Source organism: Ranitomeya variabilis, chromosome 1, assembly GCF_051348905.1.
Source record: "Ranitomeya variabilis isolate aRanVar5 chromosome 1, aRanVar5.hap1, whole genome shotgun sequence".
Taxonomy (NCBI): domain Eukaryota; kingdom Metazoa; phylum Chordata; class Amphibia; order Anura; family Dendrobatidae; genus Ranitomeya; species Ranitomeya variabilis.
Genome location: NC_135232.1, coordinates 692159596 through 692303774, shown reverse-complemented (window position 1 = coordinate 692303774; position 144179 = coordinate 692159596). Strand labels below are relative to the sequence as shown.

The 144179-nt window shown below is 42.5% G+C and overlaps 1 protein-coding gene across 4 annotated transcripts; it reads left to right on the top strand.

Moving 5' to 3' along the window:
• Positions 1 to 38970: 38970 nt before the first annotated feature.
• Positions 38971 to 136882, top strand: CEP170B (centrosomal protein 170B). 4 transcript variants are annotated; one of them, XM_077266356.1, is made up of 20 exons: positions 38971 to 39161; positions 60100 to 60240; positions 71243 to 71332; positions 74394 to 74474; positions 76220 to 76276; positions 76843 to 76984; positions 79092 to 79205; positions 81651 to 82124; positions 84761 to 85533; positions 87984 to 88163; positions 88251 to 88386; positions 93702 to 95414; positions 110522 to 110657; positions 112044 to 112203; positions 115460 to 115498; positions 116690 to 116830; positions 125061 to 125149; positions 125246 to 125339; positions 126366 to 126417; positions 128037 to 136882. In XM_077266356.1, exons 2-20 carry the CDS (start codon positions 60109 to 60111, stop codon positions 128270 to 128272), a joined length of 4839 nt encoding a protein of 1612 aa, XP_077122471.1. In that variant the 5' UTR covers positions 38971 to 39161; positions 60100 to 60108; the 3' UTR covers positions 128273 to 136882. The 4 variants fall into 4 exon arrangements, with proteins under 4 accessions (XP_077122471.1, XP_077122454.1, XP_077122480.1 ...); XM_077266339.1 differs by having other exon boundaries at positions 110417 to 110657; XM_077266365.1 differs by lacking the exon at positions 115460 to 115498.
• The last annotated feature ends 7297 nt before the right edge of the window (positions 136883 to 144179 follow it).

Here is a 144179-nt window from a genome sequence, read left to right as displayed (position 1 = left end):
GCGGAATTATGATGTGGGCAATCGGGAATTACTGGCCATGAAGTGGGCATTTGAGGAGTGGCGTCATTGGCTCGAGGGTGCTAAGCATCGTGTGGTGGTCTTGACTGATCACAAAAATTTGATGTATCTCGAGTCTGCTAAACGCTTGAATCCTAGACAGGCCCGCTGGTCATTGTTTTTCTCCCGTTTTGGCTTTGTGGTCTCGTATTTACCAGGTTCAAAGAATGTGAAAGCTGATGCTCTTTCAAGGAGCTTTGTGCCTGACTCTCCTGGAGTCACAGAACCTGTTGGTATTCTTAAAGAAGGAGTTATTTTGTCAGCCATTTCTCCTGATTTGCGACGTGTGTTGCAGAGATTTCAAGCTGGTAGACCTGACTCTTGTCCACCTGACAGACTGTTTGTTCCTGATAAGTGGACCAGCAGAGTAATTTCCGAGGTTCATTCCTCGGTGTTGGCAGGTCATCCGGGAATTTTTGGCACCAGAGATCTGGTGGCTAGGTCATTTTGGTGGCCTTCCTTGTCACGGGATGTACGGTCATTTGTGCAGTCCTGTGGGACTTGTGCTCGAGCTAAGCCTTGCTGTTCCCGTGCCAGCGGGTTGCTCTTGCCCTTGCCTGTCCCGAAGAGGCCTTGGACACATATTTCCATGGATTTCATTTCTGATCTCCCGGTGTCTCGGGGTATGTCTGTCATCTGGGTGGTATGTGATCGCTTTTCAAAAATGGTCCATTTGGTGCCTTTGCCTAAGCTGCCTTCCTCTTCCGATCTGGTTCCTGTGTTCCTTCAGAATGTGGTTCGTTTACACGGCATTCCTGAGAATATTGTGTCTGACAGAGGATCCCAGTTTGTTTCCAGGTTCTGGCGATCCTTTTGTGCTAGGATGGGCATTGATTTATCGTTCTCGTCTGCCTTTCATCCTCAGACTAATGGACAAACTGAGCGAACTAATCAGACTCTGGAAGCTTACTTGAGGTGTTTTGTTTCGGCAGATCAGGATGATTGGGTGACCTTCTTGCCGTTGGCTGAGTTTGCCCTAAATAATCGGGCTAGTTCCGCTACTTTGGTTTCGCCATTTTTCTGCAACTCTGGTTTCCATCCTCGTTTTTCCTCGGGACATGTGGAGCCTTCTGACTGTCCTGGAGTGGATTCTGTGGTGGATAGGTTGCAGCAGATCTGGAATCATGTGGTGGACAACTTGAAGTTGTCACAGGAGAAGGCTCAGCGTTTTGCCAACCGCCGCCGCGGTGTGGGTCCCCGACTTCGTGTTGGGGATTTGGTGTGGCTGTCTTCTCGATTTGTTCCTATGAAGGTCTCCTCTCCTAAATTTAAGCCTCGCTTCATCGGTCCTTACAAGATATTGGAAATCCTTAATCCTGTGTCCTTTCGCTTGGATCTTCCGGTTTCGTTTGCCATTCACAACGTGTTCCATAGGTCTTTGTTACGACGCTACGTTGTGCCTGTGGTTCCTTCTGCTGAGCCTCCTGCTCCGGTGTTGGTTGAGGGCGAGTTGGATTACGTGGTGGAGAAGATCTTGGATTCTCGTCTCTCCAGGCGGCGGCTTCAGTATTTGGTCAAGTGGAAGGGTTATGGTCAGGAGGATAATTCCTGGGTGGTTGCCTCTGATGTGCATGCGGCCGATTTGGTTCGTGCCTTTCACGCTTCTCATCCTGATCGCCCTGGTGGTCTTGGTGAGGGTTCGGTGACCCCTCCTTAAGGGGGGGGTACTGTTGTGAATTAGACTTTTTTGGCTCCCTCTAGTGGTTACTAGTGATATGACTCTGGGATTTCCTTCCCTCTGTTTGCACCCAGCTGGGTCGTTACTTCAGGGGTGTTGCTATATAAACCTCCTGGAACCTTAGTCCAGTGCCTGGCATCGGTGTTATCAGACACATTCTGTTTGCTCCTGTTTGCTGGTCCTGGTTCGTGCTAAATTAAGCTAAGTCTTGCTTCTTTGTTTTTTGGGTTATTTGTTTGCTATCATTTTTGTCCAGCTTGTACTAAATGTGATTCCTGACCTTGCTGGAAGCTCTAGGGGGCTGGTGTTCTCCCCCCGGGCCGTTAGACGGTTCGGGGGTTCTTGAATTTCCAGTGTGGATATTTTTGATAGGATTTTTTGCTGACCATATAAGTTATCTTTCTATATTCTGCTATTAGCTAGTGGGCCTCTCTTTGCTAAATTCCTAGCTCATTCTTATGTTTGTCTTTTCCTCTTACCTCACCGTTATTATTTGTGGGGGGCTTCTATCCAACTTTTTGGGGTATTTCCTCTGGAGGCAAGAAAGGTCTTTCTTTTCCCTTCTAGGGGTAGTTAGCTCTCCGGCTGGCGCGAGACGTCTAGGATCAACGTAGGAACGTTCCCCGGCTGCTGGTATTTGTGGTGCTAGGATTAGTTATATGGTCAGCCCAGTTACCACTGCCCTATGAGCTGGTTTTCTGTATTTACTGACTTAGCATTATTCCTGAGACCCTCTGCCATTGGGGTCATAACATCAATCCAATCGAAAATCTGTGGAAAGAGCTGAAAACTGCTGTTCACAAACGATCTCTATCAAACCTCACTGAGCCTGAGCTGTTTGCCAAGGAAGAATTGGCAGGAATTTCAGTCTCTCGATGTACAAAACTGATAGAGACATACCCCAGGCGACTTCCAGCTGTAATCGCAGCAAAAGGTGGCGCAACAAAGTATTAAGTTAAAGGGGCCGAATAATATTGCAATGCCCCACTATTCAGTTTTTGAATTTCCACAAAACTTTAAAATAACCAATAAATTTCATTCAACTTCACAACTGTGTTCCACTTGTTGATGATTTCTTCACCAAAAATTACATTTGGTATCTCTATGTTTGAAGCATGATATGTGGGAAAAGGTTGAAAAGTTCAAGGGGGCCGAATACTTTCGCAAGGCACTGTATATATACAGACAAAGACAAATTAAATGAAGATAATAATACCAAAGAATTTGTGTTTGCAATCATTTTCAGGAAGAAACTGAGTATTATCTGACAGAATTGCAGGGGTGTCAATACTTTTGGCCATGACTGTATATGTATATATATATCTATATATATAATTGTCTAAGGGTTTTTCTGTCTGTCTGTCTGTCCTGGAAATCCCGCGTCTCTGATTGGTTGTGGCCGCCAGGCCCGACCAATCAGCGACGGGCACAGTATAAACGTAGATGTCATAATGGTTGCCATGGCGACGATGGTGTCATAAAGGTTGCCTCGACCAATCAGCGACGGGCACAGTCTGCCGCGAATTCTGGAATCATCATTGTCCATGTACTACGGGGACATGCATATTCTAGAATACCCGATGCGTTATTTATTTTGTCATTTTATTTTTTTCATAAATCAATAGGACACATGCAAAGAAGAAACTTTGTAATATAATCTACTATATAATTGTGTAAGGGTCACTTCCGTTTGTCTGTCTGTCTGTAACGGATATTCATTGGTCACGGCCTCTGTCTGTCATGGAAATCCAAGTCGCTGATTGGTCGCGGCAAAACAGCCACGACCAATCAGCGACGGGCACAGTCCGGCGGCAAAATGGCCGCTCCTTCCTCCCTGCAGTCAGTTCCCCCTCCATACTCCCCTCCAGTCAGCACTCACACAGGGTTAATGGCAGCGCTAACGGACCGTGTTATGCCGCGGTGTAACGCACTCCGTTAACGCTGCTATTAACCCTGTGTGACCAACTTTTTACTACTGATGCTGCCTATGCAGCATCAATAGTAAAAAGATCTAATGTTAAAAATAATTAAAAAAATTAAAAATCGTTATATACTCACCGTCCGTCGGCCCCCGCATCCAGAACCGGCCTTTACTGTTGTGAATTAGACTTTTTTGGCTCCCTCTAGTGGTTACTAGTGATTTGACTCTGGGATTTCCTTCCCTCTGTCTGCACCCAGCTAGGTCGTTACTTCAGGGGTGTTGCTATATAAACCTCCTGGAACCTTAGTCCAGTGCCTGGCATCGGTGTTATCAGACACATTCTGTTTGCTCCTGTTTGCTGGTCCTGGTTCGTGCTAAATTAAGCTAAGTCTTGCTTCTTTGTTTTTTGGGTTATTTGTTTGCTATCATTTTTGTCCAGCTTGTACTAAATGTGATTCCTGACCTTGCTGGAAGCTCTAGGGGGCTGGTGTTCTCCCCCTGGGCCGTTAGACGGTTCGGGGGTTCTTGAATTTCCAGTGTGGATATTTTTGATAGGATTTTTTGCTGACCATATAAGTTATCTTTCTATATTCTGCTATTAGCTAGTGGGCCTCTCTTTGCTAAATTCCTAGCTCATTCTTATGTTTGTCTTTTCCTCTTACCTCACCGTTATTATTTGTGGGGGGCTTCTATCCAACTTTTTGGGGTATTTCCTCTGGAGGCAAGAAAGGTCTTTCTTTTCCCTTCTAGGGGTAGTTAGCTCTCCGGCTGGCGCGAGACGTCTAGGATCAACGTAGGAACGTTCCCCGGCTGCTGGTATTTGTGGTGCTAGGATTAGTTATATGGTCAGCCCAGTTACCACTGCCCTATGAGCTGGTTTTCTGTATTTACTGACTTAGCATTATTCCTGAGACCCTCTGCCATTGGGGTCATAACAGTATGCCAGGCCAATATTGAATGTTTAAAGCATTGCAGAAGTGGGATAATAAGAAAGGAAATTCTGAGTTGTTTTTTTTTTTTTCCTTCCTTCTCTTCCTCCCCTTTACCTTTGAGTGGCGTGTGCTTGCTGCAGACATGAATGTGCAGACCTTGATTACAAGTGTTGACCAGCTGGCAGCTCGTGTGCAGGGTATACAAGATTTTGTTACCAGTAGTCCTATGTCTGAACCTAAAATACCTATTCCGGAATTGTTTTCTGGAGATCGATTTAGGTTTAGGAATTTCAAGAATAATTGTAAATTGTTTCTTTCTCTGAGACCCCGTTCATCTGGAGATTCTGCTCAGCAAGTTAAAATTGTTATTTCTTTTTTACGGGGCGACCCTCAGGATTGGGCTTTCTCGCTAGCGCCAGGAGATCCGGCATTGGCGAATATTGATGCGTTTTTTCTGGCGCTCGGATTGCTTTACGAGGAACCCAATCTTGAAATTCAGGCAGAAAAAGCCTTGCTGGCTATTTCTCAGGGTCAGGATGAAGCTGAAGTGTATTGCCAAAAATTTCGGAAATGGTCCGTGCTTACTCAGTGGAATGAGTGTGCTCTGGCCGCAAATTTCAGAAATGGCCTTTCTGAAGCCATTAAGAATGTGATGGTGGGTTTCCCCATTCCTACAAGTCTGAATGATTCTATGGCGCTTGCTATTCAAATTGACCGGCGTTTGCGGGAGCGCAAAACCGCTAATCCTCTGGTGGTGTTGTCTGAACAAACACCTGATTTAATGCAATGTGATAGAATTCAGACTAGAAATGAACGGAAAAATCATAGACGTCAGAATGGGTTGTGTTTTTACTGTGGTGATTCTACACATGTTATATCAGCATGCTCTAAACGCCTAACAAGGGTTGTTAGTCCTGTCGCCATTGGTAATTTACAACCTAAATTTATTTTGTCTGTGACTTTAATTTGCTCTTTGTCTTCTTACCCTGTTATGGCGTTTGTGGGTTCAGGTGCCGCCCTGAGTCTTATGGATCTGTCATTTGCCAAGCGCTGTGGTTTTGTTCTTGAACCGTTAGTAAATCCTATTCCTCTTAGAGGTATTGATGCTACGCCATTGGCGGAAAATAAACCGCAGTTTTGGACGCAGGTGACCATGTGCATGACTCCTGAACATCGGGAGGTGATTCGTTTTCTTGTTCTGCATAAAATGCATGATTTGGTCGTTTTGGGTCTGCCATGGTTACAGACCCACAATCCAGTCCTGGATTGGAAGGCAATGTCTGTGTCAAGTTGGGGCTGTCAGGGAATTCATGCTGATTCCCCGCCGGTGTCTATTGCTTCCTCTACTCCTTCGGAAGTTCCTGAGTATTTGTCTGATTATCAGGATGTATTCAGTGAGTCCAGATCCAGTGCTCTGCCTCCTCATAGGGACTGTGACTGCGCCATAGATTTGATTCCAGGTAGTAAATTTCCTAAGGGAAGATTATTTAATCTGTCAGTACCTGAGCATGCCGCAATGCGTTCATATATCAAGGAGTCTCTGGAGAAGGGGCATATCCGTCCATCCTCTTCCCCTCTTGGTGCGGGATTCTTTTTTGTGGCTAAGAAGGACGGATCTTTGAGACCTTGTATTGACTATCGGCTACTGAATAAAATCACTGTAAAATTTCAGTATCCTTTGCCTCTCTTGTCGGACTTGTTTGCCCGGATTAAGGGTGCCAAGTGGTTCACCAAGATAGATCTTCGTGGTGCATACAACCTTGTGCGCATTAAGCAAGGTGATGAATGGAAGACTGCATTTAATACGCCCGAAGGTCATTTTGAGTACTTGGTGATGCCTTTTGGGCTTTCTAATGCTCCCTCAGTATTTCAGTCCTTTATGCATGATATTTTCCGGAAGTATCTGGATAAATTTATGATTGTTTATCTGGACGATATTCTGGTTTTCTCTGAAGATTGGGACTCACATGTGGAGCAGGTCAGGATGGTGTTTCAGGTTTTGCGTGAGAATGCCTTGTTTGTTAAAGGCTCAAAGTGTCTCTTTGGAGTACAGAAAGTTCCCTTTTTGGGGTTTATTTTTTCCCCTTCTGCTGTGGAGATGGACCCAGTCAAGGTCCGAGCTATTCATGAGTGGACTCAACCCACGTCAGTTAAGAGTCTTCAGAAGTTCTTGGGTTTTGCTAACTTCTACCGTCGTTTTATCGCTAATTTTTCTAGCGTTGTTAAACCTTTGACGGATATGACCAAGAAAGGTTCTGATGTTGCTAACTGGGCTCCTGCAGCCGTGGAGGCGCTCCAGGAGTTGAAGCGCCGGTTTACTTCGGCGCCTGTTTTGTGCCAGCCTGATGTCTCACTTCCCTTTCAGGTCGAGGTGGATGCTTCTGAGATTGGGGCAGGGGCCGTTTTGTCACAGAGAGGCCCTGGTTGCTCGGTAATGAGACCATGTGCTTTCTTCTCTAGGAAGTTTTCACCTGCTGAGCGGAATTATGATGTGGGCAATCGGGAATTACTGGCCATGAAGTGGGCATTTGAGGAGTGGCGTCATTGGCTCGAGGGTGCTAAGCATCGTGTGGTGGTCTTGACTGATCACAAAAATTTGATGTATCTCGAGTCTGATAAACGCTTGAATCCTAGACAGGCCCGCTGGTCATTGTTTTTCTCCCGTTTTGGCTTTGTGGTCTCGTATTTACCAGGTTCAAAGAATGTGAAAGCTGATGCTCTTTCAAGGAGCTTTGTGCCTGACTCTCCTGGAGTCACAGAACCTGTTGGTATTCTTAAAGAAGGAGTTATTTTGTCAGCCATTTCTCCTGATTTGCGACGTGTGTTGCAGAGATTTCAAGCTGGTAGACCTGACTCTTGTCCACCTGACAGACTGTTTGTTCCTGATAAGTGGACCAGCAGAGTAATTTCCGAGGTTCATTCCTCGGTGTTGGCAGGTCATCCGGGAATTTTTGGCACCAGAGATCTGGTGGCTAGGTCATTTTGGTGGCCTTCCTTGTCACGGGATGTACGGTCATTTGTGCAGTCCTGTGGGACTTGTGCTCGAGCTAAGCCTTGCTGTTCCCGTGCCAGCGGGTTGCTCTTGCCCTTGCCTGTCCCGAAGAGGCCTTGGACACATATTTCCATGGATTTCATTTCTGATCTCCCGGTGTCTCGGGGTATGTCTGTCATCTGGGTGGTATGTGATCGCTTTTCAAAAATGGTCCATTTGGTGCCTTTGCCTAAGCTGCCTTCCTCTTCCGATCTGGTTCCTGTGTTCCTTCAGAATGTGGTTCGTTTACACGGCATTCCTGAGAATATTGTGTCTGACAGAGGATCCCAGTTTGTTTCCAGGTTCTGGCGATCCTTTTGTGCTAGGATGGGCATTGATTTATCGTTCTCGTCTGCCTTTCATCCTCAGACTAATGGACAAACTGAGCGAACTAATCAGACTCTGGAAGCTTACTTGAGGTGTTTTGTTTCGGCAGATCAGGATGATTGGGTGACCTTCTTGCCGTTGGCTGAGTTTGCCCTAAATAATCGGGCTAGTTCCGCTACTTTGGTTTCGCCATTTTTCTGCAACTCTGGTTTCCATCCTCGTTTTTCCTCGGGACATGTGGAGCCTTCTGACTGTCCTGGAGTAGATTCTGTGGTGGATAGGTTGCAGCAGATCTGGAATCATGTGGTGGACAACTTGAAGTTGTCACAGGAGAAGGCTCAGCGTTTTGCCAACCGCCGCCGCGGTGTGGGTCCCCGACTTCGTGTTGGGGATTTGGTGTGGCTGTCTTCTCGATTTGTTCCTATGAAGGTCTCCTCTCCTAAATTTAAGCCTCGCTTCATCGGTCCTTACAAGATATTGGAAATCCTTAATCCTGTGTCCTTTCGCTTGGATCTTCCGGTTTCGTTTGCCATTCACAACGTGTTCCATAGGTCTTTGTTACGACGCTACGTTGTGCCTGTGGTTCCTTCTGCTGAGCCTCCTGCTCCGGTGTTGGTTGAGGGCGAGTTGGAGTACGTGGTGGAGAAGATCTTGGATTCTCGTCTCTCCAGGCGGAGGCTTCAGTATTTGGTCAAGTGGAAGGGTTATGGTCAGGAGGATAATTCCTGGGTGGTTGCCTCTGATGTGCATGCGGCCGATTTGGTTCGTGCCTTTCACGCTTCTCATCCTGATCGCCCTGGTGGTCTTGGCGAGGGTTCGATGACCCCTCCTTAAGGGGGGGGGGGGGTACTGTTGTGAATTAGACTTTTTTGGCTCCCTCTAGTGGTTACTAGTGATTTAACTCTGGGATTTCCTTCCCTCTGTCTGCACCCAGCTGGGTCGTTACTTCAGGGGTGTTGCTATATAAACCTCCTGGAACCTTAGTCCAGTGCCTGGCATCGGTGTTATCAGACACATTCTGTTTGCTCCTGTTTGCTGGTTCTGGTTCATGCTAAATTAAGCTAAGTCTTGCTTCTTTGTTTTTTGGGTTATTTGTTTGCTATCATTTTTGTCCAGCTTGTACTAAATGTGATTCCTGACCTTGCTGGAAGCTCTAGGGGGCTGGTGTTCTCCCCCCGGGCCGTTAGACGGTTCGGGGGTTCTTGAATTTCCAGTGTGGATATTTTTGATAGGATTTTTTGCTGACCATATAAGTTATCTTTCTATATTCTGCTATTAGCTAGTGGGCCTCTCTTTGCTAAATTCCTAGCTCATTCTTATGTTTGTCTTTTCCTCTTACCTCACCGTTATTATTTGTGGGGGGCTTCTATCCAACTTTTTGGGGTATTTCCTCTGGAGGCAAGAAAGGTCTTTCTTTTCCCTTCTAGGGGTAGTTAGCTCTCCGGCTGGCGCGAGACGTCTAGGATCAACGTAGGAACGTTCCCCGGCTGCTGGTATTTGTGGTGCTAGGATTAGTTATATGGTCAGCCCAGTTACCACTGCCCTATGAGCTGGTTTTCTGTATTTACTGACTTAGCATTATTCCTGAGACCCTCTGCCATTGGGGTCATAACACTTTACTGCTCCTCGCGACGCTCCGGTGATCGCTCCATGCATTGCGATCTCGCGAGATGATGACGTGCGACCTCGCGAGACTGCTACGTCATCATCTCGCGAGACCGCAATGCACTCTTGAGACCGGAGCGCGCGAGGAGCGTCGGTAACCGCTTCGCCTGGATCCGGGGGCTCCGGAAGGTGAGTATATAGCTATTTTTTATTTTAATTCTTTTTTTTAACAGGGATATGATGCCCACATTGCTATATACTACGTGGGCTGTGCAATATACTACATGGGCTGGGCAATATACTACGTGGCTCTGCTATATACTACATGGGCTGTACAATATACTACGTGGGCTGTGCAATATACTACGTGGGCTGTGCAATATACTACGTGGGCTGTGCAATATACTACATGGGCTGTGCGATATACTGCGTGGGCTGTGCGATATACTGCGTAGGCTGTGTGATATACTACGTGGGCTGTGCGATATACTGGGTGGGCTGTGCGATAAACTACGTGGGCTGTGCGATATACTACGTGGGCTGTGCGATATACTGAGTGAGCTGTGCTATATACTGCGTGGGCTGTGCGATATACTACGTGGGCTGTGCTATATACTGCGTGGGCTGTGCAATATACCGCGTGGGTTGTGCAATATACCATGTGGGCTGTGCAATATACTACGTGGGCTGTGCGATATACTACATGAGCTGTGCGATATACTGCATGGGCTGTGCGATATACTGCCTGGGCTGTGCGATACACTGCGTGGGCTGTGTGATATACTGCGTGGGCTGTGCAACATACTGCGTGGGCTGTGCAATATACTGCGTGGGCTGTGCAATATACTACGTGGCTGTGCAATATACTGCGTGGGCTGTGCAATATACTACGTGGGCTGTTTAATATACTGCGTGGGCTGTGCTATATATTATGTGGGCTGTGCTATATACTGCATGGGCTGTGCGATATACTGCGTGGGCTGTGATATATACTGCGTGGGCTGTGCAATATACTGTGTAGGCTGTGCAATATACTGCGTGGGCTGTGCTATATACTGCGTGGGCTGGGCAATATATTGCGTGGGCTGTGCAATATACTGCGTGGGCTGTGCTATATACTGCGTGGGCTGTGCAATATACTACATGGCCTGTGCTATATACTATGTGGGCTGTGCAATATACTACGTGGCCTGTGTTATACACTACGTAGCCTGTGTTATACACTACGTGGCCTGTGTTATACACTACGTGGCCTGTGTTATATACTGCATGCGTGGGCTGTTATATACTACGTGGCTGTGTTATATGCTATGTGGGCTGTTATACACTCCGTGGGCTGTGCTATATACTACGTGGCTGTGCTGTATACTCCGTGGGCTTTGTTATATACTACGTGGCTGTGCTATATACTCCGTGGGCTGTGCTATATACTCCGTGGGCTGTGCTATATACTACGTGGCTGTGCTATATACTACATAGCTGTGCTATTTACTACGTGGGCTGTTATATACTACGTGGGCTGTGCTATATACTACGTGGCCGGCCGCGAACGATCAGCAACAGGCGCAGTCCGGCCGAGAATTGGCACGGGATTTGAACCACGCTTCGCTAATTGGTCGCAGCCGGCCGAATCCTGTGTATTCAATGTATTATTCTAAAATCTTCATAAATAAACTGCATACATATTCTAGAATTATTTTTAATTTTTATTTTTAATTATTTTTAACATTAGATCTTTTTACTATTGATGCTGCATAGGCAGCATCAGTAGTAAAAAGTTGGTCACACAGGGTTAATAGCAGCGGCATAACACGGTCCGTTAGCGCTGCCATTAACCCTGTGTGAGTGCTGACTGGAGGGCAGTATGGAGGGGGAACTGACTGCGGGAAGGAAGGAGCGGCCATTTTGCCGCCGGACTGTGCCCGTCGCTGATTGGTCAAGGCTGTTTTGCCGCGACCAATCAGCGACTTGGATTTCCATGACAGACAGAGGCCGTGACCAATGAATATCCGTTACAGACAGACAGACAAACGGAAGTGACCCTTAGACAATTATATAGTAGATTATATTACAAAGTTTCTTCTTTGCATGTGTCCTATTGATTTATGAAAAAAATAAAATGACAAAATAAATAACGCATCGGGTATTCTAGAATATGCATGTCCCCGTAGTATATGGACAATGATGATTCCAGAATTCACGGCAGACTGTGCCCGTCGCTGATTGGTCGAGGCAACCTTTATGACATCATCGTCGCCATGGCAACCATTATGACATCTACGTCGATACTGTGCCCGTCTCTGATTGGTCGAGGCCCAGGCGGCCTCGACCAATCAGAGACGCGGGATTGTGGCCCGATTCTAACGCATCGGGTATTCTAGAATATGCATGTCCCCGTAGTTTATGGACAATGATGATTCCAGAATTCGCGGCAGACTGTGTCCGTCGCTGATTGGTCGAGGCAACCTTTATGACATCATCGTCGCCATGGCAACCATTATGACATCTACGTCGATACTGTGCCCGTCTCTGATTGGTCGAGGCCCAGGCGGCCTCGACCAATCAGAGACGCGGGATTGTGGCCCGATTCTAACGCATCGGGTATTCTAGAATATGCATGTCCCCGTAGTTTATGGACAATGATGATTCCAGAATTCGCGGCAGACTGTGTCCGTCGCTGATTGGTCGAGGCAACCTTTATGACATCATCGTCGCCATGGCAACCATTATGACATCTACGTCGATACTGTGCCCGTCGCTGATTGGTCGAGGCCTGGCGGCCTCGACCAATCAGAGACGCGGGATTTCCATTATTACTTCCATTATGATTTCCATTATTCCTTTCAACTTATCATGGGTGATTCAACCAGTTGTAAGAAAACCTTAAACAATGGTTTGGCCCAGGGATCAGTGCTGGCACCTCTCCTGTTTGCTTTGTACATAGCTGACATTCCTGACACAATATCACGGAAATTTGGATACGCCTATGACTGGGCACTTGCTACAGTGAGCAAAACAATGGAGGAAGCAGAGGAGGTCCTAACAGAAGATCTTAGTGTAATGGGAACGTATTTTCGACAATGGAGGCTAAAGCCCAATCCATCAAAAACGGAAGTATGTTGCTTTCATTTACACCACGCAAGTGCTAAGACTGAACTCAAAGTACATTTTGAAGGTCAACTTGTCAAACACAACTTCAATCCCAAGTATTTAGGCATAATCCTTGATAGAAGCCTAACCTTCAAATCTCACTTGGAAAAGATGGCACAGAAACTGAAAGCACGCAACAATATTATTCAGAAACTCTGCGGATCCTCCTGGGGTTCCTCCACACCTGTCTTGCGAACGTCTACCCTTGCCTTGGTGTACTCTACCGCAGAATATTGTGCTCCAGTATGGCTGAATAGTTGTCATGGGAATGCAATCGACAATCAGTAGAACAACTCTATGCGCATAATTTCTGGTGCTATCAGACCTACGCCCATCCACTGGTTACCTGTCTTGACCCATATCGCACCTGCAAATCTGAGAAGACAAAAGCTCCTACTTAAAGAATACACCAAAGTATTGAATAATGAAAATCTCCCAATACATCAAAATATCCAAGATGTTCAAATACAGCGACTGAAATCAAGACATCCACCCATCCGAACCGCAATTACCCTGTATGATCATGATTTCAATTTAGAAGAGAAATGGCGTGAACTTTGGGTCAGTGCAGTAGACGGTGAGCCTCAAGCGTTTCCTCACTTTCAAAATCCACCACCAGGCTTCAATCTGCCAAGGAAAACCTGGGTCACTTTGAATCGTATCAGAACAAACTTTGGTGTCTGTGCAGATCTTATGCATAAGTGGGGAAAATCTGACTCTCCTGCCTGTGACTGTGGAGCTGACCATCAAACAATTCAGCACATTGTCGAGGAATGTCCCCTCAGAGCTTATACTGGTGACAAGAATGATTTCTATACTGGAAATGACAATGTTATTGCATACATAGAAAATCTCGATATCCGACTCTGATTTCTGCTCCATTGTTCTTTTCAATCACTGTTTATCATTTATGTATTCTTATATGATGTTTAAATATATGTTCATACGATTAATAATAATAATAATAATAATCCATTATGACGTCTACATCGATACTGTGCCCGTCTCTGATTGGTCGAGGCCCAGGCGGCCTCGACCAATCAGAGATGCGGGATTTCCATTATGACATCTACGTCGATACTGTGCCCGTCGCTGATTGGTCGAGGCCCAGGCGGCCTAGACCAATCAGAGACGCGGGATTTCCAGGACAGACAGACAGATGGAAAAACCCTTAGACAATTATATATATAGATATTCTAGGTTCTTCAAAGTAGTCACCTTTTGCTTTGATGACTGCTTTGATGACTGCTTTGCACACTCTTGGCATTCTCTTGATGAGCTTCAGGAAGTAGTCACCGGGAATGGTTTTCACTTCACATGTGTTCCCTGTCTGGTTTAATAAGTGGGATTTCTTGCCTTATAAATGGGGTTGGGACCATCAGTTGTGTTGTGCAGAAGTCTGGTGGATACAGAGCTGATAGTCTTACTGAATAGACTGTTAGAATTTGTATTATGGCAAGAAAAAAGCAGCTAAGTAAAGAAAACCGAGTGGCCATCATGGTAAAATAGCTGCTAGGAAACCACTGCTCAGGACAGGCAACAAGCAAAAGAGACTTGTTTTGGCTAAAGAACACAAGGAATGGACATTAGACCAGTGGAAATCTGTGCTTTGGTCTGATGAGTCCAAATTTGAGATCTTTGGTTCCAACCACCGTTTCTTTGTGCGACACAGAAAAGGTGAATGGATGGACTCTACATGCCTGGTTCCCACCGTGAAGCATGTAGGAGAAGGTGTGATGGTGTGGGGGTGCTTTGCTGGTGACACTGGGGATTTATTCAAAATTGAAGGCATACTGAACGAGCATGGCTACCACAGCATCTTGCAGCGGCATACTATTCTATCCAATTTGCGTTTAGTTAGACCATCATTTATTTTTCAACAGGACAATGACCCCAAACACACCTCCAGGCTGTGTAAGGGCTATTTGACCAAGAAGGAGAGTGATGGGGTGCTACGCCAGATGACCTGACCTCCACAGTCACCAGATCTGAACCCAATCGAGATGGTTTGGGGTGAGCTGGACCGCAGAGTGAAGGCAAAAGGGCCAGCAAGTGCTAAGCATCTCTGGGAACTCCTTCAAGATTGTTGGAAGACCATTTCCGGTGACTACCTCTTGAAACTCATCAAGAGTATGCCAAGTGTGTGCAAAGCAGTCATCAAAGCAAAAGGTGGCTACTTTGAACAACCTAGAATATAAGACATCTTTTCAGTTGTTTCACACTTTTTTGTTAAGTATATAATTCCACATGTGTTATTTCATAGTTTTGATGCCTTCAGTGTGTATTTACAATTTTCATAGTCATGAAAATACAGAAAAATCTTTAAATTAGGTGTGTCCAAACTTTTGATCTGTACTGTATATATTTTTAATTTTAAATATTGCAAAAAGGAACATGGGCCAATGCAAAAGTTTGGGCACGCTTGGAGATTTGTGTGCTCAGATAACTTTGACCAAGATTCCAGACCGTAATTAGTTCAAAATGTAATTAAGTGGCAGCTACAAGGAACAGTGGAGTTCAAGATAACATTTGGAAGACCAAGGAAAATTTCAGAGACAGCTGCTTGTAGGACTGCAAAATACCTTCAGAAATAAATTAGCAGATTCTGAAGTTGTGGTACATTGCATTACTGTTCAGAGACACCTGCACAAATATGGCCTTCATGGAAGAGTAATCAGAAGAAAACCTCTCCTGCATCTTCACTATAAAATTCAGCATCAGAAGTATGCAAAAGAACATCTAAACAAATCTGATGCATTTTGGAGACAAGTCGTGTGGACCAATGAGGTTAAATTAGAACTCTTTGGCTACAATGATCAAAGGTATATGTGGAGAAAAAAGGGCATAGAATTTCAGGGAAAGAACATCTTACCAACCATTAAGCACAGGGGTGCATCAATCATGCTTTGGGGTTGTGTTGCAGCAAATGGCACTAGGAACATTTTACGGGTTGAGGGAAGAATGGATTCAATTAAATTTCAACAAATTCTTGATGCAAACATAACACCATCCGTAAAAATGCTGAAGGTGGAAAGAGGATTGCTTCTACAAATTGATAATGATCCCAGACACACGTCAAAATCCACAATAGACTACCACAAAATGTGTAAGCTGAAGGTTTTACAATGGCCCTCACAGCCCCCTGATCTGAACATCATTAAACATCTGTGACTAGACCTCAAAATAGCAGTGCATGCAAGACAACCCAGGAATCTCACATAGCTGGAAGAATGGATGAAAATCCCTCAAACAAGAATTGAAAGACTCTTGGCTGGCTATAAAATGCATTTACAAGCTGTGATATTTTCAAAAGTGGGTGCTACTAGTTACTAACCATGCAGGTTGCCCAAACTTTAGCACTGTCTCATTTTCCTTTTTCTAGTTTTTAAAAATGTAAAATATGAAAATATTTCCGGTGATAAGTCAACTCACTTGGCTTCTTAAAGAGGTAGACTCAGGAACTGTTTCCATTTAAAGTCTAGCTGGTTTATTGCAGTCCATTAACCATGTCACCAGAAAACATAAATACAGCCTTTGTATGGCACAAGGTAAAACAAAAAGTAAGTTGATCTTAAAAACCAATTTACGTTTGATTGCTTTACTGTCTTGTGGTAGTTTGTTGAGTTTCCAAATTTGAAGTAGATGAAGGGACTTCATATTCTCATTAGCAGCATTAATCTACTTCAGTTTTTCATGGACAGGTAGTTGTTGCATGTTATCCCATGACTGCAGTTCTGACTCGGGTAGTGTTTTGACAAATGGTTTCCCTAATGGTGTCTGTTGGTGCGCACACGTACCCGGGCTGCTATATTCCCCTTGTCTCGGTGGCTATCTTTTTATGTGGATTGTGCATGTCTTAATGACGTCAGAGGCTGGAGTTCCGCCCACATGCGCATTTCCTCTATGACGGCCGCTGGAATGATGGGTAATGTAGTCCGGGACCTGTGCTGTTATGACCCCAATGGCGAGGGTCTCAGAGATATCTGCAAGTCTGCGAAGTACAAAAATCCAGCTCATAGGGCAGTGGTAACTGGATTGACCATATATCTACTCCTAACGCCAACACTAGAAGTAGCCGGGGAACATGCCTACGTTGGTCGCTAGATGTCTCGCGCCAGCCGGAGAGCTAACTACCCCTAGAAGAGGAAAACAAAGACCTCTCTTGCCTCCAGAGAAAAGACCCCAAAAGTTGGATACAAGCCCCCCACAAATAATAACGGTGAGGTAAGAGGAAATGACAAACACAGAGATGAACTAGGTTTAGCAAAGAGAGGCCCACTTACTAATAGCAGAATGTAGTAAGATAACTTATATGGTCAACAAAAACCCTATCAAAAATCCACACTGGAGATTCAAGAACCCCCGAACCGTCTAACGGCCCGGGGGGAGAACTCCAGCCTCCCTAGAGCTTCCAGCAAGGATAGGTTACAGATTATGTACAAGCTGGACAAAAATGCAAACAAAAACAAATAGCAAAAAGCAAGAGAGCAGACTTAGCTTAATCAAGCAGGAACCAGGATCAGTAGACAAGAGCACTACAGATTAGCTCTGATATCAACGTTGCCAGGCATAGAACTGAAGGTCCAGGGAGCTTATATAGCAACACCCCTGTCCTAACGACCCAGGTGAGCATACAAGGGATGAATGACATACCCAGAGTCAAATCACTAGTAGCCACTAGAGGGAGCCAAAAGGTAAATTCACAACAGTACCCCCCCCCTTAGTGAGGGGTCACCGAACCCTCACCAAGACCACCAGGGCGATCAGGATGAGCGGCGTGAAAGGCACGAACTAAATCGGCCGCATGCACATCAGAGGCGACCACCCAGGAATTATCCTCCTGACCATAGCCCTTCCACTTGACCAGGTACTGAAGCCTCCGCCTGGAGAGACGAGAATCTAAGATCTTCTCCACCACGTACTCCAACTCGCCCTCAACCAACACCGGAGCAGGAGGCTCAGCAGAAGGAACCACAGGCACAACGTACCGCCGCAACAAGGACCTATGAAATACGTTGTGAATGGCAAACGACACCGGAAGATCCAGGCGAAAGGATACAGGATTAATGATTTCCAATATCTTGTAAGGACCAATGAAGCGAGGCTTAAATTTGGGAGAGGAGACCTTCATAGGAACAAATCGAGAAGACAGCCATACCAAATCCCCAACGCGAAGTCGGGGACCCACACCGCGGCGGCGGTTGGCAAAACGCTGAGCCTTCTCCTGTGACAACTTCAAGTTGTCCACCACATGACTCCAGATCCGCTGCAACCTATCCACCACGGAATCCACCCCAGGACAGTCAGAAGGCTCCACATGTCCCGAGGAAAAACGAGGATGGAAACCAGAGTTGCAGAAAAATGGCGAAACCAAGGTGGCGGAACTAGCCCGATTATTAAGGGCAAATTCAGCCAACGGCAAGAAGGTCACCCAATCATCCTGATCAGAAGAGACAAAACACCTCAAATAAGCCTCCAGAGTCTGATTAGTTCGCTCTGTTTGTCCGTTAGTCTGGGGATGGAAAGCGGACGAAAACGACAAATCAATGCCCATCCTACCACAAAAGGATCGCCAGAACCTGGAAACAAACTGGGATCCTCTGTCCGACACAATATTCTCAGGAATGCCGTGCAAACGAACCACGTTCTGGAAGAACACAGGAACCAGATCAGAAGAGGAAGGCAGCTTAGGCAAAGGAACCAGATGGACCATCTTGGAGAAACGATCACATATCACCCAGATGACAGACATGCCCTGAGACACCGGAAGATCCGAAATGAAATCCATAGAGATGTGTGTCCAAGGTCTCTTCGGGACAGGCAAGGGCAAGAGCAACCCGCTGGCACGAGAACAGCAAGGCTTAGCTCGAGCACAAGTACCACAGGACTGCACAAATGACCGCACATCCCTTGACAAGGAAGGCCACCAAAAGGACCTGGCCACCAGATCTCTGGTGCCAAAAATTCCCGGGTGCCCTGCCAACACTGAGGAATGAACCTCAGAAATGACTCTGCTGGTCCATTTAGCAGGCACAAACAATCTGTCAGGTGGACAAGAGTCAGGCCTACCAGCCTGAAATCTCTGCAACATACGTCGCAGATCTGGAGAAATAGCAGACCAGATAACTCCCTCCTTAAGAATACCCACAGGTTCAGCGACTCCAGGAGCATCAGGCACAAAGCTCCTAGACAGAGCATCGGCCTTCACATTCTTAGAACCTGGTAAATACGAGACCACAAAGTCAAAACGGGAGAAAAACAATGACCAGCGGGCCTGTCTAGGATTCAGGCGTTTAGCAGACTCGAGATACATCAGATTTTTGTGATCAGTCAAGACCACCACACGATGCTTAGCACCCTCGAGCCAATGACGCCACTCCTCAAATGCCCACTTCATGGCCAACAACTCCCGATTGCCCACATCATAATTTCGCTCTGCCGGCGAAAACTTCCTAGAGAAAAAGGCACAAGGTCTCATAGTAGAGCAACCAGGGTCTCTCTGCGACAAAACGGCCCCTGCCCCAATCTCCGAAGCATCCACCTCAACCTTAAAGGGAAGTGAGACGTCAGGCTGGCACAAAACAGGCGCCGAAGTAAACCGGCGTTTCAACTCCTGGAAAGCCTCCACGGCAGCAGGAGCCCAGTTAGCTACATCAGAGCCTTTCTTGGTCATATCCGTCATCGGTTTAACAACGCTAGAGAAATTTGCGATAAAACGACGGTAGAAGTTAGCAAAACCCAAGAACTTCTGAAGACTCTTAACTGACGAGGGTTGAGTCCAATCATGAATAGCTCGGACCTTGACTGGATCCATCTCCACAGCAGAAGGGGAAAAAATGAACCCCAAAAAGGGAACCTTCTGTACACCAAAGAGACACTTTGAGCCTTTTACAAACAAAGAATTTTCACGCAAAATCTCAAAAACCATCCTGACCTGCTCCACATGCGAGTCCCAATCATCAGAAAAAAACAGAATATCATCCAGATAAACAATCAAAAATTTATCCAGATACTTCCGGAAAATGTCATGCATGAAGGACTGAAAAACTGAAGGTGCATTAGAGAGCCCAAATGGCATCACCAAGTACTCAAAATGACCTTCGGGCATATTGAATGCGGTTTTCCATTCATCGCCCTGCCTAATGCGCACAAGGTTGTACGCACCACGAAGGTCTATCTTGGTGAACCACTTGGCACCTTTAATCCAGGCAAACAAATCTGACAACAGCGGCAAAGGATACTGAAATTTGACAGTGATCTTATTTAAAAGCCGATAGTCAATACAGGGCCTCAAAGATCCGTCCTTTTTGGCCACAAAAAAGAATCCCGCACCAAGAGGGGAAGAAGAAGGACGGATATGCCCCTTCTCAAGAGACTCCTTGATATATGAACGCATCGCGGTATGTTCAGGTACCGACAGATTAAACAGTCTCCCCTTAGGAAACTTACTGCCAGGAATCAAATCTATTGCACAGTCACATTCCCTATGAGGAGGCAGTGCACTGGACTTAGACTCGCTGAAGACATCCTGATAATCAGACAAATACGCCGGAACTTCCGAAGGCGTAGAAGAAGCAATAGACAAGGGCAGGGAATCTCCATGAATTCCATGGCAGCCCCAACTTGATACTGACATAGCCTTCCAGTCCAAGACTGGATTATGGGTCTGTAAACATGGCAAACCCAACACAACCAAATCATGCATTTTATGCAGAACAAGAAAACGTATTACCTCCCGATGTTCGGGAGTCATGCACATGGTAACCTGTGTCCAAAACTGCGGTTTATTTTTTGCCAATGGCGTAGAATCAATACCCCTAAGAGGGATAGGATTTTCCAATGGCTCCAGAACAAATCCGCAGCGCTTGGCAAATGACAGATCCATAAGGCTCAGGGCAGCACCTGAGTCCACAAACGCCATGACAGGATACGATGACAGTGAGCAAATCAAAGTTACAGATAGAATAAATTTAGGTTGCAAATTACCAATGGTGACCAGACTAACAACCTTAGTAAGACGTTTAGAGCATGCTGAGATAACATGTGTAGAATCACCACAGTAGTAACACAAGTCATTCTGACGTCTATGAATTTTCCGCTCATTTCTAGTCAGGATTCTATCACATTGCATTAAATCAGGTGCCTGTTCAGACAACACCATGAGGGAATTTGCGGTTTTGCGCTCCCGCAACCGCCGGTCGATTTGAATAGCCAGGGCCATAGAATCATTCAGACTTGTGGGAATGGGAAAACCCACCATCACATTCTTAATGGCTTCAGAAAGGCCATTTCTAAAATTTGCAGCCAATGCACACTCGTTCCACTGGGTCAGCACGGACCATTTCCGAAATTTTTGGCAATACACTTCAGCCTCGTCCTGGCCCTGAGACATAGCCAGCAAGGCTTTTTCTGCCTGAATCTCAAGATTGGGTTCCTCATAAAGCAAACCGAGCGCCAGAAAAAACGCCTCAATGTCAGCCAATGCCGGATCTCCTGGCGCCAGCGAGAAGGCCCAATCCTGAGGGTCGCCCCGTAAAAAAGAAATAACAATTTTTACTTGCTGAGCGGAGTCTCCAGATGAACAGGGTCTCAGAGACAAAAACAATTTACAATTATTCCTGAAATTTCTAAATTTAAATCGGTCTCCGGAAAACAGTTCAGGAATCGGTATCTTAGGTTCTGACATAGGATTTCTGGTAACATAATCTTGTATGCCCTGCACACGAGCAGCAAGCTGGTCCACACTTGTAATCAAGGTCTGAACATTCATGTCTGCAGCAAACACAAGCCACTCAGAGGTAAAGGGGAAAAGAAAAAAAAAAATGAGAGAGAAAAAAAAAAAAACTCAGAATTTTCTTTCTTATAATCCCGCTTCTGCAATGCATTTAACATTTAATACTGGCCTGGCAAACTGTTATGACCCCAATGGCGAGGGTCTCAGAGATATCTGCAAGTCTGCGAAGTACAAAAATCCAGCTCATAGGGCAGTGGTAACTGGATTGACCATATATCTACTCCTAACGCCAACACTAGAAGTAGCCGGGGAACATGCCTACGTTGGTCGCTAGATGTCTCGCGCCAGCCGGAGAGCTAACTACCCCTAGAAGAGGAAAACAAAGACCTCTCTTGCCTCCAGAGAAAAGACCCCAAAAGTTGGATACAAGCCCCCCACAAATAATAACGGTGAGGTAAGAGGAAATGACAAACACAGAGATGAACTAGGTTTAGCAAAGAGAGGCCCACTTACTAATAGCAGAATGTAGTAAGATAACTTATATGGTCAACAAAAACCCTATCAAAAATCCACACTGGAGATTCAAGAACCCCCGAACCGTCTAACGGCCCGGGGGGAGAACTCCAGCCTCCCTAGAGCTTCCAGCAAGGATAGGTTACAGATTATGTACAAGCTGGACAAAAATGCAAACAAATACAAATAGCAAAAAGCAAGAGAGCAGACTTAGCTTAATCAAGCAGGAACCAGGATCAGTAGACAAGAGCACTACAGATTAGCTCTGATATCAACGTTGCCAGGCATAGAACTGAAGGTCCAGGGAGCTTATATAGCAACACCCCTGTCCTAACGACCCAGGTGAGCATACAAGGGATGAATGACATACCCAGAGTCAAATCACTAGTAGCCACTAGAGGGAGCCAAAAGGTAAATTCACAACACTGTGCGCCGCTTTCCTCAGACACTTCCGGTTTCCCCCTTTATAAACCCATGAGACCAGCTTATGTGTGTCTCCCCTTTGAGAAAGCTGGACCGCGAAACGCGCGTCAGGGGTGTCAGGGAGTTCGTGGGACTTACTTCTTTCCATGGGTAAGCAATTATAATTACACCTGTGTACCTTGCGGCTGGCTGTAGCGCAATTAACACTATGTGACTATATATTTGATGACATGCCATGCTTTTTGCACTGTGCACAGGGTATATGTACTGGGCTTGTACCATGGTATAACATATGCGTTCCAATCAATCTTCTGCTGTACCACTAGTCTGTTCCTTGGATTGTTCCTGTGTTTTATGTATCATATTTACATGACTTAATTGTTTTTTGGTATTTATTTAATAAACTGAGCGTTTTATAATGATTTGTGAGATTCTATGCTTACTCCGTTTTTTTGTTGTTTTGGATCTATCATTGAGTACTCTCACACAAATAAATTTTTATTGTGATATTGTTGATGGAAGAGGGACATTAGTTTCCTCTTGGCCACGGTGTAACCCTGTGCTGCATGACCCATTTAATCGATATTTGTTTTCTGTGTTGTTCACAGCATCTAGTCTCAAGCAGATGGACTTCCGTACTCGGGACCAAACCTGGTTGTCCCGTCTGCAGGATATATTTAAGGAGGATTCTGGTGGTGTTTTAACTACAAATGGTGGTGACTCCAGGGAGCAGATTATGAGATTAAAATCTCTATTGTATAAGCGTACTAAATTATGGTGGAACAGGGCTTCCCTGGGGCAATACCTGGCCCGTGGTCTGATTCCTAGAGGGTTAAGGGTTCAGATCTTCCCATCGTTCCCAGTGGAGGATGAAGAGTTTAAAAAGGATTGGGAGGGTGTTGCTACTGGGTGTTCCCGTGGCTTCATGGAGCTTCTAATTAGGATGGATGAGAAAAAGCTTAATGATATTGAGAAAGAAATTGACACTATTCAGACTCTTGTCAAGGAGGAATTAACCCCTGATGCCCTGGATAAATTGAATGGGGATTTGGAAAGGGATTTTTCAAAATGGGAGCAAGAGATTGGAGCTCTGAAAACTAAAAAACTGCAGAGAGACAATATTGACTATAAAGAAAATAGGGTGTATCGGTGGAGAAACAATAAAATCAGAACACGTCCACCTTCCCAACCGAGATCTGACTGGTTCCATCTCTTCATTGACTTCCGTAGAGGATTCAAGTATAGCATCAGATCAATCTAGAACTGCTGCAGGGGGGGAGAGGACAAAACGGATATTACCGATGAGGACAACGAAAGGACAGTTTAATAAAAGGAAACCTACATCACCTCCGATTTATGACCATAAGGCCAAGAGCTCAAATTTAGAGGTGATTAATTTATCCTCACATATTCTTTCTGAAACTCAATTGGAGCTTCTGAAACTGGGCCTAAATTTTGTGCCGAGTAATAACTTCGATTTCTTTACAGCTCTGAAGGATACACACTTATTTTGTCGCAAGCTTGTTCTTAAAAAGCTGCATGGCCATGGGAGCACCCAGTCGGGCACATCTAATGATATGGAACGTGAGGCACTGGCTACCTTGGAGGATTTGCTAAGGGAACAGCAACCTGATTTTATAGGTAATTTCCCCCGGTCTCTTGTTCCCAGATCACGCACATTCCCCTCCTTGTCCCTATGCCCTCAGGTTGAAATATTTTGTAGATTGGTATCTGAGGATCTGAAAAGGATACCTAATAGGATGCATAGAGACAACCTTACGTATGCTCAAAGGAATGCATTGAAAGAGCTCCAATCATTGGACTCAGTGGTGATTAAACCAGCGGACAAGGGGGGGAATGTGGTGATCTGGCCCATTGATAAATATGAAAGGGAGGCTTTTCGCCAGTTGAGGAACAAGGAAACATACCAGGTGTTACATCAGAACCCCACACACCTTTTTTCTAACAAATTGGAACATTTGTTGTTTTGTGCCAGGGAGTCGGGTGTTGTCCCAGGGAAGATCTTGGATGGATTATTACCTTTACATCCAAAAGTGGCCACTTTCTACCTTTTGCCTAAAGTGCACAAGGATGTTGTTAGTCCCCCAGGCCGACCGATTGTCTCTGGCATAGGGGGGTTGAGCGACAATGTATGTAAATTTATTGATCACTATCTGAAGCCATTAGTTGAAACGCTCCCCTCCTATGTCAGAGACACTACGGATATATTGACCAAGGTTAACGGACTGTCTCTGGAGGATGGCATGCTATTAGCAACAATTGATATTGAATCTTTATACACTTCAATTAAGCATGCAGATGGCCTCAGGGCGTCCCGCTTCTTCCTGGAGACGACCAACTGGGATGGCCATTTGATTGATTTGATTTTGGATTTACTGGAATTTGTGTTGACACACAATTATTTTGTTTTCAAAGATCGATTTTATTTACAGACACAGGGGACTGCCATGGGGCGGCTTGTGCCCCGTTGTATGCCAACCTTTTTCTGGGGTACTGGGAGAGGTGGCTTTTCCATGGTGACGGGGCACAGGCCGCTGACCCAGTGGTAGGCTGGTATAGATACATCAATGATGTTCTATTAATTTGGAACGGAGATGATACCAGCCTATCTAAATTTATGCAGTACCTCAACATCAATCCATTTAATTTGAAATTTACTTACATTTGGCATCAGAATAGAATTGATTTTTTGGAATCAGCTTGTGTGTTGGAGAGGATGGGGCGATTGAAACGGACCTTTACCGTAAAGAAACATCTGTGAACTCATTGCTCCATGCCTCTTCGGCACATAGCTACTCTACAATTAAGGCCATCCCAGTTGGACAGTTTCTCAGGAATAGGCGGGTCTGTTCCACTGAAGAGCGTTTTGAGAGACAGTCCGTTGCCTTGACTGATCGTTTCCGTGCCAGGGGATATAGCCGTCGGTGCATTAAGGCAGGGTATAGAAGGGCAAAATACGCGAGAAGAGAGGACTTACTCATGCAGCCCAAAAAAAGTAAACAGGATGAACCCATGGTTCGGTTCATCTCGACGTCGAATTGCCATTGGGATCGGATCCATGGTATTCTGTCCAAACATTGGTCGGTACTACGTACCAATCCGATTTTGGCAGCGGCACTACCTGTGTCACCGAGGATGACACAACGTAGAAGTAAGAATCTTAGGGATAATTTGGTTAGGAGCCACTATGTGGCAAAACAAAAAACTTTTTTCGGTGTTGGCGGTCCCAAACATGGATGTTTCCCATGTGGTTCATGTGTCGCGTGTCCCAACATTCTTAGGTGTAAAACATTCACATCCTCGGATGGTAAGAGAGAATACAAAATTCGAGACTTCATCTCTTGTAATACCACACACGTGGTTTATTATGCCACATGTCCATGTACACATATATACGTTGGACTCACATCAAGGGAGCTTAAGGTTAGGACACGCGAACATGTAAGGGACATCGGGGCCGCCAAAGATGTAACTGATATTTCCACGCTTAAGACATTGCCCAGACATTTTCGTGAATACCATGGATCCGACCCTGGCCTTTTGATGGTGAGGGGGATCGAAATCATCCATGGGGGCATCAGGGGTGGCAATCTGAAGCAGCTTCTAGCACAACGGGAGTGTAGATGGATTGTCACCCTTGACACATTGACACCAAAGGGGCTGAATGAGAATGTGACTTTTTCTCCGTTTCTATGACCTCTCTCCTCGTGTATCATTAGTGTGATATTCCTGCTCCACTGATCCATCATTACTTTTAACCCATTTTTGGGTAAGCAATTGGCCCAATTACGCTCCTTCTGCTTGTCCCTGGAGTTTTATCCACCATTTGTTTTTATGTGTATTTTAATTTGTGTTTTTGTCTCTTCTAGTTATGTATATATATTGGGGGAACCGGATTTCTTTTTGGAGATCTTCGTATAAGTCATGTGATGATAATTTTGGCCGCCTGAGAGGAGAGATCTAGAGGAGAGAAAAACCGACTATCGCTCGTCATATCATTGTTTGTTTGTTTGTTTATTTATGTTTATCTATTTTCTATCCCCTGGTTGTGCTATAATGGCATATTCTGGGGGTATTATACACAATTTTTTCACTTATATTAAATATATGTGTATGGATTTGAGTCCAATTTCACTGATAAAAATATATATATATATGTTTCTGCACTGTTGCACCTTATGTGCTTATATTAATTGCACTATGTTGCACCTTATTACAAAATGTATAGCGTAAAAATCAATGTTCGTGATATATATATTTTTCACTATAATGTGCTGCACTTACTCTGGAGCGTTATATCGGGGGGTCTTTTCTCCTTGTTGCATTTTTAAGTTTATAGCCGCATGACATGTTCCCTAATGGTGTCTGTTGGTGCGCACACGTACCCGGGCTGCTATATTCCCCTTGTCTCGGTGGCTATCTTTTTATGTGGATTGCGCATGTCTTAATGACGTCAGAAGCTGGAGTTCCGCCCACATGCGCATTTCCTCTATGACGGCCACTGGAATGATGGGTAATGTAGTCCGGGACCTGTGCGCCGCTTTCCTCAGACACTTCCGGTTTCCCCCTTTATAAATCCATGAGACCAGCTTATGAGAAAGCTGGACCGCGAAACGCGCGTCAGGGGTGTCAGGGAGTTCGTGGGACTTACTTCTTTCCATGGGTAAGCAATTATAATTACACCTGTGTACCTTGCGGCTGGCTGTAGCGCAATTAACACTATGTGACTATATATTTGATGACATGCCATGCTTTTTGCACTGTGCACAGGGTATATGTACTGGGCTTGTACCATGGTATAACATATGCGTTCCCATGAATCTTCTGCTGTACCACTAGTCTGTTCCTTGGATTGTTCCTGTGTTTTATGTATCATATTTACATGACTTAATTGTTTTCTGGTATTTATTTAATAAACTGAGCGTTTTATAATGATTTGTGAGATTCTATGCTTACTCCGTTTTTTTGTTGTTTTGAGTGTTTTGACAAAGTAGGATAGACGCTTAGCTGATATACCCTTGCTTGATCTCAGCGGTCTCCTAACATCAGGTTCACCTGATGTTTTTGTTACTACTTCAGTGGTTGAAGAACCTAATCAAACGTCTACATCCTTTTCTTTGTTATTATGAAATTGTGACTGAGATTGTGATTGCTTCAGCTATAATACTGGTATGATGTCATGAAACATGAGAGGCATGAAGTTCTCATCAATCATTACATGTCTGCTTATTGTGACCTTGTTCATTTCTGGGTGCAGGATTCTATATCCTTTCTTGGTTTCACTGTAGCCCACCAGGATACCCTCTTTTGCATGAGATTCCCACTTGGTACATTTTTCTTTGGGAATATGTACAAATACTTTACTTATGAATACTTTTATGTGTTGTAGTTCAGGCTTCTTGCTGTTCCATTGCTCGAACAGTGTTTTCTCGGCAGGTTTACCTGGTAGTCTGATTTGAATATAGCTAGCTGTCATAATTGCTTCCCCCCAAGATGTTGTTGACAAATCTGCGCCAAATATCATACTTCTTCCACTTTCACAAAGTATACGGTTCATTCTTTCTGCTACCCCATTTTGTTCAGAGTTGTTTGTTATAGTGGTTTGAAACACTATTCTTTTTTTCCTTAAAACACTTTGTGTCTCATTACTTGTATGTCTTGAATTATAATCGATAAATGTGAGAAAATATCTCTTCTTTCCAGGAGTTTGAGTACTCATTGGACCACAAACATCTGTGTGTATTAAGTCCAGAAGTTGTTCTGATTTTGTAGTACTAGTTTAGGAAAGGATTTTCTTGACCTTTTCCCTTTAAGACATCTGGTATATTTCATTGTCTAATTACACAGATTAACTGGAATACTATCAGCAAGGTGTTTTTGAACGAAGTTTCTTATTGCTTCTCTATATACAAGATACCTGTGTAATATATGAATACAATTCTTGTGCTGTTCATGTATACACTTTTCTTGTATTTTAGCTGGTACAACTCATCTTTGATTTTTCCTTCTGCTAGTGTGTGACCTTCCTTTGAGATGATACAGCTGTCATCTTTAAATGTAACTTAATTTTCTTGTCTTGTGAGTTTCTTCACAGATAAGAGATTACTTTCAAGACTAGGGACATAGAGCACGTCCTTTACAGGGATTATTTCTGCTTTGTGTTGGGGAGACATGACAAGTAATGTAGCTATCTCCTATTCCCTCTGAATCATATGCACCATGCATACTTTGATGTACTTGTATTAACAGTACATCAAAGCAGATCTTTGGGTGGATCTTGGGTTTTTAAAGTGGATTCTGCTTTGGATGCCCCACTGCTGCTTACACTTTCTGTCTTTCGCTTATACTCATCTATAAGCGTTCCTCTCACATATTCAAATGTAAGCTCATAATCTGGGCGAGCATCTACTGCAGTTACAAGTGTGTCATAGCTTTCTGGTACTGGACTGCTTAGTAGTAGTGCAGCAAAATGGAAATCCTTTAGATCTTCCCCAATGCCCCACAGATGCTCCACAACTTCTAGAATATTTCTTATGTAATTCTGCATATCTTGGCCCTTATTTAGCTTAGACTGATACAGCTATCTCAGTAAATAGGGCTTATTGCTGAGATTTATTCTTTCATGGACTTTCTGCATCTGTTCCCACATTTCTTTTGCAGTTTGACATTTATGTACATGCACAATCTGATCATTATACTGAGGGAGATAGTGCTTTGTGCTTTTTGATCCTTCTCTACCCAAGGAGTCTAAACCTGGTAGTGAACCAGGTCTAGACTACTGTGTGTACTTCCATGTACCTTCTCTTATCAGCAGCATCTTTACCTTGAATTTCTAGAATTGGTAGTTCTGGTTAGACAGATTTGGCACTGTGAACTTCACAGAGTTGCTGCTGGTGGCCATCTTTGCATCTTCTTCTTAGTACTCTGTTGTTCTCTCTCCTCTAAGCCTTCCTGTGGGTCTTTGGGTTTCTGAGTCTCTGGACCCATAACCTATTTGCAGTGGATTATTTTCTGTACTGTCCATCAGTTCAACAGTGTATATGTATTTTTTCAGGGACAACTGGTATTTCTTATATCTTAGGATCTTAGCATCTTGTCTGTCAGCTTGGACAGTGAAAGTAAAACTGTGCTGCAGTTACACATACATACAGGGAGCAGGAACTTCCTTTTTTAACAGTGCTTTTACTGGCAACATAACACTATTGCTGTAGACAGAAACTCATGCACTATTAAATAGTAGTCAATAGTAGTTGATGCAATATATACAATAGCAAGCATTATTCCAACAATTATCCTCCGGGAGGCTCCAGTTCCTGTTAGTCAGCAGATACAGGGTTAACTGTATGGCTGGCCCATGGTTGGGGAAGAGTAATAGGGACCTATGTGTTAGCTCCTAGGAGTTAGTGAGTTGTTAGTGAGCAGGAGAAAAGATAGGTCACCCTCAGAGCAAGGTGATCATCACGAGGTGTGTATGTGTGGGAAGAGACCAGGAAAAGGGAGCAAGTTTCAGAAAGAGAGCTTCAGTAGCGGCAGTGTTCTTCCATAAGCAGGCAAGTCGTGGACCTACTTTCAGGAACTTTGTTAAAGGGAACCTGTCACCTGAATTTGGTGGGACCGGTTTTCGGTCATATGGGCGGGGTTTTCGGGTATTTGATTCACCCTTTCCTTACCCGCTGGCTGCATGCTGGCCGCAATATTGGATTGAAGCTCATTCTCTGTCCTCCGTAGTACACGCCTGCGCAAGGCAATCTTGCCTTGCGCACGCGCAGTATGCTTTGCCCAACTGCGGGCTAAGCCGAAAAGCATTAGTGCGCATGCGCTGGCGCACTATGTCCCGGAAGCATTAGTGCGCCGGCGCATGCGCACTAATGCTTTTCGGCTTTGTCCACAGTTGGGCAAAGCATACTGCGAGTGCGCAAGGCAAGATTGCCTTGCGCAGGTGGGTACTACGGAGGACAGAGAATGAACTTCAATCCAATATTGCGGCCAGCATGCAGCGAGCGGGTGAGGAAAGGGTGAATCAAATACCCGAAAACCCCGCTCATATGACCGAAAACTGGTCCCAACAAATTCAGATGACAGGTTCCCTTTAATGCTAGCCAGACCTGGAATCTGCCATGAAATAAGGCAAAGTCAGCTAGGCTGGGAGCATGTTAAGTAAGGTGGAAGCCGGTGGAACACCCTTACATTGCTCTCAGGAAGTATAGTTTGGGTGCAGTGGTCACAGCAAAACACATTAACCCATGTGGCTCTGCACCAGAAAGATGGAGTTATCCAATTTGTCCGTTTATTCATCTGTAACGTTCACCAAAAGTATTGTGCTGCCGTACATGACCACCAAGAATGTGCCTTTGTATTGTGCAGAAGAAAACAAGAAGCCTATTCCCTGCTACCCTTTGTAAGTTTTACTGTCAGCAAAAAGGACTTTATGAAATTCCCTAATGCAATGGTTAAAGGGGTGTAAAGAAAGTCACCATGTATTTCACATGATGGACAGCCCCATTAGAGAAGTCTCTAATAATTCTATACTAATTCCCATCCAGAACAACATCTTCTCCATTGATAGCTGGGACAGAAGGTCCTAGTGGCCCAACCCCTATCTGTAAGACCCTACATGATATATGATATTTTCCCAAAGGGTTAAACAGCAACCAATTTGTTTCCAGCTGTGCACCTTTTTTTTCTTCTGATCGATGAGAATCCTGGTGATCAGACCGTCACTGATCTTACACTGGTGGTGTTTCCTAAGGGTAGGCCATCCATTAAAAACCTTGAAACCCAATCTAAGGAGTATTTTCGCTATAAATAAATAAAAAAGGTGATCTGGAGGAGATCTGGCGTGCTCTCCTGGTTTTCTCTCAAGGATAGCGAGAGGAGACGATTTTGGCTGGTCCTGGAGATCTGGTGTGCTCTCCTGGTTTTCTCTCAAGGATAGGGAGATGAGACGATTTTGGCTTGTCCTGGAGATCTGGCGTGTTGTCCTGGTTTTCTCCCAAGGATAGGGAGATGAGACGATTTTGCTAGTCCTGGATCCACCCAAGGTGATGAATCAGCTGTAATTGATCCATGCTTGATCTTCCACCAATTTGTGTAGGCAGCGTGCCGGCCGGTCATGTCTGTCCTCACACTAGTTTGCAAGAGTCTGCCGTCCTTTGTTTGTGTGACATCACTGAAGCCGCAAGCTTTCCTTCACGCAAATGGAGAGAAAGTCCAACTGTTCATCAACTCGTTTCAGAGGTTACGACCGCCTTCATCAGGGATTACATGCACAGGAACCGGCAGGTCTTATATAGATCAGTATGTCTATTTATTGATGTGATATGAAAATTACATTTAGAAGGCAAATAGTTCTATTTCACTATTCAGACCATATGGTCTTAATGTATTTAATTAAAAAAATCCATTCACCTTATTTTCTCTGCATTCTGTAAATAAAATTTCCCCTTCTCCTTTAACATTTTCTATCCAGCATGGGTCCAGGACAGCTGATTCACTGCCTTGTGTGGATCCAGGACAAGCCAGATTGTCTCATCTCCCTATCCTTGGGAGAAAGCCAGGAGAGCACATCAGATCTCGGACATATAGAAGCACAGGTAGGCTCCCATAGGCACCAGTTAATTGTAGCACATATAAGCCTCCTCCTTACACATTTTTTAGAAGAGTGCCTTCACACTGCCATCAATGTCCTCCCAAAAAGCATCCCAAAAAGTTTGCAAGCGCTATTTATTGGGACATGAGATAAGAAAAATATGGCTTTTTTTTTTTTTAGAAACAGCTCCACCCTGTTGTGAATTCTGCTCTTGGGCTCCCTCCGGTGGTTATAAGTGGTAGCGCTGCTGTCTCTGGATCGCAGCATTCATCAGGTGTGTCCACTTTTTGCAATTCTGACTGGGCTATTTAGTCTTGCTTGACCCTTTAGTCAGTGCCAGTTGTCCATTGTTCCTGGAGGATTCACATCCCTGCCTGGTCTCTCCTGCTTTGCTGTTTATTTCAACAAAGATAAGTTCTGGCCTTGATTTTTGCAGTCCACATGCTGTGGGCCTTATTGTTCAGTTCTTTTCCATGTTTTTGTCTTGTCCAGCTTGGTCTGTATAAGGATTTGTTTAGCCAAGCTGGTATCTCTGGAGATGCAGATATACCCTCCATATCTTTAGTTAGATGTGGAGATTTTGTATTTTCTGTGGTGGATATTTTCTAGTGTTTTAATACTGACCGCATAGTACTCTGTCCTATCCTTTCTATTTAGCTAGAAGTGGCCTCCTTTGCTAAATTCTGATTTCAGTCTGTGTATGTTTTTTTCCCTCTCCTCTCACAGTCAATATTTGTGGGGGGCTGTCTATCCTTTGGGGATTTTCTCTGAGGCAAGATAGTTTTCCCTTTTCTATCTCTAGGGGTAATTAGTCCTCCGGCTGTGTCGAGATGTCTAGGGAGTGATAGGTACATTCCATGGCTACTTCTAGTTGCGGTGTTAAGTTCAGGGTCTGCGGTCAGTACAGGTACCACCTTCTCCAGAGTACGTCTCATGCTGCTCCTAGGCCACCAGATCATAACACCACCCTTGCTTTGGGGCTGGGTCTAGTTCTGGACCCAGCCCAAAAAGCAGCCATGTTTTCCTATCCACAACATGCCCTTTAAAAACTTGAATGTGTGATTTATGCTTCATTGTAGTGAATTTAGCTTCATGCGGAGATTGGGTGTGGTAGTTTCCTGCAGTCATATGGGAAAATATCCCATCAGTCATAGAGGTGTCAGTCTGTTTGTAGCTATTTATAACATGGCAGCAGCGGGACTGATAGGGAAGCAATTGTATTGCTCATCCTACTTATAAAACCTCTCATTTGTTAATGAGCTGGAGACATGACATCCGTGTATGACAGGACATTCTGAGATAAATTAAGCAGCTCATTATAAGGCAGAACAATTAGCCGGGATTGTTTCAGAGACTGTATGATAATGGTATTTGTCAGGTATGATTTGCCTCTCCTCTTCCTTTAGTTGTGCAGCCTCCATATTTAAAAGGAAGCTATCATCAGAAAATCACCTATTGTTTAAATAAAATTTTTTTTATTATTTTGTTGATTTGTATTTTTGCAATTTCTTTTCTCACAATCTGTATTTAAAATGAAAAATAGAAATCTAGCAATTTTCTCAGTGACCACTGGGGCTTTTTTAGATTCTAACTTTCTGTTGTTTCAGGAAACAACACATGTATATAGCTATAATGATTAGACTCTGACCCTATGTTTTATATTGAAACATCTAATGAATGTGTAAAAATGTCATTGTGAAGTTGGAAGGAGCAGAATCGGCTGAGATATCACATATTGTGATTGGAGGATCCTGTGTTATCTACTGTATATTGTGGTGTTACCAGTCATTGTATTGGAGGAGGTGAGCTGTGACATCACCTATTGTGAATGGTGGATCCTGTGTTATCTACTGTATATAGAGGTGTTGTCAGTCAGTGTACAGGAGGAGGTGAGCTGTGACATCACCTATTGTGAATGGTGGATCCTGTGTTCTCTACTGTATATAGAGGTGTTATCAGTCATTGCATAGGAGGAGGTGAGCTGTGACATCACCTATTGTGAATGGTGGATCCTGTGTTCTCTACTGTATATAGAGGTGTTATCAGTCATTGCACAGGAGGAGGAGGTGAGCTGCGACATCACCTTTTGTCATTGGTGGATTCTGTGTTATAAGCTGTGTATAGAGGCTTTACTGTCATTTTAATCCTGTCTCTGCTGATAATGAGCTACCTGAAAACTCATCCGGAAGCACAGAAAATTGCAAGATTACTCATTCCTTTTTTTTTTTTTTTTTTTTAAGTAAACGTGATTTGAAAAAAGCAGAAGACACCTGATTTAACAAGAAGTCATTATTTATAATAGCTTCCCTTTAAGGAGTTTTTATGTTCTACTTGGGTTTTTTTCAAGTTCCCTATTTCCTATTGCACTCGCTTAATGACAGCATAATTGGTGATTGAGATGTATCTTGAGTTCACAGCCATGACACGTATTCTAGAGGATTTATGGCCACACGATGCCTTTTATTTATTCGAGCCAAGCGAACAAAATAAAAAAATGCCCATGACTCACATTTGAAAGCCACCACTACAGGGATCCTTGTTGGTCTTTATGTACTTTGGTGTAGCAAGTGCTGTGCTGTATGTGTGCTGTGCATGCAACCACCGCAACCAATCACTGGCCTTGGTGGTGTTGCCTACATGTAATAAAACCAGTGATAGTTTACATCAATCATGTGGATGAATGTGACATCATCACTGCAGGACAACCGACAAAGACCGTTAAGCACCACTGGAGCAGTGGTGGATTTTTAGGATTAATATATATATTTTTTCATTCTTAGTAAATACTAGTTGGCCTGTGCAAAATTTTCGCACATTGGCTGTCGGGGGCGCAGGCAATTTCAGGAAAATCAAGCTGGTCAAATGTATTTAATGAGATGATGAACACAGAGAGGTATTTATATATGTAGATTGGTAATACAATAAATTGGTTTTGTAAGTAGAGGCCAAAAAAAAGTCTTGAGGTTGTGGTGCCATCTGCAGGTTATTGTTTTTTTCTGTAGGTTTCTGAAAATGAATGTTTAAACTGTATTTATTGATCAAATCGTGAATGTGTGGTTTGTTTGTGTCTTTTCTTGCTGAATGGGGCAAGTTTACCTTTCAAATGGTGTATTATTTGTGTGTATGGGGCGAAGTAATCACCGAAAAAGCAGTACATGTTTACAAATGTGTTTGCATATGTGACTCACCTGTAGTGAAGTGTGCAATCCTCGAATTTGCCTGAAATAGGCTGGGAACACTCTTCGGCAAGCTGGAAAGACCCCAAGGCAAATGCCACCTGCAGGTAATTTGAAAATGGTGTATCATTTGGGTGTGTTGGTGGAGTATAAACGAGCAAGTGTGCAATTGAATAGGCAGTGCGTGTTTACAAATGTGTTTGCATATGTGACTCACCCGCAGTGAAGTGTGCAATGCTCCAATATGCCTGAAATTGGCTGGGCAAGGAGTTCGGCAAGCTGGAAAGCCCCCAAGGCAGATGTTATTATTTGTTTGTGATATCTGTAAGCAGCTTTGTGGTAGTGTGCTTTGGGGTAGTGTGGTGCCACCTGCAGGTCATTTTTCCTTACTGCAGGTTTATGAAAATTAATGTTTAAACTGTATTTTGTGATCACATGGTGGATGTGTGGTTTGTTTGGCTATTTTCTTGCTGAAGGGGGCAACTTTATCTTTCAAATGGTGTATCATTTGTATGTGTGGGTGTAGTATGAACGGAGATACAAAGTAGTCATCGAAAAAGAGTGTTTAGAAATAATATAGAAGGATAATATTAAGGTACATTCTTTGAATTCAGGACAACTTCTTTAAATTAGCAACCAAACATAATCAATAATATTTGGGGTTGTCCAGGACTGACATTTTGATGACCTACCCTTAGGATAGGTAATCTGGGATTGATGGGGTTCCAGGACACGGCACCCCTACTTATTTACACCAGCCACTAAATAGATTTTCAATCAGTATAGATATCAGTAGAGAAGAATTAGCTGGGTAGAAAGGCAAAATGAGCAATTGTAAGTACACAGAAAAAACGTAGAAAAAGTGGGCACTCACCATCTGCTAATGTTCAGTCTTTATTGTGCCACATGCCAATTGCAGAAATAGCAGGGAGAAACGTGATCTAAAAAGACGACGGCCGTTTCACACTGCTGCGCTTCCAAGTTTTTCTACGTTTTTGCTATTTTATGGATTATTTTTCTGTGGCAGCACCCAAGTTCTGCAATTGGCATATACGCTGGATATCTGACACACATTTGCACAGGTGTTTTCACTAGCGGTTGGTGCGGCAATCTGTTTTTCTTTTTGCTTTGAGTAAGTACACAGTGCTGTATGATATGATGACTTCAATATATTAAGAGGATAAAAACTTTGATGGAAGGAGGAGGATGAAGAGGAGTGCTTCTTTTATAAATACATAGCCTTTTAGTTCTGCTCTTCTCCTGTTTACCTTGTTGCAAATGTTGTGTCCCATATATCCAATTCGTAGTGTACCCAGTGGCGTAACTTGAAGCTCATGGGCCTCAATGCAAAAGGTCTAATGTGGCCCATATTTATTGCAAGTCTTTAAAAGCATTAGTCTTTTTATATAGAATATAGGGACTTTTTGGACCCCTTAGGCTCTAGGGCCCAGATGTGATTGCAACCCCTGCACCTATTGTAGTTATGCCCCTGCGTGTACCACTGTAGACCAATGACTGTCTGCAGAGGTCACATAAACAGAAAACCTGCAGAGACAATTGGAGAAAAGAGAAAAAGGCTGAGTATATAGTATAAAATACTTGATTCTTTCACCGTTATTGCTGCCAGTGTGCAGTTTTTTAATTTATCTTTGACAACCCCTTTAATATAATGATGTATAACGCGATGAATGCAATGCTGATGTCAATAAAAAAAGTTATATATATATATATATATATATATATATATATATATATATATACAGGGCCAGCGTCAGTACCCGGGCAAGTTACGGGGCCCCAGGTGGAGGGCCACCAGCGTGCTATGGGAGTCCGGTGCCTGTGCCAGTCCGAGCGCCCGCCAATGGGCCATCACCCCCGCTTGCTCAGGGCTCCGGTACTTGAAATACTTACCTCTCCTCGTTCCTCCGCTATGGTGTCTTCCCTGTCTTCTGACTGTGATATTCAGGTCAGGGGGCTGGATAACGTGACTAGTGTGCACCCTCTGCCTGGACAGTCACAGAGCAGAGAGCCGGAAGACGCCGATGCTGAGTCCACAGTAGAGCAGATGCCAGCGAGAAGAGTATTTCATTTTGTTTTTTTTATGTTTGGAGAAATATATGGGGGCCATCAAATAGGGCCCATTATATGGGTCTCATCATACACTGGACCATCTTATATGGGGCCCATTATACAGTGGAGCATCATATAGAGCCCATTATATATGGTGAATTATATGGGCCCATTATATAGAGAGCATCATATGGGGCATATTATATATGGAGCATCATATGGGGTCATTATATATGGAGCATCTTATGCTGCCAATTATATATGGAGCATTAGATATGGGGCCCATTATATATGGAGCATCATATGGGGTCATTATATATGGAGCATCTTATGGGGCCAATTGTATATGGAGCATTATACATGGGGCCCATTATATATGGAGCATCATATGGGGCCCATTATATATGGAGCACCATATGGGATAATTATATATGGAGCATCTTATGGGGCCCATCGTATAATATATGGAACATTATTTGGGGTCCATTATGTATGGAGTAATATATGGAGCTTATTTTACTGTATAGAGCAATATATGGGTTCATTAATCTTTATGGAGCATTATATGGCACCCAATATACTGTATGGAGCAATATATGGGGCTCATTATATACTGTATGGAGCAATATATGGGGCTCATTATATACTATATGGAGCAGTATATGGGGCTCATTATACTGTATGGAACAATATATGGGGCTCATTATACTGTATGGAGCAATGTATGGGGCTCAATATTCTGTATGGAGCAATATATGGGGCCTATTATACTGTATGGAGCAATATATGGGACTCCTTATTCTGTATGGAGCACTATGTGGTGCCCATAAAATGTATGGAGCAATATATGGGGCTCATTATACTGTATAGAGTAATATATGGGGCTCATTATTCTATATGGAGCAATATATGGGGCTCATTATATACTGTATGGAGCAATATATGGGGCTCATTATACTGTATGGAGCAATATATGGGACTCCTTATTCTGTATGGAGCACTATGTGGTGCCCATAATATGTATGGAGCAATATATGGGGCTCATTATACTGTATAGAGTAATATATGGGGCTCATTATTCTGTATGGAGTAATATATGGGGCTCATTATTCTGTATGGAGTAGTATATGGGGCTCATTGTTCTATATGGAGTAATATATGAGGCTCATTATACTGTATGGAGCAATATATGGGACCCATTATTTTCTTTGGAGCAATATGTGGGGCTCATAATTCTGTATGAAGGACTATACTGTCCCCTTTCTGAGCTATTAGGATCACTCATGTAATGTGTAAGAAGTGAACTCTTTGGCATTGTACTATACCTATATTTCTCTGCCGTATCTGGGCATCATGAATTGTGGAATGTGTTAAAGGGGCCCACTGAGACTGGAGCCAGACGTGTGTATTTGTATATATATGTATATCTCAGAAAGGTACAGAAATAGTTTAATTTAGACATCCATCAGTTTATTGCCATGTCTAACAAAAGTGTTCTTTTAGTATAACATGAACTTGCAGAATTCAATACATCATTTTATTTTCTTTGTCAATTTATTTCCTGCTCAAATTTAAATGAGCCTTGTCTTAAAAATAAAAGAAAAAAGAAACTGTCTCTTTCTCCCAGGCTTCAGGTAGAGGGTGACAGCTTTCTACAACACCCAGCAGATGGCGTTTGCAGTCTCCATTACAGATGGGAAAAAAAAATGTCACCTCTCCTGGATTTGCAAGGCGGAGGGGGAGGGAGGCTTGGCTGGTGATGTCATGAACCTGTCGTGCAAGTGCAGGCGGAGAAGGGTGTCTGCAGGAGGGGAGAGGGTGTGGAGCTGGTGAGCACCCATCACCTGCCTCTGTGCACCTTCAGCGCTGCAGCCTTGGCTCCTGGATCCCCAAGAGTCGCTGCCAGGCTGCGCCAGACACAGAGCCCAGGACAGGTAGGTGCCCGGCCAATGGGTGGCATCACCCTGGCAGCAGGAAGCAGCTGATCGCCCACACCATGGCCTGCAGCTGAGCTCAGCCTTATTGACATTCTGCATGGACACATTGTATGTTGTATTTTCCTATCCTTGCAGCATCTTCCCATCCATTCTGTCAACTGTGCATGTGTTAACCCCTACAAGACTGGCAATGCTGCTGTGGTGGTGATCAACCTCCCCTCCCCCCCCCTTCATCCCTTTTCCACTGTTCTTCAGCAGCAGAGAAGGGAAAAAAAAAAGGATTAATGATTACATTCTGACAGGAGAGATCCAGGCGGGGAGCGGTTTCCCTTTTTTATAGGGATAGGAAAAAAAATGACAGCTGTAGGGATCTCCATGCCGTAGGCTTGTGTGTATCTGTCTTTTGCTACATTGTGTCTGTGGCTCTGAATAATAGATGATATAGCTGGGTTCGGTCACTGCAGGGTTTTTTTTGTAATTCTCACTGGGGGAGATGAGCCGCTTTGATTTGTGTGTTTGGCAGCTGCCTCTCGCCAAGCTCGGTCTTGATTTTCCCACCCACACAAGGGGAAAAACGCTGGTTTATACTGGTGCCAGATCCGGCATTTGTGTTTCCATCACGCTTGCTCTGTTGTCACTTTGCTTTTTTTTCTAGTAGAGTAGGTTCACCCTTGGTGAAAGATGGATGTAGGCCTGCGTAGTAGAGAAATGCTCATACGGCAGTTCCCTATGATAAACCTTATTGTCTGCGTCATGTATCCCTAGGTCATACCGGGGAAAGTTGCTTGTTTTTTTTTTTAAAGGCTGCACCTACTTAGGCCTCATTTTTTCCTCCACATATGATTGTGTTTTTCACTCATAACACTTGTACCTGTGACCATTCACATGATTTTTTTTTTCTTTCCTTTGGACCAAGAGGCCCGTGGAAAATATCACAGACTTGTCCAATTTTGATCTGAGGGTCAGATCAAAATAAGTACAAAAATCAGACCACACTCAGATGACATTTGAGAGATTTTCATAACCTGTCAGAATGGAGAAGGTGGAGAATTTTTTTTTTTTAAATTCTCCATGTACGAGAAAATCAGATGTCACTCGTACTATGGTCTGATCAGAATAATCAGTCCGATTTTCTCGTACGTAAACAAATTCCAATGTTTAAATGAGACCTAAGGCTGGGGTCACACTAGAGAGCTTTACGGACGTAAAACTACGCATTGCACATGGACCAATGTTTCTGTATGGGGCATACTTTTCCGCTGTTACAGTCATGTCCCACGATGTAAATCCATCTGAAGGGGTTAAATAATTTTACAAGCAGGAGCTCTGCTAATGCAGCTGTGCTCCTGCCTGTAAAAACTGGGGAATGAATGGGAAGCAGGGGAACATAGCTACCTAGACTTGCGGTGCTGCGCCCCCTGCTGGCATAAACTCATGAACTCCAGCGTGAGAAAATATTCTGAAAAATTCCCACGGATGCCATACGGATTACATACAGAGGTTTACATGCGCAAAATACACAGACACGCCCTGCCTACGGATGACATACGGATCACTATTTTGGGATCATTTCTGCGTATTACGCCTGTAAAATACGGACCGTATTTCCCTACGCTGAGTGTGACGCCGGCCTTACAAAGAGAACATGTATCCATTATAATGTGTGGAGCTGTTCACATATCCATGGTTTTTATGCTGACCATGCGTCTGCAAAAAAAAAAATCAAACACCATGTTAGTTTTGAATGGAGTCATGGATCACAATACAAGTCTTTGGTTTGTGAAAATCACTGACAACACATGGATGGCGTCACTGTCATGTCAGTAATTGACGTTGCAATGTATATGTAATGAAATGCTGTAGGTAAAAAGTGCCGAAACACTGATAAAACTAGGATTTAAAACAATGGTATGTGACTGTCTGAATAAGGCTTTTAAGGGGTTGTCCAGGACTTTGATGTTTAAAATTTATCCTTAGGTGCTACATCTCAGCTCCTCACTTCAGTGTGGCCCGGGAACGGCTGCTAAGCGGTGTACGGGGCCTGGGAACGGCCGCTAAATGGTGTACGAGGCTCGGAAACGGCTGCTAACTGGTGCGCGGGGTCCGGGAATAGCCGCTAATCGGTGTACGAGGCACGTGAACGGCTGATAACCGGTGTATGGGGCCCAGGAAAGGCCGCTAACTGGTGTATGGGGCCCAGGAACGGCCACTAACTGGTGTACAGGGCCCGGGAACAGCCACTAAATGGTGTACGAGGCTCGGGAATGGCCGCAAAGCGGTGTATGGGGCCCGGGAACAGCCGCTAACTGATGTACGGGGCCCGGGAATGGCCGCAAAGCGGTGTACAGGGCCCGGGAACGGCCGCAAAGCGGTGTACGAGGCCCGGGAATGGCCGCAAAGCGGTGTACGAGGCCCGGGAGTGGCCGCAAAGCGGTGTACGGGGCCTGGGAACGGCCGCTAAATGGTGTACGGGGTTCGGGAACGGATGCTAACTGGTGTACGGGGTCCGGGAATAGCTGCTAAACGGTGTACGAGGCCCGTGAACGGCTGATAACCGGTGTATGGGGCCCAGGAACGGCTGATAACTGGTGTACAGGTCCCGGGAACAGCCACTAGACGGTGTACGAGGCCCGGGAATGGCCGCAAAGCGGTGTACGGGGCACGGGAACGGCGGCAAAGCTGTGTACGGGGCCCAGGAACGGCCGCTAACTGGTGTACAGGGCCCGGGAACAGCCACTAAATGGTGTACGAGGCCTGGGAATGGCTGCAAAGAGGTGTACGAGGCCTGGGAACGGCCGTAAAGTGGTGTATGGGGTCCGGGAATAGCCGCTAATCGGTGTACGAGGCCAGTGAAAGGCTGATAACCGGTGTATGGGGCCCAGGAACGGCCGCTAACTGGTGTACAGGGCCCAAGAACAGCCACTAAACGGTGTACGAGGCCCGGGAACGACCACAAAGCGGTGTACGGGGCCCGGGAATGGCCGCTAACTGGTGTACGGGGCCCGGGAACGGCCGCTAACTGGTGTACGGGGCCCAGGAATGGCCGCTAACTGGTGTACAGGGCCCGGGAACAGCCACTAAACAGTGTACGAGGCTCGGGAATGGCCGCAAAGCGGTGTACGGGGCCCGGGAACGGCCGCAAAGCGGTGTACGGGTCCCAGGAACGACCACTAACTGGTGTACGGGGCCCGGGAACGGCCGCTAACTGGTGTACGGGGCCCAGGAATGGCCGCAAAGCAGTGTACGGGGTCCGGGAATGGCCGCTAAACAGGCAATCCCTGCATGTGCAGTCTGGGCAAGAGACATGCAGCTGCGAGGACTCTAATATATTTTTCGAGCACACCGAAGACACTCGGTTAGCACCCGAGCATGCTCAGATAACACCTTATCCAAACATGTTTGCTCATTACTAAATAGCATACAAAGCACGGGGTGCGTTTTAAGACCATGGTCAGCATTTGTTCAGTATTTTACATCAGTATTTATAAGCCAAAATTAGGAGTGGAACAATCAGAGGAAAAGTATAACAGAAACATATGCACCACTTCTGCATTTACCACCCACTCCTGGCTTTGGCTTACAAATACTGAGGTAAAATACTGACCAAATATTGAACGTGGACTTAGGCCGGCCTCACACTCAGCGTGTGTAAATACGGTCCGTTTTTTACGGCCGTAATACGCAGAAAAGTCCCCAAAATAGTGATCCGTATGTCATCCGTAGGCAGGGTGTGTCAGCGTATTTTGCGCATGGCATCCTCCGTATGTAATCCGTATGGCATCCGTACTGCGCTATTTTCTCGCAGGCTTGCAAAACCGACATCTAATGGATTTATATGCTCAAATGTTCGTTAAAACATATATACAGTATGTATATATATATATATATATATATATATATATGTCATTGAGACACATATATATATTCTGTATTTATATTTAATTCAGCGCGATATATGTGAAAAGCCGGTAATTCAATTGCTGGCTTTTCATTTCTCCTTCCCAAACCCGACAGGATATGAGACATGGTTTACATACAGTAAACCATCTCATATCCCTTTTTTTTTTTGCATATTCCACACTACTAATGCTAGTAGTGTGTATGTGCAAAATTTGGGCGCTGTAGCTGCTAAAATAAAGGGTTAAATGGCGGAAAAAATTGGCGTGGGCTCCCGCGCAATTTTCTCCACCAGAGTGGTAAAGCCAGTGACTGAGGGCAGATATTAATAGCCTAGAGAGGGTCCATGGTTATTGCCCCCCCCTGGCTAAAAACATCTGCCCCCAGCCACCCCAGAAAAGGCACATCTGGAAGATGTGCCTATTCTGGCACTTGGCCACTATCTTCCCACTCCAGTGTAGCTGTGGGATATGGGGTAATGAAGGGTTAATGTCACCTTGCTATTGTAAGGTGACATTAAGCCAGATTAATAATGGAGAGGCGTCAATTATGACACCTATCCATTATTAATCCAATTGTATGAAAGGGTTTAAAAAACACACATTATTAAAAAGTATTTTAATGAAATAAACACACAGGTTGTTTTAATATTTTATTGCTCTCTCAATCCACCTGAAGACCCTCGCTCTGAAAAATAATAAACCAACAATATACATACCTTCAGATGATCTGTCACGTCCCACGAAGTAAATCCATCTGAAGGGGTTAAATCATTTTACAGCCAGGAGCTGTGCTAAAGCACTCGCTCGTGCCTGTAAACCCCGGGTACTGAAAGGAAAGCAGGATGATCTGTACTTACCTTGAGTTGCGGTGATGCGCCCTCTGCTGGATGTCCTCATATGAACTCGAGCGTGGGAACTTTTCCAAGGCTCCAGTTCATGAGAACATCCAGCAGAGGGCGCATCACCGCAACTCAAGGTAAGTACAGATCATCCTGCTTTCCTTTCAGTACCCGGGGGTTTACAGGCACGAGCGAGTGCTTTAGCACAGCTCATGGCTGTAAAATGATTTAACCCTTCAGATGGATTTACTTCGTGGGACGTGACAGATCATCTGAAGGTATGTATATTGTTGGTTTATTATTTTTCAGAGCGAGGGTCTTCAGGTGGATTGAGAGAGCAATAAAATATTAAAACAACCTGTGTGTTTATTTCATTAAAATACTTTTTAATAATGTGTTTGTGTTTTTTTAACCCTTTCATACAATTGGATTAATAATGGATAGGTGTCATAATTGACGCCTCTCCATTATTAATCTGGCTTAATGTCACCTTACAATAGCAAGGTGACATTAACCCTTCATTACCCCATATCCCACCGCTACATGGGAGTGGGAAGAGAGTGGCCAAGTGCCAGAATAGGCACATCTTCCAGATGTGCCTTTTCTGGGGTGGCTGGGGGCAGATGTTTGTAGCCAGGGGGGGCCAATAACCATGGACCCTCTCCTGGCTATTAATATCTGCCCTCAGTCACTGGCTTTACCACTTTGGCGGAGAAAATTGCGCGGGAGCCCACGCCAATTTTTTCCGCCATTTAACCCTTTATTTTAGTAGCTACAGCGCCCAAATTTTGCACATACACACTACTAGCATTAGTAGTGTGGAATATGCAAAAAAAAAGGGATATGAGATGGTTTACTGTATGTAAACCATGTCTCATATCCTGTCGGGTTTGTGAAGGAGAAATGAAAAGCCGGCAATTGAATTACCGGCTTTTCACTAACACCGCTGCGTATTTCTCGCAAGTCACCCTGCTGATCCGTGTTTAATCCATATTTTTCTCGCCCCCATAGACTTTCATTGGCGATTTTTTTTTGCGCAATACGGTGACAAACGCAGCATGCTGCGATTTTCTACGGCCGTACAAGACCGTATATTACGGATCCGTAATATACGGCAGATAGGAGCTGGGCCATAGAGAATCATTGGGCCTTGTGTTATGCGTATTTTACAGACGTAGTTTATGCGCTCATACGTCCGTAAAGCTCGCTAGTGTGAGGCCTGGCCTCAAACTGTATCTGAGCCTGTTAGTTGAAGTTCACCTGAGCGTGAAAAAAAAATCGGCCAAGTTTCATCTAGAAAACTCAAACAATTTTTATTTATTTTTTTCTCATTTGTAACCCGTGTGCAGAACTCCCTTTTAAATGTATTAAATTGACAGTAATTTAAAGGGTGTTTCTGCTTTTATAAAATAGTATTGGGGAGGTGTCCATGATCTATGATCCCCACAAACAAAGTTTTTACAACTTCTCCATGCAGTCAGTCTGTGAATAATCAATCCTCACTTGGATGTCATCCGAGTGCGGTCTGAGTTTTTTCACTCACGGACCTATAGACATGAATGGGCGAGTGCCATCTGAATCTCGGAGGAAAATCGTGCATGTACATGTGCACAGCCCCATAGAATAATATGGATTGAGTGCGATCCATGAAAATCACGGATAGCACTAGTCTGATTTATACGGTCGTGTGCACAAACCCTTATGGAAGCGAGTTCTACTCATTTCTTTTGGGCCATGTTAAATATATGACCTCTATGAGATGAATATTAATAGGTCATAATATTTCATATTATATCCCCCCTTTCCTTTTGTCTGAGTCTGTGTTGGTTTGTTCATGAGCTTTTACTTTTTATATACTTGAAAATGTTTAACCAAATGTTAAAGTATTGTTATATGTTGACCACCTATAAATGAGAGTGAAAAAAGTAAAATGGCTACTTTTTTTTATTTTCCTGTAAAAAATTTAAAATGTATTTCAATAAAAATTACAATAATAAAAAAAAAAGTTCCACCAGTGAATAATGGACTTCTAATTGAGTCTTTAGAAAAGACATCTGAATCAACTAATTTCAGCAGGAGTAACTGACCATCTAAGGCTACATTCCCATGGTCAGTAATCGGCAGCACGGGTGATATTTCTCTTGCAGAGACTCGCGTCTCTGCAAGATAAATAGACATATTGCGGTCTGGAAAGACGAGCCGCATGTCCGTCTCTGCGGGTGATCCACGGACGTCGGTGCACACATAGTGGACATGGGATTTCTTGAAAACCCATCCACTACGCTGTAACATCTGGACGCTGCGGATGTACGCAGCGTCCAACCCGCAGCGTTTACCAACCGTGGGAACAAACCCTTACATATATAAGACTTCTCAACTTTCCACCAATAGATGATACTGGGGGAGTGATGGATGCCCTATTCTTTTTCTTTGTTTCTCTCCATGGAGCTTTGGCTTACTCCAGTCCACCCACTGAACACACATACAGTGGGTACGGAAAGTATTCAGATCCCTTTAAATTTTTCACTCTTTGTTTCATTCCATCCATTTGGTAAATTCAAAAAAGTTCTTTTTTCTCTCATTAATGAACACTCTGCACCCCATCTTGACTGAAAAAGAAAAAAAAAAAAAAAAAAAGTAGTAATTTTTGCAAATTTATTAAAAAAGAAAAACGGAAATATCACATGGTCAGAAGTATTCAGACCCTTTTTTTCAGTATTGAGTAGAAGCACCCTTCATGGCTAGTACATTCATGAGTCTTCTTGGAAATGATGAGACACGTTTTTCACACCTGGATTGGGGATCCTCTGCCATTCTTCCTTGCATAACCTCTCCCGTTCCGTCAAGTTGCATGATGAACGTTGGTGGACAGCCATTTTCAGGTGTCTCCAGAGATGCTCAATTGGGTTTAGGTCAGGGTTCTGGCTGGGCCAGTCAAGAATGGTCACAGAGTTGTTCTGAAGCCACCCCTTTGTTATTTTAGCTGTGTGCATAGGGTCATTGTCTTGTTGGAAGGTGAACCTTCGGCGAAGTCTGAGGTCCAGAGCACTCTGGAAGAGGTTTTCATCCAGGATATCTCTGTACTTGGCCGCATTCATGTTTCCTTCAATGACAACCAGTCGCCCTGTCCTTGCAGCTGAAAAACACCCCCATAGCATGATGCTGCCACCACGTGTCACTGTTGACATTGTATTGGGCAGGTGATAAGTAGTGCCTGGTTTTCTCCACTCATACTGCTTAGAATTTTAACCAAAAAGGTGTATCTTCTTCCAATCAGACCAGAGAATTTTATTTCTCATAGTCTGGGAGTCCTTCATGTGTTTTTTAGCAAACTCTATGTGGGCTTTCATGTGTCTTGCACTGAGGAGAGGCTTCCATCGGGCCACTATGCCTTAAAGGCCCAACTGATGGAGGGCTGCAGTGATAGTTGACTTTGTGGAACTTTCTCCCACCTCCCTACTGCATGTGTGGAGCTCAGCCACAGTGATCTTGGGGTTCTTATTTACCTCTCTCACCAAGGCTCTTCTCCCACAACTGCTCAGTTTGGCTGGATGGCCAGGTCTAGGAAGACTTCTGGTGGTCCCAAACTTCTTCCATTTAAGGATTATGGAGGCCACTGTGCTCTTCTGAACCTTGAGCACTGTAGAAATTTTGTTGTAACCTTGGCCAGATCTGTGCCTTACCACAATTTTGTCTCTGAGCTCCTTGGCCAGTTCCTTTGACCTCATGATTCTCATTTGGTCTGACATGCACTGTGAGCGGTGAGGTCTTATATAGACAGGTGTGTGCCTTTCCAAATCAAGTCCTATCAGTTTAATTAAACACAGCTGGACTCCAGTGAAGGAGTAGAACCATCTCAAGGAGTATCACAAGGAAATGGACAGCGTGTGACTTAAAGATGCTTGAAAAATATAATTTATATTGAAACGTCGCCACACAGAGGGCAGAATAAAAGAATTGCGATTTTTCACCAACGTATGAGGCGCTATTTTCTATTTGAATGTTTAAATATGAGTGATCAAAAGGTTTGAATACTTATGACCATATGATATTTCAGTTTTTCTTTTATTAAATTTGCAAAAATTTCTAAAGGGGTCTGAATACATTCTGTACCCACTGTTTTCGCTTAGCCAAGCCTTGTGTATGTGTGGGTGGGAACTTGGGAGACCGAGCTGCCTGCAGACGGGTATATTGGCACCAATAATTTGTGCTTAGGAGATGATGAAGTACATGGCCCTACGGGTCCCTTTAGTGATCACTAAAGGGACCAGTAGGGCCATGTCCTTCAGCATCTCCTAAGCAGATCCTTGTAGATCTTCCATTTTTTTTGTGCATGTCAGGCAGGCTGTACACGTTAGAGGAGCACTGGAAGAAGACATTGTCCCTAACTTTATAGTGCAGTTCTGGATACAAAATGATGGACTTATCTGGCAGAAAAAATTTAAAAGCTGCCACTGATATATAATTTCCACGGACCTCCGATTTCCGACCTCCCACCGGCTGCCGGTGCCCAGTCAATGCCTCAGGAATTCCAGCACATGCTTCGTGTGTTGTGGTTGTTAGGAAGATTATGGATTGTTTATGCCGAGAGTCCTAGCAGCAGTTTCCAAAATTATCGTAGACTCCGGCCTGTTAATAATGGAATGAGACGTGTAGTATGGGAAAATCATAGCTTTATACTGGCAGGGACAAGTAAAAATCTAACATCTGCATTTTGCTGTGTGTAGCACATGTATATGTGGACTACTTTTGGTTTTTCCTGTATTATGTAACTGGATGTTCTATCACGTCATGCCAATGTAAGGTTCAGGCTATCTTAATTCTGCTCTTGCACTCCCCAAGTTGTACAGAGCTATATTATGATGCTCATTGACAACTATAAGGCCATACTGTTCATCTGTATTCCTCCAATTTCATATGTGGACCCCCTTGTTATGAAGATGTTCTTCTGTCCCCTAGAAGCATTGCTATGTACAGGCTATGCTATGTATATAAGGCCTAACGATGGAGGCAGTTGTGCATTTCTCCAATATAAAATAGTCCCAGATCCGCGTTATGCAACACATGGATGTATGGAAGTATTGTGGTACAAGCTCATTCCGCTAGGACCCTCATCCTAGCATAGGAGGTCAAAGCAAACATTCAAGCCCCGTTCTCCTTTATTCTCAAAGGGCCAAAAGTGATGTCAAAATGAATTTACTTCCCACCAACATACACTAATGTGGTTAGCCATGTTTTTTGTATATGTCAGAAAAAGGCGAATATGCCAGGATGGAGGCCATACTGTGACTCCATCGGCTCTGTCCAAGTAAATGGCTCTATTGAGGAAAACAGTTTTTCAGGGATTCCAATGTAAAGAGTGTGATCAGAGTGTGATTTTTATTTTTTCCCCTCCTCGGTCCCAGGAAAAGATCCGACATGTGCACTGCCGTCTGCCCTGCTGCTGCATTGCCGTTGTGGCGGTGGTCGGAGCACGGCTCCATTCCTTGGGGGCGATGGGGACTCCTTTCATTTGGTGTTGGTGCTTTGTGGCGGCCATTGCTGCTGTGGTTTTGTGCTGGTGGAGCAGAGCGGTCTGGAAACTCTGGGCTGTCTGCTCTGCCGGTGCATGGCTTCTGTGGCGGTGGTCGCCGCACGGCTCCGCTCTGTCAGGGGGGTAGGACCCACCACGAGGTTTGCCGTGACGTGGCAGTGGGCTTCACACAGTCTGATCAGAATGTTAAACTGAGAACCTCCATGTTCAGTTATATATATTTTTGCCGAGAGGCATTAGCTCATTGTATGATTTTTGGAGGTGCTGTCCTCTCTGCTTTTTTTTTTCCAGCATATTGCAGGTCAGACTCTGCCCCTAAGGTCTATGGGGGTCTGTATAAAACAGGAGACCTGTAGAAGACAGATTTTGTACTTCGGAGGTCCATCCAAGTTTTATCAGTCAATGGATAAAAAAGTTCTGTCAGTTTACCTGCTTCAGGAAAAAAAAAGTATGAGGTAAAAAAAAAACAGAAGCAGCTAAGATGGCACCTGAGTAAAAATGATCCATTTCTCTTATGGTAATTACATTCACATTTCAAATATCTCAGCCACAAGCATGGTCTAGAATTAATTCTCGCTGAGGGAGAGTACTAGCTTTTTTTTTTTTTTCTCAGTGTGGGCGATTTACCTGTGTGTATTATGTTCTGTTTTTCTTCTCCACCCTTGTTTGTTGGAACACAATGAAGCTTTATGTTGAATATATCAATACATAATAATGAAGCCGTAAGCTCTCTGGTTTGCACACATACAAGTAATGTTATCACAATTATTTCCACTTCTAGACATACCGTATACATGTATAGATACATGCTGTATATGTTACATGCTATAAATGCCTGTTAATAACCCCCCTCTCAATCCCTATTACTATAAAAGGTTATTCCTGACTTGGTAAGTCATCACTTATTCCCCGTTAGAATGGTTCATGTGCTAATTTCCATTTTAAAAATGGCATTTCAGAACCTCATTATCCAAATCATTGGAGTCCCATTGGGCAGACCCTTGGCCACTTATTTCCCATCCCACAGATAGGTGATAACTTGCCAAAATGGGAATAACCCTTTAAGGATGGAGAGGGGACATGAGTAGTGTGAGGCAGTGGCCGGGGTCATATGCGAGGTTCACTATCTGTCTCCCAGGATGTGCAAAGCCACATATTGAGGCCGCGGGAGTGCATTGCAGTCACAGGCATAGCTGTGATTGCAATGCAGAGTAAGGCCGGAGTCATACTAGTGTAGAATACGGACGAGTGCTATGTGAGAAAACATCGCGTACTACTCGGACCAGTGTTAATCTATGAGGCAGCTGTCATGAGTTTTTTTTTTCGGGTGTAATCAGCGTGCGAGTGAAATCGCAGCATTCTGCGATTGTACGCATATATCGTCCGAGTCTCATCAATGCAAGTCTATGGGTGCGGAGAAAAACTCGGACACCACACGGACCATCAGTGTGACTTGCGAAAAATATGCACACATTTTTCTCATTTCAGCCCACTGAGCCATTAAATTCAATGAGGAAAAGCAGTGGGAAATGTAAAGCCATACGAATGTCATGCGGATACATAGGTGCGAGAAAATCGTATCATTGCATTGCAAACTTATTACACACGGATGACCATACGGAGAACACTTGTGCAACTCTAGGCCGAGAAAATCGAACTGATTTTTCATACGTTAAGTGTGACTCCGTCCTAAAAGTGAGGAGTGGTCTTGGGCAAGCTATTTGTCCAAAGCAGATTTAGGCCACGTGCACACGTTGCTGATTCCTTTGCGGATTTTTCCGGACTGATTTTGGTAAATCCGCAGGTAACCTGCACTGTGGATTTCCTGCGGAATTACCGCAGATTTACAGAAATTTTTTTGCAGATTTTGTGCGGTTTCCACCTGCGGTTTTACACCTGCGGATTCCTATTATGGAGCAGGTGTAAACCGCTGCTGAATCCGCACAAAGAATCGACATGCTGCGGAATAAACCACGCTACGTTTCCACGCAGTTTGTTCCGCAGCATGTGCACTGCGGATTTTGTTTTCCATAGGTTTACATGGTACTGTAAATTCAGGGAAAACTGCTGTGAATCCGCAGCAGCCAATCCGCTGCGGATCCGCAGCAAAATCCGCAACGTGTGCACATACCATTAGGAAAACCTGCCATGGGCTTTTAGTTTTAAATGGACTACAGGAAGGTAGTGGGGTGGTCTGTTTCTTCCTCGCCCCGGGTTTTCCATGTGGCCAAGGTCATAGGTTCTTTGGTGAAAACCCTTGCAGCAGAGGGTTGGGTGTGTCAGTGTGGAGTTTGCAAGGTGCAGAGCAGACGGCTCTGCAAACTCTCACCCTGTGTGAAGGAACACAGAACCAAGCAGAGCAAACTCCTGTCATCACACAGCATAAGGCTGCCATCACACTAGCAGTATTTGGTCAGTATTTTACATCAGTATTTGTAAGCCAAAATCAGGAGTGGGTGATAAATGCAGAAGTGGTGCATATGTTTCTATTATACTTTTCCTCTATTTGTTCCACTCCTGGTTTTGGCTTACAAATACTGATGTAAAATACTGACCAAATACTGCTAGTGTGACAGCAGTCTAATACGGCAGTGCAGTCGCCCTTGGCAACCGGACACATTTACGGACTGTCTTGCTTCCTGGCCGCGATCTGGAGGCTACCGTTTGTTTTGTTTTTAAGTTTTGGACATTAAAACAACATGTTTACTTTGAATTTTACTGGGTCACTGCCTTATCACTACACAGTCAGGGCACCGCTGCACTACAGTAGTTATACTATACTCATGGACATTAAAACACCAAGTGGTTAGTGATTGCCCAAGTTCTCCTTTGGTGGAAGAAGTCTAAGATGTTTTGAAGATCTGCCATATATAGGATTTCAATATGGTAATTTATAACTGTTCATCGCTATAGCTTTTTGTTTTCATAAGGGAAAGGGAAGTTCTTATTCTAGTTTGGATATATAGTTAAAGTAGAAAGCATGGTGCTACGTACCTAGCTAGACTCCGGGGTCAGGCTCTGCTCCCTTCCCCTATGGCTACCACCCTTTGCCTTTGCTGTGTTCCTCGTTGGGTTCGCTACTTGCCATGTCTATTTATCATCATCATCAGCGGCAGCATTATCATGCAAAGGCTTTTGAGGTCCTTTTAAACACACCTGGGTACCTGAGTATTCAGTTACTGTTGTCTTTAGTTGCTATTTGCTTGGTGTGTGCCACTATTCAGGTTCTTCAGCTACAATAATCTGTGCATTTTCCTTTTGGATTCTACAACTTGCGTCTACTGCTCCTTGGAACTTCTGGTCAACCCATTGTTTGTATAAGCATCACAAACTGTTATTTAGACACTATTCACATTACACTGTAAACATCTGTGCATTCTTCTGTGGTTTCCGGTGTGTCCTGCTCCGCTTGCTTGCTGTCCAGCATAGCCTGTAGTCCTGGTCCTCACCAATGCCTTCAGTCCGTTTGTACAGTCCGTCCTCCAGCTTAGTGGATCTATCTCGCCAAGTGAACCTTAAGCATAGATGCAAAAGCTGGAGTGATGGTAGACTTTATAGGTTCATGGAGGGGTAAGGAGGAGTAGGCTGCCTAATGTTGGACAAGCATAGTCTTTTTTTTATCATTGTAAGGCCAAAGCTTGCTTTGTTTGTCTCCAATGTTGTAAAGTAGTAAATTAATCTAGTTGTAAGAACTTCATGACTCTATTTTGCTTATGAAGGGTCGTTTCCAACAAATACATCTAAAATAAGAAGGAGAGTTTGACTAAGAAAACATGTAGGATGGTTGTAGAGTAGTCGATTGAGTACAGAAGAATATTTTTACTATTTATCTGTTGCTGCTATATGCAGTTGTGGTGGTAGGCCAAAAAAAACACTACATTATTGGGACAATAGCTGTTAAGGTTTTCTGCTGGAATCCCATTAATTCTCTTCTGAAGATAGTGTAGAAGGTATGTATGTAGGAGGCACACTTGGGACATGAGTGGTCTGATGCATTGCCTATCAAATATCCTCTGTGTGGGTAGGTAAGAGCTCCATGGAAGAAATCAAAAGCCATTATGTCCACAGTGAGATTGTTGAGATGATCGGTGTACAGAGTGTGATTATTACATTCATGTTGGTTGGCAGTCATAGGTCATTTGAGGAGATTTGGAAGGGTCATTCCAGTCCTTCGTTTTCGCTTTGTGCTATGTGCTACAGTGGATATTTGTAATTCCAAGGTTTGAGGTAGAAAAACAATCGGTATACATAAGAGATCGGGCCACATGGCAGTGACTAACTGGACCCCCATTACGGTGCCAGCTTTTTTCAACCAGGACAGAAAATCCAGTGGAGTTTCTTTTCTCCATTGCTTTATTATGGCCAATTGTCTACACTCTTTCTGGCTCGTAAAGCGATTCCTCTGTAAGGCCTCATTCAGATGTCCAATTTTCGTGTACAAGTGCTATTTGTGTTTTTCACTGATCAAAACTTGTATCTGTGATAGTCTATGGGAACATTCACATGATAATAAATATATATATATATATATATATATATATATATATATATATATATATATATATATATATATATATATATTATGGTATATATATAATTTTTTTTTTTTAATCCTTTGGACCGAGTGGTCCGTGGAAAATATTAGAGACATGACTGCTGTAATGTAATTCTATGGGTCTGTGAAAAATAAAGCTGCACTCAGATGACATCCAAGTGTGGTTCAACTTTCATGGCCTGTCAGAATGAAGAAGGGGAGATTATTATTGTTATTATTATATATTATATTTTATTTAATCTCTCCATCGAATGACACTCGCACAACACTCTTATCAAAATCAGATGTCTAAATGCGGCCTAAGAGGTAAGTTCTACACCAGATCACACTATCGAGTAGCAAAGGGCATATGGCTTACCAGTTTTCAGCCCTTCTCTCTAAAGTATCTATACCAGCCACATCATTGGCCTACATGATATGTAGGTTTCCACTAGCAAAACATGTGATTGGGGTTTTTATGGCTCTTTTAAATGCCTTAGGAAAAATAATTGCTGAAAAGCTGCAGATTACCTCGTCTGAACTTCAAAAGAAGTAATCTGTGCACCAATCTCAGTGTCAGCTGTAGATTTCATTTGCGGGTTATCTTCAAAAACTACAGTAGATATGCCTAGAGCAAATCTTAATTGTGTGAACACAGCCTTAAATATATTATTACTTTTCTCAGTTTGCTTCATGTTCTTGCTTTGAAAGATTCAAGAATTTCTTGTAGTTCTTTGCAGTTTATGGGAATTTTTCGATAATCAGTTGTATTGCAAATGTAAACTAATAATGAAGTTTTTGAATTGGGGATGATCTATCCTGCAAAATTATTCTTCAATATCCCCTGGATTTGTTTCCTCCCCAGCATAACAACTCTCTGGTGGTGTCATAATCATCTCAAGGTGCAGTTGTAAAGGGAAATGTAGCACCATATACCAGTAATTTAAAATAATGTCTGTCCATATAACTTGTGCGAGGTTTGCCAAGCCAGGAGCCACTCTTACAGAATGGATTTCTAGAGACCCCACTCTGACGTCCATATTTCTTAATAGGGCAAATGAATAGGGGTTATTATTAGTCTAAGATTACACGTGGTGGTTTCTCTCCATGTATGAGGTAATATCAGAACTAAAAAGAATCCTGCCATCTTCATAAAACCAAAACCTTGGATGGCAACTTGATGGATGAACGATCTGTTGGAAGATCGATCTTGAGGTAGCCTAAATAGGTCCACCAGCATCTTCTCTGCCATTATCTTTATAGTATTAAGCTGTCCAACAGGTCTTCCTCTTCGCCTTGTTCCTTCTATTCTTCTGACCATGCTGTCCTTCTCCATTGATATCTCTCTAGGTATGATGTGAACTGTTTTAGATGCATGGAAACACCGCTTACCGTACATTTTCCTGCCTGATCTAGGTCCTAAGACATAGCTAGCCTCTCTATTACTAAGGACCTGGATTAGGTTCACAACTTGTAAACAGCTTTTCCATGCATTTTTAGAGTGTTTCAACAAGTTCTGGTTTTATGAAAATTGCATTGTTGGATTTTTCCATTCTAATGTGTCCTTGCACATGATCCTGTCCATGTGATCTTCTGTCTATCAAGTTATGTTGTCGGAGCACTGAACTGGAGCTGGCCTTAAATGTGCAGAAAGAGACCATGTATAGTAGGGAATTACTAGGCATTTGTTTGTCTCGGGCCATATGGTATTCTAGAGATTATACTAGAATGCCACTTACTATCAGCATAATGACAGGTAATGGTATCATAAAGGTGACAGTGACCTCATTTAGAAGAGTTTCTTCCCACACTGGAAATTTGCATAAAACTCTCCAGGTCGCCTTTCTGGTTGCTCCTCATATCTGACTCCTTCTTTCCTTTGACTACAATCATTTACATAGACTGTTTCAAAGGAGGTGCCAAGGATTAGTAAACCTGGTTGCTTTCTTCCAATAACGGCCCCATAGCCATCCGTGGGTTTTGTATGTTATTGCAGCTCAGCTCCATTAACATAAAAGAGGCTGAGCAGGAATGCCCTAAGCAACCTATGGACAGGTGTGGCACTAAGAAAAGTCATATTTATTAGCCTGTACATCCCCTATTAAAAAAGAAAAATGCCATCATGGTGTCCATTGCTTCGATGACTCGCATAGAGGTGCACCCTGCCAAGAGCCGTCCGATAGCCAATTGTATAAATTATTCAAGACACATATGTCTCTCTCACTCCACCGGTTCCTGTATTGATCCTGAATACAATGTGTGTTTGTTGTTGGCAAGTACTTCAGCTTCTAATGTTGTAATATAATTTCAGAACACTTGGCTTGCATATATATTTTTTTAACCAGTAAAAGACTTTAATAAGGAGGTTGAACAGTCCCCTGGCATGTATTTTCACAGAGAACTGAATGCAAATTTATAGCCACCACTCCAGTGAAATTTATTTTTTGGCTTCCTGCTATCAAGCTCTTGTTCCTTGAGATTTATAGAACCTCAAGAGTTTGGTTAGAACCCATTGGCTTCATCATTGCCATAAAATAATTGTCACCTTTACAGTATGTAGAGCGCTAATTAATGCCTAACTTACTTGAATGTAGTTATCCTTGCGTGGGAACCATGCCAGTTATGTTCAGAGTTTTTTTTTGCTTTTTTTGAGCAGATCCTTTCTAGAATTCTTCTAAAAAACTTGGAAAACACCTAATTTTTCTTTTTTTTTTGCACGGGAAATCCACTTTGCTTTTCATATCAGGAGCTTAAAAAATAATGTTTTTTAAATGTCTCAAACTGTGTATGAACATAGCCTGAGAGACCAAGTAAGACCTTCTCAATGGGATGGTTCAGAAATGATCTTGTTCGTCTGCAAGGATTTTGTGGTTGCTGCTTATATCTGACAGTATTTGAGGTTACCTTGACACAGCGACTCCAAGATGACTACAGAACCACCTCTAACCACTAAACATCATGAAAATATTAAAAGCTCTTACATGACCTATTCACACTCAATGGAATATAAGATTTCCATCTCACGTCAGAGCACTTCAGAGGGCTTAAGCAGGCAGAACGCTTGACATTTATCTCACCATGAACCTCTTCCTATCTGTCTGGAAAACTATTTTTTTCACCATTAGGAGCTCTTAAAATTTTGTTAAACATCATTGTGAGATTTCTAAAGCTCGAGTTGCCGCCTAAGCTCTTGTACTGCATGTATAATCTATACAAGGGCCTCAACTAGAAAATCTAGATAATCATTTGTAGAGATAAAAAAGATAACTGCTGAATATAGTAGGGGATTTTATATCGCACATCTGCCCTTGGAATCCCTTAAGAACTAGTGCAAAGTACCATCTTAGACTTATGATGTGGGCTCCAATGTAAGATCAGTAAGGTGGTGGGTCACAACCTACCATGGGCCACTTTATAATAATGTTGTCTTATATGGTAGAAGGGTTTTCAGACAGCTCAACACCTTTGGCCTCTAGCTGCAGTTTGCTTCTGTGTTTACACTTTAGACAAAATGATGCGTACCTCCTCAAGTCTTCACCAATTTGGCCTTTCTAACCCCTTCCCACCCAAGGATAGCCCCATTTTGTGCTCCCCTCTTTCTCCCTGAACAGCATAACTTTTGTCGTTAGTCATCCTAAGTTTTATCTCCCAAGGGCAGCACCATTGTAGTTTTCTTCTCTGCCAAGACAAGATCCATTTTGGGCTCCTATCTTCAAAACACCAGACCCATTTTGGGTCTCCTATCCTTTTCCTGCCTCCAAGATAGGCACTATTTTGTTTGTTTTTTTTCTCCCAAGAATGTCCCCATTTTATTCTTTCACTTCCTGAAGGACTGCTTCATTTTGAGCTTTGAACGACCCCATTTTTGGCTTTTCTTTTCCTTATAATTGATCCTGATCAAAATAGTTTTTGTTTGTCCAATTTTTCAATATTGTAATGTCAGACATAACATTATGATCAACTGAGTTGTCATTTCCAGTTGTACCGCAATGCTATTTTCTTTATCATTGCCATTCCTCTGAACTTTGTAGTCAACTATTCAACTCTACGAACATGAAAATAATGTTGGCAACCACAATAGTTATGTGTGAATGATAAATCTTTAGATTGATGGCGAAAATTACCAATTTCACTCTGGCATTGCAATGCCACATAACAGAATAATACTATTGCTTGGCATTACTGAAGTATTATAAGCATCAGCTATGCTAGCCCTAGCTGTGATGACTGCCAGTAATTACAAGTTCTGCAATTTTTTTAATTGCAAATTAGCGGAGGCAATCAGTTCCAGCGTTAGTCTTTCCACTCTATGAAAAGCTGATGGCTTCAAATTTATACATAATTTTTTTAAATAATTGAAACCCACCAATTGTGCATTCCACCCAGTGGGGAAAAAAAGTCTAATGGATCAAAGTAAAAGTAGACTACAAATCAATCTTTTGCAAGCCTTCTCTAAAAGCAGAAGAGGCCCCAACATCACTAAGACTGAGTCAAAAAGGCCGAGGACCATTACCATAGTTGAACAAAAAGATTTGCGCTACCCTTGTGTGGCATTCATTCTAGTCCTCCATGGCTGAGCCGAAGATGTTTGCTTCAGAGAAAACCTTTCAAAACTCATGGATACTTTCTGGGCCATAGGGTAAGCCTGGATGCCTCCCAAGCTTCTTTCCCCAGATCCCAATATTACAAAGGGATCAACCCTAGTGACAGAAACTAATTGTCATAAAGGTAAATCGTCCTCTCCATTCATTAGTATTTGTCTACACTATCTTAGTGTTTTAGATTGTGACCTCCACTGTCTAAATTAGGGTTGGACCAACCAAGTTAATGTCAAGCTTATCGGCCCAAATACTTTAGCGAGATATCACCCTGCATTCTCAAATACTTTCACAATGAATTGTGTGCAAAGCCGCCTCTTTCCACACCTACACATCTGTATTGCAGTGAACCGGTCAAGTTTCATGTGACTTTAACCATGGAATGTTGGTAGAACAGGTGTGATTTGTGGATTAGCATATGAAAGAGAAGAGGCTTGGTTCTTGTGGTTTGTCCAATCTGCAAGGAATTTGCAGGGAACCTGTACAGTGGCGGTGCCACACAAATATCCAACTCCCCTTGCTGTTGGGCGTAACTCAAATTTCCAGGCTGCAAAGCAAAATCTGTGCCCCTTATCCCGTCCAGATCCCAATTACCATGTTTCAGTTCTAATATTGGTGTCGTCTTGTAAAGCTGTTGCCACCATCGCAACCCATGTAGGTTTGCCTCTGCTATATAGAGAATTGCGATATATGACCCTGGTGAAAGTGCAATACTGATGAGGCTGAAATTCAACTAAAGGCAGATATAATGTCTTAACTAATCCTGAAAAATGCCCTACAAAGTAATGAAGAAACCCTGATTAAGACGTGTCTGCAACATGTCTGCTCTGGCCTACTTTCTTAATTCTGCTTGGCATACTGCCTTGTAAATTTGCTTCTTCCAAACCTCGACAAGCAGAGGGACTTTGAGTTTGCATGTTGAGTTTTTGTACTTACCGGTAAATGCCTTTTCATCGATTATAAGCAAAAAGGTGACCTGTTTTTTTTGTTTGTTTTTTTTTGTCCTTAAATAGTGTAATAGTGCCTGTTTTGTGCCAGGTATTGCAGCTCGGCTCCATTCCTACAGTTTCACAACTAATCCATGTGTTATGACTAGTGCCAAGTCTTTAAATAGGTTGTCTATTTAAAAAAAAAAAAGAAAACAAAACTTTTTTTTTTGCACCATTTATTATTAAATGGTGCAAAAATATCACAGGCTTGAGTGGTTCAATAACATCTGAGAGGAGCAGTCATTGCTGATCACTGGTGCAACCTGCATGGGGGTTGAGGAGGGTCCCAGCCTAATCCACATATAATTTATTTAATTTTTTTTTTTTTGCAAACAAACCCTTTTAAGGGGACGGAGCATGTCACCCTGGCATTCTCTTTTTGCAGTTAATATATACGGTATTCAGACCTGTGCTGGCATAACTGTGTATCAGTTGGGTATTTTTTATAACTGGCTCACCATTTGTGCCCCCTTCTTGCACACAACAACTTACCTTTCTTAAGAGTCCTATACTTAGCTTGTGTTTTCTTTTATTTTTGTGCAGGATGTTTATATGGTAGCTGCTTATTCAAGAAACAAGATGAGTGTCACATCATGGTTCCTGGTGAGCAGCACCGGCACTCGCCACCGGCTGCCTCGAGAGATGATCTTTGTTGGTCGAGAAGATTGCGAGCTCATGCTTCAGGTAAGTGCTAAATTATCTAGAATTTTTATTTATACTAAAATGGATTTATATCTTGAAAATTGATCAGAATTGAACTCTGTTCACATTAGTATCATGGCTCCTGTTTATAAGTTATCTAATTTCACACTCCGGAAACTTTATGTCAACTTTTTAACACATTTATTCAAAACGCATTCTTCCCTGGCCAATCCAAGAATGCAAGGGAATGGACATGTCAAACGTGATGGCCGTTAGCCCAGTGAGGATTCTGCCAGCAGCTCTCTGATGTGCACGGCCAACTTTACTCCAGACTAAGCAAGTCGGTGCTAGAACAGCAGCAGCCATTGTATATTGTGCCCCCCCCATTATGTTTATACAGATGATGATATTTATTTATTTGATAGGGTGGAGCAGGGATTGAGTCATGTTGATTCTTTTCGTACCTTTTTATAACACCTACGTTGCGAGCGATTGAGAGAAATGTCACGGCATGTGCAGCTCCTCCGGCATTGTACTTATTTCAACACATATCTTGAAGTTGTCGTAAAAATGATCACGGAAAAAGTTGGTAATGAAAAATTATTATAAAATCAACCTCCTCAAGTACAATCTCTATTTCCCAGCATACGCTGTGCTACTCAGTAAACTTAGTGGGATGGGGTACCGTAAATATCATGAGAGCAGGAAATTCACGAGCTCTTGATTGAATGCGGAAGATGGGACGTCAAGTAGAGGTTTAGTAGAGACCACCATGGAAGTCAACCTAAATCCTGAGGATTTCATTGTTTCAAAATCACAGGGTAATTTCGATTGCAGGGATTTAACCCTAAGCTTATATGGTTGTGGAGTGGAACCTATATCATGGGTAGATGTAAAGGAAAAAGCTATGGGTAACAAGGAAGAAAGCCACCCCTTCAGGTGGAATGTTTGAGGGAGAACATGGCACCACACCGATATGTCAGATTAGTAGGGGGCACTCAGATCTTGAGGATCTATAGATTTTTTTTATTTTTTTAGTCTATCCCACGTGCAATATTACAGACAATAGATTTATTATGTGAGTTAGTGACTAAGTACACTGACTAGTTATTATTATACGTAGATTGAGCCAATCATTAACTCAGTGCAAACAATAATTTACTCATTATTCTCATCCTGGTCAAGCAAATGTCCATACAATGTGTGCAAATGAATTAAATTGGTTACATTAGTTTAATTTATCATCACAAATCACCCAACCAGTTCAATGGGGCTTAAAATTCTTCAGGTAAACAGAACCTACCATCAGATTCATGCTGCCCAAACCCCAAGATCTGGTTTTTCTCTGAAACACTACGGCGTATAGTTCTCCCAGCGCTGCTAGAGGTGCTTGACAGGTCTGTGGCTATAGGAGAGACCTGTCAGTCACCACTAGCAGCGCTGGCAAAAGCCGGCCTGAGGCGGAGCTGGACTCGTCTCCTCTCTGGCTATGCTCCGGCCAGATCTTCTAGCTATATTTTCTCTTAAACAAATATACCTGGCTACATTTGTACAGCCAGGCTCTAATTTGATGCCGCTCGTGGTTACGACTGACCGATTGCCTTTACATTGATGGAGGTCCTGAAAGAGTGCATTTTGCTTTCTTAATGGTTAATTCATATGGCGGTATAGCAGCCCTACTGTCTTGAAATTTTTCTGTAAATCCAGGTTGGCCATAGGTCTCATGATATGAACTAACAGCACTTTAGTAGTGATGAGCGAATGTGCCCAGATAACGTCTTAACCGAGCATGCTCGGGTGTTATCGGAGTATCTTGGGAGTGCGCGTATATTATATGGTGCAGGTAGTTTGGGCCAGGAGACCTGTCGTGCCGTTTAGCTCATAGACTGTCCCATAGTTGAAAAGAGGATTTGTAAAGCAAACATCCCCTTTAAGTAGTATGACTTTGTGGTGTTGCGTTTTGTGTTATATTGACCTATCAGGTTTGGCTTGTGTCTCTTGCATTCCTCTGGTCTTGAGATCTAGGAGGCTGAGTCACAGAAGTCTATTATAAGTCACATAGAAACCATCAGATGACATGCTTATATTGTTGTAATAGCATATATTGTGAGATGGATTGCTCACAGACTGCTCGTGCCTGCCTCAGATTTCCATGTATTAGGTTAATCGTCCTTTGTGACAAAGGCCAGTGGGGTTATTTATTAACCATAGTGAGAACATAGACTCTGCTAAAAAAGATGACCGCCTATAGTAGTAATCTCCTGTGGCTCCCATAGAATACTGTTTTGTCAGAATCTTAGCTTTGGGAATCATTTATCAAAACTGTCCTATTTGCCATAAATTTAGTTGTTTTTTTTTAACCTGGTGTAAATGCCGCTCTTCTCCAAAATCCGGCATTGTTTTTCTTTTGTTCCTACGTTGCTCCCCTATTTTTTGCATATAAATCTAGTCTTGTTAGTCAAGTGGGATGCTCACCACCTCTTTTCTGTGGGCGTGTTCTTTAAAACCACACCCTGTTTGATAAAAAAATGACGTGTGTGTGTATATACATACACATATATACTGTATAATAATAATAATTTTTATTTATATAGCGCCAACATATTCCGCAGCGCTTTACAAATTATAGAGGGGACTTGTACAGACAATAGACATTACAGCATAACAGAAATCACAGTTCAAAATAGATACCAGGAGGAATGAGGGCCCTGCTCACAAGCTTACAAACTATGAGGAAAAGGGAAGACACGAGAGGTGGATGGTAACAATTGCTTTAGTTATATGGACCAGCCATAGTGTAAGGCTTGGGTGTTCATGTAAAGCTGCATGAACCAGTTAACAGCCTAAGTATGTAGCAGTACAGACACAGAGTGCTATTAACTGCATAAAGTGTATGAGAACACGATGCAAGGAACCTGATTATGTGTTTTTTTTTTGTTTGTTTTTTTAATAGGCCACACAGGGATAGTTAGGTTAATGCGTTGAGGCGGTAGGCCAGTCTGAACAAATGCGTTTTTAGGGCACGCTTAAAACTGTGGGGATTGGGGATTAATCGTATTAACCTAGGTAATGCATTCCAAAGAATCGGCGCAGCACGTGTAAAGTCTTGGAGACGGGAGTGGGAGGTTCTGATTATTGAGGATGCTAACCTGAGGTCATTAGCGGAGCGGAGGGCACGGGTAGGGTGGTAGACTGAGACCAGAGAGGAGATGTAGGGTGGTGCTGAGCCATGGAGTGCTTTGTGGATGAGGGTAGTAGTTTTGTACTGGATTCTGGAGTGGATGGGTAGCCAGTGTAATGACTGGCACAAGGTAGAGGCATCGGTGTAACGGTTGGTGAGGAATATGATCCTGGCAGCAGCATTCAGGACAGATTGGAGCGGGGAGAGTTTGGTAAGAGGGAGGCCAATTAGTAGAGAGTTACAATAGTCCAGACGGGAATGAATAAGAGAAACAGTAAGAGTTTTTGCAGAGTCGAAAGTAAGAAAAGGGCGAATTCTAGAAATGTTTTTGAGATGCAGATAAGAAGGACGAGCCAGTGATCGGATGTGGGGGGTGAATGAAAGCTCGGAATCAAGGATGACCCCAAGGCAGCGGGCATGTTGCTTTGGAGTAATGATTGAACCGCACACGGAGATGGCAATGTCAGGCAAAGGTAGGTTAGTAGAGGGAGAGAACACGAGGAGTTCAGTTTTTGACAGGTTCAGTTTCAGATAGAGGGAGGACATGATGTTAGAGACAGCGGTAAGACAATCACTGGTGTTTTCTAAGAAGGTCGGAGTGAAAGCAGGAGAAGAGGCTGTATAATTGGGTGTCATCAGCATAGAGATGGTACTGGAACCCAAATCTACTGATTGTTTGTCCAATAGGGGCAGTATACAAAGAGAAGAGGAGGGGTCCTAGGACTGATCCTTGAGGAACCCCAACAGTAAGGGGAAGGTGAGAGGAGGAGGAATCAGCAAAACATACAGTGAAGGATCGGTCAGAGAGATAGGAGGAGAACCAAGAGAGAACGGTGTCCTTGATGCCGATGGAGCGGAGCATAGTGAGGAGGAGCTGATGATCCACAGTGTCGAATGCTGCGGAAAGATCCAATAGAATTAGCATGGAGTAGTGACCATTAGATTTAGCTGTTAGTAGGTCATTAGAGACTTTAGTGAGGGCAGTTTCAGTAGAGTGTAAAGAGCGGAAGCCAGATTGAAGAGGGTCGAGAAGAGAGTTATCTGAGAGATAGCGGGTAAGACGGGAGTGGACCAGGCATTCCAGGAGTTTAGAGATGAAGGGAAGATTAGAGACAGGTCTATAATTAGCGGCACAGTTTTGGTCGAGGGAGGGTTTTTTAAGTAATGGATGTATGATGGCATGCTTAATATATAACACACACACACACACACACACACACACACACACACACACACACACACACACACACACACACACACACACACACGACATACATATGTATGTGTAGCGCCCCCACTGCCGCAGGGCCGAGGGGTACCCGGTACCGGGCCTCTGAGTCTCTGTTCTGGGGTTGTCACGGTGGCTAGACCCGGTCCGTGACCCTGCTGAGGGGCGTACAATGAAGGTGGAGGTATGGTGATGATGTTATGATGTGGTGCAGGTCGCAGTACATAACGAGGACACCAGGTTGCAGTCTCTTTACCTCTTTACTGAAGGCTTCAGGATCCTCAGTCCGGAATACGGTTAACCGGGCTGCGCAAGTCCGGCCGGTCCGATGGCACCTCCAGAGTTCCCTTTGCAGGTGGAAATCTGTGCCTACCTTCTAGCGCTTGTGTGTTGTGGTCCTCCCCTGCTGTGCTTACGGGATAGTCCCCACAACTGTTGTGTCTGTTTCTGAAGTTCCCTCACAACTCGATTATGATGTTCTGCTTCGTCCCCCAGATGATATGGCTAGGACGCACCCGTATGACGGGTAGGCTCGGAGTTCTTCCGGGACCCTAGAGTCGCCCCTCTCCAAATATTGCCCCCTATGTCTTCTTAGGTGATTTGAGTGAGACAGCCCGCCTATAACTGACTGTCCTGCCGTAGGTTTGAAGTAAGGCCTGGAGCTCAATACTTCATCGGCGTTCCGGCCACCGGCTACGCGCCTCAGTAGGATGTTGCCTCGTCTTACAGCACGACTCCTACTGGTGTTTCTCCTTGTTGCGTTGATCTCGTTTCTCACTCAGCACAATAAACCTCGCTTCTTGTCCTTTCTTGGGGTACCGCCGCGATGAAGCGCAGGCGCGGTCCCGTAACGTTCTCTCTGTTCGCTAGGCCTCTGTCAGGATCCCACCCCTGACAGGGACCCCCCTGAATCTTCCCCTGCAACACCCTCTGCCACAGGATGTTGCCTGGTTCCAACCCAGTCAGCTTCTAACTAACTTCCTATCCAACCCCCAGTTTTACCAGATTGTGAGGAGTGGCCTAATACATAGCACCCTTAGCTCCCCCTGGAGGCCAGACTGTGAAGTGTATTGGTGTCTGTGATACCTGGTCAGGTGAACTCCTTCAGTGCCATCAGACGTACCATAGCCCCCCTTAGCGGCGGAGCATCAGTACTGCAACGACCAGGACTCTGGGGCGCTGCATATGTGTGTGTGTATGTATATATATATATATATATATATATATATATATATATATATATATATATATATATATATATAATTATACATACGCACATGCACATACGCACGCACATGCATACATACATACAGTAGAAGAGGATGCCATATCTCAGAAACGGAGAGGCGCAGAAAGAGAAGAAGAACAGCCCCATATTCAGGAGAACAGCAGCATTTACATCCCGTAAAAAAAAAATGACATAGTATGGCAAGTGACGCATCCTCTTCAAAAGTAAAAATTTGAGACATTTCATCCTCACCTGAGAAGGAACATTCACCCTTAGGTATGATTCGCATAAACGCCACCCTTTTTTGGATAGTCTTCAGGGGTCTGAACCATGAAAGATCAGGACTGTTGGCGGATATGAACTGTGCAATCTATTGTCCTGTATTAAGGAGCTCAGGTTCTCCTCTAGGTTTACACTTATGACAAAACTTGCCTAAACATATCATCTAAAGTGTGAAAATCTAGTTTAGCAACAGATTTGGACTTATTAGGATTAACACAAGCAATGGGATACCTTTAACCCCTTAATGCCCTATTCCCATTCGTATAGCACAGTTTGCAGTTTGGGACTGGCTCCACAGAGCACTAGGGACCTTATTGTGACTGTGTAAATAATAAAGTGCCCTATCTTTCACTGCTCCTTATAAATGAGCTCATGTTAATAATCGTATACTGAGGAAAGATAATATCGAAGGTTTTCAGGTATTGTACCAGCTTGCCGTTCCCCTTGCAGGTATAGCAATTATTGTAGTAATCCACAGGATAAATGACCTCACCACTGCCATTGTACCCTGCCCTTTGTATACGTTCCAGGACTGTACAGCTGCCAGGTTCTTATTTGCATCATTGCCCTGACAAGGCCGGTGATGTCATCAGTAAGAGTCTGGATAAACAAGAATGTGCAGCCAAGAGAACTTTATGATTAACCACTGAGTGTCGGCGACAGACATGATCAGTCAGGGCCCGACCTGTAGCAATAAGCGGATAAATGCCTGAGCCATTGGACGGGACACGATTACCTTCCATTATCATGTATTCCTGGAAAGACCCTTTAAGAAGTACCTGTCAGCTCTCCTCACTTGTCTTTTGCTAAAAAATATTAAATATTATGAGATATACCTTAGTTGTTTTTATATGTTAGAAATTCAGCGTTGTACCAGTCCTCTGTTATTCCTTCATGAATGCCCCCCCCCCCAAAATAAATAAATAATTTTTTTGCAGATTTCACAATACAATGTGCATTTGGACCTGATGAGGCTGGTGTACTTATTTTGAAAATCCATGTCATATTGGCTATATATATATATATATATATATATATATATATATATATATATATATATATATATATATATATATATATATATATACCAAAGAGGATGGCTGTTCTGCTCTCTGTTCCGCTTGCGGTTCCGTCCTGCTCTCGCTCTGCGGTTCTGCCCTCTGCGATTCTGTTCTGCTCTTGCTCTGCAATTTGCAGTTCTGCCCTGCTCCGCTCCTTGTGGCTCTGCTCCGCTCTCGTTCCGCACCTCGCGGGTCTTTGTTCTGCAGTCTGAACAGGTCCCTACCTGTTCCGATATATTTCTCATACCTGTCCGTGTTCCTGTCCTCCTTCAATCTGTCCCTGTTCCTCCAGTGTGAAGAGGTCCCTACCTGTCTCCATATACTACGCATACCTGTCTATGTTCCTGACTTTCCCATACTGGTTCCAGTCCCGTTAGCTGTGCCTATTTGCCAGTGTCTCAGCCGTGCCCGCCTGCCTGTCAGTGTTCCGTCCCCCGGAGGGATCAGCCGCCACAGCCTGACACCATCCTGGAGTGGTACCTGGCAGCTACCTGCCGCACAAGCCTGACCTCACCACTAGAGGCTCCAGTGACACTACTACTTAGTCACACCCCTTCCAGGGTAGTCTGATTTGTGGCACAGTGGGGCCACACACCCCACGCTCGCGCAATCCAGACAGGGCGCGAGCGTTACACACATAAGGTCCAGCATCTATTTAATAATGTATGCTGTTCACATTGTACATTTTGGGGACAGATCCCCCTTTCATTGAGGTGTTTCCCTACGTTGTCTAAAACTGTTGGCACTGAATGGACATTATATAGGGTCGCTCGCTGTGATAGAAACACTCAGTTGTTTCTCTGCCTTGAGATGTATGAATAGACACCCAGGAATAAAATAATTCTGTTTCTGAGACTTGTTGTTTTACAGGAATTTAAAGTATGTCCTAAGACAGTCACATCAAGGGAGCTGACAGTAATTGTGTCATATTCCAAGTGTGTTGAAATTCAGTGCCCAAACAACGATCACGGGGTCTGCAACTTAAAGGGGACCTGTCATCAGGTGTAATGTGTCCTTTTTTTTAAATTGTATTTTATTCCCACTGCTTCCCTGATTAATCTGATGTTTGTCTTTTAAAAGCCTTCTGTACAGTTCCAGAGATATGATCTTTTCTGTTTAGTGCAAATTTTTAATTCTTTGCCAGAGGGGCGTGACTCACAGGATCCTCTGGGGTGTGTCTTTAAGCTGCTCTGCATATTTACTGTGAGCCATGCCTCCTAGCAGTTAGCACTTCATAAAAAGGCCCATATCTCTGGAACTGTACGGCGGATTTTAAAGAAACAAAAAACGGCATACTCTGAGGAGAACCGGGAATAAAAATAAGAGCAAAAATGGCCATTTTTCACCTGGTCACCAATCCTCTTAATCTAGATCATCCCCAAGTACAAGATTTGAAATGACACATCTAATGCTAATTTCTACGTTTCTGAGCAGCGAGGGATCAAGACTTCCTCTTTAGGGGCTGATTCAGACATCGGCTTTTCTTGTATAGCCCTCGTACCTGTAATGGTGAATGGGGTTGTATATAGGTCCTTGACTTTTCACTGACCCATGCAAAATCACGGTGACGTGTTTGATATTGTTCCAAGAGTCAGACTATGCATCTCTATGGCTATCTTCTTTTTCATAATTTTTTTTGCTGTGTTTTTATAATGCAAATTTTTCACTGCGTCTTACAGTACCAGCAAACACTGGTTTTATTTTCTTGGCTGATTTGGAAAACTGCTGCATTTTTTTTTAAATGCAGCATGTCCCTTCTTTCAGCTTATTTGCAGAATTTTTCACCCATAGGAAACAATGGGTAAGTGCAAACAATCACAGGTATCTGTGTTTTTGGTGCCAAAACCTAGAGAAGATAAATCATGATTTTTTTTTTGGGTAGCACTAAACTTTATCAACATGCACAAGAGACGCAGCAGCAAAAATTCAGCAAAACCTGCTTTTTATAAGCAACTTCTTTACTGTCAAGAGCAGGTTTTGCAAGCGGAAAATTATCAGCAAAAATTCAGCGTGTGAACATAGCCTATGGATCCATGAAAAAATTGGGCAGCACTCGGATGACATTTGGGCGTGGTCTGATTTTCACGAACTGCTACATAGGAAAATAATAGATTTTCACGTACAGGAAAAACTGATGACATGAGGACCAAACTCTGACAATCGAGTAAAAAAAAAATCCTCTGTTTATCTCATACAAAAAAAAATAACAGATGTTTGAATAAGGCTATGTTCACGCGTTGCGCTTTTACTGCGTTTTTTTTCCCGCAGGCAAAATCTGCTCTCTAGGTTTTTTGTTGTCTCTGGTGCATGTTGATAAAGTTTAGTGGGCCCCCCAAAAAGCATGATTTAACTTCCATAGGTCTTTGCACCAAAAACGCAGCAAAACCTCATCATTTTTTTTTTTTGCTACCTTTTTGCTCTTACCTTTTTGCTGTGGGCAAAAAAAATGCTGCAAATATGCAGAAAAAGCGCTGAAAGAAAAATGACATGCTGGCGTTTTTAATAAAGTGCAGCAGTTTTCCAAATCGGTCAGGAAAATAAAACCAGTGTGTGCACGAGATTTCTGAAATCTCATAGACTTTACTACAGGAAAGATATATATCTTGGTACCGTGATATCCAGTAGATAGAAAAATATTTAGAATTGAGAGTCCTCAGTGGTTGATACCTTTTAATGGCTAACTGAAAAGATGGTAACAAATTGCAAGCTTTCGAGACTACACAGGTCTCTTCATCAGGCATAGACTAATACAAATTCTGAAGAATCACATATTTATACACAACACAGCACAGGACTGTCATTATGGGAGAGTGATAAGTGATAAACAGTTGTGTCCATAAATATTGGAACAGTTCATAGATAAGGAGTGTGAATGTTTTGTTGTCCTCTGATTGGGGTCTGGTTCTGTTATGATGACCCCACATGGTCTGAAGTGCAAATTCCTTAATTGATGTAAAAAGACATAAATCCATACGACACATTCATTCCTGCACTAAGTGTGTCAAAGGTTGTCATCAGTTTATATTCCCAGATTCTCCTGTCTCTCTGAGATTTGAAGTTACCTTTCAATACAAGTAATTTCAGGTCTGTGGTGCTGTGATCAAGGATACAAAAATGTTTGGCCACAGGTAGATCTTTTTTTTTTTAGTCTCTTTTCTCTTATTGTGTGGTGGTTCCTGCAGCTGTTTGAGAGGATAGGGCGCTTCTGACAATGATACTTCTTTGATTTGGGGGCTGCCTAAAACATGGTAGTGGGGGGTCTGGAAAAATGGATTGTAAGCGGGCATCTTTTGGTAGTAAAGGTCGTAATTTCCGTGCAGCTCCCCTTAGCACCTCCAGATTTGGCAACTACTAGAGGCACCCGATTATTTTCTTCTTTAGCTTTGTAATGTAGCAGGTGATTCCTTGATATTCTGATGGCTCTTGTAATTTGGTTTTGAATTGTTCTTGGATGGTAGCCCTGATTCAAAAAGTTGACAGCCTATGAACAAGGGTGGTGCTGTTTCTTTTGGAAAACTTTTCTTATAATGGTAGATCACTCATTCCATTTCACTTTGGCCGACTCCTTGACATTGGTACTGTCAAAAATGCCGTTGGGAAAATGTATCATTTATTATTCTTTTGTGGCATTTTTCAGCTGTAGCTTGTGCCAAAAATGTGCAAATGAGAAGTGCTGCCACCAAGCAACCACCGCATTTCCCGACAGCAAAGTAAACTGATGGCCCTGATGCAAACACATTAAAAAAAGTGAAATCTGCCAGAAAAAAAAATGTAAAAAAAAAAGAAAAAAGGCAAACTACGCCCCCCCAAAAACTGCCAACATTCATGATTAATTTCCCCCATTGTGTAACGTTCACCAGTGCACAGTGAGCAGAGGTGGACTTGTCTTTACGGTCGGTAGGGCCTGCAGTCTGTGGGTTAAGAAGCTTTTTTGTTTGATTTGCATCAGTGGGAATAATAGGATTAGAGATTAATTTCTGAGATTCATTAGACTTTACGTTTTTCTACAAATCTTTGTTGAATGTTCGTTGTCTGCAGAGAATTATAGATCTGTGTCTTCTTAGTCCCGCAGTGTGGATAAACAGCACGCCGTCATCAACTATGACAGCGAAAAAGACGAGCATCGTGTGAAGGACCTCGGGAGCCTGAATGGGGTAGGTTCATGATTACATGCTAAATTGTGAACTTTGCAACAGTTTAAGTAAACTTTTCACCAGATTATACTGATCATACAAAACCATTGTTTTTTTGTTTTTTTATAATATTTCACATTTTGTACTTATTTTTTTTTATTATTATTAAAGTCCCCATATAAATCCCCTATAAATCCTGCTGTAGCTGCCCCTTATTTTCTGATTTTATTATTAGGGTTTAATATCTCTAAAAACCTATGGATTAAAACAGTCCCACGGTCGACTTTTCTTCAATGATAGATTGGGTCAAAATGGGTGTACAAAGTTACATAAAAAAAACAAAAACAACAAATTGTCCGGTATTACAACTTGGCTCCAATCAAGTGAGGCTGAGCTGCAATACCACACACAACCTGAGTACAGATGTGGCGCTGTTTAAAAAATAAAAAAGGAGCAGAGTGTTTTCTAATCCTGTGCAAGCCTTTAACCACTACACAGTGTAGCACAGGTGAGCACGACTAGACGTAACCAATTTTCTCTTTAAAGGGAGCCAGTCGGTAAGTTCATGCTGCGCGGGTCACATTAAACCAGAGCCAGGTTTGATTGCAGCAGAGTATGTTTTCTTCTGCTCTGCTGTGGTCTTTCTTAGCTTGACAAGGTGGTCGGGGGCAAAAGACAAAGTTGTGACTAACATTGTTAGTCCCCATCTCTTCTACAGTTGATTTGACAGACCTCTCCCATGTGTGTAGATAGCGAGAGACTTACTTATTAATCAACTGGATTGGAGCAGAAAGAAGTTGGCTGGGTTGGCATTGAATTAATTCGGTATCTCCCCATAGTCCCCAGCTAGCTTTACAAACTATAGGAAGTGACCAGACTAGTCCCGTGCGCTTCCCCCGGCCAGGTTTTCCCCACACCACTCTCGTTGATGACAGATGGCACTCTCTCAACTGGAGCAAGGAAGGAGAACCTGGAAGGGGACTTCACCGGACTGGTCAGATCTCTCCCTATCGTCCCCGGCCGCATCGAGCTCCGACTAGTGATGAAGCGAGCATGCTCGGGTGCTAACCCAGTGACTTCGGCCTGCTCGAATAATATGTTCAACTCCCCGCGGCTGCATGTCTAGCGGCTGTTCAACATCTGCAACACATGCAGGGGGTTACCTGTTTTAGTCATTGCCCGCATGTGTTGCAGCTGTTGAAAAGCCATGAGACATGCAGCCGCGGGGACTCGAACATATTATTCGAGCACGCCGAAGTCACTCGGTTAGCATCCGAGCATGCACAGATAACACCTTATCCCAGCACGTTCGCTCATCACTAGCTCTCATTCATTCTGCCTGTGGTTCGAGCAGCATGACTCTAGTAGTAACAGGTTTCTTTTAACACTACAAACAAAATTACATGTTTAGAATTAAGTACAGCATGGTTTTGCCACAGCAGAAAATAGTCCCTAGTAAATGATATCCCGGCTTGGAGATTGGGTATAAATATGCAATGTTGTGAACAAAAATAGTAGCCTTAATCTGTGTCTTGTAATGGAAAAGTCTCTGCCATGGTATTATTGTCTGGCCGGGCGTATTAAAACTCCAAACAGCTGCGCGAGGTCCAGACAGTCATATTCACTAGTGCAGTGCCTGGTACCAATGTTTTTAACTCCTTCCCATCAGCAGCCAATTTTTGATTTTATAATTTTGTTTTTATTTTCCCTTCCCCTTCTTCCAAGGGCAGTAACTTAGTGTATTGTAGTATATAGTAAAATCACAGTCTCCTGTGAAGCCCAGCCTGTGACTTGCCTTCATAAGAGTTGGTGCTCCTCAAGAGCGCCACACCTTAAATGCCGCAGTCAGAGATGGACAGCGGCATTTACAGGGTTAGAGGCAGATACGGTCTGTGTAATACAGCTGGCACCTGCTAGGTGTGGTGTGGACTCAGTTCTGGTGTTCCTGTTCCCATCTTGCTCTGTTCATGTACGTTGGTTGTCAGGAAGAGGGTAAAGAGAATCTGTCACCAGGTTTACACCACATTAGGGCAGCTTAAAGGGGTTTTCACACAAACAAATTACATTTTAATTAATAGATCTTGGTATAATAAGTTCCACAATTGGATGTGTATAAATAAAATGTTCCTGTGCTGAGATAATCTTATAAATGTGCCCCTGCTGTGTACTGTGTAATGGCCGTGTCTGACCGTACAGGGACATGGTCTGATCGTGCCACAGCTCCTGGGCAGGGAGGGAAGCAAAATAATATACAGACATTACAGCAGGGGATCACGGCTTATTCTTTTTGTGAGGAAAATCATTTCCCTGCCTGTTTTGAAGCAATGTTTTATCTCACAGAATCAGCTGCAAACCTATGCTGTTCTGTCTATATACTCTCTTTTGCCTCCCCCTCTGCCTAGGAGCTGTGGCATGATCAGACCATGTTCCTGTACGGTCAGACACGGCCATTACACAGTACACAGCAGGGACACATTTATAAGATTATCTCAGCACAGGAACATTTTATTTATACACATCCAATTGTGGAAATTTATACCAAGATCTGTTGATTAAAATTAACTTTGTTATAGGGAAACCCCTTTAAAATTGGGCCCGATACGCTGATTTTAGCAGTCACTAACTGGGCATTTTGCTAAACTTTTCATAAAATCACTGTTTTATCTGCTGCAGCTCTTCTAGTCTTCTCAGTGTTTAGATTTCTCTAACCTCACCGGCAAAATTGATTGGCAGCTTTTCCTGCATAAAGAAGACTAGAAGAGCTGCAGCAGATAAGTTATTTTATCAAAACTTTATCAAGAAGCCCAGTTAGTGACTGCTAAGATCAGCGCATCAGTGCAGAAGAAGAAAGCTGACACTCAAGGGTGGGAAGGCGGAATAGCCAGAGCTGATGACTTTCAAGGATGTGATGTCAGCGCTACAGACTGTTTGTCTTTTTAAAACAAACTGTCTGAGGACCAAGGTTTTCTGAAAGCAGAAAATCTCTTTAAGTATGGATAAGACAGATAACCCCGAGATGGCTTGTTGTTTAACTTGCTACCAATTTTTCATTAATAAAGCCATTTCTGCCTTCTCTTTACAGACATTTGTGAATGACGTGAGGATACCGGACCAGAAATACATAACTCTTAAACTCAACGATGTCATTCGCTTTGGCTACGATATCCTTTAGTAAATTCTTGCACTAACAGCTGGGTTTATGGCTCCGCTCTTTCTGTTGGCAGGCGGTTTGTGCAAGGTCACAGTAAAGCAGATTAGAGACTCCGCAGCCACGTGAGTCAGGAGAATTTCTGAGAGCTTTTCTGATTTCTGCAGGAATGCATTAAGATCAGGATGGAGTCCTAGATACAGAATGAACCTACATTACCATAAATAGGGGGCTGTATGACTATCGATCTAATGCATCTAGTACTATAGATAAAGCAATGACTAGTGTATTGTCTACAGCTCCTAGGCAGACCTATGTGTCTCCATGATAAAGGACTACAAACTCTATGTAAGAAACAAAATATAATCATAAACCCTTCTGTAGCTAAATAAGTCAAAAGCAAAAGTGCATTTAAATAACTCAGGCTTCTTAGTAAACACTGTTTTTGATCAAAATGGCATAAAAGCCAACCTAACATCAGCAAGGTGACCTTGTTCGGAACGGTCCTACACTGTCTAATATTAAAAACCTTACCATGTGTAGAGTTGACCTCAATGTGTATAAGGGCAGACCAAGGACCAGGTCCCAAACTGTGGACACCAGCCATGGGAAGCTATTTAAATGTAATATCCAGCTCGAAGGGAGGCAATAACCTGGCTTGCACAAAATGCAAACATGCAAAAAAGAAACACAAAAAAATTGAGCTTGGTTTTAAGTTGGTGTACATGCAGCACATAAACGCATGTTCACATGGTAAGGTTTTTAATATTAGACCGTGTAGGACCATCCCGAACAAGGTCACCTTGCCGATGGTGGGATGGCTTTTAAGCTTTTCTTTAAATCAAAAGCAGTATTACTAAGAACCCTGTGTTATTTAAATACACTTTTGCTTTTTTTCTTATTTAGGTAAAGCAGGGTTTATGATCAATTTGTTTCTTGAAGGTTTTGTCTGTTTAATGGCCAATGTGAACATGCGTTTATGTGCTGCACGTATACTATGTTAAACCCAAGCTCAATTTTTTTAAATATTTTTACAAACTCTATGTAGTATGATCCTTCAGTCATGTCACCTTTTTTTATAACTTCAGTGGGATTTCAAGAAATAGGAGGTGGATGAAATGGAGTATAACTGCAGGATCAGACTACACTGGGTTGTTTGTAGTCTATAATCATGGAGACACACAGTTATGCTTAGGATCTTTAGGTGAAGGGTAATGAACATTTTTTACAAAGCGGCTTCACTTTTTTTTTCACTAAGATATTGCATTTCTTCTCGGGGGAGTACTGTAACATACAGAGGGACAATACAATATTGCCAATGGCTCCTTTATATTGAACTTTAGCAGGACGTTGTGTGCTGCCATATCTGCTCTGTGCACATGACTTTACCTTGTGCAAGAGATATAACATGATGACAGATGCACTTTTACCAGCAATGCTTCCATGGTTTGACAGCAGGTTCTTACCTATCCCATGTACATTGATTTACATCTATGTATAGACTCCACAACGGTGAAAGAAAGAGGCCTAAATTGTAGGAATACGGACTGGTATTAATCCACTTCCTCTTACAATGTGACCAACTGAGTCTGCTGGAAATGGCAAAGACAATGCCCAGATTAGGGAAAGAGAGATTGATCCATGCCTCAGTGTCTCCTTCCAGTGTTTTTGTCTGTATGTTGGTTTCTGGGGTGTTGGCCAGTCATCATTAATGGATGAGTCCTGGTGTTGACGGTTTTTCCTTATCTATCTCAATACATTTTAATATGTACGTGTTGGAACAGATTCAGCATAAGGTCCCAGAGGAGGCATTAAAGGTCAGTAATTACATAAGTAATCTTAGTATGAAAGAACTTAACCAAGTCTGAAAACTTTTTCTATCAACTGGTTAGATTGGGATAAGAAAACTAGTGCTGAACTATGTAAATCTGAGGAGTTATGAAACCAATGCATAGAGTCCTCCATAACTGTTAGATAGCTGTTACTTGAACCGTTATCACTCCGTCTCCTCTGTACACGGGAACATTTGGCTCAGCCGAGCACTGTGTTTTTTTTTTTTTATGAGACGGGAATCTGGCGGGGGCTGATCTCCAGGAGAAGTAAAGGATAAGCCATTGGAAATCGAACATGGTGGATCCTTCTCTCCTCTGACATCATCTGTTGGGGAAGAGTCTGTAGGCCCCCATACACATTAGACTGTTGGCCGATTCTGCCAATAACAGCAGGTTAACTTGACTTAAGTTTAATGTGTATGGGTGTCATGTAAATTGATGAAGGACTGATGATCATTAGGAAAGACCTATTCTTGGTCATCTTCACCCAACATCTCACAGACTGATAGTTTTATAAATGATTTGAAAGATGTAATATCTTTTATCTCCAGCACGAAAAATACACCAGCCAACTTCAGATGAGTTTAAAGTCGGCAGTATCATCAAGACCAGAGCATGTCAAGGACCAACTACCCCAAGTGGATTCAACGCCAGGGAAACAGGAGAAGGCTGACAAGAAAGCGCAACAGAGTGGTACGTCTTATATCTTTACTTATGTTTGCCCTTTTGGATAGTTTGTGCACCTAACGTCTATCTCCTAACATATACTCTAATCTACACAGACAATATCACCACAATCTGCACTAGGGTTGCACTTGCACTGGCCGACAATCGGGAACAAACGCTCCTAGAAACATTCGCTTTCCAATAATCGTGCAGTGTAAACAGGCTCGATCATTGGGTTAAACTATCTTTTGACTTGCTTAAAAATTCTCATTCTTAGCAGCACATCAACCTGTATAAACAGCACATGTGCTGCTGAGAACAATGACAATCTATGTGCACAGAACGATCTTATTAACAATCGTTTTGTGTGCTGGAAAGTGTGGTCAACCTGTGTCAACAGGCTATTCAATGCCTTGTGTGTGAATGTCTTCTATGTAGCTGATCTATGGTCAATTAATGGCTGCTGACCGCAAACCTAAATGATCCCAAATGTGTCAAGCATACCATAAATGCAGACATAAAGGGGTCCTCTGCAATATACGTAATTTGCAAATTTGTAATTAAAGGGATAAGAGGGGAAAAAAGGCAACACCAGGGCATAAAAGCAAAATATATATACACACACATACATACACACACACACACACAATCAAACACACACACACACACACACACACGTGCGCACACACACACCTCTTATGTCCGGGAGTTAGCTAAAAATATTACAGGGTACATCCATAAACAACTAAATATGCTTTAATTTCCTCATATATTCTAAAATTAAAATCTTCCAAGATAGTAGATGCATGGGGGGAAGGGCAAGGGGTTGTTGTGGTTATGTGTCTTCGCCAAATGAATGGGATCGTAGATAAAGACCCCTATAAAAAATATGCCCTACATCTGTTAACACAATTATTATAACATGTGATGTCTATGTAGCCATAGCCTTTGCTGTTCCTACCCCAACCCACTTACCTTTAAAGAGGTCAAAAGGAGCCAGGTTTGCCTCTAATTTTATTCCTGATGCTCACCTGAATATTCAGCTTTATGTTTCAATTAAATCCACCATACGGTTCCAGAGATAGGGGCATTATTATTTAGAGCTAATTTTTTTATCGTCTTTACCAAGTAGGCATGGCTCACAGGATAATAATGCAAAACAGCCTAAGGACACGCCCCAGAGGAGCCATACCACCTTGTAAAGCCCATAAAACGTAGCACCAAATAAAAAGTACTGTATCTAAGGAACCTTATGGTTTATTTTTTAAAACAAAGGGGATCAGCAGTAATACAATAAGTAAAAAAAAAAAGCCCACTTATGAACCGGTGAGAGGTCCTTTTTAAGCTGCAGACACCATTATTGTTGTTTGGGCACTGAGATTGACCAGACTGGAAGGTAAAGGCGGTTAAGTTTTGACTGCCATTGCAGTTCAGCTTGAAGTAAATGGAGCTGAGCTGCAATACTGCACACAACCTATGGTTAGGTGTGTCGTGCTGTTTTTGGAAGAAGGCAGCCATGTTTTTGTAATCCTTTAACATGTGTTTGAAAAATTGGACAACATTTATGTGGAATATCTTGCAAGTTAATACCACTGTTACTTTTTGGCATAGTCTAGCATGTGCACTACAATTTGGGATGCTGGGAATACGGTAACTTACCATCATCTTGGCTGATGCAAGAAGGGTGTCTAATAACTCCATCAGTACAGCCCATCCTGAACTAGAACACCCATTTTTTTGGTGGGTATTACAAAAATACATCCCTTTTTTGAAAAGTGATAAGCCTAAATTTCCCAAATTCTGGACAGTCCTGCAAATTTGTGACTGTTGGCAACTATGTGATGGATTGTCTTTAGATTTTTGAGGTGTTATCATACCGGTAGTTCAGGATACATATACAAAAAAATCTTTTGGCACAGACTTTAATTTTTCCATCATTGAATGATAAGCAGCCATTATCAGGAAATCACACCAAAATGTTTCTTAGGTGGCCCAAAGTGAACCCCTACATTCTATATAGTGGTCTAGTATCAGATTGTGTCCATGCGAGTCTTTATAATATATGTGTATGCAGGTGACAGACATTCAGAACAATCTGACCATATTATATAACCTGATGACTTTATTTCCTTAGAATCTTCTATCTATCGCACACCTCTTTATGGTCAGCCATCTTGGTGGGGAGATGATGATGATAATAACATGCATGAGCAACATGAAGGTCGGAGGCCAGAAGATCACTATTCTGGTAAGGAAGTATTTTATAACAGTTGGCATAGCATGAGTTGCCAGTGCTGGGCAAGGCAAGTATTGTGTCCTCTAACCCATTAATAGACTGAGTGACAAAGTCTCCTGAGTGATCCCTTTAGAAAGTACTATTGCTTTCTCAGAGTCCAAATAAGTCGTAATGATGCTCCTGACTGCCCTTTCTAAGAATAACATTATCACCTTTTTGAACCCCCCCCACAAAACAATAAAGTTTACAGTTGCCTAATCTGAATGACCTCCTGCTCACATTTACTATCTTAATGTCAAGGCAACAGGGGTATTGAGTCAAATATCACTGGCCACGCATCAAAGATGGACCCTCTTACGTGCTGTAGCATTGATGGATGTGGTTTAATAATTGCGTTGGACTGTTAACTCTCCCACTTCTTTTTTTACTTGACCACTTTTCTTAATCCCTGCTTTGTAAATAACTACATAGCTTGTTATCTTGAGTCATGAAAGGTTTTATTTTTTACGTATTGGGTCTTTTCCAAAATATACCGTAGCTGGGTGCTTTCCACACCCTCAGTCCTTCTGTAGCAGAAAACTCATTCATCAGACAGATTATATTGAAGGGGATTTCCAATAGAAAATTTCTCTTTCATATCAATCAATACGTGTGGTAATTGCAGCATTAGAATCAGTTGCCAAAAAGCAGAGGAATCTACAGTGGAGATCCATTTCCTCTGGCCCCATAAATGTGCACAGGATAAAGAGCCCTGAGCTAGCTCTGTTTCATTCATACACAAAGCAGATGCATACCTCAACACCTGATGGGCATAATGAAACTGCGGAGTTCAAGTCAGGAGTTCCGCGGAAAGCATTTAATTGACTTGACTGTGTTATACAAGATAAAGTTCATCTGCTGCAGAACATCTTTCTATAAAACAAAGGCACGACAGTTATTGATTGGTTGCTTGAAGCCCTGAGGTTCTGCAACAGTGGCACTCAAAGTATCTACTAGCTAATGGTCAGCTGATTGTGCCCGTTGTTGGGATCATTGTTGGTTTCAGCCAATAGTTATATTTTATGCCTAGGTTCACATTTATTACACTGGTTCACTTTGGTGTATGTTCTCATATACAGTTTTTTTGCTTCTCAGCAATATGTTCTTTTGATCTGTGAAATTTGGTTTGTAAAACCAAAGTTTCTTTCTCCCATTTACTGCTGGTGACTAGGAAAGAAATCCAATAAACAAAAGCTTTGCTGTCTGCCCATAACGCCAGGCTTCCTTTATTTTATTTGTTGGGAGGATTACTGCTGTTTGGTCCTACTTAATACATGGCATAATTTGAGGTTGTGATGCCCCTTTAGGTGGTCAGCACACTGTCGAATGTGCTTTCGGGTGTCCTGACTTTCCTGACAGCACATGTTGGGGAAAACAATGATTTGGCAAGTTGAATTTCAATATCTCAACATGTCCTAGTCTGAAAAGAGATAAGCCGCCACCAGAGGCTGTAAGCAAGGGAGTAGAAGTTGGAGAGGTACCAGACTCCTGCTCATACTTGGCGCCCCAAGACCTCTTCCAGATAAGAAAGCACTAGTATTATACATGCCCTGTTACAGATTTTGTATTGGGCTCAGGAATTTCATGTTACATCTCTGGGTGATGTTTAGTGATTCAGGCCTCCAATTGGGCAAAAATAGCATTCTATATATTTTTCTGACAATTTGCAAATTTACGTTAGATGTAAGATACCCTACACCATACCCCTCTTATTCACATGGAACCACTGGAAGTCCAGCAGACTTGAGATATTTTTCTCTAGATGCATTGCATTGTACCTCCTCACCAGTTCCCATTCCCAGTTCCTTGAGAGTAGTTTTTTCAGCATCATTTATGGTTAAAATTGCAAATTGCTTGCAGAAACCTAAAAAGTTGTAATTTGTTTTTCTGTAAAAATCCTCTTTGTTCTCAATAACGAAGAGAATTTTTAAGGTTCTTGTTTATTGCTCCTTGACCAGGTAACCTCTCCAGTGTACCAGCAGTGGCTGGTTTCCAAGGCAAGGAGGGCAGCTCTTTAATAATGCTCTTTACAGAAGCCCTAAAGAGCTTGTATCCTGGTGAGATCGCCGAATCTGGTCAGCTACCGTCTCCTTGTGCTTTTCTGATACTGCAGAGGCAAAGTTGGGTGTGTTTGCAGCATCTGAGAGCACATGGTTCAGACCAGTGATTCAACCATGCCACTGATCCAAACTGTCAATCAGTCAGAAGAGCCCTGCTCTTTCCAGGAAGCCAGAAAAATCTGGGAGATTGAACGCTCCTGAAGATCAATGTTTTACATAATCTTTTAAACTAACCATAGTCCTATGATGCATTTTGACTTCTATCATCTAACAGAAAAAAATTCTTTCTTACATCAGCAAATTTTTGTTGGAAATGCTTTTTTTATTTACATACCGTTACTTTGCTATTACGTTTTAGATCGGCCAAAAGAATTATCTCAACATGAAGAAGAAATGAACGACCGCTTAGGATACAGAGATCCTACTGACCAATCGCTCTACTCATTCCGAAGAGAACCCAGCTACTTTGAAATTCCTACAAAAGACTTTCAGCAACCAGCCAAATCTCCAGAAACCCAAGTCCATGAAATCCCTACTAAAGATACAGATACCATTACACCCCCTGTTATGCAGAGCCATGCCTCTTTCACCATTGAGTTTGATGACTGTCGACCTGGAAGGATAAAGATTAAGGACCATGTCACTAAGTTCTCTATGAGACAGAGGAAGGCAGTAGGGAAAGAAATGGGCCCAAATGAAATGATATCTGTTGAAAATAAAGTAGCTGACTGGTTGGTTCAAAATGATCCAAGCTTAATAAGAAGGCCATCTCCTGGGGAAGATGTCTACAGTACGAAAAGTGACCTTCCCATTCACAATAGGATTCTCAAAGGTAAGTTGGATAACTGAAATGATGTGACGTAGGGCATGTGGGCACGGTTCTATTCCATATGGATTTTTATTTAGTTTGTGTCTACAGGTTAAAGCTGGTCCTCACCCAAGAATGAAGATTCGGATCACCTTCCTAGTCCTGTCTCTAAATATCATGACTATGGCAGAGTGTCCTGTTGGTTCATACATTTGACTTCAGACATGGGGCATGTGACCTGGCAGCCACTCCCTATCTACTCCTAATCTTATTGAGTCACCTCTGTGACTTCACTGTGCCACTTACCTTGAAAACAGATTTTGTAAGCTCATGCGGCTTGACCTCTTAGCTCCGCCAGTCCAGCTGGTAGATGACGTAGTAGCTAGTACAGTGGGGGAAATAAGTATTTGAACCCTTGCTGATTTTGTAAGTTTGCCCACTGACAAAGACATGAACAGTCTATAATTTTAAGGGTAGGTTAATTTTAAAATTGAGAGAGAATATCAAAAATAAAATCCAGAAAATTAGATTGTATAAATTATATAAATGTATTTGCATTTTGCAGTGAGAAATAAGTATTTGATCCCCTACCAACCATTAAGAGTTCTAGCTCCTACAGACCAGTTAGACTCGTCTCAACTCGTTACCTGCATTTAAAGACAGCTGTCTTACATGGTCACCTTTTATAAAAGACTCCTGTCCACAGACTCAAAATCAGTCAGACTCTAACCTCTACTACATGAGCAAAACCAAAGAGCTTTCTAAGGATGTCAGGGACAAGATCATAAATCTGCACAAAGCTGGAATGGCCTACAAAACCATAAGTAAGATGCTGGGTGAGAAGGAGACAACTGTTGGTGCAAAAGTAAGAAAATGAAAGAAATACAAAATGACTGTCAATTGAGACATCGATCTGGGGCACCATGCAAAATCTCACCTAGTGGGGTATCCTTGATCATGAGGAAGGTGAGAGGTCAGCCTAAAACTACACAGGGGGAACTTGTTAATAATCTCAAGGCAGCTGGGACCACAATCACCAAGAAAATCATTGGTAACACATTACGCCATAAAGGTTTAAAATCCTGCAGTGCCTGCAAGGTTCCCCTGCTCAAGAAGGCACATGTGCAGGCCCATCTGTAGTTTGCCAATGAACACCTGGATGATTCTGTGAGTGATTGGGAGAGGGTGCTGTGGTCAGATGAGAAAAACTGAGGTCTTTGGCATTAGCTCAACTCGCCGTGTTTCGAGGAAGAGAAATGCTGCCTATGACCCAAAGAATGCCGTCCCCACTGTCAAGCATGGAAGTGGAAACATTATGTTTTGGGGGTGTTTCTCTGCTAAGGGCACAGGACTACTTCACCGCATCAATGGGAGAATGGATGGAGCCATGTACCGTAAAATCCTGAGGGACAACCTCCTTCCCTCCACCAGGACATTAAAAATGGGTCATGGCTGGGTCTTCATGCAAGACAATGACCCAAAACATACAGCCAAGGCATCAAAGGAGTGTCTCAAAAAGAAGCACACTAAGGTCATGGAGTGGCCTATCCAGTCTCCAAACCTTAATCCCATAGAAAACTTATGGAGGGAGTTGAAGCTCAGAGTAGCCAAATGACAGCCTCAAAATCTTAATGATTTAGAGATGATCTGCAAAGAGGAGTGGACCAAAATTCCTCCTGACGTCTGCAAACCTCATCATCAACTACAAAAAAACATCTGACTCTGTGCTTGCCAAGAAGGGTTTTGCAACCAAGTATTAAGTCTTGTATTCCATTGGGATCAAATACTTATATCTCACTGCAAAATGCAAATAAATGTATATAATTTATACAATGTGATTTTCTGGATTTTATTTTTGATATTCTCTCTCAATTTTAAAATTAACCTACCCTTTAAAATTATAGACTGTTCATGTCCTGTCAGTGGGCAAACTTACAAAATCAGCAAGGGATCAAATACTTATTTCCCCCGCTGTAGATGGGAACAAAACTAATATGCTCAGTCTTGTAGAGCTCATATAAGACAACTCTATCTACATGTTGGAAGTCATAGACCCACTACTTGAAACCCATCTAAGAAGAAAGACTCTGTATGTTTATATTCACACAGGCTTTTTTAGGAGTTTTTTTGGAGCAAATCAACTTAAAAATCCTCCTTAAAGACCACTTAAAAACATATGGAAAACTCTTTCTGTTTTATGGGAAATCCACTTTGCTGTTCATACAAAATTCTTTTCTCTTAAGTGTTTGTCTTTTCCTGAATACTGGTGTTTAAAAGAAAAAATAAATATAAATTAAAAATGTATATCACTTGATAGCAACTGTTCCAATAAAGCACAAAGTCAAATTAATTGTAACAAAAAAAGCTTTAGGAAAAAAACATTCATAACTAAAATTTTAAAAATTCCTGCCAAATGTAAAAATTTTCTGAGGTGGTTTCCACTTAAAAAAAACCTTGTCATTTGTGAACAGTGCAAACAAGTCTGTGTGAACATTGCCTTAATGTAGCTCCCATTGTGAAGGGCTTGAGCCATTCTTGCATTACGTGCGCAGCCTCTCATTTGAATAACCACTGCACAATGCAAGGGAAAATTAACCATCCCCGATTAAACAATCCCTTAAATCTGGTGATTGAATTATGTATTCTATCCATTGTTTCAGGTAATCGACATGAAGATGGTACGCAGAGTGATTCAGAAGATCCACCAGGACCTGTTCCTGAGAAGGAGAATGTACAGTCTGACCAGATCAAGCTTCAACGCCAGATAAAGAGGGAGCCTGAAGAGTTGCTGCACAATCAGCAAGCATTCGTTATAGAATTCTTTGACGACGATGCACCTCGGAAAAAGAGGTCTCAGTCGTTCACACACAGTGCAAACTCTTCACAAAATGAAGCTGACCCTGCCAACAAAGGCAAAAATGACAAAAGGAAAGGGGTTCTAGTTGCTGAAAAGCTGACCACTAATGGAACAACCACAGTCCCTGTAGTTCCAAAACCACTGGCAAATTCTTCTTTCCCACAGAGGTCCAATTCATTCAGGAGAGAAAAGACTGAGGATCGAATAAGCACTGCAGGCCCTGTAACGGCTAAACCTCCAGTGAAAAGCTTTGGTAGCATTGGAAAGAAATCCAAGCTTGCTCAAGAGTTTGTGGCGGAGTATCTACGGGAGCAAGCGGAGGTTTCAAGAGACTCGGTAGAAAAACCTATGACTTTGGCGTTATCATCAGTAGTCGCACCACCAGCAAGCCAACAAGTACAATCCTCCATAATGGGGCCGTCTGCTCCTCGATGTGTAACACCACCTCCTGAATGTAGACCAATGAGGGTAAAGAAAGCCGAAGAGGAAGACAGCCTAAGTGATGCTGGGACATATACTATTGAAACAGAGAATCAAGATAAGGAGGTTGAAGAGGCTCGGAAAATGATAGACCAGGTAAAAGTGAAGATTCATCTTTTTTTCCTACCTTCTTAGACAAGAGAAAATTAGATCTGTTCAGGTGTTTTCCTATCTTTTCAAATAAATATTCCTGACATACTAAAATATAGTCCCTGTAATCTTCCAATTTGGGGAGCCATATTGAGATATAACATCCCCATTCAAACAAATCTACTGCTTCTCTCCAGTATTGGGGAAGCAACGGTCTTAGTCTAAATCTGCCCATTCACATGTATTCTCCACTCCATTTATCTCTATGGGGAGAGGGTGGCATCCTTTCTTCTATCGGAGCAAAAGATCAGTCATATTGGAATCCAACATTTTTAATCCATCTTTTTCCATTGGGAAGAGTTGAGTTTACCCTATGCATATTAGATCGTGGGTCAATCCCACTAGGATTAGCAGGTCTAGCATAGTTTCATTTGATGTGTATGATGCACAGGCTTGGACAGTGGAGCAAGGAGACACATTGAGCAATGTTATAGACAGGGTATGTGCACACGTCAGGATTTCTTGCAGAAATTTCCTGAAGAAAACCGGAAATTTTCTGCAAGAAATCCGCATTTTTTTTTTTGCGTTTTTTTTCCCGTTTTTTTCGCGTTTTTTTAGCATTTTGCAAGCGTAATTAGCTTGCAGAATGCTAAAGTTTTTCAAGCGATCTGTAGCATCGCTTGGAGAACTGACTGACAGGTTGGTCACACTTGTCAAACATAGTGTTTGACAAGTGTGACCAACTTTTTACTATAGATGCTGCCTATGCAGCATCAATAGTAAAAGATAGAATGTTTAAAAATAATAAAAAAAATAAAAAAATGGTTATACTCACCCTCTGGAGACAGCCGATATCCTCAGCGGCGTCCGTTCCTATAGATGGTGCGGTTCAGGACCTTCGATGAAGTCGCGGTCACGTGAGCGGTCACATGACCGGTCTCGCGACCAATCACAAGACAGCAACGTCATCGCAGGTCCTGAACCACACCATCTTTAGGAACCGAAGAGGCAGCATGCAGCAGTGAGAGGCGGGAACACTTCGGGGGCCATCGAAGGGGAGTATATCACTATTTTTTATTTTAATTCTTTTTTTTTGACCAATTATATGGTGCCCAGTCCGTGGAGGAGAGTCTCCTCTCCTCCACCCTGGGTACCAACCGCATATAATCTGCTTACTTCCCGCATGGTGTGCACAGCCCCGTGTGAGAAGTAAGCAGATCAATGCACTCCTAGGTGTGCGGAATCCCCGCAATTCCGCATTTTTAATGAACATGTTGCTTTTTTTTCCGCGATGCGATTTTTTTGCGGAAAAAAATGCAACATTTGCACAAAAAATGCGGAATACACTGTAAATAATAGGAGGCATATGTTAGCGTTTTTATAGCGAAAAAACGCGAAAAAAACGCGAAAAATACTGAACGTGTGCACATGGCCACACAGAGTTCACCAGCTAAATCTACTTGCCAATAATTAATCCTGTTAGGCTCACGATACAAAGACAATGGACGGAAGACTCCAGCTGGTTTGGATTAAAACTTCACTGTTTTTATTTAAAACCGCTTAAAATTCAGGTATAAGTGAAGGTGCCTTCAAGGGATATCCGGCGCATTTTGGACATGGCACTGTCCTCAGTCATGGCATGAATTTTAAGCTGTTTAAATAAGAATAGTGACATTTTAATCCAAACTGGTTGGGTTTGTGCTTACCTTAATAATTTCCCTTGCCAGACTCTGCCAAGGCACTCCATTTTAAAGCGGGAGGTGAGGGAGGAAAAATTATGGGGATTCCAAAAACTATATCCTCCCTCCTTATGTACCTGTGTGCCTTGTTTTTTACTCATGTTTAATGTATTTGTCTATATTTGCCCCCTTTTCACATGTAAAGCGCCATGGAATAAATGGCGCTATAAAAATGTATAATAGTAATAATATGTGCTGATGATAGTTCTCTTAAAAAATAAATAAATAAATGATAAAAAACAAAAAATCATCATTTCTACTGATTGTCATTCATGTTTGATAAGACTACTTTACAGTATGATCTATGTAGGGCTGTTGCTTGACCATCAAAGACCTTAAAATAGCCGTACAGTAGTCATAATTAGAAAATATGGCGTCTTTCTTTTAAAAAAAAAAGACTACACCTTTCCACAGGTTGCATGTAGTATAGCTCATCCCTATTCACTTTACCTGCAATTCCAGGTACAACTTTTAAAGGAAGAGATACAACATTTTTCAAGTTGATGATCATACAAAATGTTTATCCATTTATATTTTCAGATCTTGGAGTTTTTACTAAAATGTAAAAAGGTATAACTTAAAAGTGGTAAATTGTATAAATTTGATTTTCATAATAGGTATAGTTACTAAACTCTGTATAACCACGAGGATCAGGATAAAACAAGCGTAAAACATAATTAAGATAATGGTAAATAATTATCCTATTGTCACATGTAGGTATTTGGCGTCTTTGAACCCGAGGAGTATTCCAAAATTTCTTCATCAATTTACAGACCAGTCATCAAATTAGAAACGGAAGAAAACTCATTAAATGAGAACCTAATGAATCACAAGGCTGCAATTCTGTCTACAAGTCACCCTGTCAAAATGAATAGTGAACCTCTGGCTGATGTCCAGGTAAGTACAAGTATCACCCTTCCTTGACCCTTTCTTGTACTTATTTGTGCAGCTAGTTCTTCTAACTCCAGTTGTAAATGCTTGCAGGCTGAAAAATCATCTGCCTCTGGTAGAGGTGGACAAAAATGGGTTTCCAGATGGGCAAGTCTTGCTGACAGTTATCCTGATGCCTCGCCAACTTCTCCGCTAGATGGGCAAAAATCTGGACTACTGGTAAATGATGGTAAGTTAGCTCAGACCTTTAGGTGAAGAATGTACAGGGAGGGCCACTTATATGGATACACCTAAATAAAATGGGAATGGTTGGTGATATCAATTTCCTGTTTGTGGCACATTAGTATATGGGAGGAGGAAAACTTTTCAAGATGGGTGGTGACCAGTGCGGCCATTTTGAAGTCAGCCATTTTGGATCCAACTTCATTTTTTTCAATGGGAAGAGGGTCATGTGACACATCAAACGTATTGAGAATTTCACAAGAAAAACAATGGTGTGCTTGGTTTTAGCGTAACTTTATTCTTTCATAAGTTATTTACAAGTTTATGAAAACTTATAAAATGTGTTCAAAGTGCTGCCCATTGTGTTGGATTGTCAATGCAACCCTCTTCTACCACTCTTGACACACTGATGGCAACAGCGCAGAAGAAATGCTAGCACAGGCTTCCAGTATCCGTTGTTTCAGATGCTGCACATCTCGCATCTTCACAGCATGAACAATTGCCTTCAGATGACCCCAAAGATAAAAGTCTAAGGGGGTCAGATTGGGAGACCTTGGTGGCCATTCAACTGGCCCACGATGACCAATCCACTTTCCAGAAAACTGTTCATGTAGGAATGCTCGGACCTGACACCCAAGATGGTGCGTCACCACATTATGGGTGTCCGGTCCGAGCATTCCTACACCCTGTAGTTTAGTTTGGGAACACGTACTGGGTCCATGTAGCTAAAGACCTGTCTGCCACATTAGAAAATGCTATTTTTATACATTTCACAAGATATGTTGAGGGCGCCATTATAGATTTTGCTTAGGGTTTTTCAACATCATAAATGCTTATAAAAAGAAAAATGCTTGTACACACAAGATTCTTTACAGTTAGCTTGTATGAAGGAATTTTTAATTTGATTGCATACTGCTCATTGCCTATTAGTGGTGGCCGGTCTCCTAGGCAAGTAGAGTAGCACTTCCAAGCTCTTGCTGGAGCTGGCCTGGTCGATTGAGTCGCCAGCTTCAGTGTCTCTGTGCTGCTATTATTATTATTATTATTATTATTATTATTATGCATTTTTATAGCTCCATTTATTCCATGGCGCTATACATGTGAATACGGGGCAAATATAGACAAATACATTAAACATGAGCAAAAAACAAGGCACACAGGTACATAAGGAGGGAGGACCCTGCTCGCGAGGGCTCACAGTCTGCAGGGGATGGGTGAGGATACACTAGGAGAGGGTAGAGCTGGTTGTGCAGCGGTTCAGTAGGTTGAGGATCACTGCAGCCTGTAGGCTTGTCAGAAGAGGTGAGTCTTCGGGTTCTTTTTGAAGGTTTCTATGGTAGGCGAGAGTCTGATGTGTTGGGGTAGAGAGTTCCAGAGTATGGGGGAAGCACTGGAGGAGTCTTGGATGCGGTTGTGGGAAGAAGAGATGAGAGAGGAGTAGAGAAGGAGGTCCTGAGCAGATCGGAGGTTGCGTGTAGATGTCACAGATGTATGGAGGAGATAGGTTGTGGATGGCTTTGTATGTCATTGTGAGAGTTTTGAATTGGAGTCTCTGGGCGAAAGGAAGCCAGTGAAGGGCTTGGCATAGGGGAGAGGCTGGGGAATAGCGGGGAGACATGTAGATTAGTCTCACAGCAGAGTGTAGGATGGATTGGAGTGGTGCTAGAGGGGAGTCCAGAGAGTAGGAGGTTGCAGTAGTCAAGGCGGGAGATGATAAGGGCATGCACTAGTGTTTTTGTGGTGTCGCGGTCAAGGAATGCGCGGATCCGGGAAATAATTGAGGATCACCCCAAGGCACCGGGCGTGTGGGACTGGGGAAAGTGAGCAGCCATTGACATTGATGGATAGGTCTGGTCAGGTACGGACTGGGGATGAAATTCAGCCCTGGCATTCGAAATCACACAGGCCCATGCTGTCCCCATCCCCAAGCACCAGATGGGGATATATTACTAATATTACCCTGAATGGAGAAAGCAAGATAAACTACAAGACCAATATTTCTAATGATACCCGTTGCCTGCTGGGGTAAGTTATGTAGTCAGCCACTTTGTGCTCCGTCACAACTCTTAACAGTATGGGTGTCTTGAGAACATAGATTCTCTTAACAACGCAGCAGACAAGGCAGTCCACGACCAGTCAGGCCCTTCTGGCATTTGCCAGAAGGGCCCTGGGTCTGGTGGAGGGGTAGAGTGAGATGGGGGAAAGATGATGAATTCTGTTTTGTCCATGTTCAGTTTTAGAAAGCGAGCAGAAAAGAAGGCTGAAATAGCAGACAGACAGTGCGGGATTTTGGTAAGTAAGGAGGTGAGGTCAGGTCCGGATAGGTAGATCTGTGTGTCATTGGCGTAGAGATGGTTCTGCATACCATGGGATTCTATAAGCTGTCCAAGGCTGAAGGTGTAGATAGGGAAGAGTAGGGGTCCTAGAACAGAGCCTTGAGGAACACCGACTGAGAAGGGGCGAAGTGAGGAGGTGGTGAGGGAAATAGGAGAGCAGGGCAGGCCAGACAGGTGCTGGTAGTGGGGGACTCAATTATTAGGGGAACAGATAGGGCAATCTGTCACAAAGACAGGGATCATCGAACGGTGTGCTGCCTACCTGGCGCTCGAGTCCGACACATCGCTGATCGGGTGGACAGATTACTGGGAGGGGCTGGTGAGGACCCAGCGGTCATGGTGCACATTGGCACAAATGACAAAGTTAGAGGTAGGTGGAAGGTCCTTAAAGATGATTTCAGGGAATTAGGCTGCAAGCTGAAAGCAAGGACCTCCAACATGGTATTTTCTGAAATACTGCCTGTACCACGTGCCACGCCAGAGAGGCAACGGGAGATTAGGGAGGTTAATAAGTGGCTCAAGAATTGGTGTAGGAAGGAGGGGTTTGGGTTCCTGCAGAACTGGGCTGACTTTATGATTGTGATTGCCCTAATCACATGGCAGTGACATCATCGCAGGTCCTACAGCTATTTGCTGTGCAGCAGATCCATCCTGGTGTTCTGTGGATGTCTTTTGTTCTCTGGTATCAGCCATTACATCAGACGGCCAGAGCTTACTGCGTCTGCGCAGGACACCAGTACACAGCGCAGGCGCCGGATTTGAAATGATAACAGCACTGAGGGGGCGGCGCCTAAAGCGCAGGAAGATGTGAGTGACGGCAGAGGAGCTGGCCAAGCTGGGGAGTGAGGACCCACCTACCTGGCTAGAGACAGGAATTGTGGCTAAGTATAAAAACGTTTTATTTGGGGTATGCTTGAACCTAAAACTAAAAGAGCCACCTTGTTAGAATGCAGCATTACTGCTGCACAAGGTGGCTCTTTTAGTTTACAACGGCTGGAGGGGGGTGACAGTGGCCCTTTAAAGAAAGAGGCAAAGTCTTCAGCAGAAATGAGAGGGGAGGGAGGGGGTGCAGGGGGACGGAGTAGAGAATTGAAAGTGTTGAAAAGCTGTTTAGGGTTGTGAGACAGGGAGGATATGAGGGATGAGAAGTAAGTTTGTTTTGTGGCAGTGAGCGTGGACTTGAAGCTGTGAGGGGCTGCTTGTATGCAGTGAAGTGGTTGGCAGAGCGGGATCGCTTCCATCTCCGCTCAGCTGTCCTGGAAGCCCGTCTCGGTTCTTTGGTCAGGCTGGTCAGCCAGGGCTGCCTGTTGAGTGTACAAGTTTTGTTATGCATGAGCGGGGAGGTCGAATTGAGTGTTGCTGTTATGGTGGTGTTATAAAAAGTGGCAGCAGCATCTGTGTCATTGAAGGAAGTTATGTCTGTAAGAAGGAGAAGGGACTCAGAGAGTGATTGTAAATTGAGGTGTTTGAGATTTCTGCGAGGGTGAGTGAGTTTGTGGAGTAGGGGTTGCACACTAGGAGAGGAGAGGGAAGAGAATGTCAGTAGGTTGTGGTCAGACAGGGGGAGCGGTGTGTTAATGAGATTAGTAAGGGAGCAGAGGCAGGGTGAAGATGAGGTCCAGCGTGTGGCCATCTTTGTGAGTGGCCTCAGAGGACCATTGAGTGAGGCCAAAGGAGGCAGTGAGGGATAAAAGTTTAGAGGCAGCTGAGGTGGAAGTGTCAATGGGGATATTGAAATCACCCATGATGATAGTGGGGATGTCAGCAGAGAGGAAATGAAGTAGCCAGGTGGTGAAGTGGTCGAGAAAGGTGGGGATTGCTAGTTCTGGGGGGCGGTAGATGACAGCCAGCTGGAGGTTGGAGGGGGAATAGATGCGGATGGAGTGCACCTCAAACGAGGGAAGTGTAGCGGAGGGTGGTAGCTGGATTGGAGTAAAGGGGTAGGTGTCGGACAGGAGCAAGCCAACCCCTCCACCACGTTTGTTGCTGGAGCGAGGGGTGTGAGAGAGGTGGAATCCGCCATAGGAAAGCGCAGCTGGAGAGGCTGAGTCAGAGAAGGGTGAGCCAGGTTTCAATGGTGCTGAGGAAGGAGAGTTTGTTGGTGATGAAGAGGTCATGGAGAAATTGTAGTTTGTTGCAGACGGAGCGTGCATTCCATAGTGCTCCAGGTAAGGGGACCAGGGGAGTGGGGGCTGGATGAGTGGGTATGAGGTTGTCATGGTTGGGAAAACGTGCAGAGGATCATGGCAGGGGGTTAGAAATAAGTATGGGGATGTGTCGAGGAGGGCCGGGATTTGAAAATACGTCACCAGAGATGAGGAGTAGCAGACAGAGCGTTAGAAGGTGGGAGCTGGATAGGACATGATGTGGCCGTGTGTGTCTGGAGAAAAGGATTGTACGTGGAGGAACAGGTCTGAGGAGAAGGTGAGATGGCTGGGGAGTATTGAGGGAGAAATGACTAGTTCTTTGCTGGGTGGAGGGATTGCAGGAGATTGTAAGAAGGAAAGTAGTATGGGGTGAAAGAGAGTCTAATTCAACGTAATTAAAAAGATGTAATTTAAAAGATGGAAGTTAAAAGATGAATGGAGCAGATTCCTGCATGTGAATATATCCCCAGTTAAGGGCAATCAGGTGCTCCAAATTGTCAGGAGCACACTGCTCCCCTGGCAAGTAGGAAGCTGTAAGGCAGGAGGGCGGTACAAGGTCAATGATGAGGAAAAAACACTTTAAGTTTCACCTCTTCTTTAGGAAGATCTACATTGGTTTTTTTTGTGTGTGTGTGTGTTTTTAGGAGAATTTTTAACAGTCTAGCCTTAGGAAACTATTGTGGACAATGCTGATTGTGACAGTTCCCCTAAATGTTCCTGAAAGTTTAAATATCACACGGTCTTTTCTAAGTTTATATAACATATCTTACAAACTTTTTTCATCATCATTAACTTCGGAAATCATATTGACCAACTTATTGACTTACTTCTGGTTTTAGACTATGACCATGTGGAAAACACTGCTGAGGCAGATCTTGCATTCCCTTCAAGAACAAGACGACTTCTCCCTCAACTACCACCAAACGACAAATCTGAAAGTCCAACACCAGCTATTTTGGTCTGTACTGAGTCTTACTCAGAAATTTCTCAAAAAACTTTAAGCATAGAAAACGAGGTGAAAACAATGCCCTCTGATCCGAGCAGTCTACTCTTTATACAAGAGGATTTGGATCCAGATAGTCTTAGTGATGCAAGCAAATCTGATGATGGTGTCCTGTCCAGCAAAAAATCTGACCAACTTCCAACAGTTTCTACAAGTAAATGGAGGAGAGAGGATACCGGAAGCAAAGAACAAAGTGTCCAAAGACCAAATAAGCTTTCTAATGAACCAAAGTCTACTAGCTTTTATGTTGGAAACAACAGTGAGAATGAAAGTTTCTCTCACGTAAATTCCATTTTACCTAATGTAGATATTCCCAAACCATACAAAGGTCACGATATCCAGGTAAAACCAAAAGGAAACCAACAAACAGTGCAAGAAACCTTAATGATTGCAAAATTAGATAACCAGCTATTGAAAAAAGAAAATGGACAATCCAGAGATGCATTCGTTAGGCAGGAAAGTTTTACCAAAGAAAAATCCAGCTGCAACATCTCTCCCAACAAACTTCCAAACATCTCAACTCATCCTTTGCTTAAAGATATGAATGTTACAAAATCAAATACGGACTACAGTCGAGAGACACAGCAGATCCTTAAAGAGACTGAAAATGCCTTAGCTGCTCTCGAAGCTAAGCTCTTTTCTCAGAATCATATAGATGATATAGAAAATACTCCGTGTCCACCAGATGATTCCTTATCTGGAGATTCTGACGTGGATACAGCCAGCACTGTTAGTCTTGTTAGCGATAAGAATGTACCAAGTCATCCTCAAAAGAGCAGAGTTGTGGGTCTTCATAAAGAAAAGTCCTCTTCTACATCTTCAATTCAGGAACATTACAACCAACCCAGTGCCCGAGAAAGACTCTCTGAAAAGCGAAGAGCTGGTCCTGCCGATGGAGGTAGCAGGAGAGAAGTTGCCAAAAAGTTTGAAATGAAGCGCAGCTCTGGAACACGTGGTTCCATGGATTTAACAGATGAAGAAAGAAGTACTAGTCTTCCCTACATATCAGTTGCTGATACTGTGTCCTCAGATTATGAAAATTCTTCCTCAAGAAATCTTTCAAGAAGAAGACCCTTTGCTCAGTCAACCAAGGATGATACAAACAGGATATCATTAAATGCACAGAAAGTCCAGCAAGCTCTTACCCGCTCAAATAGCCTATCGACACCCCGGCCTACAAGGGCGTCTAAATTACGTCGGGCTCGTCTCGGAGAAGCATCTGATAATGAAAGTGTTGATGCTGAAAGGGTGAATATTAGTTCAGAAGCTTCTTCATCAGCTAAAAGTAGCAGTGAATCAAAAAAGCTCTCCCGGCTTGATATTTTGGCAATGCCAAGAAAGAGGACTGGGTCATTCAATGTACCAAGCGACTCTGAGGCTTCTTCTACACGTACTGGGTTTTCTGGACGTAGTGTTGATCACAGCTATACAAGTCGAAAACCAGCCATGGCCGAAGTTAAACAGCCTATCAAAAAGCAAATGGCCCCTACAACCAAACAACCACTAACTAGGGCGCGACCTGGTAGTGTAAAGTACTCCTCTTCTTCCTGTAAGTTTTTCCTTTTTTTGCCTACATATACATATCACATGGATCAGACTTGTGTTTATTACTTCATATAGTGATATTTTACTTATTGACTACATTTATGAAAACTTAAGCAAAGGTGAGGACTTGACCCACAGCATTCAGTGAAATCCCTGCCCTTTAAAATGGGTTTACAATTTCAGAAAGTGATGGCTCATTACTACAATAAGCTATGACTTTCTGATTGCAAGCACCAGCACTGATAATGAAGGTGAAGGGGACGGAGCTTTGTTCTCAACCCGAGCACCTTCAAATGGTTCCCTACACAGAAAGAAGTGCATTGCTATACCACCTCTATGGCTCTTCCATTCTTCTGATCATTGGGCGCCGCATCTTAGCAATAATACTTTTTAATCAGAAAAAGAACACCTGGAACTTGACTCACTTCTATGACCACACAAATGTTTTTTTTTTATAAAGGAGGGCTCCAGTTATACAGGCTAGTTGAAAGCTGTTAAATCTGTACATGATCTACCGCTGAGACTCCCACCTATTGCTTTATTCAAAGTTTATGGGACTGAGGGAGAAATTTGATTATAGTTCTGTGGCAGTCCTATAGAGATAGGGAGCAAGTCCTCCGTTCTGCGATCAGTATGAATTGCGGCAGTTGGATCCCACTGTGGAGAGGTGATAACTGGAATACCCCTTAATAATAATGTAGCCCAATATGCTGTAATTTAAAATACAATACAGTTCCTTGCAAAAGTATTTGGCTCCCTGGAACTTTTCAACCTTTCCCACATATCATGCTTCAAACATAAAGATACCAAATGTAAATTGTTGGTGAAGAATCAACAAGTGGAACACAATTGTGAAGGTGAACGAAATTTATTGGTTATTTTACATTTTTGTGGAAATTCAAAAATTGAAAAGTTGGGCGTGCAATATTATTCGGCCCCTTTAACTTAATACTTTGTTGCGCCACCTGTTGCTGCGATTACAGCTGAAAGTCGCTTGGGGTATGTCTCTATCAGTTTTGTACATCGAGAGACTGAAATTATTGCCCATTCTTCCTTGGCAAACGGCTCGAGCTCAGTGAGGTTTGTGAACAGCAGTTTTCAGCTCTTTCCACAGATTCTCGATTGGATTGAGGTCAAGACTTCGACTTGGCCATTCTAATACCTGGATACGTTTATTTGTGAACCTTTCCATTGTAGATTTTGCTTTATGTTTGGGATCATTGTCTTGTTGAAAGACAAATCTTCGTCCCAGTCTCAGGTCTTTTGCAGACTCCAACAGGTTTTGTTCAAGATTGGTCCTGTATTTGGCTCCATCCATCTTCCCATCAATTTTAACCATCTTCCCTGTCCCTGCTGAAGAAAAGCAGGCCCAAACCATGATGCTGTCTCCACCATGTTTGACAGTGGGGATGGTGTGTTCAGGGTGATGAGCTGTATTGCGCTTACGCCAAACATATCGTCTGATTTTGGTTTCATCTGACCAGAGCACCTTCTTCCACATGTTTGGTGTGTCTCCGAGGTGGCTTATTGCAAACTTTAAACAACACTTTTTATGGATATCTTTGAGAAATGGGTTTCTTCTTGCCACTCTTCCATAAAGGCCAGATTTGTGCAGTGTATGACTGATTGTTGTCCTATGGACAGACTGACCCACCTCAGCTGTAGATCTCTGCTGTTCATCCAGAGTGATCATGGGCCTCTTGGCTGCATCTCTGATCAGTCTTCTCCTTGTTTGAGATGAAAGTTTAGAGGGACAGCTGGGTCTTGGTAGATTTGCAGTGGTATGATACTCCTTCCATTTCAATATGATCGCTTGCACAGTTCTCCTTGGGATGTTTAAAGTTTTGGAAATCATTTTGTATCCAAATCCGGCTTTAAACTTCTCCACAACAGTATCACGGACCTGCCTGTTGTGTTCCTTGGTCTTCATGATGCTCTCTGTGCTTCAAACAGAACCCTGAGACTATCACTGAGCGGGTGCATTTATACGGAGACTTGATTACACACAGGTGGATTATATTTATCATCATTAGGCATTTAGGACAACATTGGATCATTCAGAGATCCACAATGAACTTCTGGAGTGAGTTTGCTGCACTGAAAGTAAAGGGGCCGAATAACATTGCACGCCCCACTTTTCAGTTTTTGAATTTCCACAAAAATGTAAAATAACCAATAAATTTCGTTCAACTTCACAATTGTGTTCCACTTGTTGTTGATTCTTCACCAACAATTTACATTTGGTATCTTTATGTATGAAGCATGATATGTGGGAAAAGGTTGAAAAGTTCCAGGGGGCCGAATACCTTTGCAAGGCACTGTGTTTAAAGGATTTGTCCTATCTGGACTTCTGCTTTACTAACCCTTGTTATGAACAGGGGAAGCTCTATGCAGGCTTTCTAGGGGAAATGTATTGCGTACAAGATCTCCAGAATGGGAGCTGCATATTGTCATGACTTTCTAGTTTGGCTCATATGGAAAAATCTAAAGCTAGTGACAGCCTTTTATAGCTTGTATATATGCCTGCCAGCTCTCCTGATATGCCTGTTTTTGGTAAATACTTGTATTCTCTAGAAAAAAGCACTTTTATAGCTTACTTTTTCGTATAGCTTTTAATTATTCCTATTGTCTTCCTCATGGAAATCTATTACTAAATGGACAACTTGTGCTACCATTCTGCTTGTCAATAAGGTGTGACCCTGCCCTATGGGCGTTGTCCGACAGCCATATAAATCGTACCGAGATCAGACCGCAATGCACGGACTGGCTGGCGGCTCTCCTGACCCAAGCATTACGGCTGCATAGAAATATATGAAGCTTGGGTCAAGAGAGCCGCCTGCCAGTCCATGCATTGTGGTCTGATCTCGGTCCGATTTATACAGCCGTCTGACTAAACCATAACACTGCTCAATTAGTACCATCAATGTTAAGTATGTAGGCAGGTTCCCTTTGTCCAGAGAAATGGTAACACTCAATTGTAGAGTTGAGCAAAAGACTGAGCAGGACAATCGTCGGTAGCCTATCTCCACCACACCAAAGCACTGTGAAACACCTACTACCTGTGATAAACCCTGCTCCTCTTCTGATTAGATGACCGCTGCTATGTCATTACATTACGGTGAGATGCTTGCATAACGTCTCGGCAGTCTACTAATCAGATGTTTCAGATAGTGGGAGGTTGGCAGTGCTCTGGTTTAATGTCTGCTGACAATAGACATGGCCCCTGGACTGGAGTCCTGATATTATTTTTGGACAATTCTACTCTGTTGTAGATGTATTCATATATTCTTAGGAGGAAAAGCAGAGGAACAGACCCATTCTATGAGGAGATGCTCCAAAAATGTTATGTTGATGGAAAACACAAGCATTTACTAGAATTAACTTGCCAGAGAAGTGTCAAACCGTACAAGGACATTTTTGATGCATTTTTTAGAATGTTGTGTAAATTTCTTTGTTCCTTTTTAAGAATACTATTAAGGAGACTCGCTATTAATATTTGTGGAAAATGTTGGCTCTGTCTGGATGAAAAATGGTTGAAAACAAGAAGTATTGTGAATACAGAGAATAATTGTATTCAGATGAATTGGTTTTTCCTTCCCTCTGGGTAGCTCACTAACCATTTTATTCCAAAGTCTGTACTTATAGCACTGATATTTAATAACTTTCCTATCAGAACCTTGTTAATTTTTTAACCTTTTTTAAAGGAGAACTACCAGGAGATGTACTATTTCCCGATTAGTGTTAAGTCTTGTCTTATCAGAGGGTGAATTCACAGATCTCTAATGGGAAGTGCTACACAAAGAATTGAATGGCTGACCACTCGGAGTACTAATGGGGTAAAAAAACAGGACTGGAAATCAGGTAGATGACAAAAATAATAATATACCATATAGAATAAATTAAGGCCAAATCGGATATACCGTATATAAAATTACCTTTATTCTTTTTGTGGCAAATGGCACTATAAAATGTGCATGTACTTGGAACATTTAAAAATATATAAATACTTTAACAATAAGTAAATAACAGGACGGACAAAGATAAAAAAATTCAAAATTCAAGGTTAATGTAGGACTTGGAATGGAAAGCATGGAATACCCTCAAAAAAATATAACTACGTCTATAAGTACACAATCTTGTAGAAAAAAACGATGTGCAAATGTGCAAAAAGGGATGTAAACATACAACAAAGAGATATATGAATGTGTATGTATAAGAATCACTAAAGGATTATGTGAATACTAAATTAAAGAATTAGTTCATAATACTATAGAGGTGTGAATAAGGCCAAAGAAAAACCACAATATTCAGACTGGAAGCTATCCAATGAAGATGGAAAGATGCAGGTCATATACCTATATACTACATATGTAGTGCACAAAAATTATAAAGTGTGAAGTATATAATATACTAGCTGTACTACCCGGCTTCGCCCGGGTTAATGACTGCTGTTAGCAAAATAGAATGTGTTAACAAAAATTTATTCTGCACACAAAAACCACAAAACAAATAGATAGAAATGTAATTATTAAAAGGCAAAAACTAAGCTAATAGAAGAATTTCACAACATATATTAGCTTTGTTATACTGAGAATGTCTTTGTTGCCTATATTAACCAATCAGAGCTCAGGTTAATTAACTGTAGCAAAATAGAAGCTGAGCTGTGATTGGTTGCTATTGGCAGCCTGATAAATCCCCAGCCAACAGGAAGCCCTCCCCCCTGGCAGTATATATTAGCTCACACATACACATAATAGACAGGCCATGTGACTGACAGCTGCCGTATTTCCTATATGGTACATTTGTTGCTCTTGTAGTTTGTCTGCTTATTAATCAGATTTTTATTTTTGAAGGACAATACCAGACTTGTGTGTGTTTTAGGGTGAGTTTCATGTGTCAAGTTGTGTGTGTTGAGTTGCGTGTGGCGACATGCATGTAGCGACTTTTGTGAGATGAGTTTTGTGTGGTGACATGCGTGTAGCAACATTTTGTGTGTCGAGTTGCATGTGACAGGTTAGTGTAGCAAGTTGTGTGCAGCAAGATTTGTGCATGGCGAGTTTTGCGCGTGGCGAGTTTTATGTGTGGTGCGTTTTGAGTATGTGCAAGTTTTATGTGAGGCAACTTTTGCATGTGGTGCAACTTTTGTACATGTGGCAATTTTTCTGTGTGTGCAAGTTTTGCATGAGGTGAGTTTTCCATGAGGTGAGTTTTGCACGTGTGGCGAGTTTTGCGTGAGCCTAGTTTTGCATATGGCGAGTTTTGCATGTAGCGAGTTTTGCGCGTTGCGAGTTTTGAGTGGTGACTTTTGTGTTTCGACTTTTATGTGGCGAGGTTGGTGTGTGTGTGGTGAAATGTGTGCTGAGGGTGGTATATGTGTTCAAGCACGTGGTAGTGTGTGGCGCATTTTGTGTTTGTGTTCACATCCCAGTGTGTGGTGAGTATCCCATGTCGGGGCCCCACCTTAGCAACTGTACGGTATATACTCTTTGGCACCATCGCTCTCATTCTTTAAGTCCTCATTGTTCACATCTGGCAGCTGTCAATTTTCCTCCAACACTTTTCCCTTCACTTTTTCCCCATTATGTAGATAGGGGCAAAATTGTTTGGTGAATTGGAATGCGCGGGGTTAAAATTTCACCTCACAACATAGCCTATGACGCTCTCGGGGTCCAGACGTGTGACTGTGCAAAATTTTGTGGCTGTAGCTGCGACGGTGCAGATGCCAATCCCGGACATACACACATACATACATACACACATTCAGCTTTATATATTAGATATACCTGTATGTAATCTCCTGTATATAGTATATACCTGTGTGTCATCTCACCTATATATAGTATATATCTGTGTGTCATCTCCTTCTGTATATAGTATATACCTGTATGTCATCTCCTCCTATACATAGCATATACCTGTATGTCATCTCCTCCTGTATATACTATATACCTGTAGGTAATCTGCTCCTGTATATAGTATATACCTGTGTGTCATCTCCTCCTGTATATAGTATATACCTGTATGTCATCTCCTCCTGTATGTAGTATGTACCTGTATGTCATCTCCTCCTCTATATAGTATATACCTGTGTGTCATCTCTCCTGTATATAGTATATATCTGTGTGTCATCTCCTCCTGTATATAGCATATACCTGTGTGTCATCTCCCCTGTAAATAGTATATACCTGTGTGTCATCTCCTCCTGTATATAGTATATAACTGTATGTCATCTCCTCCTGTATTAGCCCTCGTTCACACGTTATTTGGTCAGTATTTTTACCTCAGTATTTGTAAGCTAAAATGGCAGCCTGATAAATCCCCAGCCAACAGTAAGCCCTCCCCCTGGCAGTATATATTAGCTCACACATACACATAATAGACTGGTCATGTGACTGACAGCTGCCGGATTCCTATATGGTACATTTGTTGCTCTTGTAGTTTGTCTGCTTATTAATCAGATTTTTATTTTTGAAGGATAATACCAGACTTGTGTGTGTTTTAGGGCGAGTTTCGTGTGTCAAGTTGTGTGTGTTGAGTTGCGTGTGGCGACATGCATGTAGGGACTTTTGTGAGATGAGTTTTGTGTGGCGACATGTGTGTAGCAACTTTTTGTGTGTCGAGTTGCATGTGACAGGTTAGTGTAGCAAGTTGTGTGCAGCAAGTTTTGCGCATGGCGAGTTTTGCGCGTGGCGAGTTTTATGTGTGGTGCCTTTTGAGTATGTGCAAGTTTTGTGTGAGGCAACTTTTGCATGTGTTGCAACTTTTGTGTATGTGGCAATTTTTCTGCGTGTGGCAATTTTTCTGCGTGTGCAAGTTTTGCGTGTGGCGAGTTTTCCATGAGGTGAGTTTTGCACGTGTGGCGAATTTTGCATGTGGAGATTTTTGCGCGTGGCGAGTTTTGAGCGGCGACTTTTGTGTTTCTACTTTTATGTGGTGAGGTTGGTGTATGTGTGGTGAAATGTGCGCTGAGGGTGGTATATGTGTTCGAGCACGTGGTAGTGTGTGGCGCATTTTGTGTGTGTGTTCATATCCCCGTGGTGGTGTGGTGATTATCCCATGTCGGGGCCCCACCTTAGCAACTGTACAGTATATACTCTTTGGCGCCATCACTCTCATTCTTTAAGTCCCCCTTGTTCACATCTGGCAGCTGTTAATTTGCCTCCAACACTTTTCCTTTCATATTTTCCCCATTATGTAGATAGGGGCAAAAATGTTTGGTGAATTGGAAAGCGCGGGGTTAAAATTTCACCTCACAACATAGCCTATGACGCTCTCGGGGTCCAGACGTGTGACTGTGCAAATTTTTGTGCCTGTAGCTGCGACGCCTCCAACACTTTTCCTTTCACTTTTTCCCCATTATGTAGATAGGGGCAAAATTGTTTGGTGAATTGGAAAGCGCGGGGTTAAAATTTCACCTCACAACATAGCCTATGACGCTCTCGGGGTCCAGACGTGTGACTGTGCAAAATTTTGTGGCTGTAGCTGCGACGGTTCAGATGCCAATCCCGGACATACATACATACATACATACATACACACACACACACATTCAGCTTTATATATTAGATAATAAAGTGCTAGGTAAAAAAATCTAATCATAATACAGTTCAAATGTGAATAAAACCAAGGGAAAAAACACACAACGTTCAAGCTGGAATGCATTCGCCCATTTGAAGTCTGCTGTTGCTGTGCGCGTGCGCCGTCTGTGTCCCGGTGTGTGCATCCCGCATCTGTGTTGCCACGGCAGCGGCTCTTATCTGCTGCCGGGCAGTGTGACGCGGGCCCTGTTCACTTCCGGGTCCTCCTGGCGGCACATGCGCCGCTAACGCTTCCGCTCCTTCTCATCGGCGCTCACCATATAGGTATATAAACCCTCTGGTCCCACATGTACACCACCCCCTGACGAAGGATTTTATCCGAAACGCTTGTCGGGGTGTGCTGTACTTGGAGGGACAGACACTGAAAGGAATATATCATTTATCTTTTATTCCCTTCTTCGGTATATTTTACATGTAGGACTTTGGCATGTACGTTTTTATCATCTTTCCCTCAATTGGCTTTTAGCCTTGACTATATAAGGTACACATCATATTTCCTTTATATACTTTGCCTCTGGCACACAAAATATATGTAGGATATAGGCATATGACCTACATTTTTTCACCTCCATTGGACAGCTTCCAGCTTGAACATTATATGTTTTTTCCCTTGGTTTTATTCACATTTGAATTGTATTATGATTTGATTTTTTTTTTACCTAGCACTTTATTATATACTAGATGGTGGGCCGATTCTAACGCATCTGGTATTCTAGAATATGTATGTATGTATGTATGTATATAGCAGCCACATAGTATATAGCACAGGCCATGTTCCAAACAGTATATAACACAGCCCACGCAGTATATAACATTGCCCACATAGTATATAACACTGCCCATGTAGTATATAGCAGCCTCGTAGTATATAACACTGCCCACGCAGTATATAACACTGCCCACGCAGTATATAACACTGCCCACGCAGTATATAACACAGCCCACGCAGTATATAACATTGCCCACGCAGTATATAGCAGCCACGTAGTATATAACACTGCCCACGTAGTATATAACACAGCCCACGCAGTATATAACATTGCCCACGCAGTATATAACACTGCCCATGTAGTATATAGCAGCCACGTAGTATATAACACTGCCCACGCAGTATATAACACAGCCCACGCAGTATATAACATTGCCCACATAGTAGATAACACTGCCCATGTAGTATATAGCAGCCACGTAGTATATAACACTGCCCACGCAGTATATAACATTGCCCACATAGTATATAACACTGCCCATGTAGTATATAGCAGCCACGTAGTATATAACACTGCCCACGCAGTATATAACACAGCCCACGCAGTATATAACATTGCCCACGCAGTATATAACACTGCCCATGTAGTATATAGCAGCCACGTAGTATATAACACTGCCCACGCAGTATATAACACAGCCCACGCAGTATATAACATTGCCCACGCAGTATATAACACTGCCCATGTAGTATATAGCAGCCACGTAGTATATATCACTGCCCACGCAGTATATAACATTGCCCACGTAGTATATAGCAGCCACGTAGTATATAACACTGCCCACGCAGTATATAACACTGCCCATGTAGTATATAGCAGCCACGTAGTATATAACACTGCCCACGCAGTATATAACATTGCCCACGTAGTATATAGCAGCCACGCAGTATATAACATTGCCCACGCAGTATATAACACTGCCCATGTAGTATATAGCAGCCACGTAGTATATAACACTGCCCACGCAGTATATAACATTGCCCACGTAGTATATAGCAGCCACGTAGTATATAACACTGCCCACGCAGTATATAACACTGCCCACGCAGTATATAACACTGCCCACGCAGTATATAACACTGCCCACGCAGTATATAACACTGCCCACGCAGTATATAACACTGCCCACGCAGTATATAACACTGCGCACGTACTATATAGCAAAAAAAAAAAAATTAAATAAAAAATAGTTATATACTCACCCTCCGGTGTCCAGCGAAGCTGTGTCGATGCGCGAGCGGCTGCCGCCAGCTTCCGTTCCCAGGATGCATTGCGAAATTACCCAGATGACTTAGCGGTCTCGTGAGACCGCTAAGTCTTCTGGGTAATTTCGCAATGCATTTCTGGGAATGGAAACTGGGGCAGCCGCGCGCCTCGGCGGACAACGGAAGGTGAGAATAGCAGGTTTTTTGTTTTTTTATTATTTTTAACATTAGATCTTTTTACTATTGATGCTGCATAGGCAGCATCAATAGTAAAAAGTTGGTCACACAGGGTTAATAGCAGCGTTAACGGAGTGCGTTACCCGCGGCATAACGCGGTCCGTTAACGCTGTCATTAACCCTGTGTGAGCGCTGACTTGAGGGGAGTATGGAGCGGACACTGATTGGACGGAAGTAGGGAGGGACTAATTCTCGGCCGCACTGTGCCCGTCGCTGATTGGTCACGGCAGCCAGGACAGGCAGCTGGCGAGACCAATCAGCGACGCGGGATTTCCGTGACGGAAGTTGCTGACAGACAGACGGAAGTACCCCTTAGACAATTATATATATATATATATATATATATATATATATATATATATATATATATATATATATATATGTATGTATATATATATATATATATATATATATATATATAGATGATATATTTCACACTTTATAATTTTTGTGCACTACATATGTAGTATAAAGGTATTTGACCTTCATCTTTCCATCTTCATTGGATAGCTTCCAGTCTGAATATTGCGGTTTTTCTTTGGCCTTATTCACACCTCTATAGTATTATGAACTAATTCTTTTATTCAGTATTCACATAATCCTTTAGTGATTCTTAAACATACACATTCATATATCTTTGTTGTGTGTTTACATCCCTTTTTGCACATTTGCACATTGTTTTTTCTACAAGATTGTGTACTTACAGACGTAGTTATATTTTTTTGAGGGTATTCCATGCTTTCCATTCCAAGTCCTACATTAACCTTGAATTTAGAATTTTTTATCTTTGTCCGTCCAGTTATTTACTTATTGTTAAAGTATTTATATATTTTTAAATATTCCAAGTACATGCACATTTTATGGTGCCATTTGCCAAAAAATGAATAAAGGTAATTTTATATACCGTATATCCGTTTTGGCCTTAACTTATTCTATATGGTATATTATTATTTTTGTCATCTACGGTACCTGATTTCCAGTCCAGTTTTTTTTACCTCATTTTCTAATAGAGGTAACATCTTAAAAACATGATCTGATTGATTTCTATGTGTAACAATGAGCAGAAAGACAAAGGACAGAAACTAGAAGTGGCGTCAAAGGGGCATAAGCTCTTCTCATAGATGAACTGTAATATCAACTTCTGATAACACAAGATGTGTGATAAGATCATTTCATTGTGCATTGGGGGCTGTAAAATGCATCTCTTGGTACATCTTCTTTAAGTCAATGATCAATATACGTATAACAATTTCCCAGAGTAGCTATGTATTGATGAGGGAGATACTACCAATAGTTTAATCTAAAGGGTCTTCTACCACAAAAAGTGATCATCCTTCCACTGGAGAGATAATGTTTGGTCACGACCATCAATGCTTCTTCACAAACTGCATAACCACAATGAGGTGAAATGTGAATGGAGTGCTGTGGGAGTTACAAAAAATCCAAATACCGGAAGGAAGACTTCCCAATTATCTTATCCATTGGCTAGATCGTAAGCGTTTGTGGCTGAACCCCCCCCCCTTTAACAATATGTTTTTGGATTTTTTTTTTGTACTCTACAATTGAATTATTGCGGTTCTCCACTATTTTACATAGATCCTCTATTGACTTTTACGTACCTGTAAATGTTTCTATTGTTATTTGAGAAACCCTGTCCATCTCTCTGCTGAAGCATAACTGCACCCCCTCTAAATCATTGCCAATTTATAACTAGTGCCTATATAGTTGATAAATTGAAGTTGCCAGTGCTGCCCACTTTGCATTGGTATCCCATATACGGCACTTAAAATGCAACTAGACGAGCTGAGGGTCCAGTGGAAAACAGGACCGTGTGCCAGTTATAATGCTTTTGAAACAGCAATGGGGCTATGGGTCACATCAAGCAATGAGACCCAAGATTGACTCTAGAGCTATGCCTCTGCAAACAATGAGAATAACAGTAGAAACACATATACGGTCTGCAAATAATTACTTAATCTGTTTGTCAATTGTCTACTGATTTTTAAGCCAATATACAAGTTGCAATAAAAGTGTAGACAGCCATGCATCAAACCCAATCTCAAGAAACATCAATGGCCTTAACTTCAAATATTACGTTTTAGCAAAACTTTAAGATCATTTTTGAGTAACGTTTTGAAATATACCGTATATACTCGAGTATAAGCCGAGATTTTCAGCCCAAATTTTTGGGCTGAAAGTGCCCCTCTCGGCTTATACTCGAGTCACGGTCGGCGGCAGGGTCGGCGGGTGAGGGGGAGAGAGGACTGTCGCATACTCACCTAGTCCTGGCGCTCCCCCTGCAGTCCCACGGTCTCCGGGTGCCTCAGCTCTTACCCTGTTCAGCGGTCACGTGGGACCGCTCATTAGAGAAATGAATATGGACTCCACTCCCATAGGGGCGGAGCCGCATATTCATTTCTCTAATGAGCGGTAACGGTGACCGCTGATAGAGGAAGAGGCTGCGGCACCGAAGACCAGCTGTCCAGGGGAAGGAGCCAGGGACTCCGGGAGCAGGTAAGTATTACATATTCACCTGTCCGCGTTCCACACGCCGGGCGCCGCTCCATCTTCCCGGCGTCTCTCCGCACTGACTGTGCAGGTCAGAGGGCGCGATGACGCATATAGTGTGCGCGCCGCCCTCTGCCTGATCAGTCAGTACGGACTCCGGAGAGACGACGGGACGCTGAGGAGCTGCAAGCAAGAGAGGTGAGTATGTATTTTTTTTTTTTCTTGCAGCAGCAGCAATGGCACAGCTTTCTATGGCACATCTATGGGGCAATAATAAACGGTGCAGAGCACTATATGGCACAGCTATGGGGCAATAATGAACGGTGCAGAGCACTATATGGCACAGCTATGGGGCAATAATGGACGGTGCAGAGCACTATATGGCACAACTATGGGGCAATAATGAACGGTGCAGAGCACTATATGGCACAGCTATGGGGCAATAATGAACGGTGCAGAGCACTATATGGCACAACTATGGGGCAATAATGAACGGTGCAGAGCACTATATGGCACAGCTATGGGGCAATAATGAACGGTGCAGAGCACTATACGGCACAGCTATGGGGCAATAATGAACGGTGCAGAGCACTATATGGCACAGCTATGGGGCAATAATGAACGGTGCAGAGCACTATATGGCACAGCTATGGGGCAATAATGAACGGTGCAGAGCACTATATGGCACAGCTATGGGGCAATAATGAACGGTGCAGAGCACTATATGGCACAGCTTTCTATGGTACAGCTATGGGGCAATAATGAACGGTGCAGAGCACTATATGGCACAGCTTTCTATGGTACAGCTATGGGGCAATAATGAACGGTGCAGAGCACTATATGGCACATCTATGGGGCAATAATGAACGGTGCAGAGCACTATATGGCACAGCTATGGGGCAATAATGAACGGTGCAGAGCACTATACGGCACAGCTTTCTATGGTACAGCTATGGGGCAATAATGAACGGTGCAGAGCACTATATGGCACATCTATGGGGCAATAATGAACGGTGCAGAGCACTATATGGCACAGCTATGGGGCAATAATGAACGGTGCAGAGCACTATACGGCACAGCTTTCTATGGTACAGCTATGGGGCAATAATGAACGGTGCAGAGCACTATATGGCACAGCTTTCTATGGTACAGCTGTGGGGCAATAATGAACGGTGCAGAGCACTATATGGCTTAACTATGGGGCAATAATGAACGGTGCAGAGCACTATATGGCACAGCTATGGGGCAATTATGAACGGTGCAGGGCACTATATGGCACAGCTATGGGGCAATAATGAACGGTGCAGAGCACTATATGGCACAGCTATGGGGCAATTATGAACGGTGCAGAGCACTATATGGCACAGCTATGGGGCAATTATGAACGGTGCAGGGCACTATATGGCACAGCTATGGGGCAATAATGAACGGTGCAGAGCACTATATGGCTTAACTATGGGGCAATAATGAACGGTGCAGAGCACTATATGGCACAGCTTTCTATGGTACAGCTATGGGGCAATAATGAACGGTGCAGAGCACTATATGGCACAGCTATGGGGCAATAATGAACGGTGCAGAGCACTATATGGCACAGCTATGGGGCAATAATGAACGGTGCAGAGCACTATATGGCACAGCTTTCTATGGTACAGCTATGGGGCAATAATGAACGGTGCAGAGCACTATATGGCACAGCTATGGGGCCATAATGAACGGTATGGAGCATCTATTTTTATTTTTGAAATTCACCGGTAGCTGCTGCATTTTTCACCCTAGGCTTATACTCGAGTCAATAAGTTTTCCCAGTTTTTTGTGACAAAATTAGGGGGGTCGGCTTATACTCGGGTCGGCTTATACTCGGGTCGGCTTATACTCGAGTATATACGGTATTCTTTTTAACAAAATTTTTTTTATAGTTATTCCATTTACCGCATTTTGTTATTACCACTCCAATACAGATTTATGCATCATCATGGTTACAGACCACAAGCGAGCACTGCGTATTTAGTCTCATCCTGTGGTCAGGGCTGGCGACTGAATTTTGGAAAGGTGAAATGGGAGTTAGGGCCCAATGCTGCTTTCTGCCCTTTATTTTACTTCTGTTCCTTTACTTCTTCGTAGCATATATATTTTTTAGGATTGCAAATAGAATGGGAAACTGTATAACTGCAGGATCAGACTACATGACTTTTATTTTGTAGTCTGTTACCATGGAGATACATAGGCCTAGATAGGACACTTTAGATCAAGAAGACTTGCAGCATTGCTTTTTTTTATTTAATTTTAGTTGCATCAAGACAATAGAACAATGTTGCAAAAGTGTTTTAAAATTATAGCGCACATCATCAATACTTCGGTCTATCAGCCAAAAAAATGTCCCTATTCTGGGTAAAGCTTCTGCTTCCCAAAGTAGGAGAGCTCTGTAAGATAACCAATGATACATAAGAAACCGAGCAGCAGTCATTTTGGTATTCTTAATTTGATGATACAATATCCATGAACACCATCTAAAGCAATTTATGACCAAAATATTGGCAGTCAAATGTAAAAAATGAGCGTTGTTGCTCTCATATCAAGCAACTTGTATACTGGCCTCCATAAATCCTACCTGACTATCTCACCGGTGTTAGGAAAGTATTGATCTTTTTGACTTTCTCTTTCTCCAAAACCAATTCATAATATAAGCTTCAAGACGGAGACAGCAGGGTTCAGATTATATTTCTACATCTGAGGAGGAATATGGCTCTAATCACAGTACTCCTAAACACAAACGATCCCATACTTCAACAGCCACACAGACAACTAGGACACATAATGTGTCGGTCCGCCAGAAGCAGAGCACTCTTCCTGATGATGATGATGACGATGACCAAGAGGTCTACAGTAACTTCATGGCCCAATCAGAAGAAATAGCTGAAATTGCCAGGTGAGTAATACATTTACAATATAAACTCGGGAAGCCCAATGTTCTTCTGAGACAAGACATACAGGATCTATAGAATTGTCTGGTCAAGTGATCTTCTGCCACAGGTAAGATGACCATACTCACTAGATGTAAGTAGGCCAAAAATTAGCAAAGGTGTCTTCATTCCTTCCCAACCACAGATAGAAGAAAAATCTGTCATGTTGGATTTCTACATGTAGGAGATGAGCTACTGAAAAAATTTGGCAGTGGCTCATTTCCCTTTTGACTATTCGGCAAACCACTATCCATAGCTTTTTTTCACCCTTCGTCAAAGGGTCTGTTTTGTCGCAGAGATCTAGGACAAACGCTAGACAAAATAGTGCGACACCGTGACGGAAACCAGATGGACAACATCATAGTCAGTACTGTTTGTTGGGTGCCACTGGTATCCATAATGTGCAGTATCAGGTAGTTCCTCTTATTTCCATTCTTCTACAATCTATGACAGAACAGCAGAACTGGGAGACGCTGACGTGAACACAGCCTATAGGTCCCCATGCACATTAGACTAACATTGGCCAAAGCTGCCCGATGACCGATTTTAGCTGACTGTCTAATGTGTACGGGCCCCTGACAGATTATGTAGAGTGAGATGAGATCTGGCATGTCCAATATTGGATCACCGATCCTTTTGTTCTCTACGAGAGAGTTTGCCATCAGTGATGTCTGTCAGCGACTTTCGGAGAGGTCACAGGAGTTCTCGGCAGAGTGAGTGCTCCAGAGTATGGGAGAATCGGGAAAGATAACTGCGGCTTAATGTTTGGCCAGACCCTCCTTTGGCTGACGGCTACATCTAAAGTGTGTCAGGCAACTTAAGGCATGTAAGCAGCTTTTAGATTTGGCTGGAATTACATAGCAACATTTATCAGCTGAAAAGTAATTTGCCGTAAAGCCTCAGTCATAGATGAGGCCACATGATCCTTGTCTGTGAATCACTAGAGGGGGTACTGCTCTTTGCATATAGAGCGGGGTACCTTTTAGAACCTAGGATTGACGTCCTACACAGATACTTGGTAAAACCAGTTATAATTTCATTGAGATGATTATCATGTACAATAGACGTGTTACTAATGTAAAAAAATCAACCCTAAATTAGGCGGAATTCAGGTAAGAATACAGAGTATGATGTCCGAACTGGCCACCACATGACATAAATAAGGCTGTTGAGGTCAGGTCTGGAGACCTTGCACCAGTTTGGACATCATGGCCCATACTTGGACTGTTTGGCACAGACTTCTGAATATTGTGCTTAGCAGTGCACATAGTCCTCTTTTTTTTTTCTATCTCTTAGTTGATAATAAATACAAACTGGAAGACTTTTCTGATATGTTTTATTTGTTGTCACAGATTGAGTCAAACCCTGGTAAATGATGTGGCCAGCTTAGCTAAGGAGATACATGATGTGGCCGGAGATGGGGATTCTCAGAGCTCTTCAGGGACAGGACACAGTACCTCTATAAGTTCTATACCAAACACACCAGCGTCCATCATATCTGCGAGAGAAGAGGTGAGAGTTTTCCTGCTCAGTATTTTTCGCTGCTGTCCCTCATTCTGTTAATTCATCACATGTGTGAGGATTAAGGTATGGAATCTGGGGAATTCACTAGGGATCTGCATTGGATTCTGCCATGACAGATGCTTTTATAATAGATCTCAAAAGTTGTGCTTGGCAAAGGCAACTAACTGAATGCAGGATCAGAATCTGAGGGTATGAAAATTAGATGTTATGGTGAACAGTGATCGTGGCATCTAAGTCGCTTGATGGTGGTAGCCGAAAGTCCCATAAAGGTTCTCTTGCTAACCTCAGAATTTTAGTCAGCCCCATTTTCAGATGTATAAGGAAGGGGGCTTAGTGATTAAAGTGAGCCAGGCAATAAACAGGCACACACTGCTCTATACACATGCCGAGACCAGATACCTCATGAGCCAAATACCCAGGACTGGACCCGAGGTGGCCGGACCTGAGTAGGAGCAGCTGACGGAATAACAGGGTACCTGAGCTACTACAACTATGTTAATGAGTTAAATAACATACTATTCAAAGATCATGGGCAGGTTAATGCAGACAAGAAAATTATTAAACTGTTGGGTAAATAATTTGGAAACAAAATTTGGAACATGATGGATAAAACAACATTTTATGCATAGATGATGTAGAAATTGCTTTTTGAATATATGAACACATCAACTATGCTGATGACCCTCATATCCTCCGTGGTCCCCTTCCACCATAATATTGTACATAGAGAGTGCTACTTTTGCCATGACTTGTAATTACTGGTGCACTGGCACAGCGGTAAGAGTTTCTTGAGTCATGATGATGGCCACCCTACTGTCGCCATATCCGAATGCCCATACACTCATCCTTCGCAGGTCCAATTGCTGCCCCTCTTGAGTTTCGTGGTACCCTAAATATGCCTACCTAAAGCGATAGATAGATAATATAAATATATACACACACCACTGAGACGTAAGAGAGGGCTGCTTATTACTAAGTATGTGACATCGTTGAAATTCTTGTATACTCAGAGCGGGGGGCTCAGGCTCAGAAATCTCTAATTGTTCCACCTTGCCAAGCTGTGCTCACTAATGAGGTTAATAAGAATTAAGTTCCGCCATTTCATAAAAGAAAATGAATGGGAAAAAAATGTTGAACGCTTCCCATAGTAAAATGTAACTGGCCCGGAGACAAGTCATAGGCACAGTGGTGCGTTCATGCACGCTGGAATTATAGCTTACCGTTCCTCTGTGCGGACAACACCCAGCATGTAATGGCTATTTTAATTCTGTGTTGTGCCTAGTAAAACCACAAATGCCATGTGACGTGCAGAATGAGATGCAAATCATAGATCTCATTTAAAGGTCCTGTAAAGTGGATTAAACATTGTGTAAAAATATATTTACATACAAGCAATGGCTTTCATTATACGGCAATTACCTCCTCTTTTTGCTTGTATATGGGCTCTTTAGTTTTTAATGTCACATAAAGGCTCATACAGCTGCAAAGCCATCTCCACTGACCCTGTAGGGACCCAGCGTGCCACCAAATATTTACTCCTTGGGCAGCCATATTCTCTAGAAACAATACTCTTATTGGAGAGCAGCATTGTTCTTCATGGACTTCTTCTAGATCTATGGGAATTAAGCCTTATGTACTTCTGTATAAGGTAGAAACATGGAGGTACAGTATTGACCAAGGATATGGACACTGAAATTTAGCCATGTACAACACTTATCTATATTGTGGTAGGGTGCATTACACTTGGTCTGCTTTCACACACCCATAATATCAAAACTTCGCGATCACTTCCACTGAACAGGACATAGATTATCATAAAATTCTATGATGATCTAAAAGTGTTTATACACATTAAATGGGTTTTCCGGTTTCAGAAAGATCCCCTTTTTTCCTGCTGCAGTTCATTTTTAAAAGGGCCGATTCTGGTGTCTGTTATTGTCTGCCGCGCTGATGTCACGTCAACATTGCTGCAGCCAAGTAGTGAGTTCAGCGGCTCTGCCCAAGTTAATGGCACAAGCCACTCCGTGCCACCGAGCTCATTGTTTGGCTGCAGCGCTGTTGATGTGACATTAGCACTGCAGACAATAACACTAGCAGCAGCGGAGGGCACTCCACTAAACAAAACAAACGGCAGCTAGGGGACAAGGCTTTTCCAAAATCAGGAAAACTGCTTTGACGTAGGTATCCGCAGCCTGGTCTTCATCCTTACAGGCCCTCATAGCCATTCTATATTATATATATTCTATTATTCTATAATGATTAGATAGAAGTCGAACCCGCCATTTTTGACGGGATTGATGAGCATCTAATACCTTTTGGTGGCCTTTCATGAAGTTAGCGTTCAGTTGCCTGAACCTCTTTGGTCGGTATTGTTTTTCTGCTCTTCATGGCAGTACCTGTCTTTTAGAGAAAACGGGAATGCTTAGCTGTTCCGAGCATTCCTGTGAATAGGAGAGTTTGGAGAGGTATATGGCTGCTGAACGATAGGTGGGCCGTCAGGATGAATGTTGGTTGAATCGGTCAATTTTGGTAGAAAGGGCAATCTATATAGTATATATATATATAAAATATACTGTGGTGTCCCAAGTTTTGGATTTCAACATGTCTGATCACTTACTCTGAAGGGACATAAACCACCACCAGTCCTGTTTGGCAGGGTTTTACTCTACTTCTCTATTAAAAACTTGGCCAACCATTCCTGTTGGTCAGGGGGCCTGGAGGAATAGCTGTTGGCCGAACAAATGTTTTCCTGACAGCTATTTAACATATATGGCCGGTGCAAGTCTGGTTCAGTAGAACAGGGTAGGATTGAAGTATTGCGGCTATATTGTAGACCTTAGAGTGGGCACTGGAATACAATCGGCCATACTGCACATATAATGTATGTATATACCAAGTAGCATTGCTTGGAGATTTAGCTCATCAAGCCTCCAGTGACGTGGCAGTGACTCTCCTATATACTTGTGACTCTCCTACATACTTAAACAAGTCTTGGACAGTAACTTTCATTTCCCAGGTCACAATGCAATGTCTATAGTCGACCCTGACAGAGGATCCATATATAGGACAGAGGGACATTTTAATCCCCATTTAGAAGTCATGGCCCGCATCAATAATCAGCAATGGTATAACCTTGTGAAAAAAAACCAGCATACTTTGATTTGAATGAACAATTGACCATTTTCATTGACTTTCATTTATTTTTACATCTATGATTTTATCTTTTTTTTTTTTCTTATCACAGATTCTTAAAAGAACCTCACAAAGGCCATACCCATCACAGGTGCATGACTGTTTTTTTTTTTTTTTTTTTAAATTTCCTTTGTTTCTAGATTTATTTTTACCATTGTTATGAATTAGGCTTAAAAAAATATAGATATACAAATGCATGTTTGCATTTCTAGTTGGAAAGGGCATCTAAGCTAATGTACAAAAATGTTACTGTCAGCATGACGTCGGCAGTCACATCCTGTCGACAGAGCAGCTCGGAAGAAGACGAGCTGCTCTGTTGATGTGTAGCAGCAAAATCACTGGTGACATCTCTGAGCCGGCACTTAGTGGAACAGGCAGTTAGTTGCCTCCATTAGCAACTACCTGCCTGTTAGTTTTTAGGCCCATAGTTAAAAAAAAATAAAAAAATAAAATGGTCATGGACAACCCGTTTAGTTTGCGCCTTTTTAAAGTCTGTATTATATGTGCTCGCCTGTTTGTTTGTTTTGTTTTTTGTTTGTCATTGTGAATGAGTTTTTGTTTTCCAGATATTCTCTACTGATTCATCATTTGCTGCTTTTCGAAAAGTCACAAAATGTGCCACCAATATTGTGTAACTTTTTGCACTACAGCCGAAAAAAAAAAAAAGTTAAAATCACAAATAAAGATGTTGCACAAAGTTAAAAATTGTCTTTATGTACAGTGTGCACCATTTTTAATTAATGCAAAAAAACAAACAAACGATTAACACGACAAAAGAAAAAGTAAAGTGACAAAAAAAAAAAAAATGCAAATGATTTTGGGATAGATATATATACACTGCATATGTATATGTATATGTATATGTGTATACATATATATATATGTGTGTGTGTGTGTGTGTGTGTGTGTGTGTGTGTGCGTGTGCGTGCGTGCGTGCGTGCGCGCGCGCGCGCGCACACACACACACACACACACATATATATTATATATTCCACTGACTCATTCTGCACATTCAAGGTGGGGAGTGGGGTCGTGAGGGGGTGCTTATGTACCATGTTGTAAGAACCATCCAAATCATTAAAATATTTTGTACAATATTATAAGAAATTCTATATATTTTGGCCCACAATGAGGATGGCGCCTGTATAAGAATCCAAAGACGAGATTCAGGGCTTCGAAGTATATAAATTCATATTCTAAGGATTTAGATTGGAGGACAATGCTCCATTACATTTATACATCCTACGTTGTACGGTTCTTCATATTTTTCCCTATTTTCCAGTTGGTTCATCATATACCGGAGGCAAGCCTAAATTATCAGAAAGTTCCACCAGGCTCCATTGGATTGAAAGACTTTGACCAAAATATGAACGATAATCGCGATGATGATCCGATAAAGAGAAGGGCTAGAAATCGAGAGGAGGTAAGTATTCTGCATATGTGTACTTTTATTAGTAAAAAAAAAAATGGAAATTGTAAAGTGCAAGTAACAAAATAATATACAGTGTGTGTGTGTATATATATACAGTGGGGCAAAAAAGTATTTAGTCAGTCAGCAATAGTGCAAGTTCCACCACTTAAAAAGATGAGAGGCGTCTGTAATTTACATCATAGGTAGACCTCAACTATGGGAGACAAACTGAGAAAAAAAAATCCAGAAAATCACATTGTCTGTTTTTTTATCATTTTATTTGCATATTATGGTGGAAAATAAGTATTTGGTCAGAAACAAACAATCAAGATTTCTGGCTCTCACAGACCTGTAACTTCTTCTTTAAGAGTCTCCTCTTTCCTCCACTCATTACCTGTAGTAATGGCACCTGTTTAAACTTGTTATCAGTATAAAAAGACACCTGTGCACACCCTCAAACAGTCTGACTCCAAACTCCACTATGGTGAAGACCAAAGAGCTGTCAAAGGACACCAGAAACAAAATTGTAGCCCTGCACCAGGCTGGGAAGACTGAATCTGCAATAGCCAACCAGCTTGGAGTGAAGAAATCAACAGTGGGAGCAATAATTAGAAAATGGAAGACATTCAAGACCACTGATAATTTCCCTCGATCTGGGGCTCCACGCAAAATCCCACCCCGTGGGGTCAGAATGATCACAAGAACGGTGAGCAAAAATCCCAGAACCACGCGGGGGGACCTAGTGAATGAATTGCAGAGAGCTGGGACCAATGTAACAAAGGCTACCATAAGTAACACACTACGCCACCATGGACTCAGATCCTGCAGTGCCAGACGTGTCTCACTGCTTAAGCCAGTACATGTCCGGGCCCGTCTGAAGTTTGCTAGAGAGCATTTGGATGATCCAGAGGAGTTTTGGGAGAATGTCCTATGGTCTGATGAAACCAAACTGGAACTGTTTGGTAGAAACACAACTTGTCGTGTTTGGAGGAAAAAGAATACTGAGTTGCATCCATCAAACACCATACCTACTGTAAAGCATGGTGGTGGAAACATCATGCTTTGGGGCTGTTTCTCTGCAAAGGGGCCAGGACGACTGATCCGGGTACATGAAAGAATGAATGGGGCCATGTATCGTGAGATTTTGAGTGCAAACCTCCTTCCATCAGCAAGGGCATTGAAGATGAAACATTGCTGGGTCTTTCAACATGACAATGATCCAAAGCACACCGCCAGGGCAACGAAGGAGTGGCTTCGTAAGAAGCATTTTAAGGTCCTGGAGTGGCCTAGCCAGTCTCCAGATCTCAACCCTATAGAAAACCTTTGGAGGGAGTTGAAAGTCCGTGTTGCCAAGCGAAAAGCCAAAAACATCACTGCTCTAGAGGAGATCTGCATGGAGGAATGGGCCAACATACCAACAACAGTGTGTGGCAACCTTGTGAAGTCTTACAGAAAACGTTTGACCTCTGTCATTGCCAACAAAGGATATATTACAAAGTATTGAGATGAAATTTTGTTTCTGACCAAATACTTATTTTCCACCATAATATGCAAATAAAATGATAAAAAAACAGACAATGTGATTTTCTGGATTTTTTTTTCTCAGTTTGTCTCCCATAGTTGAGGTCTACCTATGATGTAAATTACAGACGCCTCTCATCTTTTTAAGTGGTGGAACTTGCACTATTGCTGACTGACTAAATACTTTTTTGCCCCACTGTATATATATATATATATATATATATATATATACACTCAGCGGCCACTTTATTAGGTACACCTGTCCAACTTCTTGTTAACACTTAATTTCTAATCAGCCAATCACATGGCGGCAACTCAGTGCATTTAGGCATGTAGACATGGTCAAGACAATCTCCTGCAGTTCAAACCGAGCATCAGTATGGGGAAGAAAGGTGATTTGAGTGCCTTTGAACGTGGCATGGTTGTTGGTGCCAGAAGGGCTGGTCTGAGTATTTCAGAAACTGCTGATCTACTGGGATTTTCACGCACAACCATCTCTAGGGTTTACAGAGAATGGTCCGAAAAAGAAAAAAAATCCAGTGAGCGGCAGTTCTTTGGGCGGAAATGCCTTGTTGATGCCAGAGGTCAGAGGAGAATGGGCAGACTGGTTCGAGCTGATAGAAAGGCAACAGTGACTCAAATCGCCACCCGTTACAACCAAGGTAGGCCTAAGAGCATCTCTGAACGCACAGTGCGTCGAACTTTGAGGCAGATGGGCTACAGCAGCAGAAGACCACACCGGGTATCACTCCTTTCAGCTAAGAACAGGAAACTGAGGCTACAATTTGTACAAGCTCATCGAAATTGGACAGTAGAAGATTGGAAAAACGTTGCTTGGTCTGATGAGTCTCGATTTCTGCTGCGACATTCGGATGGTAGGGTCAGAATTTGGCGTAAACAACATGAAAGCATGGATCCATCCTGCCTTGTATGGAGCATCTTTGGGATGTGCAGCCGACAAATCTGCGGCAACTGTGTGATGCCATCATGTCAATATGGACCAAAATCTCTGAGGAATGCTTCCAGCACCTTGTTGAATCTATGCCACGAAGAATTGAGGCAGTTCTGAAGGCAAAAGGGGGTCCAACCCGTTACTAGCATGGTGTACCTAATAAAGTGGCCGGTGAGTGTGTGTATATATATATATATATATATATATATATATATATATATATATATATATATATATATGTATAAAAGTTTGGACACACCTTTTCATTTAAGGATTTTTCTGTATTTTCATGACTCTGAAAACTGTACATTCACACTGAAGGCATCAAAGCTATGAATTAACACATGTGGAATTATATACTTAATTTCAGTTGTTTCACACTTTTTTTTGTTATGTCTTATATTTTACAAGGTTCTTCAAAGTAGCCACCTTTTTGCTTTGATGACTGCTTTGCACACTCTTGGCATTCTCTTGATGAGCTTCTAGAGGTAGTCACTGGGAATGTTCTTGAAGGAGTTCCCAGAGATGCTTAGCACTTGTTGGCCCTTTTGCCTTCACTCTGCGGTCCAGCTCACCCCAAACCATCTCTATTGGGTTCAGGTCTGGTGACTGTGGAAGCCAGGTCATCTTGCGTAGCACCCCATCACTCTCCTTCTTTGTCAAATAGCCCTTACACAGCCTGGAGGTGTGTTTGGGGTCATTGTCCTGTTGAAAAATAAATGATGGTCCAACTAAACGCAAACCGGATGGAGTAGCATGGCGCTGCAAGATGCTGTGGTAGCCATGCTGGTCCAGTATGCCTTCAATTTTGAATAAACCCCCAACAGTGTCACCAGAAAAGCACCCCCACACCATCACACCTCCTCCTCCATGCTTCACGGTGGGAATCAGGCATGTAGAGTCCATCCGTTCACCTTTTCTGCGTCGCTCAAAGACACGGTGGTTGGAACCAAAGATCTCAAATTTGGACTTATCAGACCAAAGCACAGATTTCCACTGGTCTAATGTCCATTCCTTGTGTTCTTTAGCACAAACAAGTCTCTTCTGCTTGTTGCCTGTCCTTAGCAGTGGTTTCCTAGCAGCTATTTTACCATGAAGGCCTGCTGCACAAAGTCTCCTCTTAACAGTTGTTGTAGAGATGTGTCTGCTGCTAGAACTCTGTGTGCCATTGACCTGGTCTTTAATCTGAGCTACTGTTAACCTGCAATTTCTGAGGCTGGTGACTGGTAAACTTATCCTCAGAAGCAGAGGTGACTCTTGGTCTTCCTTTCCTGGGGCAGTCCTCATGTGAGCCAGTTTCTTTGTAGCGCTTGATTGTTTTTGCCACTGCACTTGGGGAAACTTTCAAAGTTTTCCCAATTTTTTGGACTGACTGACCTTCATTTCTTAACCCCTTCATGACCTTGGGATTTTCCATTTTTCCGTGTTCGTTTTTCGCTCCCCTCCTTCCCAGAGCCATAACTTTTTTATTTTTCCGTCAATTTGGCCATGTGAGGGCTTATTTTTTGCGGGACGAGTTGTACTTTTGAACGACATCATTGGTTTTTCCATGTCGTGTACTAGAAAACGGGAAAAAAATTCCAAGTGCGGTGAAATTGCAAAAAAAGTGCAGTCCCACACTTGTTTTTTGTTTGGCTTTTTGCTAGGTTCACTAAATGCTAAAACTGACCTGCCATTATGATTCTCCAGGTCAGTACCAGTTCATAGACACCTAACATGACTAGGTTATTTTTTATCTAAGTGGTGAAAAAAAATTCCAAACTTTGCTAAAAAAAAAAAATTGCGCCATTTTCCGATACTCGTAGCGTCTCTATTTTTCATGATCTCGGGTCGGTTGAGGGCTTATTTTTTGCGTGCCGAGCTGGCGTTTTTAATTATTCCATTTTGGTGCAGATACGTTCTTTTGATCACCCGTTATTGCATTTTAATGTAATGTCGCGACGACCCAAAAATCGTAATTCTGGCGTTTCTAATTTTTTTTCTCACTACGCCGTTTAGCGATCAGGTTAATGCTTTTTTTTATTGATAGATCGGGCAATTCTGAACGTGGCAATACTAAATATGTGTAGGTTTGATTTTTTTTTTATTGATTTATTTTGATTGGGGCGAAAGGGGGGTGATTTAAACTTTTATATTTTTTTTATTTTTTTCACATTGTTTTTTAACTTTTTTTTTTCACTTTTGCCATGCTTCAATAGCCTCCATAGGAGGCTAGAAGCTGGCACAACGCAATTGGCTCTGCTACATAGCAGCGATCTGATGTTCGCTGCTATGTAGCAGAAATGCAGGTGTGCTGTGAGCGCCGACCACAGGGTGGCGCTCACAGCTATCCGGGATCAGTAACCATAGAGGTCTCAAGGACCTCTATGGTTACCATTCAGAAGCATCGCCGACCTCCGATCATGTGACGGGGGTCGGCGATGCGCTCATTTCCGGACGACATTTAACTAGTTAATAAGCGCGGGCAGATCGCGATTCTGCCCGCGCCTATTGCGGGCACATGTCAGCTGTTCAAAACAGCTGACATGTCCCGGCTTTGATGCGGGCTCACCGCCGGACTATCAGCTGTGTATCCACCAGACTTCTGCACAACACAACTGATGGTCCCAACCTCATTTATAAGGCAAGAAATCCCACTTATTAAAGCTGACAGGGCACACCTGTGAAGTGAAAACCATTCCCGGTGACTACCTCTTGAAGCTCATCAAGAGAATGCCAAGAGTGTGCAAAGCAGTCATCAAAGCAAAAGGTGGCTACTAGGGTTGAGCGAAACGGATCGTTCATTTTCAAAATTCGCCGACTTTTGGCAAAGTCGGGTTTCGTGAAACCCGACCCGACTCCAGCGTGGGATCGGCCATGTGGTCGGCGATGTTGGCGCCAAAGTCGCGTTTTGTATGACGCCTTCCCCCCCATTTTTTCAGCCAATTAAGGAGTGTGGGCAGCGTGATGACATATGTTCCGGCCTGGTTTCTGCGGAGAGAGAGAGAGGTGAGTCCTGAACACGACTTTACAGTAGAATCGGCCGATTTCACGCGATCCGACTTTCGAGAAGGTCGGGTTTCACAAAACCCAACTCGATCCTAAAAAAGCAAAAGTCGCTCAACCCTAGTGGCTACTTTGAAGAACCTAGAATATAAGACATATTTTCAGTTGTTTCACACTTTTTTGTTAAGTATATAATTCCACATGTGTTAATTCATAGTTTTGATGCCTTCAGTGTGAATGTACAATTTTCATAGTCATGAAAATACAGAAAAATCTTTAAATGAGAAGGTGTGTCCAAACTTTTGGTCTGTACTGTATGTATATATATATATATATATATATATATATATATATATATATATATATATATATATATATATATATATATATATATATATATATATATATATATATATGTGTATATATAATATACTATATATACTTTACTTTTTTCTTCAACAGGTTTGGAAACCCCCTATTATCTATGTGCAATGATCCATTCTACATAGCCTGTTGTGGAGCGGATCACTGCACACCAACAAAGGGGGAATCCAAATCAAGGGAGAGGCTATAAACACCATGTTACAAGACTTGAACCCTGCTTAATCTAATGGCTTAAGCAAAGTTTTAAAAGTCAAAAAAATGTTTTTATGTAACGTATGGACCGACATTACAGAGAAGTCAATATATAGTGTTTACATGCATTGGCAAGGCTTTTAACCCTTTCCAAACGACTGACCGCCTCTGACAATATTATTTTTCTGCTTCGGTCCGAGGCCTGAAGATATCCGACTTGTTTTTTGTTTAGCCAGCAGATAGTGCAGGTTGTAGTCATGTTTTTTTTTTCTGTTTCTCATCAGGCAATGTGTTTATAAAAATCATAAAATATGCAAATTGTCTCTTCAGAGAGGAAGAGGACTAGGACTCCAGTGCCACCTACTGGAAGCAGCAATCCTAACAGTCAGTATCGACTCTAAAGGGAACCTGTCAGCAGGATTGCGCACAGTAACCTACACACAGTGTCAGGTCGGTGCTGTTATACTGATTACAGTGATACCTTGGGTGATGTGTAGGTGTCATGGCTGGCACCGCCTTGTTTAGTATGTATATTTAATTTCATTACGTAAACTAGGGGGCAGGTCAGTGAGGGATCAGTGACCTGTCAGCAGTCTGCATTTTGAATATCTAATCAGAGCACCACATGAAGACCCCCCACAGGCCGCCCCGGAACGCGAGCATATCATTAACTCAAAACTGAAAATAAAGATTATACAACAACCACAAGACAGATTTCATCACCAGGTATCACTGTAATCAGTATAACGGCACCGACCTGACATTGTCTGTAGGTTACTGTGCACAATCCTGCTGACAGGTTCCCTTTTATGAGCCTTGCAATATGACTTAGGATAAAAAACAACTTTGAATCTAAATTTGCAGACACTGTGTTTCGGGGTGTTGCCCCTCGTCAGTACAAACACAGAGTCTGGAAATTGAGATTCTTCTTTGGCCTTTATCCTAAGTCATATGGCAAAGCTCTTAAAGAGTCTATATTGACTGTTAGGATCGCTGCTTCCAATAGGTGGCGCTAGAGTTCTAGTCCTCTTTCTCTACGAAGAAACAATTTGCATATTTAATTTCCGAGAGGAGCATGCATGACTTATAAATCTCCTCACTCTGACATGCCAGGCATGGCTTGTCATTCTCCACAAGGGAGACGTTACCCTTTAGACCCCAGAAAAATCATTAAAAAAATGGATTTGAAAAGGGTCAATGTCAACTTGTAAGATTACTATTTCCAGTAGGTGATGCTAGAGACAAGTTCTTTTTCCAATACGTGGCATGAGACCCCCATTCTCTTTCTCCAATAGACGGCACTGGAGACCCCCTTTCTTTTTTCTTCAGTAGATCACTATAGAAACCCCTATTCTTTCTCCAGTAGGTGGCAGTGGAGGACTCCCTGTTCTTTCAGCAATAGGTGGCACTTGAGAAGATCTGTCTTTCTCCAATAAGTGGTGCCAGAGACCCCCTGTCTTTCTCCAGTAGGTGGTGCTAGAGACCACCTGTTGTTTGTTCTATGGGCGGTACTGGAGACTCTGTTCTCTTTCTCCAATAGGCGGCGACCCCTTGTCTTTTTCCAATAGGTGGCACTAGAGATCCTTTTCTCTTTCTCCAATAGGCAGCACAGGAAATTCTTGCTTTCTTTCTCCAATAGGTGGCACTAGACACCCTGTTTTCTCTTTCTTTGAGGAGGATAATTGCAAGAAATATAACTGAGATGACCCTTCTCAATAAAAGCCTACAGCCCCTTTTAAGAGAATTCAGTGCCCCAATTGTGCCAGTTGTCATACGTTTTACCACCTACAACTGCCAGCAACAAAGATCCAAAAACAAATTTGTGAACAGTCCTGGAAACTGGAGCACAAAAATGTTGGGGTTTAGGCAAGCCTCACCAACAAACTGACCATTCTTCCTCACTTTTAGGGATGTACCAGGCGTTCTCAGGTTGGGGCCTACATGTTCCAGTATTGCCTGGAAAAAAAAATAACAGTATTTTACCTCCCATAACAGAGACCACAGTATTAAATAGACGGATTGGCTAAGAACCCCTTTCGAAAAATGTCTATGGTCATTTAGTGTCTGTCTTCATAGACCAGTTCCTCCTCTTCCTTCTTCCTACCATTATGTGCATTGAATATTTGAAGATGACATCTTTAGATATTTGATATCTGTATTTTTTTGTAATCATCTGAAATGTTCTCATGAAATTCTTATTTGCTGCAGGTCATATTCGACAACCTCATGTTGAATCCTGTATCACAACTGTCGCACACAATATGCTCCAATACTGAAGTACTCACTGAAAAAATGAAGTAGGTTTTATTTTGTATTTTTTTTTTTCCATTACCATGCAGTATATACAGGGCATATTTGGGAGAAAAAATGCATTATTATTTTTTTTATTTTAGAGTTTTATTTTTGAATAAAGAGAAAAGTTGGGAAGAAATAGAGGCAAAAATCCACTCTGAAAATGAAGTGCCAATACTTAAAACATCTAACAAGGTAAGTTTCCCACTATTATAAGTGATGGTATATTGCTAGGGTATAACATCACTCCTTGGCAGGTGGGGATCACACTGCCGGGACCTCCACCATCATCAACATGCCGACTACAAGAAGATGTTGCCACAAGTAATTCTGTTCCAACATCTCTTCCTCTCCATCTTCCATATTTTCAGCTGCCATTAGAAATTTTAGGGCCCCATTCAGTATAAAAAAGGGAATCTGTCAGCAGTTTTTGCTATGTAATCTGAGAGTAACATGATGTAGGGGCCGAGAGCCTGATTCCAGAAATGGTACTTTAGTGGAGAGATCATGATAGCTGGGCTGCGTGTGCTGAAATTAAGGAACAAAATGAAGGTTTTTATTATGCCAACACGTTTTGGTGCCGGACTAGTGCCTTTTTCATGATGGAAAACCTTTAACTAGCAAAAGGCGCCAAAATGTGTTGGTGTAATAAAAATCTTCATTTTGTACCATCGAGGATTCTTCATTACCACAAACGCAGCCCACGTACCATGTTTTTCGCTACTAAAGTGAATGAATTGCTATCTGGAACAATTTTTTCTCCTGCCACGGGGCCGCATACACAGATTCCACTGAGGCCAGTGATTGGGGTGTACGGGCCATGACATCTGCAGCCAAGTAAATGGCTTACCATTGGGGAGCAGTGGGGATGTCATACTGGAACGGAGGGGGAGTAAATATTCTTTCCTTGTTTTATCGGTACTGCTGACTCTGTGTTGCATTTTCGATATCTCATACAATCCCTTTAAGGGAAGTATTGTGCAGCAAGTAAAGCATACATCCCAATGTCTTCTGCCGCACCCAGGAGATTTGCCAACTCTTCCAAGAGTCCGGGAGGTCTCCTCTTTTTGTTTTGTTTTTTTTTCTTGGTGCCTCCCGTAGAGTTGGCAAGTATGAAACAGGCTTTAGATCAGGATGAGTCCATTTTAAGAGTCGAGAAATTATTTTTAATTCTCCCAGTTTGTCTTTTGCTCAACTTATTTTATATCTTTTGTCCTTAAGGAAATCAGTTCTATTCTGAAAGTCCTGCGGAGAGTTCAGAAACAACTGGAAGGTACGTGTCATCTCTTACTGTCTGAATGCTAATCACTTCTTCTTGGAATCAATGATGGGGTTAACATTCTTTGTGTTTATTTATACAAAAAGAATTAGGATTTTTGTAGTTCCCCTAGAGCGGGTGTTGTCACAAATGAGAAGCAATGTCTCATTACATGGCGTGTCCACCAGCTGCAGGTCTCCCCGCTTCTATGTGAATAAAAGGGCTTCCTTGCTCACCACTGTCGGTGGAGAATATGCTTTATTTATTTCTATGGGAGTTCGGAAAATTGTCAAGTGTTGCCCTGTGGATATGCCATAAATTGCTGAGAAGAGACAATCTCTTTAAATGTCTTTCCAGTACTACTGAAATTTTTTTTTACAATGAAGAAAAGAGGTGTCACTCACCAGTGACGTGACCGGTAGTGTTATCACATCATGGGTGTTAGAGACACAAACTTAGGTAACAGTTGTTTCGCATGCTTTCATGCTTCTTCCGGCTCCTACTATTGCCAGAGGAAGCATGAATGCATGCGAAACAGCTGTTACCTAAGTTTGTGTCTCTGTAATACAATAGCAAGAAAAGTCCAGCTCACCGTTGTCTATTTTCACTGCAGTCCAGATCACAGACAAAAGAGAAGATAAATAAATCCAGCTCAATGGGCATGCGGTCTTCTTTTATTTAATAAGCAAGTAAAAAAATGGATGACATACAATAAAATCTTCAAGCTAGTAACATCTACGCCTTTCAGGTGCTCATGGCCTCCTTCGTCACCTTTGACTAAGGGTGTTTTATACTTGTTTATCACATAAAATAAGATTGCACATAGGTCAAGCTGGATTTATCGGTCTTTGTAATACCCAAGACTGAATAAACCTTACGGTCAGTGATGAGTGCCGCCTCTTTTCTTTATTGGAATGTACTACAAGTATCTATCGTCTACGAATCTGAGCATCACCGCTACTGACTTTGCAATCTGAACATTGACTGTTTTCCCCATAGATTAATGACTGAAAAAAATCCTTGTCAATCCAAACATGTGGTGTGAGCTACTGCCGAAAGGTTGTAGAGCAGGAAGAAGGGAGCAGATTTTTAGATTAGTTGTGTGAGAGAATATTTAGTATAATGTGTTTGAGGTTTTTTTTTAATTTTATTTTTTTTTTACAAATTTGGGTGTAAGTCTAGTGGGCAACCCCCTCGTGGGAAAGGTTGCCAGTCATTGAGCAACTCCACCCACAGGACTCCTAGACCAACTTTGAAAAGAAATGTATGAACTTCTGCGCTATGCTTTTATTTTTATAAGTCACTAGTACAATTATCCGGTTTTGGTAACCAGCTTTTAACAAACAGATATTTTTATATATGTATAAAAATAAATATTTATAGCCCCAAATGACATGTATTGGGCTGATCGGGCTTCTCTGTAAGGTTTCCTTTTAATCGGAAAAAGAGTATTCCGCGCTACTCTATTATTACTATCCGTAGTGATGGAAACACTGATGTAGTGGCCGAACACAGGGGTGAACAGAAACTACGGTAACTTTTATCAGTATTTATTCCTTTTGTTGGTAGGCCACTATTACATGCATGTGGTTATTATAATGTCTTAATGATGTTTTTTTTTTCTCATCCCATAGTAATAAATGCAATTATCGACCCGGCCGGACACATTGAGGTCATCCCTACTAACAAGAAAGCCTCTCCTGTCATTAAGACTTTGACAACTCAAGCTAGGACTCATAACTCTGTTTCAAAAACAGAATCACATCAACCAGTGCGCATAAGAAACTACATTCATAAGTCCAGCTCGGGCTCTTCGAGATCACCTGAATCCAGCTTTGGTAGAGATGAGGAAGATGCCTATATTGTTTGATTTATTTTTTTTTTTAAATTCAAATATTTATTTCCTTTTTTTTAATTTTTGTTCTTGAGTTTTCTTAATATAAATATCCCTTAATGTTAACTACGTTTATGTGGCTTCTGGTACGATATCCTTAAGTACATGTGCTTGTCTGCAGGACTTGCTGTTCTCACAAATGCACAAAAGTCTGTGTTTTGCGAATGAATGTTGAGTTTACTCTTACAACTCGCACTGTTTACCAGCTCATGCTCCACACAGAAGCGAATTTACTTGAATAATTTTTTTTTCAATATAGAGTTTGACTTTGCTTAAAGAAAAAAAAAAAGTGCCATAAAATCAAGACCTGCATAGTGTAAATTTTCTAATTCTTGGGTCTGACACCTATATTATTCTCGTATGTAGATTGCACTTAATTACAGAATTGTTTTCCTAGTTTTGTTCTCTGTGATTTAAAAACAATGTTATCGATGGGTCATACTAGTACTAAGAAACTCAAGAGACCTGCCTTTTGCCAAAACGCATTCCCATAAAACATATATGGTAGATTACCTTTTTTGTAATGTTTGAGACCCAACATTTTGTTGAAGGATATATTTCACGTTTTTCTGTTTCTTCCAGTGGCTATTAGATACATTTTTAGACCTTTCAATTAGTGGTACTTCTACGCAAGGTCTGTCATTCACCCTTTCAAGACCTGCTAGGCTGAAAGCTTAAGACTTAGTCTTTCCATAATTCGAACACCATAATTGTAAATTGTTTAGACAGTACTAAACATTTTTTTTCTTTCTTTCTTGTTCATAAAACCACTGGAATAACATATTCCGTAAATATTCGATCATAAGCTGGCCTTACATATTGGGTTAGCCTCCAAAGGGTGGGTTTACACCACCCAACTTATGGCATTAAACAACCACCGATCAGCTACTGGTAATAGATAGTTCTGTGTGCATAGAAAATCATTGTTCCTGCAGCACGTGTTCTTTTTACACAGAACAATGTGCTGATGAGAATGATCTTTTTAGCAAGGCAAAAGGTCATTTTATCTGAAGAACGACCATTTTGCTCATTTAGCGGCTGATTGTCCGCCTGTTTACACTGCCAGATTATTAGGAAAGGAACACTCGTTCCCAATAATCATGCAGTGTAAATGTACCTTAACGCTCCTCCTACAGGTGATGATAGGGGAAAGAAGGATTGGATATGTTGAACCTCAATGCTCAGTCTTTTTGTTCCCTAGGTAAGGTGTTTGACCATGACTTAAACCTCCATACTCTTTTGATAGCTGTCAGTCAAACCATCGCTCAGGTAGCAACTTTCTCATATACAAAAGCGCTCCCCTTAGAGAACAAAAGGATTGTGAAATGCTTGGATATAAGGTTGGTTCACATTGCGTTAGTGCAGTCCATTCAACGTATGTGTTAAACGGACTGCGTTAACGCAAGTGCCGAAACAGATCGCGTTGTACGATCGCGTTAGCGCAGGTGCTCTATCTTCGCTAGCGGTGACGGACCCCGAAACACTGCAGACCACGTCCGAGGGTCCGTCACAGAATGACGGCACATCGCTAACGCATGCCGATTATGGCATGCGTTGGCGATGCGCCCGATAATAGGGGTTAATGGCACCGTTAACGGACTGCGTTACACCGTGTTATGCCACAGAGTAACGCAGTCCATCAAACGGACTGCCATAATGCAGTGTGACCCCAGCCTTAGACAGTAAGCCAAATCTGTCAATGTCATTGTTTTCAGCGGGCGTTAGTATAATATGTATGTGGGCCTTTACTTCACTGTCCCAATTAAAAACTCAAATATGCTCAACCAAACAGAGGGAGCATGTGTATGAACAAGGAGGTCAGGAGAGATAGCTGTTGGCAGAATGGTCATTTATTTGGATGACTGCTATCTGATGTATGGCCAGCTTAGGAACTGATAAAGAACAGTTATCACTTTATCCGTTGTCTAGCACAGTATAAGAATTGTTAAGATTCCTACAATTAAGGATACCAATTTTAAAGGCTTTAAAGAATATTCCCATGCCTCAACAAGGGGACCTATATTTGTCTTGGGAACTGGGCCTAATGCGTGCAGCTGTCGGTGGTGAGGTGGTCAAATTCCCAATCATTTGTATGAGTTTTCAACCCACCGATGGGGCCAAAGATGGGAATACCTCTAACTGACTTTGATGTTTTGAAAACTACTATATTTGAAAGGGGTATTGAAAATTGTCATCTAAAAATGATAATTTTTTCATTTTTATTTTTATTTCTTTTTTAAACTTCCATCATTATTTTAGTATCTTAAAGAAACCCCCTTCCTTGATATTTGCTAAATAAGTATCTCCAGCTATGTTAGAACTGACCAGTCTATGCATTACATGGTCCACTATTTTCTTGTATGGTGTAAGCAAGGGAGAAAATATGGAAATATATGGCTGAACGAAAATTGGTCGAGAACCATTGATCACTATGAGGTTCTATGAGTCGGTGTCACGGGTGACTGACTTTAGAGAAAGGTTTGTCTTCATGACACAACGCTTTTTGAGTGTAAAAGATCCCTTTTGTCAGATTATATAGTTAATTTTGTAAGATTTTGGAACCCAATGTAGGTTCTTTGTAACTTTTAAAATCATTTAGTAAAGATATAATATTTTTCTAACCTATTAAGCAGGGTCATAGAGAGTTATGTCTTATCTCCTCCATGTTGGGAAACTAATGTTGAATTGCCCAACCATGAAAAATATTTTTGCCAACCTCATTATACAGAATTTAACTCTTTTTTTTTTTACTGATTTAACATATTTGCTGCTGTTTTAGGGGGTGGGTGAATCTCCTTCTGGGCCAACGAATTGTAACATTTATGGGTTTGCAAATGTAATTTAATTTTTTGTTGCTGATTGCACAAATCTTTGATTTTTCTTGGGTTTCTTTATGTATATTTTGTATTTATTTTGCACATAGCTGTATAATTAAATCTTTAATTTAAGAGTTAAAATCAAGATCTAATATTAATGCTTAACTTTTTTTTTTCTTTTTACAAAATAAATATAATTTAATGGTTCAGACAGCAAATATTTCACAGTATAAATATTTGCTTTCAGTTGCAGGTTGCGAGAATTATCATCGTATGTAACAAGAAATCCTGTAAACCACAGCAAAGTTTGCTTCATACAGATGTGTAGTTGTAGGGGATGTAGCAGTCACACCCATGTCCTGGTATCTAAAGGGGCATTGGAGCCTCGGAGCTTCGTTATGCCTGTGCTTCATTTGCCTTTGCTTTCTTCATTTGAATTAGGCTGGAAAATACATGAGCTGATTGGATTCCATGATGTACGACCCATTGAATACAAAATACGTTGTACCACTCAGTAGGCACTTGACGAACTCAAAATGTATATATTTTCTAAATTGCAGTGTCAGGTTGGTTATGTTTCATCTTTTTCAATCCTTTTGCTAGGAATTGGTGAATACACATTAACTTAGACGTAAAGGGAATCTGTCATCAGATTTAACTCATCTAAACCATTTATATGGTCATGCAGGTCACAGAATGATGAACAAAAGTGATACCTTTATGTCTCATATCCAATGCGTTGTTGCAGGGAAATCCTCTTTTATCATCCTATGTAAATGACTCGTTCCGAACTATAGGCAGGACATTGGCCGGTAGATAGGTCTGCCTCCACCCATCATATTCATATTTCGCTCTCATGCAGAAATCTCCTCTCCTTGCATCAGGCTTCAAGTGCCCTCTGCACAGGTGCCGATGCAAGATTTCCTCAGCAGCAGCTGACGTCACAGGAACAGAGAAGGGATCATGAAGGCAGACTTATCTACCAGCCAATGGCCTTGCTGCCCGTAGTTCAGGACAAGTCATTTACATCGCAAGATAAAAGAGGATTTATATGCAACAACGCATCGGATGAAAGACCTAAAGGTATCACTTTGTTCATCATTTGATGACCTGTATGCCCATATAAATAGTTTAGATGGGTTAATTCTGATGAGTGATTTCCTTTTAAATGGGCAGATAAATCAGTGGGAAAAAAACTATAAATTGTAAAGTATTAAAAAAATGTGAGATTCAGTACCAGGTACTTGAAGCAAAAGTGAAATAACTGTGTTCTGTGTATTTAACAAAAAATAAAATAAAAAGTAAACACTAGTGGCCATAGCATTCAATCAACCTTCATCTTTAAAGTTACATTGAAAAACTCCCACCACCTTATTGAGGGTCATGGATAACTTCTTTCATACCCATCTTCTTAAAATCCCTATCAAATGTGGATAATTGCTGTCAAACTTGAGATTTTGCGATTGGAACTTGGAACCGATTTGACTGATGTGCATTATGAATATGACTTGACATTGTTTTTCAATGTACCCATGACTGCGGGGAACACAGACCATGAGGGGCTCACCAATTATGCCCACTAAGCTAGCGATTGTGCTGAGCATCTCATACCTGTCACCACTTTCTCCAAGGCATGTTAATATCTGTAAAGACCTAGGTCAATTTGAGCCAACATCATGTAACTGCCGTGGTACAGGTCTAACTTATAACTTATCTTAATTTCCAATAGGAAAAAAAAAAAAAAAATGTAATTGGGAGGTTGGCAACGAAACCTAGCCAGATACATTAGATCGTTATTGACCAAACGTTCGTTTGGTAGACCGTTACTTATCTTGGCTCATTTGAGTGCTCATGTGTTTTCAATGGAGAGAATAGATAAAGTTGCTCTTCGACTCCTCTCTCCATGGCTTATATCTCCTTTAAAATAAAACTATCAACCATTGATATTCCAACAACCCCCCCGACCTTTCTTCCCCCTGACACTTGTCGGAGAAAAGTCGAGAGGCCTCCATATACATCAAATGGTTGACTGGTCTTGCTGAAATTGGAGCATTCAGCCAGCTTTCATCTAATATGTATGTAGGTCTTAAATTTTAGGGCATTCACAAGATGTAAACTGAAAAGTGGCAGAATGCCCTTGGGCTGAGTCCACCTGTCCACTATCGCGGCCAATAACAGTTTAGGCTTGTCTTCAATATTTTTTTTGTTGTTAAAGCCTTAACTATTTTTCCTCTGTAGTCATGCAATGCTCTGCCCAAAATAAAGAATTTTCTAAACTGGTATTTGTCAAAGTATTGTGGTCAATAACTTTTTTGATAAATTTTAAAACTTTCTTTCTTTGGATCTAAAACCAGTCACAGTATTCAAGATGTTTGAGTATTTTTTTATTCAAGTGCCATACTTGTATTTTATATCTTTTTCATCCTTATATTGGTTTTGTCCTATCTTTTATTTGGTCAGGTTAAAGGGTTTTTGAAATGATTAGAAAAATATGGCTGATTTCTACTAGAAAGACAGTGCATATGGCAATTACAGCTTGGCTCTATTTAACATTGGGCAGGGCTGCAATACCAAAATGTAAACTGCAGACAAGTTTGGCACTGTTTTGGTGCAAAAAAAGAAGCCACCTTTTTTTTTTTTTTCCCCATCTTGAACAACAACATTTAATATTTTATTAATGCTGGATTCAGAAGGGCAAATTTCACGATCCGTAAAGGGACAGCAATGCCAGGACTGAGGGAGGGTTTCTTAACCTGGACCCGCTGTCTGATAGACACATATTGTGGTCAGTGCGGGCATATTACTGTCTGTATACAGACTCACCAGTGTGAACCTGGGTAAAAGTATAATTATTTTCTTGATGGAAGCTTAAAAATTCAAGACAATACCATAGAATTTCTATAAAGCACACATGTAATGGTCCGATTGTGTTTATCATAATGTTTAGTGTGAGATATACTGTATATAGCGTATGTTAACTGACAAGTGTGTGATTAAATATTCCAAATTCCCCTTCCTTTAATATCTGTAGAACCATGGTTGAGTTGCGCATCTCCGACTAACTCGAAAGTGTAATTACTGTGCATTGTGTTTATTCAGTGGAACTTAGCCAAAGACAAAATCACAAGATTATATTTTAAGCTTCACTAGTTTCCAGCTATGAAACGGCAACAACGTCGTGTAATTTTCAGCTCTTAGGAAGCCAAGTTCTGTATTAACCGTGCAGCCTTCACCAACAGATCGACAGAAGCAAATATTGTATAAGCCTAAACCTGTGGAGTACTTTCCCAATTTGCACATTGCTAGTGACTTTGCTAAACCTTAGGCCGGTTTCACATGCCTGAGTTTGGGGCTGTTGAGTTTGGGTCAGGAGACCTGCGGCCATCTGGACATTGTGGTCTGTACTCACAATGTGAATGATGGAAGTGTTAAACTGGCCTTATGGTATAAATGACCACAGTATGATATCAGGACCTATATACCCTATGCTTTAACTAGGACATCAGAGGAGTGTGTTCATCCAGTGTGCATGGACTGTATGCTTCATTGAATTTGAGTGAGGAGTCCTGTGGCCGCTCTGGACATAAGTCATAGGTCTGTTCAGCTAGTGCCCATGGATTGTATACTTCCTAGCACTTTCCTCAGCTGGAAAATAGTACATGGTTGGGAACTATATGGAACTATATGCCTTATATCAACATAGAACTTCTTTTTTTTTGCCAATTTCACATAATTGGCTTTAGAGGCTCCTGTACAGACCCACTATAGTCTGCCACAATCAGGTCAGTTCACATGTCTGGCATCAGGAGTTTGAGTACAAACTGTAATTTGCAACACTAGTCGATTATAGATTTTGTAACTCATAATGCAGTTTATAAGGAACTGCAATGTAGGATTTCTCTATTTTTCTGTGGCTAGGACAAATTCAAAGAGTATCAGGCTTTGTTTTCTGAAAATGTTTTTTTTGCTTGTTCTCACCAACATACGAGCCCTTGAGAATCACAGATCCAGCTTAAGCTGACCAGTAGAACCTAGGAGATGTTTGATTTAGGCCAACTCTTAAAATCATCCCTTATGTCTAATGCACACAACTATAGACCCTATATGGAGACAAACATTGTGCCTATGGCTATAGACCGATTATCATTGGGGTGTTGACGTACGTTGCTCATAAGGCACTATATTCTTTCCTGAAAGTGATGCTTGTAGGACAATAGTCCACAGGAATATGGCATGCAATGGAGTGTGCCACCACTGTCCTATTCCTCTATACCTGTACAGTATGGACCTATAGAATTCTAGAAGATTTGTCTTGCACTAGGAGTCATTTCAAAAAATGACTTCTACCCATAGATGAGCAAAAATGATTTGCAAGACCATAGTCCGTCAACCACATTGGTACTCCATGGCAGCTGGACCAGGGCAGTGCGAACTATCGGCATTCTGGGTGTCTCTGGCGATTCCTAAACCCTGTGAAATCATGACACTGCGGCACAACACATTTCATGATGTTACATGAGGCCAAATGACTAGACCTTACGTGACATCACGATGTGAGCTGCTCCCAGAATTGCAGCATTTAAGTGCCTGCTGAGGAAGTCCGTGGTGCCCTGGTCCAGGTGCCACCGAGTACTGATGTGGATGCCGGACCAGAATCCTGTAAATTGTTTTGCTTATCTCTACTTCCTCTATATACAGCAGTTCAATGATGCATTTTAACGATAAGATATGATGTGCTAATCATCCTTTCACTGACTAATCTCATCTCATGTGGCTTCATTATGAAAGTTTTTCTTAGTCCTTTGTCCTGTCTGTACTCTGTACTTATGCATCTGAGATGCCTTAAGACAAGTCTTTCTGGTGTTGCTTTAATTTCCTCCTCTCATAACATTTTCTATTCTGATTCTTGCACTAATTCGAAAATGACTGTAATTTTTTTTTATTTTTATTCTCTATTTTGAACATTTTTTTTTTTGAGGGGGGTGATTGTATTACACGTTGGGGTTCATTCTCATCCTGGGTACTTGAATATCAGTTAGAGTAATGTATGAAAACCTAAAAAAAAGGAATGATTTGACTAATACTTTAAAAAAATAAAATAAAATTCTATAAGAATGTGGTATTTTTGTTATTGCACAACAGTGGAAATTTGACAATTCTTTACAAGTGTTTTATGTAAATGAATAAATGTTTATGTTCATAATGCATGAGAGACTATTCTGCTTATGCATTTCGGTACTCTGTATATTGCCTTTTAGAAAATCTAAAACCTGTTGTTCTAATGGTATTGTGTAAAATTTAGAGAAAAAAAGTGACATTTAAAAAATAAAAAAAAAATGTAGATGTGGCCCATGCTAAAAATATTGTGCCTCTATACACACTTCAGTTAAGGAGGGCTTGCGATGCTATGCATTGCAGCATCATCTGGTTGTATTGTCTTGCTGCTGTATTTAATTTCAGAAATTATTCACCTGGTCATTCCATTTGCTGCATGGTACACAGATGCAACCTGACAATAAATAAAATAAAAATAACAAAAAAAGAAAAATCTGTAAAACTTGAATTTCTTTTCTCTCAATTCACTGTAGCTAAACTTCAATATTTGACATTTAAAAATTGTCATGATTCAATCCTTTGTTCATTTTGATTGGTAATTTATTTGCACTTTGTATACATTATGTTCATATGTGGTAATGTTTGTTTTTGAGACAAAATAGATTACTATTTTATCTAATTTTCCATAAAATATGTAATAAATCATTCTTTTTCATGCAAAATAAATTGTATTTATTTACTTTGCCAATTGGTATGGAACTCAAAGAAGCCCCAAAACAAATAGCAGGGGTATATTTTATATATTCACATTGAATATGTCCAGTGCAAATTTTCTGCAGCGGAAAAATCCGCAACTGATTTACTACAGTTTTGAGGGCTCATTCCAAGGCCGGTGATTATCCTTGCATGCAAAAAAAATACAGTCTTTTATCGGTGTTCTTGATCAGAGTTTGTTCAATGTCAGGTTTTGTCCTGTCTGATTTGAGATTATATATATATATATATATATATATATATATATATATATATATATATATATATATATATATATATATATATATATATATATATATATTGTAATACACACACACAGTGGGTGCGGAAAGTATTCAGACCCCTTTAAATTTTTCACTCTTTCATTGCAGCAATTTGGTAAATTCAAAAAAGTTCATTTTTTTTTCACATTAATGTACACTCTGCACCCGACCTTGACTGAAAAAAAGAGAAATGTAGAAATTTTTGCAAATTTAATAAAGAAGAAAAAGTGAAATATCACATGGTCATAAGTACTCAGACTCTTTGCTCAGATACTCATATTTAAGTCACATGCTGTTAGGGTACTGTCACACTCTGCAACTTTCCAACGATCACGACCAGCGATACGACCTGGCCGTGATCGTTGGAAAGTCGTTGTGTGGTCGCTGGAGAGCTGTCACACAGACCGCTCTCCAGCGACCAACGATGCCGAAGGCCCCGGGTAACCAGGGTAAACATCGGGTTACTAAGCGCAGGGCCGCGCTTAGTAACCCGATGTTTACCCTGGTTACCATCGTAAAAGTAAAAAAAAACAAACAGTACATACTCACATTCCGGTGTCCGTCAGGTCCCTTGCCGTCTGCTTCCCGCTCTGACTGAGTGCCGCCGTAAAGTGAAAGCAGATCACAGCGGTGACGTCACCGCTGTGCTCTGCTCTTACTTTACGGCCGGCAGTCAGTCAGAGCGGGAAGCAGACTGCGAGGGACCTGACGGACACCGGAATGTGAGTATGAACTGTTTTTTGTTTTTTTACTTTTACGATGGTAACCAGGGTAAACATCGGGTTACTAAGCGCGGCCCTGCGCTTAGTAACCCGATGTTTACCCTGGTTACAAGCGAACGCATCGTTGGATCGGTGTCACACACACCGATCCAACAATGACAGCGGGAGATCCAGCGACGAAAGAAAGTTCCAAACGATCTGCTACGACGTACGATTCTCAGCAGGGTCCCTGATCGCTGCTGCGTGTCAGACACAGCGATATCGTATGGATATCGCTGGAACGTCACGGATCGTACCGTCGTAGCGACAAAAGTGCCACTGTGAGACAGTACCCTTAGGTGTCAGGATTCTCCCGCTGCATGGGATTGATCCCAAGCCTTATCTGCCTCTGCAGTCTCCCATTCAGGTTCGGCCACTGCGGCTGCTGCTGAGCATAGACATCGGTCCCAGCGTCTTGCTCAGGCTTGTGTACGCTTGGTAACTGCTGGCTCTCCAGCCAAGTCCTTAGTAACCAGTAATATTCAGGGACATTCCAGCACTCTGGAGTCCAGAGATCACAATACTGAGCATGTCCGTGACGTGGTGTCTTCTCATTGGTGGTCGGATGTCAGCTGCTCTGATGTGGCAGTGCCGGATTGGTCCACGAACAAGGTCCTGTCCGACCGGACATGTGCCTAGTGCATAAAATGTTCTCAGAGGCGCATGCCAGTGCACTAGTATCACTGTCTGCAAGTGTTGTGTGTCTGTCTAGCTTGGGCCTGTACACGTAGGCAGGCAGCTAGCATCAGTGGGGGCAATTAGCCATTGGCTTACCATCTGGTTCTTGCATGTGTGCGGTTAGCATAGCAGAGTTCCAGAGCAAGCACAACCCTAGTCAGGGTATTAAGCTCAGAGCATCTGTTCAATTTCTGTGTGCAAGTGACAACTCAGTTGCAGAGCTTCTCTTTTTTTCTGTGTGCGAGTGACAGCTCAGTTGCAGAGCAGCTCTTTCGCTTCTGTGTGCGAGTGACACAGCTCTGTTGCTGAGCATCTGCTTTGTTTTTGTGTGCAAGTTAAGTTCTCGTGCTTGTCCTGTGCAATTTAACAGGACAAAGCACTTAGTACTTGTTTGTGCTGTTCCTTTCTGTGGAATAACAGAGTTTGGAACTCAGCATCCTGATCACACTGCGCGGCATTTACCCAGTGTGTGGGTATCCCGTCATTATTCACTGGCAGCAGTATTCCATCTCTACACGGTGGACCCCAGGTTTCCATTGCGCTTTATTGTTAATTTATTTTAGCGCAATCCGCCAACGTAAACACATGCTGTCCATTTCCTTGTGATCCTCATTGAGATGGTTCTTCTCCTTCATGGGATGTCAGCTGTGTTTAATGAAACTGACAGGACTTGATTTGGAAAGGCACACACCTGTCTATATAAGACCTCACCGCTCACAGTGCATGTCAGACCAAATGAGAATCATGAGGTCAAAAGAACTGGCCAAGGAGCTCAGAGGCAGAATTGTGGCAAGGCACAGATCTAGCCAAGGTTACAACAGAATTTATGGAGTACTCAAGGTTCCTAAGAGCACAGTGGCTTCAATAATTCTTAAATGGAAGACGTTTTGGACCACCAGAAGTCTTCCTAGACCTGGCCATCCAGCCAAACTGAGCAGTTGTGGGAGAAGAGCCTTGGTGAGAGAGGTAAAGAAGAACTCCAAGATCACTGTGGCTGAGCTCCAGAGATGCAGTAGGGAGATGGGAGAAAGTTTCACAGAATCAACTATCACTGCAGCCCTCCACCAGTCGGGCCTTTATGGCAGAGTGGCCCAACTGAAGCCTCTCCTCACTACAAGACATATGAAAGCCTGCATAGTTTGCTAAAATACACATGAAGGACTCTCAGACTGTGAGAAATAAGATTCTCTGGTTTGATGAGATGAAGATAGACCTTTTTGGTGATAATTCTAAGCGGTATGTGTGGTGAAAACCAGGTACTGCCCATCACCTGCCCAATACAATCCCAACAGTGAAACATGGAGGTGGCAGCATCATGCTATAGGAGTGTTTTTTAGCTGCAGGGACAGGACAACTGGTTGTCATTGAAGGAAAGTGAATGCAGCCAAGTACAGAGAAAACCTCTTCCAGAGTGCTCTGGACTTCAGACTTGGCCAAAGGTTCCCCTTCCAACAAGACAATGACCCTAAGCACACAGCTAAAATAACAAAGGAGTGGCTTCAGAACAACTCTGTGACCATTCTTGACTGGCCCAGCCAGAGCCCTGACCTAAACTCATTTGAGCATTTCTGGAGAGACCTGAAAATGGCTGTCAACCAACGTTCACTATCCAACCTGATGGAACTGGAGAGGATCTGTAAGGAAGAATGGCAGAAGATCACCTAATCCAGGTGTGAAAAACTTATTGAATCGTTCCCAAGAACACTCGTGGCAAAAGGGTGCTTCTACTCAATACTGAACAAAGGGTCTGAATACTTATGACCATGTGATATTTCAGTTTTTCTTCTTTAATAAATTTGCAAAGATGACATTTCTGTTTTTTTTTTGAGTCAAGATAAGGTGCAGAGTGTACATTAATGAGAAAAAAATGAACTTTTTTGAATTTACCAAATGGCTGCAATGAAACAGAGTGAAAAATTTAAAGGTGTCTGAATACTTTCCGCACCCACTGTGTGTATGTGTATGTATATACCGTATTTTTCCGACCATAAGACACACTTTCTTTTCTCCAAATTTGGGAGGAAAGTGTGGGTGTGTCTTATGGTCGGAATGTAGCATGTGGGGGGGGGGGCAGCGGCTAGAAGGATCGCACTTTGATCCCACTTGCAGGAGGCAGAAAAATGTGACCCGCTGCCCAAATCCAGCGCAGGGGAAACCACTGGTCCCGATGATTAAAGTGCAGTGAATATTCATTAGCCGCTTCCCCGCCCACCTGTCAGCTGAGCAGTGAGTGGGGAGCAGCAGATGAATAGTCCTTCATTAAAACACACATGGTTTCCCCAGCGATTCCTGCAGCAGCTGGGGAGATCTGTGTGTCCGGAGGAGGAGGGGGCAGCAGCAGGGGCCAGAGGAGACAAGATCGCTGGCTGTGCTGGATGCTGAGTGCTGGGCATAAAGACATGTGTGATGTCATGAAGTGGGCGGGCTGGAGCATCACATGGCAGCACAGAGCCTTCCGTCTTCTGATGTCATCACAGGTCCTTCAGACTCCCCACTCGAATCTGCAGGCTTCCTCTTATGACCTGTGCTGTGGAGAGGCAGGGAGGGCTCTGTGTGTGCAGTCATGGGATGCTTTTACCTCACCACAGTGTGGCTGGCTGGCACAATTAAAAGGTTAGTCACTACAACACACAATAAAGCACTCTGCCACTCCAGTGTTGAACTATAACTCCCAGCATGCCATATGATCTGCAGGACATGCTGAGAGATATAGTTCTCCCAATGGGATCTTAAAGCAGCACTCCAGTGTTATTTTTCAGTTCTGGAGTGGTGCTTTAAATATAAGCCCTGTGCCCCCATTCTTATACCCACCCACCAGCATCTTCATATAGTACTTTACAGACACCACACTGGTCCCGCAGCACCATCTTCTACCCGTAGCTTCCAATATAATACATACTATTATATATAATAACACCACATATAATAGTATGTTATTCAATTTTACCACTTTATTTTTGCTTCAAATATTTTTTTTCCTATTTTCCACCTCTAAAACCTGGGTGTGTCTTATAGTCTGGTGCGTCTTATAGTCCGAAAAATACGGTAAATATATATATATATATATATATATATATATATATATATATATATATATATACACATGCACACACGTGCTTCTCACTAAATTACAATATCATCACAAAGTTAATTTATGTTCTACAATGCAAAAAGTGAAACTTATATAGAGTAATTACAAACATAGTGATCTATTTATTATTATTATTTATTATTATTATAGCGCCATTTATTCCATGGTGCTTTACATTTGAGGAGTGGTATACATAATAAAAACAAGTATAGTAATCTTAGACACTACAAGTCACTACTGGTACAGGAGGAGAGGGGACCCTGCCCGCGAGGGCTCACAATCTACAAGGGATGGGTGAGGATACAGTAGGTGAGGGTAGAGCTGATCGTGCAGCGGTTTGGTGGATCAGTGGTTACTGCAGGTTGTAGGCTTGTCGGAAGAGGTAGGTCTTCAGGTTCTTTTTTACTTTTTCTGTGGTATGCGAGAGTCTGATATGTTGTGGTAGAGAGTTCCAGAGTAGAGGTGATGCGCGGGAGAAATCTTGTATGCGATTGTGGGAAGAGGAGAGTAAAGAAGAAGATCTTGTGAGGATCAGAAGTTGCATGCAGGTAAGTACTGGGAGACGAGGTCACAGATGTATGGAGGAGACAAGTTGTGGATGACTTTGCATGCCATGATTAAGGTTTTGAACTTGGGTCTTTGGGTAATGGGGAGCCAGTGCAGGGATTGACCAAGGGGAGAGTCCGGGGAATAGCGGGGGAACAGGTGGGTCAGTTTGACAGCAGAGAGGGGAGGCCACAGAGCAGGAGATTGCAGTAGTCAAGGCACGAGATGATGAGGGCATGGACTAGGGTTTTTGCAGATTCTTGGTTGTGGAATGTCTGGATCCGTGGAATATTTTTGAGTTGAAGTCAGCAGGAAGTGGGAAGGGCTTGGATATGTGGTTTGAAGGAGAGATCAGAGTCAAGGATTACCCCAAGGCAGCGAGCTTGTGGGACTGAGGAGAGTGAGTAGACATTTTCTTTAATGGATAGGTCCTTTGGGGGGGGGGGGGGTCGAGTGAGTTGGGGGAAAGATGATGAATTCTGTTTTGTCCATATTAAGTTTTAGAAATCTAGCAGAGAAGAAGGATGACAGATCGGACAGCCATTGTGAGATTCTGGTTAGTAGGGAGGTGATATTTGGTCCAGAGATGTAGATCTTTGTTTCATCAGCATAGAGATGACACTGAAAGCTGTGAGATTTCTATGAGCTGTCCGAGGCCGAAGATGTATATGGAGAAGAACAGGGGCCCTAGAAATTAACCTTGCATGACTCTGACAGACAGGGGGTGAGATGAGGAGGTGGTGTGCAAGTGGGAGACGCTGAATGTCCAGTCTGTTAGGTATGAGGAGATCCAAGATAGGGCAAAGTTAGTGATGCCGAGAGATGAGAGGGTCTGTAGTAATAGGGTATGGTCCACTGTGTCAAAGGCAGAGGACAGGTCCAAGAGGAGGAGGACAGAGTAGTGTCGCTTGGCTTTGGCAGTTAATAGGTCATTGGTGACTTTAATTAGGGCAGTTTCAGTGGAGTGATGCGTCCGGAAGCCAGATTGTAAGTGGTCGAGGAGGGAGCAAGAAGAGAGGTGGGAGGACAGTCAAGATGGACGTGTTGTTCCAGTAGTTTTGAGGCAGAGGGGAGAAGCGATGTGGGGTCATAGCTAGAAACAGAGGATGGGTCAAGAGAGGGATTATTGAGCATAGGTGTGATTGAGGCATGTTTGAAGCATGAGGGGAAAACACCAGTTGTTAGCGATAGGTTGAAGTGATGGGTTAGGGTTGAGATGAAGACTGTGGTGAGATTTGGAATGAAGTGGGATGGGATTGGGTCAAACGCAAAGGTGGTGAGATGTGATCTTGAGAGTAGAGTGAAGAGTCAATCTTCTGTAATGGTGGAGAAGTTGGTTTTGGAGGAGGAGGGCTGAGCAATTAGGAAGAAGGGTTCTGGGGGTTGTCGAACAAAACTGTCTCTCATTTTTCAAGCAGAAGATTGATAACATCAGGCAAAGTCTTCAATTATTTCAAGTGTTTATTTTTGTTAATGTTGATGATTATGGCTTACAGCCAATGAAAACCCAAAAGTCATCTCAGTAAATTAGAATAATTAACAACAAACACCTGCAAAGGCTTCCTAATTGTTTAAAAAGGTCCCTTCTGTTTCAGTAGACTCCACAATCATGGGGAAGATTGCTGACTTGACATATGTTCAGAAGGCAGTTATTGACACACTCCACAAGGAGGGTAAGCCACAAAAGTTAATTGCTAAAGAAGCAGGCTGTTCACAAAGGGCTGTATCCAAGCATATTAATGAAAAGTTGAGTGAAAGGAAAAAGTGTAGTAGAAAAAAGTGCACAAGCAGCCTTGAAAGGATTATTAAGAAAAGGCCATTCAAAACTTTGGGAGAGATTCACAAGGAGTGGACTGCTGCTGGAGTCATTGCTTCAAGAGCCACAGACGTATCCAAGAC

Bases quoted from the DNA above. Each gene is read 5' to 3' on its own strand.
- CEP170B (XM_077266339.1), top strand. From the start codon at position 60,109: ATGGTAGCTGCTTATTCAAGAAACAAGATGAGTGTCACATCATGGTTC. The intron at 88,387-93,701 runs GTAAGTTAGCTC...TTCTGGTTTTAG, and splicing joins TGGACTACTGGTAAATGATG to ACTATGACCATGTGGAAAAC. The intron at 112,204-115,459 runs GTGAGAGTTTTC...TTCTTATCACAG, and splicing joins TCATATCTGCGAGAGAAGAG to ATTCTTAAAAGAACCTCACA.